We start from the raw sequence: 111,431 nt of genomic DNA on the forward strand, positions 1-111,431 counted from the left end.
CATTATTTTATTTTTAAGACTCATGCTGAGGTGCAAAAAGAAAAAGAAAAAAAAAGAAAAAAAATCTAGTGCTGTGACTCACTGAAAGCATGAAAGAAGAACACAATGACAGCAACTCTTAAATTTCCTTTAATGCTTCATGTTTAATGCTTTTTCAAATGCATTCCTGAAGTTTTAACTGCTGTAGTACATGAACAACAGCGCAGCAGTAGTGTACTGGATGGGGTGGGGGGGAAAGGATGAGAGACTGAGTGTGTCACTCAATTAGCCCCTCCTACAATTTTTGTATAAAGGCTCCCCGTCTGGTGTGTAGGAGCTATTAGCAGAGTGACACAGCTGCCTTACAGAACTAGAAGCAATCTCAAGAAACCTGTGGAGTACTCTTTCCCAGCTGATTCTAGAAGAAGAAGAAAAGCTTTCTCATCCAACTAAAGAACAGAGACTAAGGTATGTGCACTTGTCTTTAAAATAGACATTGCTTAGATTTGTTATGCCACTAGCTGATGGCTTTATCCTTGCTTTTTTGAGGTCAGGGCACAAGTGTAGAGACAAGAACAGGTTATCTGTCTGGTTATATAAGCAGTTCAGCTCTTAATGTGTGCGTCTGTTAAGGAGTTGCCTTTAAGGTGCAAAGCATCCAACAGGGGCAGCATACCATGTGCTGTTTATCATATTATTACACATAATTTTGCTGTTTTGTTCTATTTAATCAGGTGACTGAGTTGAATTACATTTGTTTGTGAACTATTTTTGCCTGCTTAATGGGAGACTGTGTCCTTCACAGTACTGGCCAGGGGCCCAAAGCATGGTTGTAGGTTTACTTAGCCCAGCAAGATCTGACCTTAACTTAACTTTCTAAATAAATGAATGATATGTGCAAATAACTTGGCTTTTGGACTCTTGTGTAAGCAAGCACACTTATTACAGTATGAAGGAGTCTAGCATGGATAGAAGGACAGCAGGAAAATTGTATAGTTAAATATTAATAAAAATGTACGAGTAACTAACTATTGATTTTTTTTTTCCTTCTCCAAACAGGAGCCAAAATGAAATTGATCTTCCAGTCCTTCATCTGCTGCTGTTTGCTGGCAACAGTAGCACACTGTGTGGAACTTGAAGTGAATCCTGAATTGAAAAAGAGGTGAGTTAACTGAGGCATGATTTTCATTTGAACCCGAGTCAGGGTGTGACACTCAGCATTTGAATTATCTACCTTGGACTAATGGCATTTTTTTTCCTTCCTCTTACAGGCTAAGCATATGGCTAGGAAGCAGACTGAGGCGAGATGTTGACACCATATCAGTAGAGAAGAGAGCAGAGGCTGAGCACCTTGTCAGACCAGAAGACATCAGGGATACGTTGTTGCCACATTCCAGGTAAGATCATGCAATTCTGACAGTCTTATTATAAAGTAAATATAAATTCAAGAAATCCAAAGTCAGCTATTAACAGTTCAGGATTGAACAGTATAGACTCATGTCCTCTCCCTTTGTCCTCCAGCACTGACATCCACGTCCGAACCAAGAGGTCTTCAGGCTGTTCCCTGGGTACCTGCACAGTGCACGACCTGGCACATCGTCTGCACCAGATTGGCAAGTTGAGGGTCGGGAATGCACCTCCCCACAAGATTAGCCCACACGGATATGGCCGGAGGCGTCGCTCCCTTCCATCATACAGAGTCTCACTAAGGCTAGAGAAGGGCAGGCTGAGGCCCGTGTGGAGCACGCCTGACTCACAAGTTCACAAGCTTGAGGCCCTCCTCAGACGGACATGAGCACCACTTTGCAACGGGAGTTGGGAACAAAAGCAAAGGAGTAGTGTCCTGTGCGCTCTGTTTTAAAATTCTTGAAGTGCCTCAGACTACGGCCAAGTATGCTCCAGCACATTTGTTCCAGGCTGGAGGACTGAGTCAGTGAATCAGAGCAAAACTGGCTGCAACTGAGTTTGTCCAAAGCCCGAGCCTTGCAATGAGCTCAGCAATGTACAACTTTCAAAGAAAAAAGAAAAACTGCAGCTGCTTATAGACACTGGATGGCACAGCATGGAGCAAACTACAGGTGCTGCTCTCTGCATGGCAGAGGAAAAGGAAGAGTGCTAATACCTGGCAAAGTGGACTCATCCTCTCGATCAAGGGGGAGGACTCTTCTAATATTCTGGGACTTAACACATTTATTCCTCAAGGCCAAGACTTTGATAAGTGCTATCCTTTAAGGATTTGTGCCATTGTGTTCCATGAAACTGTCAGTACTTGTCTGCACTTTTCCATTTGGACTTAAAGTCAAATGAATCATCAGGAAAAGACATCTTCATCACAATGCCAAACACAAAGATAGGCTCCACAGCTCTAAAGCTATCAGTTTATATCAAGTTTTGGACACTGTATAAGGGAAAAATGCCTTAGATTATGTGATATATGTGCCAGTCCTTAATGGACTGAAATATACTTGAAATGTTATTGTTTGTAAAAAAACACAAGTGCAATCTATATTTGTTTTTATTGCAGGTATGTGTATATATGAATTACTTTATTTAAATATTACATAGAAGTTACAGTAAAGTACTTATACAGATAGAGCTATTTTTGTACAGGAAGAAATATATATGGGCATTGTAGCTATTTGTCATTACTCTTGCAAACTGTGGTAATAGGATATCTGTTTTAGAGGTATATTATATATTTGTAAATGTGTTCTATTTTATTTGTGTCGCAGCAATAATGTCATTCAATAAACATTTTGCATACAAAATCTAAACCTTGTTTGGCTCTCCTTTCTTTGTGCTTCTGGCTCGTGTGAATTCAAAGTGGCACTCTATTGTCTGAGGGCACACTGTTACAGCAAAACAAAGAGCACCTGGACTCTGTTAAGTGTTTAAAGGTTCTCATTAGAGCCCCCCTCCCTTCTCTTGCTGCATCCCCCTATTTATGATCCCACTCAAAAAAAGGGCAGACAGGTTGCCAGGCACATTCCTGCTAGGTTCAGCTCACATTTGCTGGCTCTCTCGACACCACAGAGCAGCCCTAAAGCCACTGGAGGAGGCTGAGGCTTTGGCTACATCTGTGTTCAATGGAAGATGTTTGGGACACAAGTCGGCTGATGCGGGGGGTTCCGGTTTAACATTCTTTCCATATCATCACAAAAGCTACTCAAACACAGCACCGATCAAAACGTTCCCGTTTCAGCACAACAAAGACCGAACCCAATTTAAATCATTTAGATCCCATTTTCACCCCTCATAAACCATTTAATATATTCAGAAGTATTCACAACAATGAAATGTGCATTTTTTAACACTCATTTAAATAACAGAGGGAATAAAAAAATGGGTCTTTCATATCAGCTCAAAGATTATTGCTACTCTTTCTTTGTAATTTCAATGATAAGGTTCCTGCTTTTAATTTAGTGGAAATCCATATTACAGCTGTTCAAAGTGCAGGTAGAAACAAAGTGAGGATCACCGCTGTATTATGTGTCCTCTATTGCCATCTAGAGATATTTGATGGCCATAATAATAATAATAATAATGGACTGCATTTATATAGCGCTTTTCTAGGCACCCAAAGCGCTTTACAATTCCACTATTCATTCACTCTCACATTCACACACTGGTGGAGGCAAGCTACAGTTGTAGCCACAGCTGCCCTGGGGCAGACTGACAGAAGCGAGGCTGCCATATCGCGCCATCGGCCCCTCTGGCCAACACCAGTAGGCGGTAGGGTAAAGTCTCTTGCCCAAGGACACAACGACTAGGACAGAGAGAGCAGGGTAATCGAACCGGCAACCTTCCGGTTACAGATGAGCTTCCCAATCCCCTGAGCCACGGTCGCCCCCATAACTGCAATATTATGGCACAATTTAAATTGGTATTATTTATTCACTTAGGTTAGTCAGCTGAATGAAATTATTAATTAACAGTGTTGGGTGAGAACCTTCCTTTTTTATATTATTAGATTACAAATTTAAGTTCTGCCTATCCCGATTGTGAGCATTCACAGTTTTTTTTATATAGCTTTTGTTGTAAAAAGTTTTCATTTGAACGATTTAGATTTGTTTTCTATTTTTGAAGTATAGCCAATTGATACATTTAATAAGTAATATAGAACGGTAACTAAAGACAAAACCTGAACCACAAATTACAGAATAGCAAAAGAGCCACACATAGTGCAATAAAACTGAAGCAAAGCAAATGTGCCATCTAGTGGTAAATCAAATGATGGATTTCTTAAATATTAATTTACTTACACTTTGTCTGGGAATTAAATTCCAAGACAAAAGGAAAAACCTGCAGGAAGTAAAACTGTAAAGTGTTTCTCATCACTGCAAAATCACTCTAAGAATAGAATTCTAACCATGTAACGGTGTCACTCCTTCAGTAAGCCAATCAGCTGGTGACGCCAGAGACGTTTTGTCACTGGCGTCACCAGTCTGACTGTGGCGTGGTGATGGCATCAGCAAACTGATGAGTCTAGATCAGCTGGTAAAAAACCTTACACACATTTCACAGCTTACTGCAGACTAAACTGAGCATTAAACTCAACTGTTGCTATTAAACTCAAAACGCTATCATGAGATTTATTTTAGGTCCTGCTTGTTGTCAGCTAAGATCCACTCACCATTTGAAATTTAATACCAAAATCCAAATGAGTTTCATCTGGAAAATGCAGAAAAGAATTATGGTAACAATGAGATCCACATACTTTCATTGTTTGAGGCACTGCCGAAAGGAGAGGGGACAGGCGAACACTATCTGATAATAATAATGTCAATCAAAATGATACAGGCCCAAGGCTAAGAGCGAGGCCTCTGAAGCTGACTCTAAAAGTACCTTGACAACCTGAGCTGAGAGGATTATCCTCATAATCTCCACTACTATCAGTCTAAATCTGGGACTGGACCCGTTTGTGGTTACACCAGTAAATCTGAGTCCTCTTATGAGGCGATGTGAGGAGTTGTGCAGTATTCACTTACAGCCACTGTCCACTTTATTAAATACACCAATTCAACTGCTTCTTAATGCAAATGTCTAAACAGCCTGTCAAATAGCAGCAACTCAATGCATTTTTGTAGACATGGTCACGAAAACTTGCTGAAGTTCAAACTGAACATCAGAATGAGGAAGAAATGTGATTAAAGTGACTTTAAACCTAACATGATTGTTGGTGATCTTCTGGGATTTTCCCACACAACCATTTACAGAGAACGTTCTGAAAAAGAGAAAATATCCAGTAAGCGACAGTTCTCTGGCTGAAAATACCTTGTTGGTGTCAGAGATGCATGGCGAGACTTTAACCTCCTAGGACCTGGCGTCCACATATGGGGACATCACATTTTGGGTTGTCAGACCACAATACTAAGTTTTGCTCTTTCAAATGGCTTTCAAATGAGCCATATTGCTCAAAGGGGCACAATTGTTGTTTCTCATTTTGATTTTGTACTCAGAAAATATGCTGCGGTGTTCAGACACCAAATAAAGAGTTTTGCACGTGACATTACTCAATTGTGACTTTATAGTGTTCGACAAAACACTATAAAGTCACAATAGCAAAGAGAAATTAAAAATGCATGCCATGAAAGAGTTTGGGTTTTAGGAGGTTAAGGTGATAGAATGGGAGCAATAACTCAAACAACCACTCAATACAAAGAAGGTAAGCAGAAGAGCAGCTCTGAACAGATAACATGTCAAACCTTGGAGCAGACGGGATATAGCAGCAGAAAAGGACACTGTTTGCCATTACTGTCAGGTAAACACAAGAACCTGAGGCCAAAATTCGTACATGATAACAAACAGAAGACTCTTTCTTTGGATGATCTTTGGATGGATGCTATGTAAATTTATTAAGAAAATGAAATTAGTCAATGCACGATTACAGGCTTTAAAAAATACCCCCTTTAGTGAAAACCATTACTTTCTTTGTAGGTCCACGTGTTTATCTAATGCAGTGGTTCTCAACTGTGGTGTAGGTCACACTTTTCATCAGTGATTGGAGAAAAGAGTGAGTTTGGGATTGTAGACACCGTTTTCCTAGCTTCTTGAAGTTAGACATGCTATGAAAAGTTTGAGAACTGCTGATGTGATGTGTGTGCCATGCCACTTCTCAGCAAAATATCCTGCAGTGCAACAAATCAACCACAAGAGGACATATCTGCCTCTAAAAAAGGAGCAAGACATTGGGGGGAAAACCTAACAATTCATATACTGATCTGCTTTGAATGCAATTACTACTAAAATTAACCTGCCTCATAAAGTTGTGGAAGGTCCATTAATGGCAGACTTCAGGATTCGGTTTTAGCTCATATCCTCGCACTAAGATTTGGCCATGAAAGAGTTAAGGATGGAGTGATGTGTGCTGCTGACTGGTGGGTGAGAAATCAAATACTTTCTCAGCAACAAGAGCACAGCATGACTTAGATGTTTCTGAGAGACCTTGAGCACAGTTTCAACACACTTCAGACACAGCAGAGCCTGAAGAGGTGAGTGGACTTATTTGACATACTAGTCTAGTAGCTGAGATGGCCACCATTATAAAGACTGAAAGGCAAAAATCACTTTAATTTTTCTGCTAGGTCTTCACGTTTGTATCCATTTTTCTTCCCGTCATATAGATACAGATTAGTTCTATACAGATTTGTTACACTGTATGCGATCATTTGTCACTCGTAACAAGTTTATGTGTATCCATATCTAAACCACTGATGCATAAAAAGAACACAGACTTACGGGAAAGTCTATCCTTGTGTTATAGAATTGCTGAAAGAAGAGCTGCTTGATATTAGCAGTTGAGTGCTTTGTTTTTTATCTGTACTGTTTTCCAGACCCTGGCCACTAAGAAAGATGAGAAGAGAAGACACACCTCTTTTAAAACAGCACTCAAATCCCGGCTTAGGGAAGAGTGAGTCCTTTTCTTTCCCCCCCACCCCTCGCTCATGTCTATCTCTCTGCAATGTGCTTAATGGCTTTCTCTTGTGTCGTTGACCTCCCTGTCAGATGTGATGTTGACAAAGAACCAATTTGGGGACTCAGCCAGCCACAGCAGTGAGGTGTCTGAGAAACATTTAAAAAAAAGGAACGATAAAGACAGCAGATCATAGCGAGCTGAATCTGAGATAGGTGTGCGAGTGCTCAGTTAATGGCCTCCTGAAACCTCCTAGGGGACTTACACAAGTAGTAGGAGATGATACATGTTTCCACATTACAGTGCTTTTAAATCAGACTCACAAATACAAGGGTGCACAGACCCACATTAGCACAGTCCAGTGCGAGAACCATTACAATACTCTTCACATTAGCGTCTAATAATGCTGTCTGCAGACCAACACCACTCTCGGACATCTGATCCAGTGTTTCCAGACACACGATCTGAAAGGTTCTTATGATCTAGAACAAAATGTTTTCCTGCGCTGAGGAGTCACAGATAGACTGTAAACAGTCGTAATTTAAGCAACAGATTGATCGCAGTGCAGCGGTACAGTGGAAGTTAGCTGCAGGCATATTCATAGTAATTTGCTAAATATCTTAAAATTATGAATACAATTAGTTTTATGAATGTAAAGAAACAAACATCAATCTACTTTAAAAGATAAAACAATGAATCAGTGAAGCCTCCATTAAAAATTTAAATATGCAGTGGTGTAGTATATAATATAGACTCCTAATCATAATATGACTATATTACATGCATATGTATCTGTTGCTTTTTTATTTTAAAAATCCTAGCAAACTGATATGATCATCATCTTTGCTTTGAACTCACAGTTCATACAGGGGATCAGGCTGACTACATAAGCCTCCCATAAGAGAAAATAACCCTGGATCAGGTAACTGCTTTATCAACTGACATCAACACAAATCGAGACAAGGGCACGCTGATGTTAGAATAAATAAATAATAAAGAAAAGACCCATTTAACCTCAAAAATCTTCTCAACAAACGTATCTGTCATTCTGTCACGAGCTGTTCATTTATGGGTTTAATTGACAGAAAAACAAATGAATTGATAGAATATTGATAGTGGTTGTAAATATACAAAGGGTGTACCTCCTACCAGAGTTTATCAACACTAACCCAGAGAAAAAATATAAATATGTAAAAAAAAAAAAAAAAATTATTGGTGCAGACACCACCAAAGATTCTTTATAAAACGCTTTCCACGTGTATGTTCCAAGTAAGTACTCTATCAGTGCAATGAGTGCAAACACAAAGCATCACAGCGTCATCAGAAAATGTTACAGCATCGTGAGCTTTGGAACACACAAAGCCATTTATGTATAAAAAAGAAAAGGCGACACAACACATTGTGTCAAATAAAACTGGGTTGAATTTCATTTGCTGTGGCCTGTTTGATTAAAAGAAATGAAACCACTTTAGTTAAAGAACTGACCTTTAACTAAATTCCAAGCAGACAAATTGTATTAAAAGCAGAACAAACACAAGTAAACAAACAAACAAACAAAAAAACAGTCGCGTACACAGCAGGGCTCTCCAGATCTTTTAGAACAAAATGTGCTATTGTAGATATAAGCAAACTGATACTTAACCAAAAATGGCTCAACCGCTTTACATAACCTTTGAGTTATGATCTTTTCAAATACTTTCATAACATTAGAGGTTAAAGTCACTGGCCTATAAACATTGTCTACCTGAGGACAAGGCTTTTCTGGTGCTCAGAAATTGTGCCACACCTGTTTTCAATTGCTGTTTTTCAATAAACATGTGTGCAACAGCATCAGAATTGTATAATACGAGCATTATTTTAATGTACTGCCAAAAAGATCAGCCTTTCTATTGTTTTAATATCTACTGAGTAGTGACGGAGGATATTGACTTATGAAAATATCAAATATCAGGAGGGGTCCAGTTTTTTCCAGCACATCCATAAGACTGTGAATTAATGACTAAAAAGGACTCTGATGGTTATGCAAGCAGGAGTCTCTTTTCCTCTCGCCATTTCCATGTGTGCACACCGTGTGTTTGTATCAGAGAGCATGTGTTCCCAATGGACAGAAAGCAGAATAGTGAAAAAGAGCAGCAGGCTATGTCTAACTTTGACTGAGACCCTCCCTTTGTTGACGGCCAGTTTTAACACATTCTCAGTACTAGTAGCACTGCCAACATGATGCCACAGGCCACTTTAAATAGAAAGAGACGGTAGACTCCTAAACTGCAGACAGCATCTCTTAAGGTATCACTGAATCTGCGCATACCTTCTTTAGAATCCAACTTGAGATGACAACACGTTCAGATAAGGCTATGAGTGACACTGAAGGTAAGCGCAACAGGTTAAATGGTTGTGAGGTTGCTATGGTGTAGGCTTCTTCTTCTTCTTTATCTTCTTCTGGCTGCTCTGTTTATGGGTCACTACAGTAGATCATCTGTCACACCAACCCTCTGCATGTCCTTCTTCACTACATCCTCAATCTTGTCTCTAACTTTGTCTCCAGACTGCTTGACCTGAGCTGTCCCTCTCACTGAAAAACATCTTACCATCTTAGCATCTTCTAAGTCTTCCACTTCCAGCTTCCACCTGCTGTCCTTTTGTTAATGCCACTGTGTCCAAACCACATCATAGCAGCTCTCACTATCTATAGAAGGCATAGTGTGGTTCTCCAAAACCACACGTGATTTTTTTATTCTCTCCACAGCCGTGATTGCGTGATCATGATTGGATCATACAGCTTTTACCAGAACAGAGTGCTGTAGGCTTCAGCAGCTCCAAATGGGTGTCAGTGTATAGGACCACAGCAGTTTTGAATAAGAAAGTTAACTTAAGGAAATCATAAGAAAGAGAAACAGAAACCTGAAAGGAATCCAAATTGATTAAAATAGCAAGTAAAAGTTAAAAAGGGGAAGAATCCAAAAATCCAGTTGAAAGTGGTTGAAATATTTTTTTTTAAAAATCTCTTGTTAAATAAAAGTAAACAGTTCAAATTTTGTTAAACAATGAGTAGATGTTGGTATTATTACCCAAAGGTTAGGATTAAATGTACTTATTATAATGGATATTTGGCGTGCTGAGTAAACATAATAGCCAAATAGTAAGCAGGCCAGCCTTGTGCTTTAGAACAGGTGGTTCTAAAAATGATTTTCAGGGTTTTGTGCAGGTTAACATGTCCAGGCTTCAGCAGTAGATTTATTTCTGAATGGATGCCCCATTCATCAGTCACCACACTGTAAATATCATTACTACATATTAGACCATTCATTTTGTCTTTATTAAGTACACTTTAGTATAAAAGACTTCTCTTACCGTATTTACTGTTTAAGTTATTTCTGCTATAAATATTCAGTTTTCACTTTGAGAAAAATAAGAAATGGCTGTGAGTCAAAAAAAAAAGAAAAGAAAAGTGATTCTTGACTTATTGACCTATAATCTGTCAAACACATCTCTCGTGAATGATAACAAGTCAGTGAATATAAAGTGAATATAATGTAAGACGCAGAGTTGGTAGAATAAAGCAGAGTTACCAGTATACTTGACTAATTTTCTTTACTTTATATAAAACCCCTTCGTAAATCATGGTGACTAAATTCTATTCATCAACATAAAAAAGTCCATGGGGCAAAACGCATTCAAACATCGCCAGTCATTTTTTGGCAGACATGTTATAATGCAAATGATAGAATTACAGAATTGGCCTGCACGGATGCATTTTTAATCCGTGTTTTTTTTATCTGAAATGACAGCAGCGTCAAACGCGTCAAATGACAAACAGACATGAAAGCAGACTCGGAACAAACATGAAAGACATTCACGCATTTTTGCATCTGAGTGTGTAAATCCAGTGTTGGGAAGGTCACTTTTAAAATGTATTCCACTACAGATTACAGAATACATGCCCCAAAATGTATTTTGTAACATATTCCGTTACTCAATGAGAGTATTCTGAATACTTTGGATTACTTAATATATTATCATGCTTTTTACAACTACATGAATGTACTATTGCTGTGTGATTTATTACTATTACTGAAGGTCCGCGGCTCCTAACTATAGTAAAGGGACCTCTGGCTAATACCTCGGGTTCCGTGTCGGGCTCGTAGCCGAAAAATAGCTTTACTTTGTTGTCTGGGTCAACTTTGCTTGCGAGTGACAGAGAGAGGCGTTGAAAGGCTGCTCCAACGGAACTTATTGTTTCGGAGGAAAACACGAACACACAGTGTACAGTCGAGTCTTAATAGCGTACTTACAACTGGGCTCGTCAGGCACTCTTCTTGGCTGCAGTGGTTATTATTATATTTACATGCTTCCAGCTAACGTAACGGAATATGTTACAAAATACATTTTGGGGCATGTATTCTGTAATCTGTAGTGGAATACATTTTAAAAGTAACCTTCCCAACACTGCTCATATTTTGTATTTTAAATACGTAACGGCGGTACATGTATTCCGTTACTCCCCAACACTGTGTAAATCCCACTGAAGTGAAAGCTACTGAGCCCAAAACAACACAAGAAACAAACAAAAAACTTAAGCAGTGCTGTTAGTAAAATGCGGCTCAACAGATTTAATCTATAGAACACATTTATCCAGTAAATAATCTGTCGCAGATAGAGCATACAGACAGACGATTTTAAACCGAAACTATGGACCAGTCTGTGTGTTCAGCATGAGCTCCCGCGGTGACCTAGAGAGCTCCCTTTACTCCGAGTTTAAGCTCGACTTACCTCGTTAACCCATCGACCTTTCCGGTAAACCCTGGCACAGATTTTCCCCAAAAGCCACCTCGCAGACCCGCCCCCTGTTTTGTCATTCAGGCGGTGCAGATGGCGTGCGTAGGTGAACGGTCAGGTAAGGAGAGTAAGAGTGCAGAATTGGTCAGATTTAATTTGATCTCCTATCAGAATGTAATGTCGTGTAAGGCAATGGACATGCAGATGCTATTAAAAAGGATGTAGGCCAGCTTGAGGCAGGCCTGAGGTCAGGTTTAGGTTGAACTTTGGTGCTAACGTTGTTGTTGGTGTGGTTTGAAGGCAGCATTCATGGCTGTTTCAGCACCTGCTGTCTATAAAAGCATTCATCTTTATGTATATTTTATTTCATGTTCATTTAACTTGATTCATTTTAATATAATTATTACAAAGACTAGTCCATGCCTATGAATCCACTCTGTTCTTTTAGTGGTAGGTCATTCCTCTATTTAACTCTGATATATGGGCGAGGGCAGTTTAGCACACTGTACATTAGGCTGTATTGCAAGCACAGGCCAGGTCCTGCTATAATTTGTGCAAAGTCTGCCAAATAATGCATATACTTAGTCTTGTCTTTAACACTTATGAGTTTTTTGTTTATTCCTTTTTATACACAAATATGTTGCCTTTAGTAGTTTTTGCTTACAGGTAGCCCTGAAAAAACAAATTACTCAGAAATGAGAAATCCCAGTTTAACCCTCACTGCCCTTCATTTTGAAGCACTGAACTACAATTTTTTTTTTTTATGAAACAAAAGCATTGGTTTCATCTAAATTATTTAGGTGTGTGTGGCAAGAGAGGAAGTTTAATGATTCATGAACCCATCAGCCAAGTGGCTTTGAGTCTTTCTTTCCATAGTGTTGTTGTAGTGCCATAAAGACCCACCGTGATGGTGATGCATTCAGGATACTGTGTGTCCTGATTGATGAGCTTCCTGGAAACACCCTGGCAGAACAGAAGCAGTCTCAGATTACAATGTACCACGCAGTCTTTCTCTGTTGTTGTTTCACCACTCCAGTGATAATCAAGACACTGTCCATTAGGTCACGTTTTTGGTTTGATATACTGTAAACAGATTGCGTGTATATACTGTAGTTAAAATAAGGGATTTTTTTTCAGTTCTAGTGTTGATGAGAGCTAAAAGAGAATCACTGCTACTCAAAAGAGGAGACAGTTTTCTTTAACAGAAGACTTGCATTCCTTTCATATCTGGTTAATGTTATTGAACTAACTTAACTAATGGAAGTTATTCAAAATTCTTTCAACATATGTCTGGTGGGGATTTCATGAATATTATGCAGGTCTGTTCATTATTTATATCAAAGTATAGTACACACAATAGTGTAGTTTATTTTTATGTAACTTGTAACTTTACAAGTCTTCAGGTCGACCCACTCTGATTTGCCTAGAGGTGCGTGCATGCATGCGTGTCTGTGCGTGTGTGTGTACTAAAGTCCCATATTTAAAAAAAACAACAACTTCACATTGCAAAAAAATAACTGGTGTTATTTTCTGTAAATAGCTTATGTAAGTTCTTAATATAAACAATTGTATTTCTCAAAAATACAAGACAAAGAGCTCTTTAATTTGAAATTCTTGGTTACAAAAGTGAAGAAAATGTCATTTTCATTCAACTTTGAGAGGAAGTTGTACCGTAAAAAGTCTCAGTACATAATCTAATCTGAATTGAACAAAGTTCACGAGTTTCCAGATGTTATTCTAAATATAACTGAGAAAGTGTTTTTACATATATGCATATTTTTCAATTTGAAGACCCACTTTGTAGGGATATACGTTATCCTGGAGGAGTGTGATAATTCAGCCTAAATTTAAAATATACTAAGAGGCATTAAAAGCACAACAATGCAGCATTTTCATACAACATTTATTCATAAAATAACTTATATTAATTCATAAATAAATACATGCATATCTAGAAAAGTACTTGATGAATGAAGAAGCTATAATTGCACCGCAATCATTATATATGTCCACATTTTAAACCATAATATTTTTAGGCAAATTACAGGTGGTTGAGCAGAAAATGTCGTGAAAATTCGATGATTTAATATTAATGTTACTGCAATTAATAATGATATTAAATAGTACTGCATTACACTGACGGCATTCCTTTATATAAGAAGTGTTTAAAACATCGTGCATGACATCAACTTTAGCTTTTAACATTTTAACAAACACTTCACTCAGAACTCTCTAGGTGGTGATGCTGTGCAATAGTTGGATAATGAAACAGAATAGAATAGAAATATCCTTTATTGTCCCTTATTGGGGAAATTTGGGAGTTCCAGCAGCAAAGTGACAGGCAGATGGATACGCAGCAAAAAATACAGTACAGTTAATACGTTATTAAAAATTTAAAAAAAATATTAAAAACAGAAAAAGGAAAAACTGTGCAAATAAGAGCAGGGATATAAACAACTATAATGTAACTATAATATAAACAACTTATTGCGTTTGTTGGGAGCAGTGATAGTTATAAAGTCTACCAGCTGTGGCGAGGAAGGACCTGCGATAATGAATGCCCTGTCCCCAAACACGTGCATAGGTAGATTTCCCTGTTTACAAAACACCACACAGTAGTCAGAGCAATTAACGTCCTGACAAGTACGGCAGACCTCCTTTGCACTCTACAGTCAGAGACTTCAGACGCCGGACATTTTACTGTGGCTTCTGGTCTCTTGCAGACATGCCTCGTCAATTTCTAAAGGTGAATCTGAGTGAGGTGGAGGAGGAGACGCAGCTGCTTGCAGAGAAAGTATATGCATCGGCATTAAAAGAAGAAGAAACCAAAGATGCCTTGTCGATGTTCACGATGCCTGAGGACTGCCCAATTGGCCTCCAGCAAGCCAAAGACCATGAACTGCTTAAGGAGCTGGCAGAGCAGCAGTCAGAGGAGACTCTTAAGAGGTAAGTCCTGCTTGAACCGCATATCAGTCTGTTCATGCAAGCACAATTATCCTAATATAAAAAACAAAACAAAAATCCCTTTATAAGACGTATATTTTCAGTTTTGCTTATTATTTATGTGGTGTTAAATATACGTGAGCCAAGACTTAAAGTTTTCAGTTTTTTCCTTTTGATTTTTTTTTTCTTTAGTGGTCTTGATTCTGTATGATGTAATATAGTCTCCTTAGGCACACAGCTCTGACTGTGAGCACTGAAGCCACACCCACCTGTTATTTAAATCTTTTGTTTTCAATAAAGTTGCCTTAATTGGAAGGTGGGGGTAAAGGGGGATGAACTAAAACAGATTGTGCACAAATGCAAAGTTCAAACTGTAAATAATGCAAAGCGGCTCTGTGGAGTCTAATGATATAAATGTGAAGTTAAAACTGAGCACAATAGGCCCCTTTAATTGAGTCATCTTACCATGATTTTAGGTAAAGACTCGTTCAATTAAGTGAGCTTTGCACCAAATGCTAATCAAGTTGCTGACTTTTCAGGAGGAACAGCCTGAGGATGATTCGTTCCAAGTCACTTTGCCTACAAGTCCCAGCCAATGCAGACTGGGCACGCCTAGTGACACCATTCATGTCCCCCAGCTCCACCAGCTCATCTGTGCAAGAAAACTGCCCTGATTATCAGAGGGTTACTATTAGTGGAGATTACTGTGCTGGTGTAAGTACTCTCGTTGAAAGTGCCAACTGGTGTAGTTACAAAAATACATACATCCCATATGTAATATTTTGAATTTGAATATTAAATAGTAAAAAAAAAAACAAAAAACTGTCAGACAAATGTGAAACGACAATATTTTCAAATTGAATGTAGCATGATTTAAGTGTACAGTATCAAAAAAATTGAATTATTGGAAGTAGAGACAACTGCATGTCTTCCTGCCACCCTCTGAAGGAATTAATTCAAAATCTTAAAAGTGCAAAACTGTCTACATTTTGAAGTATAAAAGATGAATTTAGATGCCAGTCAAAGCATTGTAGCTTCAAAGTCTAGCAGCCAGTCCCAGCACAGTGTCCCTCCACATGATCCAGTGTAGCCTTCACTATTACCACAAGGTTTGGAATAGACTTGAATTTATGTTTAATGCTCATCCTCCTCTCAGATCACACTGGACGACTATGATCAGGCCGCCAAAAATCTGTTTAAAGCTCTGCTTCTTCGAGAGAAATACTCAAAGCTAGCCTATCACAGATTCTGCAGAACGACGGGCAAGTTCCTACGAAGTGCTCAGAACACGACCTGGAACGAAGAAGATGAGGTCCTTCCAGGTATGATGTACCTGTATGTATAACAACATTTAAAAACATGCTTTGTTCTAATTTATATTAAAGTAATGGAAAAACCTTTGTGACCACCAGACATGTGCCCATGTCCAGAAGCTGGGGAGGATCCCTACTGCATGGACAACATCCCCAAGGATCTAAATTATAAACTGAAGATGAAGGATGGGATAGTTTATGTGTATGATAATGAAGAGGCTTTCAAACAAAACCAGCCTCATGACCTTCCTTACCCAGACTTGGAGACCTTTGCTGTAGAGCTGAGTCATGTGCTTGCCATGACTGCAGATGGACCCACGTAAGTTTCCAAAACAATTATGCAGACATGCTGGTTGAAAAACCGGTTATCATCCATTCTGCACTTTTTAGAGAATGAACTGAGTGTCACTTTTAATTTTCAGGAAAACCTACTGTCATAGGAGACTAAATTTCTTGAGTTCAAAATTCAAACTCCATGAGATGCTCAATGAGATGGCTGAGCTCAAGGAATTAAAACGTGTGCCTCACAGAGATTTCTACAATGTTAGAAAGGTTAGTATTCCATCTCTGGGAAGTGAGGCAACCATTACCTCTGACTGAACTTTAAAATGAGTGTAGATACCAAAGCATGCTCTGCAAACTACCCAGATTAACCTGCACCTGTTTAAAGTGTCCAGCGTTTAATAACACAAAAGCTGTTATCATTTAATTGGTTGGCAAAAAGCACTTTGAAGAACTTCTGAATGTGACAGCAATGTCGTTTGTAGAGGAGGCAGAGCCTGAAGCCTCAGGGGAAGCTTCACCAAATACACTAACTGTGCTCCAGTTATCCCCAGGAAAGTGTATTCCAGGATGCTAGAGGGGAGGATTGTTGAACACTGGATTCAGAAGGAGCAATGCTGACTTTGAAATCAGGGGGATCATGGGAGCTTGACCAGCCAGTCTTTTATGGACTTGGAGAGACTTACCACCGGGTCAATTGGGCATATCTTTAAGGGGAGTGAAGGTATGGTGTTCCAGGGCCATTCAATCCTTGTTTAACCAAAGTAAGAGCTGGTTCTGCATCTTTGGCACAAAGTGAAGCACATTTTCAGTACTGCTGCTCCTTTTGTCACAACAGAGTATCACCTCCACTCTGAGATCCATCTGGAAAGGAAAAGCTAGTTGAGGTGGTTCAGACATCTGTTTTAGTTGCCTCTTGGATTGCTGGGCCTGAATAGCTTCTGAGCATGCCCAACTGGGAGGGGTTAAATGTAGGATATTAGTGCATGCAGACTGAACATACTGTTTCTTTCTTGCAGGTGGACACGCACATTCATGCAGCTGCATGCATGTCTCAGAAACATCTGCTCACCTTCATCCAGAAGACGTATCAGACTGATGCAGAACGTGTAGTTTTAGAAAAGGGTGGACAAAGAATGACACTCAAAGAGGTTTTCCAGCACCTCAGCAAGGACCCCTATGACCTTACTGTGGACTCTCTCGATGTACATGCTGTAAGAAATATTGTCTATTCTTCTGAATTCAAATATTCCATTAACACAATATATTTAAGAATTTCAGATTTTGTCTTTCTGCTGCTTGCATCATTCTGGGATTCTGAATCACACTTTATGATTTATTACATTTACAGGGGAGACAAACCTTCCACCGCTTTGATAAGTTCAATGCGAAGTATAACCCAGTGGGAGCCAGTGAGCTTCGCGAAATCTTCCTGAAAACTGACAATGTTGTTAATGGAGAGTATTTTGCTTGCATCATAAAGGTACTATCATCATGTGTAGCATGTCATCAATTTCAAGACAGAGTGATGCAAAGAAAACTTGATGCACTCTTCCTCTCACCATTTTTTATAGGAAGTGGCCCGTGGCCTGGAGGAGAGCAAGTATCAGCATGTAGAGCCACGCCTGTCCATCTACGGAAGGTCTCCTGACGAGTGGTACAGTCTGTCCAAGTGGTTTATTGACCACAAATTATACTCTCCAAACATGAGGTGGATGATTCAAGTGCCCAGAATATAGTAAGTGCTTCATGCTTAAAATGCAGGCTTTTAATTTAACAGCATTTTGTAAAATCTAAAATATACTTTTACGTTGCAGTGATATTTTCAAGCTAAAGAAGCTGATACCCAATTTTGCCAAGATGCTGGAGAACATATTCCTTCCTTTGTTTGAGGCCACAGTTAATCCACAGAAGCACAAAGAACTTCACATTTTCCTCAAATATGTAAGATTTGTTATACCAAAACAGATCTCAGCAAATATTATGAGGATCAGTTTTGCACAAAAAGATGTACTTCATGTCTTCAAATGATGCATTTACGTGCAGTATAATAATAGTTGTGATATAGCAAACTATACTGTAGTGGTAAGCAGATGCACCCATTAGGGTTAGTCTTTTAGTGTCTTAAACAGAGAAGCAATGAAAATATAATGAAGCATCAATATGAAAACATGTCTTTATAATATAAACTGGATTCATAAAATGTAAAATTGTTCAGAAATACACTGTATGGGCAAAGTGTTCCACTACTTAAGTAGTGTGTTCCACTACTTAATATTGAAATACAGGTGTTTTCAGTCCCATTGCCACAGGTGTATAAGCTCCTGTGGGAGTAACCTGCAGGTGGCCCAGTACATCTGTCCATATATTGCACAATATAAAAATAACTGACTGTTGATTGGTAACGTTTGTGGAAACAAATAACTAATAACCATTTAATATTAATACCTGCCGGGCTTCATTAAAAAATCCCAGCAGAGAATGACTGTTTTTGTGGATGCAGGTGTCTGGCTTTGACAGCGTGGACGATGAGTCCAAACACAGCGATCACATGTTCTCCTTCAGGAGCCCAAAACCAGAACAGTGGACTTCAGTTGAAAATCCTCCATACAGCTACTACATCTTCCACATGTACGCAAACATCATAGTCCTCAACAACCTCAGAAAGTAAGTATCATTCCCCAGGTATGGTGAAGCATCAGAAGCAGGCAGATTGAATTTACTTGATGTCTGCTAAATGGCTGACTCAATATAAGTATATGAAACCCAAGGTAATTCAGAGTTCTGCACAGAAAGAGAGAAAAATGCAAAGACAGTTAAAACATGTCAACTATATGTGTATATCATGATATAAAGCTGTATTACTCTACCCTGTAATGATTAATCTTTAGATGGGGAAACACAGACAAGAAATTAAGGTTAAGATGAAGTTGCAGACATGCTTTAAGCCCCAATTTAAATGTTTTATCTCAGATGTTCAGAAAGGTTGTACCAGCAGTGAAGACCATAAAAAATAAAAGCTGATTCATTTTTTAATATTCTAATTTTGGAAACTCACAGAAGGCATAAGAGGTATCTGCCCTGTCGAATAACTGACAACTCCTTTGTGTGGCAATAAGAATACATCCTTTTTTCTTTCGTAAACACATAGATGAAGGAAGACTTGACATGGATGTAGGACATGTTAGACCCTGACCTAGCAGTGTGTGTCCAGCCCTCAAAAGACACTTTACTCTGTCACTTTGTATAACTGTTAGTGGAAGAGTGACTAATAAATTACAGGAAAGCCAGTTCTGAACTACTTGATGCTTAAAGCTGCTGGGAGAACATATCAATATATAGTTACAGCTGATCGGCACTCAGTGTGATGAAGATGATTAAATCCTGTTATGTGATGACATAGTTGCTTATTATACTCTTTTGCATCCTGTATAGAGAGTGTGGACTAAACACCTTCCAGTTCCGTCCCCACTGTGGAGAAGCTGGATCACTCACTCATCTGGTCTCTGCCTTTCTCACTGCTGACAACATCTCACATGGACTCAACCTGAGGAAGGTACTCACGACTGTCCCGAGTTATAAACCAGTAAACCAGAAAGAAGATTTCACATTTTGAATTTCACAAAGCATTGCTTATGAACTGCAGAATATCCCAAAGGTCACCGCTATAGTACGGACACCAACTCACTCAGCATTGAGATAAAACACACAATGACAGTGTGTACATTTGTGTGTTTTTCCGTCTTTCACATTCACGAGCAGCACCTCTGTCAAACTTCCTACAGAGCCCAGTGCTGCAGTACCTGTACTACCTAGCCCAGGTACCAATTGCAATGTCTCCACTCAGCAACAATGGCCTGTTTCTGGAATACTCCAAAAGCCCGCTGAAAGACTTCCTGCACAAAGGTCTGTGTGTGTCCCTCTCCACAGATGATCCCATGCTGTTCCACTACACCAAGGTAAAAAAAATCTACAGGAAACTGTGTTTTCAAGCCGTCATTCAGTGATTCAAAGTCATTGTTTGCCTAACTAATACAATATTTGTTATTTTGATTCATTTCTGTAGTCTGAATAAAGCTTATCTGCTATTTGTGTATCCTCTGAGGAACCACTGATGGAGGAGTACGCCATAGCAGCTCAGCTGTGGAAGTTCAGCACCTGTGATGTGTGTGAAATAGCCAGGAACAGTGTGCTGCAGAGTGGGTTTTCTCACCAGGTGTGGTCACATCCTTCATTTGAAAAAAGACAACATAAATTCTGTCTTAGCAGGCATTGGTCAACTCACACAAGATCTAATCATCCTTTCTTCCACCTATTGTTGTGATTACTTTTGCAAGGATAAGATGCACTTCCTGGGAGAGAACTATCTGAAAGATGGACCCGAAGGAAACGATATCCGTAAGACCAACGTCGCCCAGGTCCGGATGGCCTACAGACACGAAACACTGTGCAATGAACTCAGCTTCATTGTTGATGCAGTGAAGGCTGAAACTATGAATTCTCACAGCGAGTAAAGAGGACCTCACATTTGACAGAATTGAAGCATGTTGCACTCTAAGATATCTACATTTACCTTTATTTTATTTTTTTTAAAGTGCCTCTGGCTGGCTGTGATGGAATAAAAACTTCAATAAAACTGAAACTAAAAGAGCAATACTTAACTAATTGCAAATTAATAGCAGATGGGTTTCCTAAAATTGCTCAAGTATTCAAAGGCAAAGCTGTGGAAGCCCACAAGATCTCATAGAAACGTTTCACAACCCATATCAGACATTAGAAGAGTTACCAATGAGAGAACAAACATAAACAGTTTGCTTAAAACAAGCTTCAGTGACTTTTAAAAAAGCTTGAGAGATACTGAAGAGTAAAAATTGGAATAATGTGGATTTAAGAAGTGGGTAAACCAGCAGAAAAGCTGTTATTATGAGTTTTTGTTGTGTAGAACACCAAACCCATATGAGTATTTAAAATCATTTTATTACAAACATTGCCCTCCAGTGGCTAAAATGCACCATTTAACAGAATACGAAAAGAAATCATGTTACAGCCATTCTGTCTCTTAATTTAACACAAATCGAGGATCACAAACAATTTCTCATCAGAATAACGTTTATTGTGCGTCGTCACCCACTTCTATCCTCTCATCTTCCTCAGCAGCTTTCTTGGTTTCTGTAGGGGTCTTCACACAGATCCACTCTTCTGTCTGGATGTACTCTTTCTGCTCTTTCACGTCTGACTTCTGAGAGCAATGTCTTCTGTTTTTTATTAACAGATGGACAGGAAAAAGATGTAATAATATGCACCAAGAGAAACTTCATCATTGTGTTTTATGTATTATAAAAAACCCCAACAAAACACTTACAATTTGAGGTATGCCAGGATGATTGTTATAAGCAGAAGAAGCGCACAGGAGCAGAAGATGAGCACAATTTTTCCTAAAATATGAAACATACACACTCTTGATAACGAGGCCTTTACCTGTCTATTAGTCTTGTGCTGTGTTAACTGACTGTGACAGAGTTCAGATTATGAGTCCCATACCTGCAGTAAAGCTTTGTGAGCTGCTGGCAAAGCGGGCTGGTTCTATCTCACTGTCGAGGGTTTCAGGAGTCGAGGAGGAAGATGTGGATGGTGGTGTTGTGGTGTGGTGTGTGTGACCCACGTCATGTGTGCTCTTCAAAGGACTGTCAGTTACTTCATCCATCTGTTGTATCGCTGCATCTGTGCAAAGATTAGACGATTTTCAAACAATTCTGATTATTTGCCTTTTTTTTTTCTTTTTTACTTCCTCCTGTTTGAAATGATGATTATATTTTGGAAAGTGTTAGGAGTATATTGTATGTATTTGAAAAACCTTGGATAAACATGCTCTCCATCCTAGTTATGTGGAATATACTCAAATGCTGCTGAATACAAATTAAAATCCAATGCAAATACCATAAAGCATAAAAGTTTGTGTTAAGCATATTCATTAATACAAATGTATTCTTATTTACATCGACTATACAGCAGACCTGTTTTATTCTTTGAATAACAGAAAGCAGTGAACAGCATGCACAATCACTTCTTAAATATCTTTTGTCTCTTCATGAGTAAAGTGCAGGTGCAAAGTTTCTCACCTGTCTCGTTGAAGCAAAACACATCAAACTTTTGTTTTACGCTGGCTCGCCATGGCACCAAGCCGCTCTTATTCTTGCCACAGCTGGGAATTGGGTGGATGCGGGGAATGACTGCGAAGTGTTCATCGATCCATCCAAACCTGAACAAAATATTACGTTAGGTGCTGTTCGTTATATTACTCAGAGGTGATTTTGTTTCTCACTTTGGTCTCACCTGCATGTTTCTAAACCTCTAGAAAGAGCTTTCTGTACTTGTGCTTTTGAAGCAATGTTCAGTCCAAGGGACCAGCAGAGCCTGCGAGCTTCACTGGCATTGAAAGCATACTCAGGCTGGTTGAGCTCATTTAAAGAGGTGACCAGCATTACTCCTGCAATACTTTGATTGAATCCTGGGAAAACTGGAAAAAGCATATTTATATTTACTATATATGGTAGTACAATAATTTATATATATATATATATATATATATATATATATATATATATATATATATATATATATATATATATATATATTTGTACATATTAGAAAATATGTGGAATGACTTACCTCTGAGGTTACTTATGTCAGTCATTTGAACAGACAAGGCTGAAGTAACGAGCAGCGCTGCTGGGAGGCAAAGCCAGATGATGTTCATGACTGGTCAGAGTAAAGACAGATGAATGCCGGGTATCACTGCTGCTGCAAGGTTTATGTGTCTCTGAGCCAAAAGGCACGGTTAAATAGAGGTGATCATGCTCACTGGGATGTGTGGACTCTGTCACTGCCAGAGAATAACGGAAAAGGAAGAAGGAAGTAGTGCACATGGGTCAGATCAAGAGCCATCCTATGTTCTGGGAGCAGGGCTCAGGAGATGATAAGTAATACATCAAAAACACTAATCTGTAGAAATTCAGTAGAAGGGGAAAAGCAGTGCACACGTGTTCCCATCCAGCATTTTTAATGTGAAATGTTGTTAAACTTCAATAAATAAGTTATGTTTTCAGGTTCAACTGCAACCAGTATTTTTACAGGCACAAATGTTTTTATATAAACACTCACATTTACTTATTACAATTCTCTTTTGAATCGTATTACATCGAAAAAGAAAGTTTAATAAAATAGTTTGCTTACTCTCTTTGCACTGAATAGGATTGCATACAGTTTTGTTGTACTTTTTGTATGATGAAAATAAAGATTCTGTATATAGTGATTCTATATGATTCTGTACAAACAATATATTAAAAGTATAAAGTGAAAGTACAAAAGGTGGGATTTGCAGTAGAGTTGTGAAAGTTTCTGAAAACCATGATGTAATACACTCGAGAAGAGATTCTCTTCTGTCCTGATGATTTCCTCTCTCTGGGAAATTCTCCGCCATGTGTGCGCTTATTATCTTTGGTCTCCTCAGATGAGCCTTTGGCACGCGGCCTCCCATTTCCACAAAAACATTTCTCCGCAAGCCCCGATGGCAGGAAATGACGCAGAGCCTGCTGACGAAGATGCAGCAGGGTTTTTGACAGACGTGAGGTGACAGTGAGGTGACAATCTGGATTAGAGCAAGAATACTCATCGTACATATCACCTCTCTAAGAGTGGGGTTTGCATATCCTTAAAGTCGTTATAGAATTAAACTAAATTAGACTATGAGACTTTCAAATGGGAACACAGTAGAATTTCCCAACAGGTCTTGGTGAAAGAATTTAGACCTTTTTCCAGCAAAAGTATCCTGACGGAGTTACCAGTTAGGACACTATAGCCAGAAGTTGTTTATGTTCACTCAGATAATAGCACATTTCAACTGACAGTGTTTGTTTCATTCTTGTAATTTTTTTTAAGTGTTATTTTTTATGCCAGATAAACAGTCAAGACATAAATTAATTACAGTCCAGCTACTTGCCGCTGCCTCTCGACTCTGCCGGCTCAGTCTGAATTCTTGCTGCACAGACTTGAGAGGGCTATTTTATATATTGTGAATAATAAACTCTTTTTCTCAAAACTCCATATATATGAAGCCCATAAAGGAAGGTGATATTTTTTTTTTAAAATCTTGTATGTGCAAGTAAAATATGTCTTTGCAGTATTTGATGGGATATTTTCGCAGGACTCTGTGTTGCCTGTGTATTCCTGTGCAGCATGGCCTCTGTTTGCACAGTTGCATCTGAACAAAGCATGGTCTAGTTTTGCAGTGTGGATACACACCATCACACCACGCACCTAACACAGACCCCGTAACCATAACTATAGCCCATTAACCTTATCGACAATTACATTCTAACCCCCAACCATAACTCTGACCCTAACTGCCCCCTTTTTAAAAAAAGTTTGTGGACATTGGCAGGTTTTTTTTCTGCATTGCAAAACTATATCATATCGTGTGATTGGTTAATTGCAATGCTGAACCTGGACCAGCATTGATTATGATGATCCAGGAACAACACATTTATGGGGATATCAGATTATTCTGGAACAGAGTGGAGATATTTGGTCTTAATGCACAGCTCCATGTTTAGTGTTTGGTGAAAATCAATTACAGCAGACCTCAGTTCAGACCTCAACTCAATCGAAAAGCTGTGGCGCGACCTTAAAAAATCTGTGCAGGAATAAATGCCACAAAACTCGATGAAATGGATCAACACTGTAAAGAAGACTGGGCCAAAATTCTGACACTTCAAGTTATTGCTGCTAAAGGTGGTTTTACAAGCTACTGAATCATTGGCAGTACTTAGTTTTCATAGCAATGAATATTTGTCGCTACTGAAATGACTAGAGAATATAGTTCAGGCACTTTTTATTTAAAGGAGAGGTGGCAGACCATAAAATGAACAGAGAACAGACAGCACAGGCGGCACACATGTGACAAAGACAGAAAAAGAATCACGAAGTCTAAACAGTGCTTGTATACAAGAAAAAAAATCTCTCAGTGCTCTGAAGTAACAATCAAACATGGCACAAATGAGAACCATGAGCTGAGTATTGCACTTGAAGAATTGCTGTGGAATGTGCTTACATTTGAAACATTTTTTATAGAAAAAACAACAGATAAAAACATTTTTTTAAATATGTATTAAAAGTCTCTCAGGGACTTCATTATCTATCAAACCTGAGAGATTCTATTGTGTAGATAAATATACAATGTTTCTACTGTGGCATTTAATGAAAAAGTGCCATATTCAGCATTCAAAGTACCAGAACCAGAATGTATAATTACAAGATCTAATTTAATTAAATATCTATTTCAGCACACAATATAATTGGTCCCTAAACAGAATCATCTTATCTTTCCATTTCAAGCAAAATTATAACTTATCTCTGCTGACCATGAAGAAGGCCTCACGAGCCATAAAGCCTCCCAAAATGTCTCTGACCCTTGAGTATTGAGGTCATTTGATTCAAGTGTGTCTGATGATATGGTAAACTGGCAGAGACGTGATTTATGAGGTCTCTGTTATTCTGTTTAGCGGGTTCTTTCGTTGCACTCTTACACCCAGTCCAAAGATCTCAATCAGTGTCTCACACAAAGTTCCTCTTCCCTTATGTGTCCTCGTGTCGGTTGTAATAGTCACTGAAGAATGAATAAATACTGAACACCACACACACAGCCACAAACAGCGTCAGAGTGAGCCATAGAAGCCGCCGACTCATGGATACCTTGGGACAGAACTCGCCTACAACAGCCAGGACTTCCTCCATCCTCCTGCAAAGATAATAAGCTCATATAGCAGGTGACAAAATATTGGGCAGGGGAAAGTGCTCATTATGGAGGAACTACAGAAGTTTCTTTAAATTACAGACATCATCTAAACTATAAAAAGACAGGGAAAAAGACATCGTATATATTTGTTGAAATAATGGCTGTGGAGGCTCATTTTACTCTCGCTTTTAATCCCACAAGATTAATTTAGGGATACGCATGTAAAAGTTATATGCAGCTGTGCAACCTTTGCAAACTGTGCAAAGGTCTTGAGCTTTTTCCTGTAATTTTTTAAAGTGGTCTTGAGCAAAAGTTGCCAGACATTGGCTGCTTTTTCACTCATTTTCAGTCCAGTCCTTGTACCTGATTATTTTCTTTCTTTTTCTTGTTTTGACAAATGAATCATTCAAGCATAAAAAAGCCAACACATAACAGGCAAATTAACAAAGACCTGACACAGGACCTGAGTTGATCCATGTACCGTTTATGTTTGCTTTTATGCTCTATTTTCACATATGTTTGCAAATGCTTCCATAAATCACTGCACCTATTTCCCACTTTTATAGCAAAATATGTCACGTTCCCCGGTCTTTGAGTGTTTTGTGCTTGGACTTATTAATCTTTTCTGTTTTTACGTTTTATACTTTCAGCACTTTCTGGGTTGGTTTCCTTATTTTTATGCCTTTTTAGTTTTAGTTTAGTAATCTAGGTTCTGTTCATGGACATTGTTTGTACTCAGTTCATTGTTTCAGTTATCCTGGCCCCTTGTGTTTGCTGCATCTTATTGTTAAGTCTCTGTCTCTATGTTAGGTGTTTTCCTGTTTTATCTTGGTGGTCTTTCATCTCTTGTGCTTTGTGTGTAATTCTACTTCCCTTGTTGCGTTATTTCTAATTAGTTCCAGCTGTATTTCCCAGCTGTTTCCACTTCCCTCATTACTTCTTGTAGTTATTGTCTCCATTTCCTCTTAACTTTCGTTGAGTTGTCCTTAGCAGGTGTCTTACCTAGTGCTGGTCTTTCCCTGTGCTTTCTATTGTTCCCTGAATGTTTGCTTTCCTTGTCTTAATACTCCTGCAGTTTCCTGGAGACTTTTTAAACCTCAGTAGCTCTCAGCATTAAAAGCTCACCTTATATTATTCTGTCTCAGCGTCTTGCATGTGGGTCCGTAATAAAGTCTACCATCCCCACAGCAATTCATGAGAGAAATGAAGTGTGGCTAAAGACTTTTGCAGAGTACTGTAGATATAAACTCACTCTTTGTGATTTTAAAAATGTGTTTGTGGTGTTGTTATAATTTTTTATATGTATTTTTCAATAAAATGTAACATTTTGTGTGTAATAAAGAGATTCATCTTCCATTGATCATGAATTATTGAATTAGCACAAACATATTTCAATCAAACACGGGTATAAAAAGAAGTTGCATTTTTCATAAATACTGCTTGGAGGGTAAAGTGAGGCATTTAATTTTAACCTGTAAACTGGTAATTTGTTGTGCTTATATCAATACTATCACAGATGAGCATAAATACACAATTTATATTTCTTTTTCTAACATGACAGAGTGAGTTTACCTGCTGTTCTTAAGCCTCTCTCCGCTCTCTTCATCCTTATTTTTTGTTTCCAGCAATTTGTCCGCAGCACTTTCGTCTTCACATTTCTCTTCCTGAAGCGCTTTGCCTTGCTTCAGTCCATCTTGGTAGCTGCGTTTGAAATAATCACATTTACAAGTGAAATTGGGACACACAACTGAAATGATTTCTGATAAACAACTGTGTCATCACACTGTCTGCTTATCTACACTAAAAAGCAGAAGAGAGGGCCTCACCCTTTTTGATAGGCCTCCTCTTCGATTTTTGCCTTGATCTCGGCTCGGAGCTCCTCCAGGTTTACTGAAGGCTTGGCTGGCTCATTTTCCTGCTCCGACACACTCTTTCCACTGCATTGTTTCAGATAGGAAAGAACAATTAGCCTTGGACACCGTGACGATCAAGGCAGACGTAACAAAACACTGTTACAGTCAGGTTCCATCACAACACTGCGGGCCGGTCGTATAACAGATGAGACGCAGTGCTGGCCGAGTGGGATGTGCATTCCCGACACCACCATCACAAGAACGATGAGTACAAACGAAAAACTGTGATTGCACCTTGCACATTTGTTATTGCTATTGTCCTTAAAGAACATCTAGCCCAGACACTGAGAGAGCTCTACTCAGGCTGACTTTATAACTACAATATGATTGGAGCCTTGTGCCTGGACTTCGTCAAACTCTTTCATAAATGTTTAGATTACTGGATAGCAAATCCCGTAATAGCATATCCCTCAACTCTAGCTTTTTTTTTTAATGCTTTCAGGTTTATTTTTACCACACTGGAATTGTTTCTGCACTGTAAAAACATCCTGAAGGTCACAAAAACAAGCTGAAGTCCCATCTGAGCGCTTTTGATAAAAATTATTAGAAGTTCAGGGGTGAGAGGACTGAGGAATGACCTTGAAAATTAAGCAGTGGCACGTGACTTACATGCAGCCATGTATGTGTGCGTGCACGTGTAACAATATTAATACAAGAAACATACCATTCTGTTCCTGGTTGTGCAGCCTCTGTGGAGGTGGTGCCTTTCACGTCATTTGCTTCACACTGAGGAGAAAAGTGTTAAAAAAAATCGTAACCCTAATCTAAATCTTAGCAACAAAAGAGTATTTGCTACAATTGGCTTTACTTCTCTGGATGAACATATGCTTTAACATTTCGGGCCTTTATAAACTTTAGGATCTATTTTTGATTTTTCAGTTCCTCTTGGAGAAATACTAATTTCACATTTCAGAAGGTTTTTGGCACAGTTACATAACCCTTGTTTTTGTGCCATGGTCTGTGTACTTTGAAATATTGTACACACTCAACAGATGTGAATTATAGCTTTTCTCAAAAAAAAAATGAAAAATGATAGAGCAATACAACAGTTTTAACCAAGGACAGCAAAACAAATCTGACTAAAACTGTGTTGTGAGGACTGCCTTGAATTTCTTGAGCTGACATTGTTTTTAATGATTGTCCCTCAAGGGGATTCAAGTGTCCAGCCAGGTTCCCTTCACTGTGCCAGAAGAATGTCATGACTTGTTTATGGAATCAAGATTTACTCTCTGAGAACCAGATTTGACTGACTGCTAAGCCAGGACAGATCTAGCCTTTCCTTGAATTTCCCAAAGGAAATGAAGGTTTTTCTAGCTACGTTCACTTCTGGTAAACCCGGAGAACTCATTGATGACATAGATTGAAGTGATGAGTTATTTATAGGCTCAAGCTCTACTTGTTCAGAAACTAATTTTGAATTCGCTATCCCGAGATGCCCAGCGATACCTTGCATAGTGTCCAGCACCCCCTGGGACCTTGTATTGGATAAGCAGAGTACCTGGAGAGAACCCATGCAGGAAGGGAGATGCAAACTCCACTTCGCTCCCAGGGTCCTCTTTTTGATCACTAATCATTGCTTTAATATGAGACAGACAGTCTGATACTTTATGGACTTTATTGTACCAGTTTCCACTCATGTCGATGGTCAAACACCTCGAGTGACCCTGCTAAAGTAAAGTAAACTTCTATAGAAGTAATCTTCTATATGTCAGATATTTGGTGCTAATATTTTTCTTATAAAGATGAACTATTTTAGCAGGAACTCATTCAGAACCTCCACATTTTTATTTCAATGTGCTACTGAGGACCACTCTAAGAATCAAAGAGAAAAACATTTGTTTGTATCAAGCCATCTGTCACATACGACACATAAAAAAAAAGTTTTAAAAAGTACTTTTTCCTTTTAAAAACTGTTTGTGTCTGTAAAAATGGCAGCTATATTTGCAGAAATACTTGAGTGGAAGTATTTTATTTTACAAGAGATGAATATGTTGCCCACCCGCTGAGAAACTTTAACTCAGCAGTTTATCTGTGAGCGTGGGTGTCATTGTACTAAATGCTTAATACATCATTTCCCATCATTTCTCATCAGGACAGGAAGACCTACCAGGACAGGAAGAGCAGCACCAGTTGTGGGTCCTGCGTTGGAGCCTTGGCCAGCTGTGGCCGGGGTCTGACCCGGGATGTTAAGGAGATTAAACTTTGGCACCACCGCTACGCTCACCCTGCGTCGAGGCACCTGATCGGGTGAAAAGAAGACAAAACATGCAGCACTGTGTTTTACAACTACAGAGTCACTATAACTTTTATTTTTTGTAAAGAAAAATGAAACAGAAAAAAACAGTAAAAACGGGGGAGGATGAGACATTTTTAGGTGTGCTCGCAGCATGACAGTATGGTCATGCTTGCCACCCACTTTGGCGGACGGATTTATCTCTGACCCTTTGGACTGGTCAGTGAATAGGAATCATGGTCCCTAGAGGCGGCGATGGGGACATAATTTATAGGGGCGAGGAGGTTAAGACCATTATTCTAGTCTAGTCTCTTTATTTTATTTATTTATTGTTGTTTAGGGTTCAATTTAAGATTCTTCAGATCACTTTTAGAGCTCTTTATGGTCAGATGCCTCCGTATAATAGTGAACTTCTGTATGGAACCATATCTAACTACTAGCTCTCTGAGCTCAGCTGATCCTGTTGGTGATGCTTCAGAAGAAGTTAATGACAAAAGGCAAAAGGTGACTGTGCTTTTGAAGTTGTGGCCCCCAAGTTGTGAAACTCGCTTAAATAGAATTTTGGATCTGTGGACACTGTTGATAACTATCAACCTGTACAGATTTACTTTTATATTTTTTAAACAGCTACTGTCAAAAATAACCATGACAATCAGCCAAGTGGTTGAATCTTTAAATTGCTTGTTTTGTCTGACTGGCAGTTCCACATCCAAAACCTGTGCAATAACGTGAAGCAGAAAAAAAACACAAAAAATTCATTGCTTACCTTTCCAATGGTGAGGGACATTGATCTAGATGGACGTGGAACTCCATCGTCTTTATAAAGAGAGACAAAGAACCAGCATTAATAAAGCACAGTAACCATTTAAATGCTGATGTTTCTCCCAAATCTACCATAAAGCTGCTCAGTAATGCAGCATTAGTACACTCCAGGCGCTGTGGGAATTTCCTAGCGGAATATACGAGTGAAGATGAAGCCAGCAGTGGTGCTGAAAAGGGAACACAAGTGTAATCTTACCTCCAGGGTCTACAGACACTCCGTAACGATTCGAGTTCTGGTTGGCCAGCTTCTTAAACTCCATGAGCTCTGCATGGTCCTTCTCATATGTCCTCTTAAGATTTTCCACATACTGCATCATAACCTCTGTGGCCTTGTTCATACGCTTCTCCTGTTAGACAATAAAACCAGTCTAAGTGGGCTTAAGTTACAGCGTGTGTCAGCACAAAAACAAGAGCTTCCACTAAAAAACTGTACATAGAGAGGAAATCATTCAACGGGTGTCCAAACCAAATACACAATAACCTGTGTATTTATGGATTTGTCCAACATATCTTTGACTTCTCCCATCATCTTGCTGATATTTTAAGTGAAGTTAAATGTTTTTAAAGGTGAATTAATGACACTATAAATAAACTGAAAACACAGATCCTTACTCAGATTATTTATCTGATATTATGGGAAAACACAAACAAGTATTTCTCTAAAAATATCCACACTCATCATGAATGAAAAAGAGGAAGCCTGTAAACCATTCACAGATGCTATGTGAACCTTTCATTTATTTTTCTATTATAATTAGACTGCTATTAATAGATTGGTAGCTGTACACAAAAGCAATGATTCATCTGATTGATTTGGGGTTTTAAATAGCTGAAGACCTTTGCTCTTTTTCTGATGTTTTCCTTGGCTGGCCTGAGGTCAGCCATGACATCAGATAAAAATCCTTCAGCGTAATTTAAAAAACGCTGCCAAACAGGCATTCCTGGAGTACCAGTTGTTTAAACACTAAGCTGTTTCGTGTATTTTCGCAGCATGTTCCACTAAATTGTATAGAATTCTCATTTGTCTGTGTGTAACTGCACCTGGCGAACTGCGCCGACTATCTCTGCTCTGCTGGAGAGCCGTGTGGCAAGCCTGTGCAGCACTGCTACCGTCTCTTTTAGGCGCTGATAGGCTTCGCGCTGCTCCAGGTTCTGCCACATCGGCGCAGTCATCTGCAAGAAACACAACATGTTGTTGCAAATCTCAGGAAGAGAAAGTGTGCGTCCTTTATTGCACCTGAATTAACTCAGGCAAGAAAAATATTTACTGTGGGACACGTCCAGGAAACATTCAATAAATGAATGAGCACTAAAGAGCCAGGGGGAAATCTCCTTTTGTTGTAAGTTATCGTCTATCTTACATCAGCCCCTGCTTTCGAGGACCAACCTTTAGCGCTCCTTTGAAGTCGTCTAATTCTTTTTCCGTGTCCTCCTCAGTCAGGTTCCTCTCCCTCTCTGCCTGCTTGAGTCGTGTCTCCAGAGTGTAGTTGTCATTACGAAATGCCAGTGACAGCTGGACGAATGCATTCTGTAGAAAGAAAGCTAATGCAGTTTAACACTCAGATTAAGAAACATATTAAAATGAAGGTGAGCTGCCAGTGATCGCAACACGTGAACTCAGTGTAAATAGTCATAGACGGGAGTCGGTGCAGTTACTGATGGGTTTAATGTGTGAGAATCAAGCGTCCCTGAGATGAGCATGGGGAACAAACTGTGAGTGTGGCATTCGACCTCTTGATGTTTTGTTATGTTGATCAAAGCTAATCTGCAGAGGTTTTTCCAACATACACGCCTGAGAGGAAATCTATGACCTCTGACTGTCCTGATCCAGACACATCCCAGAGGGAGCAGCGCGAGAGGCTATAGTCCGAGGCTCACAGCGTCACAGATGCCTGGATTTTCTCCACAGGAAATCACACAGAGTCTCTTTGGACTGATCAGGAACAGAAAAACACTTTCCTGTTGACAGAACACCACCGAAGCCAGGCAGGCAACCTCTGACGACCATGTAATTGTTTTTGCATCTCTTGTATAAGTTTACAACTTCCACGAGCAACTTTTACCCAAGAATATCCCTGCAGGGAATTATAAAGTTTTTATGATTCTAATCATCTGCTTTGGGAACACAGCAGGTTATTACAAACACTTGCACATGCACGTGAAAAGGCTGAAACCTGAGTGGAACAATCCATCTGCTTCCAGTGTTTGAACACAAGTCACTGTTCAAAGCAAACACTTTACTGCTGGCAGTCACTTTTATGATTTGCTGTATTCTGACTCATGTGCAGCTAATCACTGTGGATAATTTAAAAGGCGCAAGTCAGAATGTTAAAGCAAATATGTCTTATTTGAAAAGGAACATTTGGAATCTGCTAAAGCTTATGTTTCGTTTTTCTTTTCTTTGTTTAAAGAAGTAAATTACATTTTTAAATTGGTCGAGTCTCCGCTCCCTTCAGGCTTTCAAACGTTACATAAGATAAAGTGTCTTTAGCTTCTATAGAAACATATTTGCTCATTTATTTGTGTAAACTGACTTTGTGCAAAGAAAATATGTGAATGAGCTTCAGAAGTGCTGTTAGGTGGATTTTGTTACCATCATTTAGCTGTTTCCAGTCTTTTACTAAGATTAGTTATCAAACTAACTGCTGTAGCAAAATTATTTCCCAAATTTGCGATAAATATTACTTTATATTACATCATATCGACTGATATTATTAGGTAAAATTAGATTTTCACAGATATATCAGTATGGAAGTATTTATTGTCTATTTTCAGTCAAAGTAATGCTTGGTGTGGCCTGAAATCAATCCCCCCCCCCCCCCTAACTTCAGAAAGTCTTTAATCTTTCGTGGCACAGACTCAACAAATGTGCTGGTCCACATTCCCATGAAAGCACCACACAGTCACTGCAGATTTTTCAGCTGCATATTATGATGTAGATCTCATGTTCAATTTCAGCCCAAAGGTGCTCAGTTTCCTGTTCTTAGCTGATAGGAGCGGCACCCAGTGTGGTATTCTGCTACTGTAGTCCATCTGTTTCAAGGTTTGATGCATTGTGCATTCACAGATATTTGTAATGGGTGTTTTTTTGAGTTACTCTTGCCTTCCTATCAGCCCAAAAGCAGTCTGGCCATTCTCCTCTGACCTCTGATATCAACAAAGCATTTTCACCCAGAGAACTGCCACTCACTGGAAATTTTCTTTGAACAGACGATTGTTTGGAAAAACCCAGCAGATCAGCAGTTTCTGAATTACTCACACCAGCCCATCTGGCACTGACAACCATGTTACATTCAAAGTCACTTAAATCACGTTTCCTCCTCATTCTGATGCAGTTTGAACTTCAGCGAGTCATCTTGATCGTGTGCCTGATCAATGCACTGAGTGCATGATTAGATATTTTCATTAATGAACGTTTGAATTAGGTGTACCTAATGTAGTGTACACATGCATAAACAGAATAAGGGCCAGTGTGTCAGTGTTGCTCCCTTTTAATTTACAGACTAAACCCCATTATCCGTCCTCTTATCTAGTTCTTGGCGAGAATATAAATTCATAAAACAAAACATTTTTCTGCATGTGGTCATTTTTCACTAAAACATCAGGGATCAGGTACCAACCTCAACTTCTTTTTCGCTGAGTGGAGGAGCACTGGAATGAAATCAGAGAATGGAAGCATTACTCATAACAGTGAGATAGATGGTGAGGGTTATAAATTAAATGTTAACTACAGCAGCAGGTTGTTACACACCAGCCAGGCAGACCCCGATGAAGTTTGAGTTTTCTCAGCATCAAATCTGAAATGTTGGGCATGGCGTCGGATCTTTCCTTTGTGTCACTGGTAGGTGTATTCGGTGATGACTGTGGATCTGCAGACACAATGCTACACAAATTAGAGCTCAAAATTATTTCTGGAGAATAATTTAAGTTTAAGGTAATTTGATATTTTTTGTGCAAGCTGACATAAACCAAATGCTGAAATGTAGAGGAAGAGCAGGTAGGAGAGTGTTGTTACTACTACTAGTCTAATATAAATACATCGATCTTTGGGTTGTCAAACCAGTTCTCACCGGAGTAAATTCCAAGCAAAATCTTAGTGATTGGACTTTTTAAAGTCTCAGAACATAAGGATACTTTCTTCTTTTCATCAGGTGCTCTGTGGTGTACAAGCTTTAACAATAATGCCATCTGCTGATAAAAACGAGAACACAAGTTTCCTTTCTGCTACACAACTGTCAGGGGTAATAGAGGTCAAAAAAAGAAAAGAAAAGAAAAAGTCGTCATTTTCTGAAGCGAATCAGATTTCAGGAAGTGCACACCCTCAGTGTCATTGCTCAGTGTGCTTCTGAAAGTACTTTCTGTCTTACACAGGGCAAGAGGGCAAACAAGGAGCGTCACCTTTTTCCTGTTCAGCAGCTTCGCTCAGCTCTGGTAACTTTGATCCCACAATGCTTTGGTTTCGCATTAGCTTGTGCTCCTGTGCACACATACATACACACACACAGACACACACACATAAAACATTAAGGCATTTTTATATAATTGTTACAACATTCTACCAAATGGACAGCTGGCACATAAAAAGAGGAAATGATAACAGTAAGACTTGCTGAATTGGCACTTTACCTCTCTGAGTTTAGACAGCTTCTGTGCACCCACCGGTGGGGTGGGGAAATCCTTGTACCCCGACGTCTTTAAGCCAGCATCCTTGGGCTTGTCTGAGAAACTGTCCTCAGCTGTGGAAGGGAAAACCGGGGCTCCATTTCTAGAGTTAAGGCTGCCTACAGCATCCCAGGAAACAGCTCTCATTAGTGGTGGAAAGGCCCCAATAGTCTTAATCTCTGCTGTACACGGTGCCTGTTGAGTAGAAGGTCTGGGCACAGGCTTGGCGACCCCTGTGGCTGGAGCCTGGTTTGGACTTCGATTTGACTCGTCTGATTTGTTGACAACTGTAGGACTCTTGGGTTCACCGTTCTTCTGAACAGCAAAACGAGGTGTGAGAGTCCCCGAGGACACTTTCCTTTTGTCAGCTAACTTCCAGTCCACCAACAGCTTTCCCTAAAGTTGGCAAGATATGAGAGAAATACTGTATGTACATTTCATCAGGCATTAAAACGGCTGGATAACACTCCAATGCCACAGTTTTTCCAGGAGTGGACGTCCCAGTGCAGAGGTTAGGCCGTGCAACACTCCGAGAACCTAAAGAAAACCTGGAGGCTGTTGGTGCAATCCCTCCGCCTCTTAGTGAATACACATATGGCACAAATGTTAAAATTCTAGCTGACTCCCTTTTTTGGGTTGTTGCATTCAAAGAGATTTTCAAAGACGTGACCTCTGACCGTGACCTTGAGTTCCAAGTTACTTAGAACTCATTACCAAACAAACTTGAAGCAATGTGATGCAGAGCGGGCCAAAATTCCTCCACAACGCTGTGAGAGACTGATAAAGTTGCACAGAATGCAATGATTTCAAGGTATTGCTGCTGGAGGCGGCTCTACAAGCCACTGAATCAGGAATGCATAGAGTCCTGTGAAGTGTTTCTTTTTCACATGACTGCACAGCTGAGGTTGATGCGAAATTCATGTTGGTTTTTGGTTAAAGGTAACAGACAACTTTTAATATGTACCTGAGAATAACATAATAAATCTTGACAAAGGTCACAGGGAGACGTTTTGAATCTTTGAATGATCACAATCGTGTTTTTCCTCCTCACATTTGACATTTGAGTTTTGGTGTGTAAATAAACAAAATGCAGTAAGCCTGTTGATTGTACCTCCTGGTTCTGGCTGGTTGCATCAGGCTGCTCCCTCCCTGGAAACACCTCCTGATACTACAAGAGATAATAACAACTTTCTTGTGTTAAAATTTACTAACCTGATTAAAATTTGCCCAATGCTGATTTTTTTCTTTGTTCTGTTTTTTTTTTCAGAGACAATGTTCCACTTCATATAAAGCAAATTAATTAGAGGAACATTTAAAAAAACCACACACAAAAAGAGCCAAATGTGGCAAACATGTCATACTTCACACCACTGTGGGTGAAAGCTGTTTAACAGTGAGATCAGTTTCTTTACCTGGATCGTCTCCGAGGGTCCTGCTGCTGAAAGAGCAGAAAACAACTTACAAATCATCTTCACCAACTCACGGAGTGAAAAAATGACGCCAAATTAGGAAAAAGGTTAAAAATAAGGAGTGTAGTTTATTGTTAATAAATCCAAAGAACCCAGACATGAGACAGAAAGCACACACCGGTCTGAGGGGCCACAGTAAGTGAGCTGCTTCTCGATGAACACGGTGAGGATGATGGCGTTGGAGTCGGTGAAAGACCTGAGGTAGGGGGTTGTGAAATAAAAATTGAAGCTATAAAAATCTTTAATTTAAATGAAACCAGCTTCACACTCATAAATCTATGTGCAATGTTTTAGTTTCTATGTTTGTGTATGTTTGCGCGTGTGCGCTACCTGTGGGCGAATCAGTGAGGCTGCTGGTGGATCGCCGGCCTCGGCGTGTCAGGAAGCGATCGCTGACCTTCTTGGCCTCTTCAAGCAGCTCCAGGTTCTTCTGTCGATCCTCCTCAGAGAGTTGCATCTCTGGGAGCGGATCTTTCACCAGGTCAATCACATTACCTGTGCTGTCTGAGAAAGACAATATGAAGGACGACACATGTGACACACAAATGCACACAGACCCGTAAAATTTCTGCTTGTTACTGGTACCAAAATATAAGCAGATAATATGCCGTAAAAAAAAAATCACAAAATTAGGCTTCAAAATATATCAGATCAAAAGTGTATGCTCTGTTGTATCAGAGCAGCTGTGTCTCAAGTGTATTTATGTGGGATTCATTGGTCTAAAATCTCAAAGCAAGGAATAATTCACGGATGGATATAAGCCAGTAAATCAGGTGATGAGAGCTCGCCAACTTGGGGATGATTTTATCGTCTCCTCTTCTCGGAAACGGGCAACAAGCTAAACATCAAAAGTAATCAAAGCGCCAAAAGCATTTCAAGCATGTGTGAGTCTCAGGATGCAGATGACCAAACTTAGTCTTAATGTCGTAAAAGTTCTTGTGTATCCACACACAGTGAGAACATTAATTTATCTTTATACATCGCTGGATAGGTCTTTCAACAAAACTGATTGAAATATCTTTTATATAAAAAAGTCACTGTGAGAAGTCGTGATTTGACACAGTGTTAAAAATGTTTACCTAAGAACGGTTTAGTTATGGAAAAACACTTAAAAATAAAGTGGAAAATTTTTATATGGTGCTGCACTAAATCAAATAATAACTATTACATCATAACACCGTAAAAACTACAGTTGTGTGTGTGTGTGTGTGTGTGTGTGTGTGTGTGTGTGTGTGTGTGTGTGTGTGTGTGTGTGTGTGTGTGATTTACCCACCAATTGTGGTGATGGGCACCCCGGGGGAGCTTCTGACCACGCGAGCTCTGGGACTGTGTGGTCTGAGAGAGAAAACTGTGATGATCTGGAAATGCTATCTCTGTTTCAAATTAAAATTGAGAAAGCTACTGCACGATTACCTGGCCTGTTCCAGCGGACGTCCATCATGATGGACAACCTTAGCCTGCTTTGGGTAGACGATGGTGGGCGCAGTCATGACAACAGCTCGACTTTCACCTGGTACTAACTGTGCAACACAACAAAACTTAAGTGTGCATCACTTAATACAGCAGCCAGTTTGTGATATTAGATTAAACACAACCTTAATAAGGAGCAGATCTTTTTAAATTAAGCTTGAACTTACACAATAAAAGGGTTAAAGGTAGATTTTGAACATTAACTTAAACCTCAAACTACATATTCTAAAAAAACCAAAAAAAGAGCCAAATTTCAACAAACCAGTTTAAATCTGGCACTAACAGGAGAATATTGACTTGACCCACTTAAGCACAAAGAGGTCTGTCGCCTCTAGTAGGTTATGATGAACACTATTGTGGAATAGCTTCAAAAGGCTGTTAAAGGTAAGTACGCAAATAAATACAGACTGACATGAAACCCTTATTCTTTGAGAGGTCCTCTTAAAGCTTATCTTTGCAATAGATTCTTGAAAAAGGAGTCTTTCTGCTGCAGACAGGCTGCTGATTCACTGTGGCTCTGTTCCTATAAGGGTGGATACTTTTATAGTGTTGGCTTATGCACTGAAGATTATATTACACAGTTTCATTACTTTCTTCAGAGATTTCTTATCTGGCTTGTGTGTTTATGAGGTAAAGGGCACTGTTCTCTAAGGTTTAGCCTGTTTAACTCTTTATTATCTCTGGGATAATTAATGACTCAAACTCGTAGTCTGCCCCATTAAGATCTGTCCTTAAAGTCTTTGAAAGCATTTCTAATCTTTATATATTTCAAGGGTGAGATCGCTCAAATTGCACACAGATAAAACTTCAGATTATTACCATTACCATCACCACCAGCCTATCACAGGGCTAACACAGAGAGACAGACAACTATTCACACTCACATTCACAGCTATGGCCAGTTTACCTAACCTCACTAACTGCATGTCTTTGAATTTGGGAGGAAGCCGGAGTAGCTAGAGAGAACCCACGCAGACATGGGGAGAACATGCAAACTCCACAGAGAAAGACCCAGGATATTCTTCCTGTCAGCCAACAGTGCTAATCTCTATGCCATAAATACTGAAAAAACTAATAACTCAGACAGATTAATTAAGAACAAAACGTAACCAATCACGGGGATCATGACAGGAAATGCTGCTGATGTCACAGAAAAATGCAGGCTGGTGTAAACTCTGGTGTTTTAAACACAATATCGTTTAAAGTAGCGACGTTTAGCTGGTGGGGGTGGGGTAGGGGAGTCATGTGACATTAAACAGACATTAAACAGATAGAGGATGTGGTCATTGAACGGGAACTCAAACCATGGCTCCAAACCTGAGAGCCCAGTCCAACTCTGGTAAACCTGAATTAACCATGGACTTGTCTCACTGAAGAAGCTCTTAAGCAGGGTTTTTTTTTATTCTGTTGTATTTAGCTTCATAAGTAATTTTAGATATAAAAATGACTGAGGTCTTGATCTATGTGACCTCACAGCGGGCAACAGGCATCTCTGGACAGCTACATTTCCACTATAAGGAAACTACAATCATTTAAGTTGTACAAAATAGTGACATATGCATCTATGCAAGTTTTTACAATACTTTTTTTTAACGATAAGGAGCAAAAGACCTGCATTTATAAACTTTGCCACACATTTTCTTTTAAAAGTTGGTAAATTGCTTTTTCCCATCTAACCAAAGGGCTCAAATTTGTCACAAAGGACATAAAGCAGATATTTTATAGAGCCAAGGTATTTGTCAGATAGTAAAAAAATCCTGCTGTGCAAACGTAAAAGCAGCTTTTACCCTTTTTTAAACACCTCACTTTACCTTGGCTCAGGGAAAGTTATTATGACAACCGAAGTGACTTTCAAAGAATCGTAAAGCATTCATCAGTCACCGGAATGAAATTCATTTCCAAACATTTAGTGGGAAATAACTAAAACATGAGTGCAAAAAAAGGAAAGTATGTACCAAATCAGTTGCCAAAATTTCAGTTTGTTAACTTCTGTCATTCTTTGCGAAGCGGTGCCTTGGTCTGACAACAGCAGGGAACATTTGTGACAGAAGAAGGCTTAGTTAAGGAAAATAACGCTTTGCTCTCACTTGAAAAGGAATGAGTCAGTGACTTCTTCAGTGAAGGAACTTCTTTCTGAGGGAAAACTCAACATTGATAAAAAAATTCCTTTCAGGGCCAAATGAAGTATGAAGTCAGATGTTTTACCTAAAAACAGAATATTAAACAGGGACAGCGGCTGCACTTACTGTGCTGGGAGAGTTCGGGGAACTGTCCATCTCCTCTGGAGAGTCCTCCTCTTCCTCAGGCAGTGTGGGCATGGCCGGGTGCAGAGAAGGGCGAGAGCGGGTGTGCGGGAAAACAAAAGGGGTCTCAGCAGCAGGCGAGGCGTCACCGGACTCCTTGAAGTTACAGTCACTTTGTTCGAGAGGAGATGTCTGCAGCAAGTCTCGCTCTTCTTCCTGGAGCTATAAACACACAGAAAACCAAATACATGCATTTTAAGCATGATTAGAGGCATGCTGAGGAGAGCTCCTTCCGATCAGCAGCAGTTATTAAACTAGTACTTTAGCCACTTTTCAGGAGAATGCTCTTTCTGCCTAACCACAGCTAAAAAAAGGATAAACCAGAACTAAGAAAACCATTGCACTGCACAAACAACTCCCAAAATAGCTCCATTCTGCACATTAGTGAGATTTCCCAGCATACTGTACATATGCATCAGAAATGAAATCACCATGACTCTCATCGGATGTATGGGTTTTAAACTTTCATGTGAGCATGATGATTTCCAGTCACAGCATCAGGAAGCGTCAGAGAATGAAATAACATGAAACATGCCAGGAGTTCATATTGGGAGTTTTAACAGGAGTCGTCTGTAGTGCAACAAGACTTCAAGGAATGCTTCCTTATTCACACAGAGTCACCACAGTGGGTAGCTCTGCATTTTCGATTTGGTAGATTTTTATATCAGATGCTTTTCCTAAAGCAACACCAAAGGCATTCCTGTCTGCTTCCAGGATTGAACAGGAGAGCTTTTGCTTGTTCGGCAAATGCGCAAACCACTACACCATGAAACACTTAAAAAAATGATCTTAATGACACGCTGTTTAAATTCAAAAGAAACAACATGCAGCAGTTAAACGCAGCATCTCTGCTTTACAGCACAAGTGACTGAAATCACAAACAAGCACTGCTCACGAGTGAGCCTGCAATGTTTCATGTGCTTTTCTTCCCACACTGTGACTTTCAGCAGGCGGTTACTGTTTTGACCACAAACAGTGACTGGGATGTTATAAAACGCTGCTACAGTCAGCTTAACTTGCTCTCACAGGCTGAACGAGGCAACGAGCTCCCGAGGGGCAGCGCAAAACAAACAGAAGGACTTGTAGATAAATTATGAAAAAATGATTTAGTGGATGGTGGATGGAAGATTACTGAGAGGAAGAGACTCATGTCTCATTCACATGAAGGCAATCAAAGTCAATTAATTAAAGCTTTCCTGACTAAAATTATACAGTGCTGTGAAAAAGTATTTGCCTTCTTCCTTTTTAAATTTTGCATATTTGTCACATTTACATGTTTCAGATCATCAAAAAAAATTAATATTAGGCTACGTTCACACTGCAGGTGTTAATGCTCAATTCCGATTTTTTGATCAAATCCGATTTTTTTGTCTGCTTGTTCACACTACAAATAAAATGCGACAGCAAACGCGCTCTAGTGTGAACGCTCAAAGCGACCCGCATGCGCAAAAGAAGATGTCACACACAACGCGCTCTGTTTAGACCCAGAGCAAACAATATTGTTTGACTGATGGCCCTTAATATAAAGACTTCGGACTTTACGTTTCCCAATTTTTGCTTTAAGTTATTTTGTTATTTACATAATAATGTATATAACCTAATAATTATCCTTATTGCTGTTTTAGAGGAGCGGTGCTGCAGATTTCTGTCAGAATCTGCAGATTATACAGTACAAATAAAATGTTCACGTTTCTCCAACGTTGTCTTCCCAACAGTTTCACTGACATCTACACTGGATGGCCAGGAAGCGTTCGCGATGTCTTCTCTGGCGCTTCTCCGGCGCCGATAATTGGCGTCTGTCTTGTGTCATTGACGTAAAAGACGGATTTAATGCGATATGACCGTTCACACAGCAGTCGCTTTCTAAAACATCGGATATGTATCGGATTCAGTACCACATACGAAAGTGACCCAGATCGGATTTGAAAATATCGGATTTGTGCCGTTCACACTGTCATACCATGATCGGATATGGGTCGCATAGGGTCAAAAAAATCGGATTTGATGCGCTTTCGCCTGCAGTGTGAACGTAGACAAAAGTCCCATGTTACTTGCAGATGCAATTTTTAAAAAAAGACTAGGCCAAGTTCAGTTTCACTAGTCACACCCAGGCCTAATTACTGCCAGACCAAGAAATCACTTAACAAGAACCTATCTGACAAAGTAAAGTAGGGTAAACGATCTCAAGAAACACCACATTATACCATGATCTAAAAATCAGCTGAGAAACAAAGTCTATCTATTTGAAAAGTATGACAAAGCCATTTTTAAGGCTTTGGGACTCCAGTGAACCACATTGAGAGCTTATTATTCACTTATTCACAAATGGAGAAAACCTGAATAGTCACGAACTCTTCAAGGAGTGGCCGGCCAACCAAAATTACTCCAAGAGCACATTGACAACTCATCCAGAAGGTCACAAAAAATCCAGAAGAACATCTAAAGATCTGCAGGGCTCACTTGCCTCAGTTAAGGTCAGAGTTAATGATTCAACAATAAGAAAGAGACTTGGAAAAAATGGCATCAAAGGAGAAAATCACTGCTGAGCAAAAAGAACAGAAAAGCTCAACTGACATTTGTGAAAAAAATATCTTGATGAATTCTAAGACTTTTGGGAAAATATTCATAGACTGTTGAGACAAAAGTTAAACTTTTTAGTAGTCCACCTCTGGTTTTGGAGTAACCTAGTCACAGTCGAGGCCATTAAGGCTCAAAAACTCTCTGATGCGGCTGAATTAAAACAATTCTACAAAGAAGATTGGGCCAAACCCCCTCCACAGCGATGTAAAAGACTCACTGGCAGCTATTGCAAACACTTGATTGCAATTCTTGCTGCCAAGCTTGGATTTGACTAGGGGCATTTACTTTTTTCACACAGGGCCAGTTAGTTTTGGGTAATATTTTTTCCCCTTATTAAATTAAATCATCATTTAAAAACTGCATTTCATATTCACTCGGATTATCTTTGTCCATCCATCTTTTCTGCTTATTTAGATCAGACAGCTGGAGCCTATCACAGCTGCCACAGGTAGCCAGTCTGGTGCAGGGTCAACACATAGATACAGTCAACCTTTCATATTTACAGTCATCACCAATCAATCTAAGCTCATGCATGTTTTTGGACTATGAGAGAAAGCCAGAGTACCAAGAGAGAACCCAGGCAGCAGACCTAACCATTTCACCACCGTGCCGATATCTTTGTCTAATATTAAAATTTGTTTGATGATCTGAAACATGTGTGACAAATATACAGAGATATAACAACATATGGGCAGCATTAAGAGGAAAAAGCCAACTGCAAACAAACTGAAGCAGGATTTAGTTTTGAGGAGAACGAAAATGAGAAAAATGTCTCAAATTTGCCAATTATATAAAAATCTAAATAATCTTGGCCCCAAGATAAGACCCAAAGAGCAGGGAACGATCAGCTAACATGAATTTAAATGAGTGCAAAGATTAGTGTAATCATCAATGCTGAAGCTGTAAAGGCTGTGTAATCAAAATTTATGATGCGGCTCCTGCAAATGTGTAACATGTAGAATATTTTATTAACCAAAGAGAAGAAAACAAGACTGTGTGATTCTGTATATATCATAGTGGTACATGTGAAAACAATAAAACTATTAATCAATTCTCAATAAATAATTTTTAAAAACCACCATGGATTAATTTTACAGCGTTCAAAGTGCTGTCTTACTGAGTCGAACAAAAATGTAACAAAACCACATTATCACCACATCTGATGTTCACACTGGAAAAATAAAAATTTAATTGTTTCAGGTCTGAGCTGTTTGAGCTGATCTTTACCATGGACACTGCAGCAGTTACCTGGCTCCCTAAGCTACAAGCCAACCTGACTTAATGCGTGCAGCTTGTTTGAACCATTGTTTGAACACACAGCGCTTCCCTTTTCAGTAACAAATTTATGCAAATCACATGTACTGTATTTTTAAACCACTCTGCGGAGGAGCACGGTACACTCATGATCTACACAACTCCTGTGTGTGCTAATGTAACGCACACATTCATTTGATTTCACCAGAAAAAGAGACATTTACATATGTCCAATCAGCACAGATGTGAGCCTTCTTACTGCCTGCTCTTTCAAATCACGTGCAGCAGCTTTGAATAATATGCGCAGGAAAGTGGAAGGTGTGATGAATGAATGGTTATTTCAGAGGTATGGCATGTGGCCGTGTGATGGACGAATCCTCTGAGAATTCAAGGCCAAAATATGCTGAGTGCTGCTCAGTGTCATCACAAAGATGACAAGTTCTTGGGAACATATGGGGACAGAAAGGCTGTGAGTCACTGGGAAGGAAATGGGTTGTTTAACTCCTCCCTGCGAGCAGCAAGGACATTTCCTGAATGCAGGGACACTGTCATATGCGATGGAAGCATTTAAAACAGATGTTTTTATACTTTAAAACGATATTTCACTTTGGCAGAAAAGAGTTAGACAGATACTGGTTCTTTGTTCTTGAGGAGAGCCAGGACGTTTTTATCTCTTTTTTTCTAATTCTCTGATTAACTGTCTTAAGTCTTCAGGTGCTATTTATAAATTTAGAAGAAAAAAACAAGTTTGAGGTCCTTCTGAGTTACTCACAAATGAGCTACTGGTTATTTCTAGCTAACTGCGCTTGAACTTACTGAACTCATGAAACAATTTAATTTTGTGCAAAGATTTTTTATTCAGCCATAACCTGATTTGTTTCTAATTATGGACAGAAATATTTAGACAAAGAATTTGAACAATAAAAGAATCAATGATCATGTTTTTGTTAAGGCTCGCTGTGAGGCAGGCAAAGTAAGATCCAAATGGAAATAAAAATACAAACTAAAGTTGCTCGGGAACAAATAAGACATGGCAAGGAATCTTACTGAGAACACACGAGGGAGAACATGACAAAGAGCAGAAGGAAACTGTGGACATAAATACACACCAGGTAATTAGGGAGCAAGAAAGCTGAGGAAAACAAGACTCAGGTGAACAGAATCCAACTAATGAAACAAGGGGAAGCAAACCTAAACACACCACACAGGGGACAAGGGACTATCAAAATAAAACAGGAAATAGCAAACACTCAGACCAGGAGTACGACATGTGAACTTGAAACAGGAACAGGATATAAACAAACATGGGGACATAACTGACTGGGGAAACAGAAAGGGATTACGAAAGGTGATATAAAATATAAAATATATAAACCCAAAATACAAGATTATCAGAAATACAAAACCAGAAAATTCCAAGCACCCTAGAAACTCAAAACTCCGGGTCCAAGACCCAGGGACCAAGAGAAATTCTAAGAAGAAGCCCAAACAAAGTCAACCTACTCTGCAGGAGGTTAAATGGTGTGGTGTTTCTTCAGCAGACCGTGAGACTGAGATAAATATTGCATAGTAACTGAATCACTCTAATTATTTCCTGCAAAGGGGGGGGGGGGGGGGGGGGGGGGGGGGTCAGAACATACGGGCCTGAGTGGCAATAGTTAAAGACTTCTTTCCTTTACTTGCACAAAGAGAAGTAAAACAAAAGTACTTGTTGATTTGATGAAGAAGCCTCATATTGCAGCGTACTTTAGTGGTCACTTTTTCTGTGGAGGGAGAAATAAGGACCGGCATCCTGCTCCCCTCCTCCTGTTACATAAGCTCATTCCCTCTAGCCAGATTTGTTTAAAATTTGGTTGTGTGAAGCATAGAGCACAGGGCCAACAGAGGAAGTGGTTACCACGCAGTCGCAATCTGAGATAACAAGTCAGAGGAAGTGTAAGAAAGAAAAAATGGATTGATGGCGATACACTCATTTAAATGAGGGAGCAGATTAAATCCACAGGCTTCAGAAAATGCATGGTCCCATATGAAGGAATAGGAAACATGAGACAGAGTTTCATATGCAGACAAAAAACACTTTATGTAAACTCACACCAAAAGTTATCTAGAATATCATTTACCCACAAATATTCATGCACATGTTTGTTAAAGCTGCAGAGACCATAACTAAACTGAAACTGCATGCGTCCACCACTGTGGATAGTCCACTGTGACCTCATAGCTCCTTGCAGCCGATCATCTAAACCTGTCCACAGAGAGCATGCACCTTACCTGAGTCGGGTGCTGTAGTGCTGTAGAGAGAAACACACACACACCGCGGCTGATCTCTCCAAGTCAGACCGACTTCCCACAGTCAAAGAGTCACCCTCAGCCTTTCCTTCAGAAAACTCCTCTACCCTCAGGGCTTCTCCTTCCTTCTCCCGTCCCCTCTGTTCCCTGTCTTTTTTCAGCAGCAGCCTCTCTTTCACTCCTGGGAGCTTTGACCATTTAAGGAGAAGGGCTCTGTGAGCTGCTGTGCAGTGTGTGTCTCTATGTGTGTGTTTGTGTGTGTCAGACCGCTGCTCTCCTGATCATCCCTCAACTTAACTTAAACCTGAAGAAAGATACAAAATGATGTTATTGTTGCTTCAGAGTTTGTGTGTGTAAGTGTGTTATTTTTTCACTTTTTACTTTGTCAGATGTGTAGGACACTTTTTTGCATGTTGTGGTACGTTTGCATGTTTGTGAGAAACTGATGGATCGATTGTGCCTGCCTGAGCTGTGTTTACTCTGCTGGCTAGGAGGAATCCATGCATCGACTTCCAGGCTCTTGAGGTCCATTAATGTTTGGTAAACTGCCCTTCCAAAGCTTCTGTTATTTGTGCTACTTTGTCTTAAAAGTGCTGAAATCATCTTGAGTTTTGATGGGATAAAAATGGAGGACAGCAGTCACATTGTTTGTATGAGTACAGCTGACTTTTACAGCAAATTACAGCATAAAATTTTTATTTAACATGGGCTTAAGTCTTAAGTAATCATGTGTGAAGGAAACTGTTGTTGAAAGGAGGAACTTGTGATAAAAAGTCAGCTGTTTTCCTTATTTGATACGACTATTGCGATGATTATCTTAATGCTATTTTGCCAATAACATTCTGCTGTTTTATTAAGCAGGCAATGATGATGATGGTGATACTAGAGTCTACAAATAAATTAAAATAAATTATCAGATTATTGTTGCAGACAAATTAATTCCTATTTTACTCTTTTAGCAGGTAATTGTTTAGTCCATCTGGGGGCTAAACAATTAACTACTATAAGGGTTGCTCCTGGGGTGGGGGGGAGATTCTGTGTTTCAAAGGGTCACAAAATAACTTGGAGGCAGTTCTGTGGTTATAATTTTATCCGCTCAAACCAACCCTGATCAATTCTGCTGAGTGGTAATTAGTTTTGGCACTTACTAATGCATACGTGTAAGAAGTATAGTCATGTGACTCCATGGAGTCGTATGAAAAAATAAGTACACCCCAGGATTCAGTAGCTTGTAGAAATACCTCTGGCAGCAATGACTTGAAGTGTGTATGACTTTAACAGTGTTTCATATCGTTGGGGAGGAAATATGGCTCACTTATCTTGAAGTGTTGCTTCAGTTCATTGAGGTTTATGAGCATTTTGCATTATGCACAGCTCTGCTGAGACCTTTCATCAGCATTTCCATCAGGTTGCAACCCCTTTTCTTTTTCAGCCACTCTCTTGTAGATTTGCTTCAGGGCTCGGGATCATTGTCTCGTTGCATGACCCAATGATGATGATGTTCTCATTTGTCCAAAGGACATTGTTCCAAAAGCCTTGTGGTTTGTCCAGATGCAACTTTGCAAACCTTAGCCATGCTCTTCTTTTTGGAGTGAAGAGGCTTTCCAAACAACTCACAGTTCTTTCAGTCTATATGTAATTGTACTGACATGAACTTTAACATTTAACGTGCTAACTGAGGCCTGTAGAGTCTGAGAAGTATTGTACTGTCTGACCTTGGGGTGAATTTGCTGGAACCTCCACTCACTGGAAGATTTCAGCATTTTGTTAACACACACCTGAATGCTCCAGACCAGCAAACTGCAAAAGCCTCCAGTTTTCCAGAGACATTCACACATGCTGATGATCAATTAGTCAAGGTCATTTGATTATCAGCACCTGGCTGTGACTTACCTGCTTAAATCCTCTGGAAGCAACACTTAAATTTTTGCAGGTCTGCATAGAGTCCTGTGAAAAATACATTTTTCCAGCAGCTGTATGTGCAGTCTAGTCATTTGGCCCTATTTTAAGATCCCATTTGTATAATTTCCTATCATCTGCCAGAGCTGCCCTACTCATTGCCAAGTGATGAATATTACTCACTTTACTTTATCTGGTTTTAATGTGTTTTTATTTAAAGCTTTTTTTTTTCTTATATACTGGTTGTGCTGTAAACAACCAGTATATAAGAAGTTTATGATACACCACCAAGTTTATAAGACACTATTATATAACTTTAAGTAGATAAGTGTTTACTTTAATAGAAAATAAAGGCAGTCATAATAATATAAAATAACTACACAAGAAAGCATACTTCTTCCGAAACATATTTTACCACAGTATCTTATCAGCTATCGTAAAATAACGATCCTAGCATATGTATCTATTTTTAAATGTTGTATGTTCCTTATCTCCTCCTAGGTCCACTAGACGAGTGGACCAAACTTGATAAATCTTTGCTTAAACACTGCTCTAGGTACTCTGACTGCAAACATCTAGATGGCAGACACAAATATTTTAAAAAATATATATTTGTATGTTTGGTGGTTCAACAGTGAACTAAATGGGATATTAGATTAGATGCACAGTGCATCATAACATGACACTATACCTTTATAGCACAGGGTTTTTCAAGTTCATTAAATGTTTGTGTCTTGCTTCTACATGTTCCATTAGGAGATGAAAGTACGCTGTTACTTATTTTTAGGGCAACTAGAGTTTAGTTAAAGAGTAAAAAAATATTATTATTTCCCTTTTAAAGCAGGGGCTAGAAGTAATATACAATGAAACAATCATATGAAGTGCAAACAGCTTAAAACTGCTACTAAAACATTAGCAGAAATCAAATTTAGTTACTTTTAATCGTGGCCTAAAGTCAAACGAACCAGTCACACTTTATCTTACATTGGCAGCCTAACATATATACACATTTCTCACAAGTCACTTCAAAAACCATAAAAGACATAATAATCACACCTAACCTTCAGTTCTGCCTCTCAAATATAAAATAATAGTGCATTTTACAGTAATGGAACAGAGGGAAAGCTTACTTACCGTGCTGTAGCTGCTTCCTCCTGTGCCACCTGTGAGAACCAGAGCACAGACAGAGAAAACAGATTGATTTGCATTTAACAGGAAAGCATGTGCAATGCAAATGTCAGGGGAGAGTTAAAAAAAGAAAAGACTAAGTGAAACATGCAGAGAGAGAGAGTGAAAGAGACAGAAACAGAAACAGAAAACTAATAGGGAAGAAATAAATTGAGTTTTCTGCTCTGTGAAGCTGCTGCCAGCAGCATGATATTCATCAGGTTGACAGAACTACTGTAACTCCCGTTTCAGGAAGTATGTTCCCCACAAACCACCTCGATAACTAGGGGCAACAATAACCTGGCAACCGTCTTAAGTGCATGAGGTGTTTGAACCGCTGGTTGAAAGCTCTTGTCTGCTGCTTTAGGGGCTCCTGATGCCAAGCAAAGGGTTTAAAATCAGTAACTTTCAGACAGAAGCACCCTCAGAGCTTTAAAGTTTTACTTTAGAGGTAATGAAAGAGCTGCACAAGAACAAGTATTATTCCTGCATAAGAAGACACAAAGGGGGATACAGTACTAGAAACACTCTCAACTGGGTTTATGTTCCAGCTGTTGAATTGTAGCTTATGAAAAAGTGCAAATCAGACTCTGAAACATTCTGCGTAATGCAGTGCAGTCATTCACAGCTAGTATTTACCTTATAAATCCTTTCACAAGTCCATCAGGGAGAAAAAAAAACTTGGACTTTTTTTTTCCTCGCCAGATCAAATTCTTTCTATTAGTGGAAGAAGAGTTCAACCTGCCCACAAATGAATTCCCACTCCAGCTTCCAGCTGTTATTGCCACCTTTCTCTCACTTAAAGATTGCCCTGCGAAAGAGCGCACCGTTTACAGCCACCACATACCACGCAGAGCACAGAGACCCACTGCTTTTCTAAATTATTTACATTCAGGCTTCAGGGGATCTTTAAGCTTTAAGTAACCTGACTGTGCTTTGTTTTAAACAGAGACATATAACTTAAAAGCAGGTTTTCATCCACAGTCTCACACTGGTATGCCTCGTGTTCATTTAGTATCCCAGATCAATGCTTTATTAGCTCTAGGAAGACTGAAAAGTGTATAAAATTGTTTTACAGCCACCATCACAGGCACTGCAGCACTCACAGACATTTAAAACTTGAATATTTATTATGCTTAATCATACTGTTTGCTAGTTTATAATCAGCAGTCATGCTAGCAGCACAGTACTTTGGACATGAATGATAGAGAGTTGCTCAGCAGGTTCACCAATACAGTCCACAATAAAACCCCTAGCTGATGGAGTGCTATGATTATTCCTCAGTAGGATGAATTTCACTGATTTTAGTCATACACACGCAAGTGTATTGTCTAGTTTAACATATGATCTTTAACACAAGATGGTTTTTATACACTGAAATAATTCCTGCATGTTGACTGAAATGAATGTTGACTGAAATGCATGTTGACTGAAATGCATGTTGACTGAAATGAGACGATAAATATGGCATAGCTTTCCACAGACTGTATAAAAAGATCGAAGCAGCTGACTTAAATGGGAAGTTGTTGTGTATAAAGTTGAAACTTGCATTTTTTCTAATGGCTAGTAAGGCTCATTTGGTTGCAAAAGTCTGATCTTACTGAAAATGTAACCATTTTTCACTTGATTTATGACATTAGTAAACACTGATGTTGTGTGAGGGTAACACACCAATAAGCCAATAAAGAAATAAACTGAGCAGAAGCGAGTTCAGCTTATTGGCGCGACCTTCCACCACAGTCCCAGTTTCTCGTGTAAGCTTTGTCCTCCTGCATTTTGTAACTCATTAAAATACATGAGTGAGTGCAGACTGCAGTCCTGTCAGCTTCTCAGTTAGATCTACTTCTCAGTTGTGCAGCATTTGTCTCGCTTAAAACACACTGCAAGAAGCTGAGTGTTCAGTTGTTCTCTTAGCTACGTTTGTGTTAAGTTTTGCTTGTCAAAACTACCATCCATAATCCCTCAGGACAACATTACAGAACAGTTCTAACTAGCAAAAAGGTGTAAAAGGGATTATATAGGTTATATAGAGAAAGAGATTATATGGGATATAGTCTGTAGTTGTATTGACGTTTTATATGTGTGTATGTATGAATGTGGAGAGAAAAGAGACGTCCTCATAGTGACAGTTTACTACTACACACTATTCAAATCAACAGACGTCAAACAGAACTCTGCAGAATAACCTTTATAACCATGTAAGATAAAGTGTTTACTGTTCATTCTGAAGCAGCCTTTGCCTGTGTGGATGCAGCTTCATATGCAAAGCAATATAAACTTTAGATGCAGGAGGGGGGGGATAAAATAAACAATTGCACACTGAGGCAAATACTGTAAGTTCGTTTAACATCGCATGAAAATATAAATCCACCCACTGGTTCACAGGAGTTTCTACAAGCTCCAAACTCCGTATCACTAATAAACAGTTACATGTAAGACTGGCTTGTTTTTGAGAAAGCAGAACGTGGAAATATTTGACCTTTCTTGACAAGATGGGACACAAGTGACCTTTACTTTGGCCAAAGTACCTACTGCAATAATACATGTAGAAAGTTATTAGTGTACACATTAGTGAACAGATGTATGCAACATACAGTGTCCTTTCTGATTTCTTCTTCTTTTTTTGCATATTTCTCACACTTAAATGTTTCAGCTCATCAAACAAATTTTAATATTAGTCAAAGATAACCTAAGATGATGTAAAATGCAGTTGGTAAATTGTGATTTTATTTCATAAGGGAAAAAGCAATCCAAACTTACTCCTAAACCTAATAATTGTATGTACCACTGATAACTGATCGTGAGACATGCTGGGGGTGAATTTTGGCCCACTCTTCTTTGCAGAATAGTTTTAATTCAGCCACATTTGAGGGTTTTTGAGTATGAATTTTTTTTAAGGTCGTGCACAATCATCGCAATCAGATTTAAGTTCAGACTTTGACTAGACGAGACTACTACAAACCCTTTAAGAAATAGACTTACTGGTGTGTTTGGGATCATTGTCCTGCTCTCTGAGCTGATGAATGGAGATTCTCATTCAGGAGTTTCTGGTAGAGAACAGAACTCATCCAGAACTCGTCCAGGTGCTGAAGCAGCAAAGCAGCCCGAGACCATCACACTTGCCTGTTGTTATGATGTAAGCCAGATGTGACGGGACTCATCAGTCCACAGTTTTCACTTTAAAAATTCTCCCATTGATGCCATTTTTGCCCAATCTCTCTCTTTTGCAAGTGAGGACTGCAGTTCTTTAGATGTTTCTCTTGGTTCTTTTGTGACCTCCTGGATGAGTCGTTGATGTGCTCTTGGAGTAATTTTGGTAGGTCAGCCACTTCTGGGAAGGTTCTCCACTGTTCCAGGTTTTCTCTGTTTGTGGATAATGGCTCTCACTGTGATTCAAAGCCTTTGAAATGACTTTATAACCCTTTCCAGACTGATAGATGTCATTGACTTTGTTTCTCAGTTGTTTCTTTAGATCACTGAATGCTGTGTTGCTTTTTGAGATCCTTTAAGCTGCTTTACTTTGGTTTCTATTGTGATTTCTTGATTCAGCAGGTCTGGAAGTAATCAGCCTTTGGTGGGGTTGGTGACATTGAACTCAGATTTCCAAAAAATGCAGTTTATTGCAGTTAATTCATAATTTAAACAGGGGACAGTTAGTTTTTCACACAGGGCGAGATAAGTTTGGATTGCTCCTTTTCCTTTAATAAATGAAAACATCATTTACAAACTGCATTTTGTATTTACTTTGGTTATATTTGTCATATATTATTTTTTGATTATCTGAAACGTTTAAGAGTGACGTTAAGTCTCTAAAAATATGTCTGTAGAAAAAAAGTACTTGAACTTCAGTGTGTTTACATAAAGCATTATTCTATGTCCAGTGCTTTTCCCCATGCCCCATTTTGATAGATATCATACACTCCCACCAGAGCTCTCCGCTTCCCCCTCACTGTACCAGCTGCTGTGTGCACAGTTTATTTCCAGACATCCTCAGGGATTGCCATTATAAAAGGAAGTAGCTTTAATTAATGTGCATCTAACAGAACCACATTAACACAGAAGATGGATCTCTGATATGCATACCATTCATGGACTTCTGTGGAGGCTCACTGACTTCTGGGTTTAATGGAGGTGCAGGAGGAGAACGCTCTGTTCCACACGCTTCCTCGGGTTCAGCCGTTAACCGTGTGGCATCTGCTTCATGATCATTTGGCAAATTTAGATCTGGAGACTTCAGGAAAATACAGACAAAAACAACTGATTGCTACTGTTTCCACTGGATTACAAGTAAAATAGGTGATGGGCTTTAAGGCTGTACACATGAAAAATTTGTGGAACACTGCTAAATCCTGTGAGAATGTTTATGTGATCCTGCTGATTGTGCTACTGCATTACCACAGAAAATGCAAATAAATGAGCATTGCTCTATTTTGGAAGTTGTTTGGAATCACCCGCTTCCAATAAAATTCTACTGACCAATAAAATGTCAATTTTTCCATAGAAATATTACATTAGATTGAAATAAATATTTTATAACATGCTGGTGGGAATTCTTCCACATGGTTTTATTTTATTTAACCCTTTCACGCATAGTGCTCACTACAGTGGACAGCTATTCAGGATGTTTTCTTGTGTTTGTGTCAGTGTTGATGGTATACTTGCACATAAATCACTACATTGGACACTAATGTGTCACTCCATACCCTGCCACCCACTGGTCAGCCAGTGGACTGATTAAGTGAACATGTAAAAAACTCTTTGAAAAGTACATGTTTAAAAAATGAAGTTCAAAAATCTTTTTTTCATGCCTAAAGATGAATAAAAATACTTAAGAAAAAAATCCTGATTGAGGTTGTCATAATTCGTGCATGAAAGGTTTAAATAAAGATACAATTAACCTTGATTTTATGTAAAGCAGAGATGGGTTTCTAACACAGACAAACCTGAGTTGGAGCATTTTCTGTGATCCTGGCCTCCAGCATGTTTAGCTCCTCATCAGTGTTTGCAGCTCTCCCCAGAGCCTCCTCCACCCTGTGAGTGATCCCTTCCATCCTCACTCTCACCTGGCTCACCCTCTGCTCGCTCTTCCTCACCAGCTGGGCAGTCTCCAATGCGTTGTTGACCATCGCCTCCATCCTCCTCAGGGTTGCCAGAAGCCTGTCTGTGGTGTCCTGCTCTGAAGCTGCTCCGTCTGTGATACTAACAGGATCTGTGACCACTGAAGCATCCTTCTGATCTCTCCCCTCTTTCTCCGCAGTTCTGTCTTCTTCTTTTCTCTCTCTATTGCTTCCTTTGTCAGTATGAAGAACTCTATTGGTGTTTTTTTGCTCGGTGTGCTCCTGTGCAGATCTTAGTGATGCTTGCAGGTGGCAGACCTGCTCCCTCATATCAGTGATCGTCTGCTCTGCTTCCCTGAGCTTTGCTTGCATCTCAGAGAGCTCCTGAATTGACTTAATGTCTTTACTTCGGACCTTAGCCCCCTCTACGCTGAGGGCGTTCCACCACTTCGCCACAGCCACCTTCTTGGCCTCCTTGATGGGAATCTGACTTTCCTTTTGTTCCCTATCCCAGGCTCTCTGCTGATCCTCCACCTTCTCCCCTTTATCCTCCCACACATACTTGTACAATTCGAGCTCCTGCAGCCTGAAACCACCACCACAGCTTTATAAACATCACTGTAATGTCTGTAGTTACCAAGGGGTACTAAAAGTGCACTTATCCCTGATACGGTCTTGCACACGGAAGATGGTAACTGGTATGGTTATGTAATGGAGATGCCCATAAATACACTGTAAAAACCAGACACTCTTTTTATTAGCGTAGCTTCTCAGAACAAAGACTAACATCAACCAAAACCAATCTGTTACCATAAGAGGAGAAAGGGAGGTTACAAAAAAATCACATACACATTGAGAAGCTGCTGCTTGATTCTTGCCTGTTGCTGTTGAGGAAAAGGCCTCTCCTGCATTTCCACAGGAGCACAGTCCTGTTTGTGAGAGAAGATGAGTGAGATTTCTTAATATGTACATTACTGCTATAATGAACATCATCCTCACCCTCTCGAGATATTTATTGTGAAGAAGGTGAGCTATTTCTGCACTCGTGATCCTTTGGATGATGCTTTGAATATCATCGCTGTGCATGTGGGATGGGAGACTTATATCATCTAAAGCTCTGTGATGTTCCTGCAAATGAAGGAAGCATGAACTACATGAAATGAGCAGTGCTGTTAAAAGATAATCTGCAGGCAGCAAGCATTACTGACCTGCTGCATATCCTTCATCTCGCTCTGCAGAGAGTGATGGTTTGGAGGCTCACGACTGTAAAGTCCCTGAGGATTGATACACTGTCTTTCATACCTGTCAGAATTCAGCAGAAAAAAAAAATCTCATTCATAAACCATGTGTTTTGTTAAGATAATTTATAAATTATAATGTTTTTGATTCACATTCACAGTGCCTGAAAAAATAAGCCAGTGCATAAGTGCCAAAAACTGCAGTTGCACAAAATGGCCAGTTGAGGATGGCTGCAAAAGGGAATCAGTTTCCATAGACATACGGCTCACATAGAAAGTTGCATGTGCTTAGAGCAAGAGTGTCAAACCTATTTTTCATGGTGAGCCACATGCAGCCCACTTTGGCCCTAAGGGGGCCAAACCATCAAATCTCCCTTTCTGTCAGTGTAAAGAAGTCAAATATTTAACTGTTTCTACATGATAAAGAAAAAACTGCTGTGACAAAGAAAGAAATCCGTCAGCACAACTCTGGACTTTATAAAATTACACAAAAGTTTCTGTAGCTCATTGCCCAGACTGTCCAGTTTCTTTGGTTTTGTTTTGTTATAGAAAGAAATTTCTATAGTAGAAAGTAAAACAAAACAAAACAATGAAACTGTAATTGTTTATTGATTAATTACTTTGTGTAGTATGAATGACCATAAGATAGGTTGTTATCAATAAAGATGTAAAAGTAATAAAAGTAAAGATAAAAGTTCTTAATTTATGCTTGTTCTTGTTTTTGGTGTGCAGCAGATCAAACAAGTTAAGAATTAGAAATGACTTCAATCGCACATTCAGGCCTCTGAGACTCATTGAGACACTCTGAGGCATGGTTTTGTGGTAGCAATTTTTTATTCAGTATTTTCAAAAACCTTATTTTTGTGCAATTACCACTACTAGGGAGAACACACATGAGGTTTAAGGCCCGGACAAGTTAGAAACCTTTTGTCCTCCACGATGGAAAATGGCTGAAAATAAAAACTGGTATCACTTAAGGCCAGTTCCTAATTTTATCAATTCTGCACTTTCCAATATAATTGAAATCCAGTCAGATGCTGCTCATTTTACATTTTCCCTCTTTCGTTTTCGTTCCCTCACTTTTTCCTGACATGCTAGCAGTAAAATGGTGTTGTGCCAAAAAGTGATTTCCGGTATTTGCCAAAAAATGATTGCTGGAATTTAAGCTGTTTTGGCTTGTTGACCTAAAATCTGTCAAAGCTTCTCTTGTGGAGAATATCTAGTAATTTAGAGCCAGAAAGAACATTCCTATCGCGAAGCAGCCGCTGCAATCAGTTTTTGGCAAAGTGACTTTTATATATCCTTTATTTATTGGGGTAAAAAGTGTCGTTGACATTAAAAATGTGTTTTTTCTAAAGAGATCTAACCAAGGGGGCAGCAGAAATTCTAAAAAATAACATCACAGTTTTATAAACTTACTTGAAGTGACGAAAAAGGACAGAACCGATGATTATATGGGTACAATTACATCATAAAGATACTTCCAAAACAAGTAATTTCTTTATTGTATATATAACCTCTTCATAAATCCTGTTCACTACAGTCTATTTACTAATATAAGTAAAGACATTAGATTTAAAAAACAAACAAAAACATAGAAAATCACTTTTTGGAAGACGATCAGTTTTTGGCACACTTCCTGTCATCAGAACGTCTGCCCCCCTTCCTTCTTTCACATAATGGTATGACCCCAGTCTCTTTTTGCATGTGATTGGTCGCATCTTGTGCCCATCAAAATAATTAACTCGGTTAATTCCATTAAGGATTAAAGTTATGCATTATTTATGCTAGCACATCAACTTACTAGTGGGCGAACTGATGTGGGATTTTGTGCCTTTAGGAGCGTTATTAAGGCAATTGTCTGACAAATAAGTTTCATGTGCAGCTAATTTTACTAACAGCCTGTCCAGGAGGTCTGCATTCTCTCCCCAGTTTTGGGGAGTGAAATTCTAGTATTTTTATTTTTACTTTTGCCCAATTAGGAGCTACTTGTGTCTGTGGATGCAGTAACGCCAAAATTGATGGTTCAAAGTGAGAGCTATGCTGGTAGCTACCATAGTGATAACTACCATAGTGATAGCTATGCTGGCTATATCCATCTTTTATTTCCAGACATGGATGTTACTCACGTTAGAGAGTCGAGATTTCTCAGTCTCTGTTGCTCTGATTTTCATCCTCCCTTTTTAAAGCTACAGTGCAAATCATAACACAGTTTGCCACTCAGTTGAATAGCGTAGTATTGTGCTCAACTTGATTCTCCTATAATTCTCAGAATCATAGGAATCTCAAAAGGAGCCTTTTTGAGAAGAAAAAGCAACAGTCAGCACCATGTTACATTTATAAGCAATTAATTAAAAATACCTCAGAAGAACTTGGTTTGAATGTTCGTCTAATCTCATCAGCTCGGATTGCAGACCCTACAACACCGGAATAGAGGAAAATTTTTTTAGTAACATCTGATTAGCATTCAATATGATGTCATGGCATTTAAAGTATCGAATATTCTCCCTTCAACTCTAAGCTCCACGATATCAAACATACCTCTATCATTCTGTGATTCTCCACATGAGCGTTCTTCATCTTTTTCATAAGAATGTCTTTCTAGACAGTTAAAGTTAAAATAAACATTTTAAAATGTGACAATTTCAACTTTCATTGTTAGGAAAAAATTTTACTTACCTTTGATATTTCTCTGTCTCTCAGTGTCAACATAATCAGAGTTTCCTCAAGTCCAGCCTGTGAACATACAAGCTTTTACTAATAACACAAACTCATTACAGTGTAGAAACAATTACACTCATCTCTTCTTACCCTCAATTCAGTGTTGACCTTCCTCAGTTTGTTGAGGCTTTCTTCAGAGCATGTTTTCTCAAAGATGAGTTTTTCATTCTGTGTGGAAATGAAAAATGCTCGTTTAAACATCAGCTTTATTTTTTTATAACGGAACGCACACACATTGGGCATATTTTTAAGATGTACATTACCTTGTCTTCAAGCCTTCGAATATCACTCTGAAGGCATTCAACCTCATTGCTCTGAAGACCAAAAAAAAAAAGACTTAAATGTAAATAGTTGCCATATAAAATAAGCCAAACACAGCAGAGAGTTTCACTGTGGGACTGCTGAGAGTTTGACATACCAGTTTGGAGCAGCTATTCTGGGTCCGACTGGCTTTCTCCCGGGCCTCTTTAAATGCTTGACGTGTCTCCTCCAGTTCTTCTGTCAGAGATCTAACTCTCACTGCTGACCTCTGAGCACTGCATATGACAAACAAACCAAGAAGCAAATTACAAGGTAATTACATGACTGACTACATGAAAAAAGATACTAACAAGAACAAACCAAACAATTAATAAATTGATAAATGTGTGTCTATGAGAAGATTCCTTAAATAAAAGTCTGAAGGGCCTATTTGTGCCATTTGGAGTAAGTAACTGATGTTTATTTTGTTGTTGATGTTTTATAAGAAATGGGCTTGTTATATATGTATGGTGGGTGGAATGATTGTGGAGCATACATTTTTTATGAATTTTAAGAAAAAAGAATTGGGTTTTGGATTTATTTTAATGTTATGTTGAGTTTTCTCTAATCCACACAGGATCAAAAGAATATAAAAAAAACCAAAACACCCAGCACGCCCCTACGGGCGGTTTATCCTTCAAGCTCGGGTCCTCTACCAGAGGCCTGGGAGCTTGAGGGTCCTGCGCAGTATCTTAGCTGTTCCCAGGACTGCGCTCTTCTGGACAGAGATCTCCGATGTTGTTCCCGGGATCTGCTGGAGCCACTCGCCTAGCTTGGGAGTCACCGCACCTAGTGCTCCGATTACCACGGGGACCACCGTTACCTTCACCCTCCACATCCTCTCGAGCTCTTCTCTGAGCCCTTGGTATTTCTCCAGCTTCTCGTGTTCCTTCTTCCTGATATTGCTGTCATTCGGAACCGCTACATCGATCACTACGGCCGTCTTCTCCTGTTTGTCTACCACCACTATGTCCGGTTGGTTAGCCACCACCATTTTGTCCGTCTGTATCTGGAAGTCCCACAGGATCTTAGCTCGGTCATTCTCCATCACCCTTGGGGGCATCTCCCATTTTGACCTCGGGACTTCCAGGTTATACTCGGCACAGATGTTCCTGTACACTATGGTTATGGCGTTCCATGTATGCCTTGCCTGCTAGCATCTTGCACCCTGCTGTTATGTGCTGGATTGTCTCTGGGGCATCTTTACACAGCCTGCACCTGGGGTCTTGCCTGGTGTGATAGACCCCAGCCTCTATGGATCTTGTACTCAGAGCTTGTTCTTGTGCTGCCATGATTAGTGCCTCTGTGCTGTCTTTCAGTCCAGCTTTGTCCAGCCACTGGTGGGATTTCTGGATATCAGCCACCTCCTCTATCTGCCGGTGGTACATACCGTGCAGGGGCCTGTCCTTCCATGATGGTTCCTCGCCTTCCTCCTCTTTCTTGGGTTTCTGCTGCCTGAGGTATTCACTGAGCACGCTGTCAGTTTGGGCCATCTTCGTGATGTATTCGTGGATGTTTCTTGTCTCATCCTGGACTGTGGTGTTGACACTCACCAGTCCCCGGCCTCCTTCCTTCCGCTTAGCGTACAGCCTCAGGGTGCTGGACTTGGGGTGAAACCCTCCATGCATGGTCAGGAGCTTTCTTGTCTTTATGTCAGTGGCTTCTATCTCCTCCTTTGGCCAGCCTATTACCCCAGCAGGGTACCTGATCACGGGCAGGGCGTAGGTGTTGATGGCCCGGATCTTGTTCTTACCATTCAGCTGACTCCTCAGGACTTGCCTGACCCTCTGCAGGTACTTGGTGGTTGCAGCTTTCCTAGCGGCCTCTTCATGGTTCCCATTTGCCTGCGGGATCCCCAGGTACTTGTAACTGTCCTCTATGTCTGCAATGTTGCCTTCTGGTAGTTCAATCTCCTCAGTTCTGACTACCTTCCCTCTCTTTGTTACCATCCGACTACACTTCTCCAGTCCGAACGACATTCCAATGTCATTGCTGTATAGCCTGGTAGTGTGGATCAGTGAATCCACACTACCAGGAGTAAGATGTCTCTTAGGGTCCTGTTGATCTTGTACAATTCTAGGCATTCCAGTATCCAGCTGTGGGGCATTGAGTCATAGGCCTTCTTGTAATCAATCCAGGCAGTGCACAGGTTGGTCAGTCTGGTCTTGCAGTCTCGGCTGACTGTTCTGTCTACCAGTAGCTGGTGTTTTGCGCCTCTGGTATTCTTGCCAATCCCTTTCTGTGCCCCGCTCATGTATTGACCCATGTGCCTGTTCATCTTAGCCGATATGATGCCTGACAGGAGCTTCCATGTAGTACTGAGGCAGGTTATTGGTCGGTAGTTGGATGGGACCGGTCCCTTCTTGGGGTCCTTGGGGATCAGGACCGTCCGACCTTCGGTTAGCCATTCCGGGTGTCTCTCGTTAACTAGCAGCTGGTTCATTTGTGCTGCCAGACGCTCGTGGAGTGCAGTCAGCTTCTTCAGCCAGTAGGCGTGAACCATGTCGGGCCCTGGTGCTGTCCAACTCTTTATACTGGAGACCCTTTCTTGGATGTCTGCCACTGTGATGGTTACTGGACCCTGTTCAGGGAGGTCGCTATGGTCTGCCCTCAGATCCACTAGCCACTGAGCATTGCCGTTATGGGTTGCATCCTTCTCCCATATGCTCTTCCAGTATTGCTCCGTCTCCAGCCTTGGTGGTGCTGTTCTCTTATTGTTCCCTTGCCACTGAGAGTACACCTTTGCTGGTTCTGTGGAGAACAGCTGGTTTATTCTCCTGCCTTCTATCTCTCTGGTGTACCTTCTCAAGCGGCTGGCCAAGGCTGTGAGTCTTTGCTTGGCAGTTTCCAAGGCCTCAGGTATGGACAGCTTGCTGTATTTCTTATGCACCTTCTTTGTCGCGCCTTTCTGCAACTCCGTTAGTTGGCTAACCTCCCTCCGTGCTACTTTGATCTTGCCCTCTAGCCTTCTTCTCCATGGAGGGTACTGCCCCTTGTGGCTGTTCAACTTGTAGCCAAGCATCTCACTGATCACTGGTGCCGTATTGTAGATCAGCTTGTTAGTGTCGGTAATCGTGGTTGTAGGTATCGTCCGTAGTGCTGCATTAACATCATCTAGCAGACCTTCTGAGGGTACTTCACGTAATCTTGGTAACCGGCTACGGGGGATCCAGGTTTCAAGCTTGGCCATGATCCTATCTTTCAGGTCAGTTCCTCTCGCACTCAACGATCCTTCTCCTATCGCACTTGGGGCTATGTACCCAATCTCGGGTGGGGGTGATGATATCTCCCCCCTGACCTGGCGTCCTGACTCCTCCTTGCCGTAGCATTTATGTTGTACCTCGTCAATCCCTAGCTGTGAGAGCAGTCCCTTCTTTCGAATGTTGGAACACTGAGCTACTAGTTGTTTCGCCGTCATTGTGGATGTTGGGTATCGAAGAATCCATAGGTCCCTCATCCTATTCACGTAACCCCTTCCGCCAGGGTTACTTGCGTAGTAGCATTCCAACAACGCCCTGTTTTCATCTCTTGCCCACCGATGCCTTCTTGTTCCAGTAGCCCACTTGTCGTCAGGGTGCCCTGGTTCCTCAACACCTGACGCGGACTTTGTTGATCCGGGCGACGTCCGAGCCAGCATGCCTTCATATTTATCTGTCTCGCTCATGTCTGCGGTAGGCTCGCTTAGCATAGGGGGTCTAGCCTTAGGACCCTTACTGGATACAGACGCCCCAGGCGGAATTGAATTTGCGATCCTGTGCTCCAAAGGCGTGTAGTCTAACCACTACGCTATCCAGCTGCTATATATATATATATGTATATATATATATATATATATATATATATATATATATATATATATATATATATATATATATATATATATATATATATATATATATATATGCAATAGCATATATATATGCTATTGTGTGTGTGTATGGATAATAGCAAACACTGAAATACACTTTTTGCACGCAGCAATGAATTTTGTTCACTCAAATTCAGCTTTTCTTCGCTCAAAATAAATTTCTCCTCAAAATGCAACGCTTGCACCTGCAAACTTTTTTTTTTTTAGGTGCGCTCAGAATAGTGGCACAAAAATAACGCCATAAAAGACTGCCCCACTCCAGTCGAACTCCGTGTAGCTACTTGGCTCGTAGAAGCTACCCGGGTGTTAGCTGGTCTAAAAAGTTCCCTCATCTCTGTGGGTAACACTGGGTGCAGTTGAGCCCGTCCCATCTCGATCAAGTGACGAGGACAACGATGTGACCGTTTCAGGAGATGATAAAATATTTCTTAACACCCCGATAGCTTGCTGAAGAACTCGAGTTTCTTCTCCCCCCTCCATGCTGTCAGACACTTGAAAGTGACCCGCGCGTGCTTCTCAGCCAATCACAGCGGTACAGACACCCAGCCTTCCGTTTCCATTAAACTCCTTCCGTTTCCACTATACTCTTTCATTCACATACATTATTCTCTTGCATACATATATTTTCTTCAGACATGTATGCATTCTCTTCTTACATACATATATTATTTGTGAGATTAAATGCATATTGAATGCATGTAAATGAGAGCAAAATGTAGGAATGCATAAATGAAAATGCATGTATGTTAGAGTGAAAATTTGTAAATATGTACATTAAAATACATGTATAAGAGAGCACAATATTGCAATGTGTGTGTTAAATATGTGTAAACATGAGAATAAAAATATCTAAATATAAAAGTTAAAATAAAACTATGTGAGAGTGAAAATATATGTGTGTGAAAGAAGAATGTATGTGTGTGAGAGTGAAAGAATGAATTTTGGCTTGTACGGCCCCTCATAAAGGTCGGTTAACTTCTCATTAGTGATCACAATTGACTACAACTGGTAGTTTCTCTTTATCAGCATAAAAGGGGTTTGTTTTACAGCACCAGCATGGTGGTGGTAGCGTCATGCTCTGGGGCTGTTTTGCTACCACTGGTACTGGTAGTGGAAAATGGATGAAATGATGAAGAAGGCTGACTACCTATAAATTCTTCAACTTCACCTCAAATCAACAGCTACAAGGTTGAAACTTGGACAGAGTTTGGTGTTCAAACAGGACAGTGATCCCAAACAGACATCAATACTGCTTTTGGAATGGATAAAACATTAAGCTTCTGGTCTTCCCAAAGTGATGACCGTAAACCTATTGAAAATGTATGACTGCACTCCAAAATGGGGCCTCGAAATCAATCATTTTAAATTAACTCCAACAGTTCTGCCAAGAAGAAGTCAAATCTCCATCCAGAATTTTATCAGAAGCTTGTTGACGGTACCAAAAGAGTCTGGCAAGTCATCTTCACTTCATCCCTTTCACCAATTTAAATTAACTCTACCAATTCTGCTAAGAAGCATAGTCAAATATCCTGCCAGAAGCTTGTTGATGCTTACTAAAAGATTCAGTTGAGGTGAAACTTGCTAAGGGATGCTTAAACAAATATTAATGGCGGTGTATGTACATGTATTTAGAGCCTGTATATATTATTTTGCCTCTGTGTGGATTTGAGAAAGTCTAAATGAAGTTCTTGCTTCTTTGGTCATTAAAGATGCATGCTGTACAATCATTCCACCCTGGAAAAAAACAGTACAGAGAAATCACTAAAAGCCCAAAATTAATAACATTTGTGCCCACAATGAGTTCATGTGAGCTTCTAACCATAGCTGTAAACATGGTTTTGTTTACAGCTATGGGTAGAAGTTGTTTAAATAGGCTTTTGAATATGTAGTCACTTCACAAACGTGTGTCTGTTAGGCCTTATTCATATGAATAAGTTCACATAAACTAGTTTCACAATAGTATGATACAAGTTAATCTGAGCAATCTGAACACTGATCATGTTCAGAGTTAAAATATATGTGTTAAAATATACGTGTTGTCCAAACCAGAGTTTACCTACATCAAATATGTGCAGTCTATAATGATTGGTATTGGTATTTCTGCTCATTTTTTAGTCATTAGATGTTTATTACATTGTTACCGATCACAGTTTGTCACTTTAGAAGTGCAAATACATGATATGATATAGTTGAATAATAAAACATGAATAATAAAACAATCTGCTTTTGCTGGAAGTTATTACAGTAGTGTAATCTTACATGCTAGGAATGCAGTTAACTGTGGAAGAAATTAGTTTATTCTTCACCTGACCAGTTTTGCTCGCAGCTCAGTGAGCTCCAGAGTGAGCTGCAGGTTTGTGTCTTCACATTGAGCAACAGTCCTCAGCAGACTACTGTTCTGCTCACTAAGTTTGCAGTTGGCATGCTTCAGTTCAGCCACTGTACATGACAGGTCTTTTCCATCGCTGAAGTCAAAGAAATGGTTACTAATGTGTGAAATCAAACTGATTAGGGAGGCAAACAGAAGCAATGGTTAAACTAGAAAAAGATATCCAACCAGAAACACCGCTGGCCTTCTGATGACGTCTCTTCACTTTGACAAAATGACAAACCCAGCCCTGAAAGGAAATGAGGAGTAATGAATTGTTTCATATTTAATAAACTGAGTCTCAAAACTCCGACTAAAACCTGGAAACATACCATTTGCATTTACAGGCTCTTCAGATGTGTTTGGCCGAGGTACATGGCTGCTGTCCTCATCAGTACTGTAACACAGGAAAACTGAGTGATATCACAGCTGATTAATAAAATATTTAATTGATAGAAAAGTAGGAAAAAAATACATTTAACTGGATATGCCCTGCTGTGTTTGTAAAAAAGATAAAATGTGATGGACATTGTGGTAGACCATCTTCACTTCATCCCTTCATCTTTAAATTCTTCCCCTTGTTTTATATGATTACCTTCAAAAGTAATTATTTAAAGTGGAGCTAACTTTAAAAACAGTCAAAATAAAAATATACTGTTCGGAACTTTAATCTATAGTAACAATATATTTAATTGGATATGAAGCTTTAGATGTAATGCCAAGGTTGCATAACGTCTCTAATAAGATCCCTTGTGTAGAGTTTAAGTCTCACCTGTCCTCGCTGCACTGGGTGATCCACGTCCTCATGGTGGAGTGAAACGTCTCTCTGCTCACATGTGGGTCCTGACAGTCGGGGTCGAGCAGCCGTTGTAGGGCAGCCAGTCTGTCCTGCCCTGGGCTCTGAGCAGTCATGGTGTGCAGATACTCGAAAATGGTAGAGGCTAACACTTCTCCTGAAGGCAAGAGGGGAAAAGGGGGAAATGAAAAAGACGTCACACCACTACTGCACCGTTTTTTTGTCTAAATGAAATTCAGTCCATCTGTGTACCTGATTTGCTGCTATTACACGTATCATACACGATGTCAAGGAGTTCATGTTCAGATAATCCGCTTGTAACTTTGCTGTCCTCAAACACATCGTTCATCCCACAGCCAGATGTCTCCCACACTTTACATGTGTTAGAAAATGTTAGAAAAAGAAATGAATATGCTGTATACTTGTTTGATACTAATACTGGATAAACTGAAACACTCACCATTATTATCGTCAGACATTGTGTTTGTTTCTCCTGAAGCCACAGAGAGCAACTATGCTGGACAGTCATGTCCCTGCATGACCTGAAATTTAAATAAACAAATGCATTTTTAACTTTGTCCATTGTATCTGGAAGCTAAAAGTAACAGAATAATATCATAAAATTGAACATAAATTGGAATTACGTATCATCTTTGATGCAAATTGGAACATAGATGATTTTTAGAAACTAAATCTAGCCAGTCTTCATAAAAAAATGAGTTAAAAAATGTAGGTTTTCAGACAGTACGGTTGTGTTAAAGAACTTTCACATGAACCAAATTTCCACCTCTAAAGATTCCTGCAGGGAAGACAATTCATATGGTTTAGTTAGATTGGAAGACACATATGTTTTTGGTCTTATCTCATATAGCCTTTAAACATTTATTTTTAAACAGAAACAAGTCAGGAAAAAATCTTACTTTTCAGTCCGGAAAGGTTTTCTGCAAAGAAAATTATTCAGGAAGAAGCATCACCTTATTGTTTGTCTTCTACTCTTTAATACTGAAATACTGTGAAGTCTTCAAGGTGCTTCTTTGGTTTTCAGTACTCACATCAAAACCAGCTGACATCCCCTCAGCCTCCCTCCCTCCACACCCTCCTCCCACTGCTTGCCAAAATGCAGCTCTGGAGAGGTTTGTGACAATGATGCACACAGTAAATTTAAATTTAAATTCACACGTTTAACACATCAAATGCACAGTCTCCCCTTTGAATTCAGCAAATGTAGAAAGTAAAATCCCACTACCTTCCAGTGTGAGTGTGTGTGCGGCAGATTATTCCCAATAAAACACTATTGTTTTATTGTATTGTAAGTGATGGCTTTCCCATTGTTAACTAAATTCAGGTGCCCCGTCTTTTTTGTGGCAGTTTCTCTTTGAGTTATAGTAATGACTGTATTTTTTTCTACAGTCATTGAGTCATAGTGTTTATGGTTTCTGCCCGGACATAATTTCAGTTGCGCCATCCGTGTGTTTCGGAAGCATGAAGTAGCTACTAGCAGACAACGGGTGGAAGAAATTGTATTTTTATTTTTACAATTTTTTTTTTTTTAGATAAATCTAGCTTCGGGTCGTTTTGGTTATTCTTTCAAGATGTCTCGAGGCTCTATCGAGATCCCTTTACGGGACACAGATGAGGTAAATCCTTCCGTGAACCTGTTTTCACTAAGAGGATCTAGCTGTGCTGTTAGCCGCTTAAGCTAACTGCGGATAGCCTGAGCTGATGTTGTGTGCCTGCTTACAGAGTGGCATTGTAACGAAAGCCTGGTGTATTTGTTTGCAATCTGGAGTTTAAACATAGTGAAATTTTAATGCTTGTCAGCTATTCAACTCCTTAAATATGCGTTCAGGCGCCTGTGCAAAGCTTACTTATCGCGATGTTTTGTCGTCGCCGCTCTCGGTGATGCAGTAAACATTAAATTCTACTGAGGTGTTTTCTACTTAATTTAAGAGCCCGATAAGCGTTGTGGTATTTCAACACATCACCGAATTTGTGACAGATGTGTTTTAGTTGCAGGCAGTCGGTTGCATTAGTGTTTAGGCTGCGTTAGGAGTGGACAAAATATTAGAAACATATACCAGTAATAGTCCCTTATGAAGACTTTTACATTGAATAAATATTTTTAAAATTGGTGAAACAAGCATTGATCAGTATAACCAACACATTTATTGAACCTTGTAAGCATTTGCAGCAGCAAAGTTTTTCTATTAAACTGTGTAGGTAGGTCGGTCAAGTGAAATCTACCTAACAAACTGACGCTGAAGAATTAAATGCAAAATGTTTGTTTTGTTAAACATATTTTGTTAAAATAGAAAATATGCAAGAGAGAAGATGGAAACCATCAGCTATGTACAAATATAAGTACACACTTAATGTAAAATTAAAATCAAATATTCCAAAGTTAAAGCAACACTATGTACAGTACAGAGTTATAAAGTCTGATGGCCACAGGTTATCAGTCTCTGGGTTCTGTGCATAGAGGATGGCACTGGCCACCACAGACTCATAAAAAATTGGGAGCATCATCCCGTAAGTATTAAAGTTTCTCAGACATTCCTCATTAGACAGTAAAGACAAGTTTGATTCTCCTTGTAGAGGACTTCTGTGTTTTTAATCAGTGTAAACACCGAGGTATTTGTAATCCCCCATCGTCTCCATGCAGACCCCATGGATGGAAATGGGGGTCGCTGGAATTGTTGGCCTATTCATGCCCACAACACGTTTTGCCACATTAAGATGCAGATGATTTTCTTGCAGCACGTAACAAAGTTTCCAGTTTCTAATTCATAACACTCTGAATTGATACATGTGTCAGGATTTACACTACTATTACAATAAAATAATATAATGCACATATAATCTGCATAGATATGTTTTTCCACTGGCAACACCATGCATGCTGAGATACTTACTGTAATAACGTACATACATATTTGTGTTTTCCAGGTCATCGAGCTCGACTTCGACCAACTTCCTGAAGGAGATGAGGTCATCAGTATCTTGAAGCAGGAGCACACGCAGCTGCACATTTGGATTGCTCTGGCGGTGAGTCGATACATCGGCCTTAGACTTTTTGGTTTTTGTTCTGCAAATAATGATTAGGCTCTCTTTTCAGTTTATCCCAAACGTCAATGTGACAGCTCGAAGTATTTTGTTTTCTCAACCCAAAATAGAAAGATGCGACAGAGAAGCAAAATCGCACATTTGAGAACCAGAAAATTTCAATAAGTGACCTTAAAATAAACAGTAAATTTCTTGTCGATCAGGTAGTTGTTAGATTCAGATTAAGTACTGCATTAACTGATGTGTGTCTAAATGTTAATTTGATGAAACGTGTACAAACAATGTGAAATTCCAATCGAGTGTGACAGTTTTCCTTCTATTTCTTCTTAAGTTGGAGTACTACAAACAGGGCAAAACAGAGGACTTTGTAAAGCTTTTAGAGGCAGCACGTATTGATGGAAACCTCGACTACAGAGACCACGAAAAAGATCAGATGACCTGTCTGGACACACTGGCAGCTTACTATGTCCAGCAAGCACGTAAAGAGAAAAACAAAGATGCCAAGAAAGAGCTCATCACACAGGCTACGCTCCTGTATACTATGGCAGACAAGATCATCATGTATGATCAGGTAGGAAAAAAAGTAGCATAGCAGGTGATAAATGAGGTTATGTTTCTTGCATTTCAAGTAAATTGAACATGCTGTTGTCTCAATCAGAACCATTTGTTGGGAAGAGCCTGTTTCTGCCTGCTGGAAGGAGACAAGATGGACCAGGCCGATGCTCAGTTCCACTTTGTCCTCAACCAGTCCACTAATAACATCCCTGCTTTGCTTGGTAACTTGAATATGAAACAGTGTAGGACAGAAATGGACTACACTGATTGACTGAAGTAATAACAATGTTGTTGTTAAACAGGTAAGGCTTGCATCTCCTTCAATAAAAAGGATTACAGAGGAGCACTGGCGTACTACAAAAAGGCTCTGCGTACAAACCCCGGCTGCCCAGGTAAACCAATAACATGTAATGTCTTTAAACACTCCCCGCATGCCTGTATTTCATTTATTATTGTTGTTATCATCATCATCAATATTATGATGAAAATATTATTGTTGCAGCAGCAACAAGAGACAGTATGTTCATGTTTTATGTGGCAAAGATATGTAGGTAATGAGCCACTTCATTGTTAACTTAAACATAAATACAATTTATGAACAGAAGATCCTTGATTTTAAAAACACAGGACCGCAGATAATATATTTGCCCTTCACTCATATTGGTTATAAAATGAATGTTCCCAACTTGTTCTTTGTCTTGTTTTTGTGTAGCTGAGGTGAGGCTGGGGATGGGCCACTGTTTCGTCAAGCTCAACAAACTGGAGAAGGCTCGTTTGGCTTTCGGTCGAGCCCTGGAGCTTAATTCAAAGTGTGTGGGAGCGCTCGTTGGTTTGGCTGTTTTAGAGCTCAACAACAAAGAGGCAGACTCCATCAAGAACGGAGTGCAGCTCCTTTCACGGGCCTACACCATCGACCCCAGCAACCCCATGGTGCTCAACCACCTCGCCAACCACTTCTTCTTCAAAAAGGTAATCACGGCTGTGTTGTTAAAATGCGGTGAAAATATAAGTTCTAGCCTTTCGCTGTTATTAACTGTTCTTCGTGCCTATGTGCTTTCTGTTTCCTCTCAGGACTACAGTAAAGTGCAGCATCTCGCTCTGCACGCTTTCCACAACACCGAAGTTGAGGCCATGCAGGCTGAGAGCTGCTATCAGTTAGCTCGCTCATTTCACGTGCAGGTACGATCCCAACCAGCCGCGTGCAAGCTTGTTATTGTTTACTGAAGTCGCCATTCATATCTGTCCTTTCTTCTTCCACAGGAGGACTACGACCAAGCGTTTCAGTATTATTACCAAGCCACTCAGTTTGCCTCGTCCACCTTTGTGCTGCCGTTCTTCGGCCTGGGGCAGATGTATGTATATCGAAGAGACAAAGAAAATGCAGCGCAGTGCTTTGAAAAGGTTTTAAAGGCTTACCCCAACAACTATGAGACTATGAAAATCCTTGGGTCTCTCTATGCAACGTCTGATGATCAGGAAAAAAGAGACATTGCAAAAGTGTGTATTCTCATGTCACTTATCTCATAGCTTGGAAAATTGTGCCAGACATATTTTGATAAATATGTTTAATGGTTACTGGATATATTCCACTGTTTTTGTTTCATAGGGGCACTTGAAGAAAGTAACAGAGCAGTACCCAGATGATGTGGAGGCGTGGATTGAGCTGGCACAAATTCTGGAGCAGACAGACATCCAAGGAGCGCTGTCTGCTTATGGCACAGCTACGCGCATCCTGCAGGAGAAGGTGCAGGCCGACGTTCCCCCCGAGATTCTCAACAACCTGGGGGCTCTGCACTTCAGACTGGGCAACCTAGGGGAAGCCAAGGTAGCTAATAATATACCATAAATGCAGTTTAACCTGAGAGCTCCTGAACCAAGTATAGCTTCATTTAGTTGGGAATTTATTCAGTTAATATGGAACTGCAGAATATTACTGGATGCCTGTGGTATTTACTGATCATTGAGTGTACATAACTCTGTATAAATAGTAGCGCTAATTCAAGACGGGGTCATGTCTTGTTCCCACCAGAAATATTTCCTAGCTTCTCTGGAGCGAGCCAAAGCCGAAGGGGAGCATGACGAGCATTACTACAATGCCATTTCTGTCACCACCTCCTACAATCTGGCCCGTCTGTACGAGGCTATGTGTGAATTCCACGAAGCCGAGAAACTCTACAAAAACATCCTCAGAGAACATCCCAACTATGTAGATTGTAAGCATGCATAGATAAAACATGAGCCTATAAAAAGAAAAAAAAAAACAAGTTTCCACTCTGTGATTGTTTATTTTGGCCTGCAGGTTATTTGCGTCTTGGAGCGATGGCTCGGGACAAAGGAAACTTCTATGAAGCCTCCGACTGGTTCAAAGAAGCTCTTCAGATTAATCAGGTACAGCTTGGTGTTAAATGTCATCGATAGACAAAGTCTGCTTCAAAAACTCTTCTTTTTTTTTTTTTTCTTTTTCCATTAAGTGATATTTGTTCTGCAGGATCACCCGGATGCCTGGTCCCTGATAGGAAATCTTCACCTGGCCAAACAGGAGTGGGGTCCAGGTCAAAAGAAGTTTGAACGTATTCTCAAGCAGCCGTCCACGCAGAACGACACCTACTCCATGCTGGCTCTGGGTAACGTGTGGTTACAGACGCTGCACCAGCCCACCAGAGACCGTGAAAAGGTACGTGGAAACCTGCTGTCGGGACACCAATTGAATATTTAACTGTGTGAGAGAGCTTAAAGAACTGTTGTAAAAAAGCAGAGCAGTTCACTGAATGCTATTGCTAAATAAACACAGGCAGCTGGTTAGCATAGTTGTCACAAAGTTCAGCTATGTGCAGGCACTTGAGTAAAACATGTGCTCGCTGGTGATAAATGTCTCGGCAGGAAAAGAGACACCAAGATCGAGCCCTGGCAATCTACAAGCAAGTCCTGCGAAATGATGCCAAGAACCTCTATGCGGCCAATGGCATCGGTCAGCCACTCTTCAGTCTCTCTTATCTTTTTCATCTGTTCTGCTGTGTGTATTTTGCATTAAGTATATGCATATATTTTTATGTCTAGGTGCTGTCCTTGCCCACAAGGGCTACTTCAGAGAGGCGCGAGATGTTTTTGCGCAGGTGAGGGAGGCCACAGCCGAAATCAGTGACGTGTGGCTAAATCTGGCTCACATCTACGTGGAGCAGAAGCAGTACATCAGTGCCGTGCAGATGGTAAATGCCTCGCTTGTGTTAAACTGTTACAGTTTTTGTCTTTTCTATGTTATTTTTCTCCTTTACCTTTTCCATTTCAGTTAAGTTTTTTTTCTCTGCCTGACAGTACGAGAACTGCCTGAAGAAGTTTTACAAATATCAGAACACAGAGGTGCTGCTTTACCTCGCACGTGCGCTCTTCAAATGTGGCAAACTGCAAGAGTGCAAACAGATGCTTCTGAAGGTAAAATGAAATCAGAGGCTTATGCTTCATTCTGCAGTGTGGGGGGAAGTGTAACTCTGTCTTTCTGATGTTCCTACATCAAGGCCCGTCACGTGGCACCCAATGACACAGTGCTGATGTTTAATGTGGCCCTGGTGCTTCAGAGACTGGCCACCCTTGTGCTTAAAGATGAGAAGAGCAACTTGAAGGCTGTGCTCAGTGCTGTCAAAGAGCTGGAACTGGCTCACAGGTAATGATTTGATTTATGTTCCCACCTCCCTGTCTCTTCCTCTGGCTGTCCTTTACTAATCCTGCAGTGTCATCTCCCTCACAGGTACTTCAGCTACCTCAGCAAGGCTGGAGACAAGATGAGGTTTGACCTCGCTCTCGCTGCTTCTGAGGCCAGGTCAGTCTGAGTTGTTTCACAGTTCAAAATATTCCTTATTTAGTTTATACTGGTCCTGGGTCAGTGCAGCCTTTTAGTTCATCCACAGATTGTTTTAGCTTCTTTCTGACCTCCAGTCTTCTGATTGGCTGCCCCTCATAAAACAGCAGGTTTGTGGGGTTGTGGTGTGGATCTGGTTCCCACTGACATCATACAGACCCAAGAGTAGAAAGACCAGTTTGAAATGGAGTGTGATAATTTGGCAGTACTTCTGTCAGTCTTTAATTTAATTTAAAGAGCTTTTTTTGGGGTGCTGTGTTTGGTGTCTTTTGTAACCTAATTTGAAATATTGGTGTGTTTTGGGAATGCAGGCAGTGCTCTGACTTGCTGAGTCAAGCTCAGTATCATGTAGCTAGAGCCAGAAAGCAGGACGAGGAGGAGAAGGAGCTTCGAGCCAAACAAGAGCAGGAGAGAGACCTGCTGCGCCAACAGCTGTTAAAGGAACAGGTACCTTTTTTTTTAAGTAATCACCATGATGCGTTTCATTTTGCCCATAATGTCTGACTGTGATTCATTTTTTAAATAAACTAATCAGTCATCTGTTGGGTTGTCTCAATAACTAACTTTCTTTAGGAGGAAAAGAGGAACAGAGAAGTGGAGGAGCAGAAGAAGCTTCTGGAGCAGAGAGCTTTATATGTGGAAAAGACCAAGAACCTTCTGACCTTTGCAGAGGGATCAAAGGAAATGCCCAAAGAAAAGAAGAAGGGCAGCGGTGGTGGAGGAGGACGTGTGAGTGTTAATACTGCTAAACTCAGCAGCGAGCTCTAAACTGCACTTAATGCATTGTGGATAACACTTTTTCTTTTGTTTTTCTCTCCAAGCGTAAGAAAGGAGGCGACATGGACGATTTTGTTAATGACGAGTCTGACGAGGACCTGCCGTTGAAGAAGAAGAAGAAGAGAAAGGCCAGTAGCAGCGAACAGGAGGAGGATGAGAAGGGAGAGAGGAAGAAGAAGAAGAGGAGGTAAGTGTTCTGCAGTGAATGTCAAATGTTGTTTAGTCTGACTGCAGAGCACAACATTTAGATTCTGGGATTCAATTTTGTGTTGCAGACCTGCTAAAGGAGAAGATGACAGCGATGAGGAAGGAACGTCACGATCCAAGAAACAGCGTAAACCCAAAGAAGGACGCAAGAAGATTGAGAAGGTCCACTTTAGTCATTATTTGCTGTTTTTCCTCCGTCTCAATTAGTTTTCAGAATTTACAAAATCAGTTTTCAGCTCCAGTTTCTCTTATAATTGTAATATCTTTCTCATTTCAGCCTCAGCCTGAGCGTCTGCCACCGTCTCTTAAAGGAAAGATCAAATCTAAGGCTATCATCTCGTCTTCTGAGTCCTCCTCAGATGAGGATGGACTGAAAATAGCAGAAGACAGGTAAAAGCTTAATGTGAGATTTTTACAGTATTAAGAAGACTTGAAAACATTAGTTGACACAAAACTCATGGCGCTCTTTCTCCCATCTAGACATCAAAGAGACAGTGGTTCGGGATCTGACGATGAAGTCAGCCACAGGAAGCGCATTGCATCTGACAGCGACTCCGACGGCGGCCGTAACCGTTCCGGTAGTGAGGCAGGCAGCCCTCGGCGCTCCGCCGGCTCTGACGACGATGAATCTGGCAGCGACCGTCCAGTGAAGAAGAGAAGGGTGCAGAGGCAGTCCGACTCTGAACAGTCGGACAATGAGAGCAAGAGGAGTCGGTCGGGATCAGACGACGAATCAAGGGCCGGATCACCCGCCGCGGCATCGGACCGAGGATCTGAAGCGGGATCGGACAACGAGGGCTCCCCACGCCGCTCTGACAATGGCTCCGAGCAGGAGGCCTCCAACAACGAAAATGATGACAGTGATTAACTCTTCACATCACCCAGACTCATGTAACACTGAGAAAACTCTTAAACATCTGCATTTGTGTTTGAAATAAAAGCAGAATTTCTGTCCGTATGATCATTTTTAATTTAGTTTAGAAGAGCATGTGTTTTTGTGCATAGGGTTTTGGCCACGTCTTACTGGGAATTTCTTTTCTCGATGTTTTGTTAAAATTTGCTAAAATGTGTAAAGAAAAAAAAGTGAAATTAAAAAAACCAAAAAAACCTCCTGCTTATTTTGTACAGATGTTTATTTGCCTTTGAAAAGTACCGGTAAGGTGTGCAGGGTCTGTAAACCACAGTGGAGCATTAAAAAAGGTGTCCTATACTCGTGCTCGACAGCAGGGGCATCGTGATGTGATCAAACACCTGCTGAGTTAAATCAGGTCGAAACATCACTGTAATTGTTGACTGCTATGCCTGGTTATGCTGATGTTCAGTAAGACTACTATTCATTCATACTAACAATGGGTTCATACCACATCTTTTCATCTCTATTTCCTGCACAGTCATAATTTGTCATGCAAGTACAGGTATACTTTGTGTTTTACATTTTTGGTAACTATCCAATCAGCCAATCACGTGGCAGGAAGCTCAGTGCATTTAGGCCTGTAGATGTAGTCAAGACAACCCACCGAAGTTCAAATTGAGCATGAAAATGGAGAAAAAAAGTGATTTAAGTGACTTTGAATGTAGCATGGTTGTTGGTGTCAGTATTTCAGAAACTGCCGGGATTTTCTCACTCAACCATCTCGAGGGTTTAAAGAGAATGTCCCCCCCCCCCCAAAAAAAGGACACATGCAATGAGTGATAGTTCTCTGCTTTGTTGATATCTGAGGTCAGGTTGTTTTGAGGCAATAGCAAGGCAGCTGTGATTCAAAGTACCTGTTACAAGCAAAGTAAACATAAAGTCATCACTGAAAACACAACATGTCATGTCTTAATGGCCACAGCAGTACAAGACAACAGTGGATGCCACTCTTGAACAGGAAACTGAGGCTAAAATTCCCACAAGCTCACCAAAATTACACAATAAAAGGTTGGAAAAATATTGCCTGGTGTGATTAGTCTCCACTTCAGCTACATGATGGGGTCAGAATTTGGTGTAAACATAAAAGCATGGATACGTCCTGTCTTGTATCAATGGTTAAGGCTTCTGAGGGTGTGGGATAGTTTCTTGGCACACTTTGGGCCCCTTAGTACCAACTAAACACTGTTTAAACACCACAGCCTGAGTATGGTGGCTGACCATGTCCATTCCTGTAGGACCACATTGTACCCACATACCAATGGCTGCTTCTAGCAGGATAATGTGTCATATCACAAACCTCAAATCATTTTAAGCATGACAATGAATTCACTTTATTCGAACGGCCTCAACAATCACCAGATCTCAGACCAATGGGGCACGTTTGAGATGTGGTAGGAGATTCATATCACATATGCAGCATCTGTGTGATGCTATCATGTCAACATGGATCAGAATCTGAGGAATGTTTTCAGCACCTTGTTCAATCTATGCTATAATTTTAATAAACTGAAGGTGGATGTTTCTAAAACAAGGACACTGCCTCCCACCTACTCCATGATGTGCTGGTCAGTCAAAGGCACACGTTCAGTGAAACAGATTACCCGAATGCACCACTGAATAACACAGGGAACCATTACCTGCTGTGGCTCTCTGCACAATTCCTCCATCTATTAGTACAAGTACACACTGCAGTAGGTGTACACCTTTAATAGTTACACATCCTCTACAGAGAAAACAGCAGCATAAGATGGGCACCTCAATTTCAACTTTATATTACACTACAATAGTGTATCACTTCAGTGTCATAGTTCCATAACTATGTTCTTGTGATCCATGTGCTTTGTGGACTAAACCTGAGAAGTCATAGCTTTTTAGGAGGACATACCATCTTTCAAGTCTTATGACTTTGGGTGGGGGAGGTGGAAAAAAGGACACAGCAGGACAAAGCCATCAACTGTTAAACTTTATTCAAGGTTGATCTGTAGTTGTACATTCGACTTCTAGCACACAATGTTACAACACTCCAGAAGAAGAGTACACAAACAGTACATTCTTGGTAATTTCATGAAGATAAAAAGACCGTTTAAGAACTTGACAAATATGGCAGATGGACAAAATTTCCACAAGTGACAAACAACCGTAGCAAAGGAAACCAAGCTTTGGCTGTCTCAATGTCAAAACCCGAGACATTCAAGTATAGTCCGAGAAACAGAGGTATATCCTTATAAATTAAAAAAAACAAAACAAAAAAGGCCACACAGATTCATTCCTGACAGCACAACTTGTTTCATACATAAAAAAAACCCCCTCTCGATTCATTAAACTACAAAGCGGTAACTGAAATCACACTGTGCAAGTAAAACAGGCCTCACCCAGGTTAAGAAATGGTCGATTTATAAGCACTAGTCCTATTATAATAATGGCAGACAACAACGTCATGATCACGTTTAACAAATCAAGGAAAGTTAAATTTTTACTATTGCAACGACTCATGATGTTTAAGCAAAGTGCATTTAAAAACTGATTAGCAAATGTAGATTAAAAAAGGAGAAAGCCTCTTTGCAATGTGAGCTCCCTCTTTTGTAAACAGTTTTTAAATAATTGCGACAGCACTTGGTGACTCCTACCAGATGTAAAAAGGTGACAAAAATGGGTCAAGTTTTGGGCGCTGGTGCATTTTCCTGCTAAATACTGTCTACTCTTAAACGCAAGTTGATTGAAGTGTATAAAACATCTGCTGTAGGACATCAAAGAGAACAGTATAGAAACTTAGAGCATAAATAAGATTTGTGATGCTGGCAGAACAATCTCATCGTGAAATGAACTGTAACAGTGGTTACAAGAAGAGTGTGAAAGACAGGAGGAAAAAACCAAAACAAAAAAAGATGGATAAATAAGGAGGGAAAAAAAACAAAACAAGTCTGCATCTGATAACACATGGCTTTGGCCTATTCCTCAGTACTCTTCATCCTCCGACTCCTCCTCCTCTGCAGTCTCCAGCCAGGTCAGCCACTGATTCACCTGCACCAGAACAACAATACATCCACTGAAGTGTTTCATTTACAAGTAGGCACAATGGTGTCAATGGAGGCAGTCCACACAAAGACATAATTCAGTGGCTGCACATTACCTGAAATAATGCTTTTCCTTTCCCTGGATACTCTTGGGTGAGATCTTCTTTCCATGAAAGGAAGGCTTCCTCTTCAATTATTTCCATGTCATAAAAGTTCACAAAGTAGCGCAGCAGCATGCCTAATTGGAAAAAAGAAAATAAGTTAGCAACCAGCTTTATTTAAGGTTATGTTTTATTGTAACTGCACATGCGTGCACACCTTTAGGGAACCTCTTGGCATTGCAGTGCACCTGCAGGGCATACAGTGCACTGACTTGCAGCTCAATGTGATCGTGAAGAAACTTTTGCAACACTGGCTTGAAAGAGAGCAGGAGCTGCTTCTCTTCCTCCAGCTGGTCCTTACTGGGCGCTGCATGCTGCTCTTCATCATCGTCAGGGTTGATCTCGTAAGCAATGTACTGCAAGAAACTGGAGGACCAGAAGACCATCAACACACGTTAAAGCACTTGACCGAAAACCACAAAAACCAGTGGCTGATGGCATGTGCTTGCTTCATCAATGCAGACTGAGCCACTATAAATACTGTCCACTGCTGTACCTGGTCATGAGGATGTTGACAAAGCCTCTGTCGGTGTGAAGTTTTGGAGAGATGTTGTCTTTGATCCACTTGTAGATGGACTGTGGAGAAGGATCCACTTTGATCTGCTTCAGCAGCTCCTTCTCCAGCTTCATCAGTGGGAACAAAAAGCTGAGGCCTTTACCCTCCAGAATCTCCAGCATCCGGTCCTTGTTCTGGTCAATTTCTATGGGAGCATAATTATTAGTCAGTAATGGGGAAGAGAAAAACAAAAACAACAAACCCCCCCCACACACACACACCAATTCTTCCTCCTAAAACGAAAAGAAAACCAAATGACACTGGGTTTAAAACCAGTGTGGCAAGTGTGTCCTTTCACCTACCCGGCAGCATCTTCTGCATGTTGACCTTGCTCTGCTGGAACAGGTCAGTCAGCCACTCACGATCTTTCAGTTTCACCAGCTGCTGCAGACAGAGCAGGAAGAGTGGGAAATGTGCGCCATTCTCCAGCTGATGGGCCAAGTCTGCAATGCTGACCAGATCAGCAATGATCGCTCGTGCTGCAAACTGAGCCAGGTACGACTTCACCAGTGGGATTTCTTCCTCAATCTTGGGAAACTGGTCCAGAACACCCAGGAAGGCCTGTTTGAAAATGTGTGGCAGGCACAAGGTTAATATGGTGTATTTGATTACACTGTCAATTAAAAAAAAAAAAAAAAAAAAAACTTTAATGAGACTTGCCTGCAATATGTTGTCACCAGTGACGAGGCCCTCTGTGCAGAGGGTGTGAATCAGAGTGCTTGCATGTTCCTTATCTTCATCTGAACGATCGAGTGAATAGACTATGATCTTGTTCAGCATCTCTGACAAAAAGTGTTTGGGGGCCTTCATCTCTTTCACAGCACTCACTGCATCGTTAACATTTTTGTTGTTTAGGTAGTCTGTGAGTAGTGTCTCCTTTAAAGATGAGGGAGAAAAAAGAAAAAAAGAAAATCAGGCTCTGAAGGCCCCATATATAGCACATTACTTAGGAAGTCCTGGGTAAAGCTTTGTATAAACTTACCGTCATTTTGCACAACTCTTCCTTTGTGGGAGGAGCCTTTTTGTTAGACTTTGCAGGTTTTTCCTGAATTGGAGGAGGATTGGCTTTAAGGCCAAGCTGTGGGGCCACAAAAAGAAAACTTAGCATGCATTTCCTGAAACTGCCCCATCAGCTCTGCTCACATGTTTTAAGTCTATTGTCTGTTACCTGTCCAACTGGAGAAGGCATCATTGTCTGTGGCGGCAGCTTTGGCACTTGGTTTTTATTCATAATGAAGGACTGTGCTGGCCTCAGACTGATCTGGAATGACGGAGTATTAATGCATCAGATTAACCACAATTTATTATCACATAATCCTGTGCAACAATGACACTAACAAACCATCAATTTAAGCAGCTGTACCTCATCTGCATTGACTTTCCCCTTCTTGCTGAACCTTGGAGCCATATCCTTTGACTGCATCTGGACTGAGTGATTCTGTTTATGGTTGAAAACTGGTGAATTTCTCCCCTTTGAAAAGTTTAAAAACAGAATCAGTATCGCAATGACCATCTCAGATTAAAACAAAAAGAGCTGAACTATAATGTACCTGGTTCGGTTTTATGAACGGCTTGCTTTCATTTTCATATGGCTGGTGTGAACCATTGCTGTTTCCACTGTGGCCATTAAAGAGTGGGCTGCTACGGTGACGACCCATGGTTGGAGAGTAGTGGTCCTGAGTTACCCCTGGAGCACTGCCGCGGTGGCGACCCATGGTTGGGGAATAGTGGTCCTGAATTACCCCTGGGCCTGTGCCGATGCCACTTCCTACACAACATAAGACAGAGCCTTTAGAGACTGAAATCTCTGCATGAGTTACACTTCAAAGAAAGCAGCGTGACTCCACATACCAGGCATTTGTCCAAACATGTCGGCCAGCCCACCAAGAGTCTCCCTATCATACTTGATCTTTCCTGGAAGGAAGGAGGAACTGTCCATGAAGAAGTCATTCCTTATTGAATCAGCTGAAGGTGGAATGAAAACGCCCAAATCCTACAAAGCACAGAAGAAGTCAGGATCCAAGGATACACAGATTCTGGGCTACGTTAGTCATCCAGCAAATCAGATCAATCCCTCAGCCTGTGATAAACTGAAAGGATATGGTAAACTAACCTTTACTGCATCCTGACGAACTTGGGTAATAGTCTTTGGTCCATTGTCAACATAAGCTTTCCGAGGCACCCAGTTGTTGTTTCGCAGCTCCACCGTGTTCTGCAGCAGGAAGCGAATCCGTGCAGGCAATTCCTTGCTGTTGGTTAAGGATTGCATGCGAGCAAAGTACTGGTCCATCAAAGACTAAGTGAGAAAAAAAAAAGTTATTGAACAACCAAGGACTTCAAGACAAGACTCCTCTTTTTCAGTTTAATTTCCACACACTCACCTTTGCCTTTTCATGATCAAGTTTAGGACCAACTGTTTTCATTATCTGACAGAGGCATTCCAAATCTTCACCCATATCCTTAAGTGGGACTCTCTTCTTCTTCTCCAACAGCTTAAAGAACAAAATAATTAAACAACTGTTAATTTCTTACACCACAAGAATGAAAACTGGATTTTTGATAAAAACCACCCCATGTACTTGCACTTTATTAGAACTTACTGTTTTAATGCACTTGTGGAGAATAGATTCATGGATGAGGTTGAGTTTGCCCAGTTCACCGATGAATTTGATGTTGCCCAGCATCTTGATCTTTGCAATTGCACGCTGTTCCTCCTCCTCAGAGGTGAGTGGGCTGTCATGTTTGTCGAAGTCTACAGTGGATTGAAGAAGGAGAGAAAAAAAAAAAAGAATTTAAATAACAGCTCTCAAAAAAACAAAACAAAAAAAACCCATGGCCAAATTCCCCATTTTGTAACAGTCCACAGGTACAAATGCAAGTTACTCACGGTCAACATTCCTGGCACGATTCTCAAACTCATCTTGAAGCTTAGAAATCAGAAGCCTTCGGAAGGTCTGCAAGACAGAAGTCGTTCAAAATCCAGACAGAAGATACTCTACAGGAGTACAGGGTACATTTGAATGCTTAAAACTTACACTATTCTGCTTTTGTGTTGCCTGACTTTCTGCTGTTGGGGCTTCAAAGTTTGGTGCATCCTCTGCCAAGCGTAGACATAGTTGAGCGTACAACTGGCTATACTTGGGCTCTTCGAGGGCTTTGTCAACAATCTTGAGAAACACAAAAACGCATTAAGATCCCATTTTAAAATATTCTATGAATAGGAGAACAGCAGTTAGGAGAACACTCACCAACAAGATGATTCCTTTTAAGACAAGTTTTGAATCTACACCCACATTGAGGAGCTCCAGGCATAGTTTGTCAAACTTCTCAGGAGTCAGCTTATTAAGTATGCTGAAGGGGAAAGAAACGTTTGTATTAAACATCTTAAATGATAATACAGCACAAACAGCAGCCTTCAACATCCATATTAAAATGACATTTAAACAATACAAGTTACAGTTTATGTAAAATAAGTACAAATCCGTTTAAAGGGAAACATACCCTCTCACTTTTCTGAAGATTGCATCATTTTGCCCTTTCTCGTTGGAGGAGCTGGCATCTCGTCTAGTGCTTCGAGAAGGTACCCATCTCTGAACGCTAGAACCTGGGGTTTTCCCCAGGAACTCGCTATAATCAACACAGACAGCCAAGGTTATCAGGGAAATGGTCTTGTCTTGCTGATATTTAGCCCGGATTTGGTTACACGGACGACATAGTTAAGAGTCTCACTTTTAGCCAGGAATGACAAATATTGTGCTCCTACTTGAAGTTTGCGTGACTTATTATAGAACAAGTTATGGTACAAGTCGGACCGCTTCAATTCACATGCTGCTGGTTCAGTGTTGCCAGTGTCATAACGTTCACACTGGCAACACTAAACCAACTTGTAAAACTGCTGTGACAGAAGGCTTTGAAATTTCAAGATTAAGACTTTATTTAGATTCTTTAACCTAAACAAAAGGAAGCTACTGTCCTACCAGGGTACTGAGTCATATCCTTACATTTTTAGCCATTTTCTTTTCAGCTTCACTAAACAGACTGCAATTTGTTTCAACATGAATACAGCAGTGAAAGTTACACTCTGTTCAACTGTTTTAGTAACATTAGAGGGAAGCTACTGGAGTTTCTTGTAAACAATGATCTATTTCTACAAGTAGTTTAAACCAGCCTCAACTGGTCTTCTCCCTGCCAGTTCTGCTCCCCATCCCCCACACTCCAGGAGGCAAACAACACACTGAATCAGGTTGGGTTCAACTGAGCCACAGTCACCACCACCAACTACTGCTATGATTGCAGTTACTTAAGCAAGAAACAAACAAATCGTGTTTATTCAGATTGTCTTATCTACAAAAAAAGCAAAAGAAAAGCCCACACATCCAGTTATCTCATATTTTTGACAATTTCACCATGTGATAGTACACGGCTACAAAGTGCAGACAAAAGACTGCAAAGTTCAGCATAGTACCGATAAACCACCGCGGAACAACCATCCCGGAACACCCAATTTTGTAGTTAGATTACAAGGGCTCGATTCTGCCACATATAATACTTACATTTTACTCATGTCGTTACACATGAAAAGACCTAAAGCATGAAGTCTAACCAGACAGTCATACTTTACTCAGGTTTATGCGTTTTTGAAGTTGATCACTAGTAGGTTACAGCAGTTGGCAGTTTGATAATTTGTGTTCTCAGTTCATTTTCACTATCAGTGCGCATTCCAATTAAGCAGTTGTCAACTGTTTGTTTTTTTCTTCCTTTTTTTAAATATTAGTTTCGGGTCACTTTTGAAAAAAGACAATATAAAAATTGGGGAGTATTTGTCAAGGGTAAGATGTCAGACTGATGACTCAACACACGTCCATTTATGAAACTTCAGTTTTGAGTATAACAGGTGAAACACTAATTGTGATTCTTGTAAACATCTGTATGTGGATGATGTGATGACTAATGTGTTACATATATAATAAAGTTTAAAAAAAACAAAACAACAATCACCTGTTGCCGACAGTTTTGGGATAGTGCTGAGGTGCACCCCCACCTCCTCCCCCTACACTGTGATACAAAAAGAGGAAAAATGTTTTTTTAACTTAACATTTTGGGAACTATGTGAGAGGTGCTTGGGTGTAAATGGAGCCAGACATGGTGGAGTAATGTTGAATACCTGAAACGAGAAGGACCTCCTGGTGCGACGACACTCTCCACTTTGGCGGCTTGACAAAGAATATCTGAAAAGAATTGAGTCCTGGGAGTGGGGGGGCAAAGAGCTACCTGGAAGTCAAGACACAGCAGCATATTAGCCAAGACCTAACGTGTGTCAAACACAAGCAAGGCCACAGTAGCACATCTGACTGTTATGAAGACACATTGCAAACACAAGACAATAATACCCAACGTACTCTTTCGCTTTTAGTTTCCGTTTAGTAAGTTTCAGGGAACTTGCGAAGGCACATCAACGCTAACACGTGTCCCCTTACCAGTAATGTGGAAGCAGAGCATGCTAGCGTTGCGTAATTGGAACATTTCCTAGCACAACAAGCTACTGAGAAGTCGACGCCCGGTTTCCCATTATCTATGTTTATTCAAATTACCTTTTGAAACTAGAATATTGCATGGAGATTTATAAATCAGCTAGAATAAACTTAATCCTAATAACAATTGGCACCGTCACAGGAAACGCTGTGTGAAAGTAGGACAAATCTGTCTTTGTGACCCGATTCAATCATTTTAACTCCACCGACAGAGGATAAAAAAATAAATATTTCTCAGTACACGTTTATTTATCCGTTTTCTAGCATTTCCCACGAATGTTTGAGATCCCACCGCTACCAAAAACCCCAGCACGCTGGTAAAAAGTCTTTTGTTCAACCAAAACTCATGTTTAATATGTCAACCAAACTGTCACGAACTTATACATTTTTTAATAATTAGAAAATTCTTCACCGTAGTCAAGATGGAAAATCCTAACAGTGGGATTGATGGGGCCTTTGTTTAGAAACCGGATGTCCACGCACCGACATTTTGGTTTTGTTCTGTAGGCCGCCGGTAAGCTATGAGCTAACAAGCTGTACACAACTCAAAGCCTTCAGTCTGGCCACAAACCCCATACCTCACAACTTATTCGATGCTAACCAGGCGAATCAACGCCAAAGAAGACACATCTAACTTGATATTATGCCGCCGCCCCAAATTCTTATCCACCATCACCAACTAAAGCGAACTTTCTAGTAGACCGGCTAACCTTAGCCAGGCCAAAAAAACCAACCACAAGATCTTACCTTTACAAAAGGAACGTCAGCTTAATTGTTTTCTTGTCAACCAAGGGATAAAAAAAATAAAGTCAAGAAAGAAACGAGAGCTCAAAATTCGTTTTTAACCTATAAGGGTTATGTAACGTCGCCCTCAAGAACACGACGGCTTGGCTCTGTTAGCTACTTGCTACGGCGAAGGAAAGAGCGACGGCTGTATAGGTACGTCATGTGAACGCTGCTATTTGAATGGGATGGCTCTGACGTCATCACCCACGCCCTGCCGACGGTCACATGTTGCGTTTCGCAATTCGGTTTCACCCGCTAGGCAGGTTTGTTTTTCTTTTCAACGTGGGGAGACATACAAGGACAAAATCTGACCACTCTTTAAGAATCACGTCAGGCCACATCACTCACTTTTTCTTGTGTTAGGGACTACTTTCTGTCACAGAGTAGAAAAGCTTCAAACCGAGCACAAGCTAAAAGAATTACGCAAGCGGTCGAACTTTTTGTCTCATTAAGTAATCATCATGAGGTACAGTAAGTAAATAAACCTTTGCTATCAAATACATTTGGCTCTGGTTTATCTGCTAGTTTTTTATTTACATATTATTTCATCTGCCTTTTTCCAATCTTTTCAATCTTCGTTTAAAATTATGAAATAATGTGGTGACATTTCAGACTGTAATAAAATTGAGTTAACTGACCTTAATATGACATTGATTTGTATTTCTATTTTGCCTTTTGATTTTATATTTTAATTCATTCAGTGGTTTAAAGTGGATACAAATATTAATATTATATTATCAAAACTAACCTTTTTTTATATTGTAGTGGTTCATACATTTGACATGTTAGATTTTTCACTTCACTCTTTTGACTGCTTAATTACATATGTTTTCAGTGAACATCTCACATTTTCCAGCCATATTTATAAGATGATGTTTTGCTTGTATCCACTCTATATATTTTTTTGTTATTCTGAATAGGTGGAGATTGGCATGTATAAGGAAAGAGATGTCAATGAAGACTAGATGTATTGTAACTTTACTCATGGAACTACACTAACTCCATTAGTGAAACTTAAATCTAGGGCTCTCCTTTCCAAGCACACAGTCAGCCACAGGGCATTGATTCAGAAGTTGCTGGGTTTTCAGTCTTTTTACTCAAAATGTTGCAGGAAAAAGATTAATTCAATTTTATATATAGCACCAAATCAAAACAAGAGTTGCCTCAAGGGATTTTATATTGTAAGATAAAGACTCAATAATACAGAGAAAACAGAGAAAACCCCAACAATCAGATGACCCCCTATGAGCAAGTGCTTTGGTGACAGTGGGAAGGAAAAACTCCATTTTAACAGCAAGAAACCTCTGGCAGAACCAGGCTCAGGGAGGGGCGGCCATCTGCTGCGACTGGTTGGGGGTGAGGGGAAAAAGACAGAGCAAAGACATTCATTAATGCGTGTTCTGATACTTTCCAATCAGCCATATTGATACCCAAGTGCAACTAGACAGAGATGTTTAAATCTGTTACGATTAAAACATTTATATTTAGTGGTTTGACCCATGCTCCTCGTGGTGTTCTGTTGTGGGATTTCTAACAAGTAATATTTCAACCGTTTGTGACTGCAATAATGTTGTGGTTGACATATTTACTTGGCAAATGAAAGATTACTGGTTCAATTCAAGCCAGAATTCTTGCGTTTGTGTCACAAAGGACATCCAGCCTAAAACTCTGCCAAATCAAACATAACAAAGCTACCTGCTGTGGCTAGAGAGCAGCTGCAAGTAGCCCAATATCTCCACAGGTACTGGATATAAAGTATTTGTATGAAGTTGCCACAGATATGAATAGTTTTGAGAGGATTTCCAGTGAATTCCAGTGATTTTCAGTTTGCTGAGCATGCCAAAGTTAAAACACTCATCAAATGTATCCCTAAAATTTAACGTGGCTATTCTAAAAGAAGAATCATATTGTTTCAGCAGTCACTAGACTTCCCCTGAAGCATACTGGCACAAAATAACATCCTCTTCTCTATCTGGTCATCTCTTCAGAACAGCATTTTTACATACAAACTCTTTTTTTTTCTGGCAGTGTATTAACAAAGATCTCTCACTTTGTCTGCTCAGTATTTCTTGACAACTTTGTTAGCTAATGGATGCGAAGGTCTGGAGTGTGACGTTAATAAGAAGTTATGTGGATTGTGTGTATGATATTGTCTCACTGGCTTAGCTAGATGAGTCACTTCCTCCACGTACCAGTAAATGACTACAGAGCAAGACTGTACAGGTAACGCCTCTTTGTGCTCAGATTAATCTGTGCTTCCCATTGTACACGATAAGGGCAGCTCTAATCTTTCCTGGTATGATGACGGAATCAGTTCTGATAAGAAAAAAAATATAATGAAAAATAAGTGTTTTCCTAGAACTCACAGGTTTTTCCTTTAAGGAGCTTTAATGTAAAGACAGTTTAGATCTATGTTTAACCAGCTGAAAGTGTGAACTAGTGCTTTTTTGCTGACTTGCGATTAGACTTGCACATCCAGCCTGTCAGGAAAATTTTTGAATTGCTATTGTGTTTTTTTAAATACACGTTTGGCTATTGAATTTTAAAAAATGGTCACAGTGAGGAAGAAACCCTGGTGATTAGAGTGCAAAAGGTTTAACGTGTTTATGAGCAGTTTGTGTAATGAGTGATGTTTCCTTTCTTTGACTATTTAAAAACATGAGGAGATACATAGTTTCTCACATTACAAATGGCAAAATAAAAAGTAGGAAATGATAATGTTGAACTATTTCCCGATATAGATGCAGCTGAAAAAAAGTTGATCTTAACATGGGATTATTTAGCAGCCAGTTTGCAAATGGGTTGTTTATTCAACTGTACTGTATGTAAATGTAATCACCGAGTGACATTTAGCAGATCTGTTGTTGCAGGCATTTGTAGTGACACACACTGATTATACCAAATCCCATCGCTTGTGAAGATGTGTGTTTCACCATGTTTATTTTATCATTTGTCATAATAGTCAAGGAAGCTTTAAAATTCTTTCTGTGCCTGTAATCATGTGCTTCTTCACCCCGAGGGGCATCAATCATTCATCAAAAGCAAAATGAAACCAGTTGTCTCACAGTAAACACTCCACTCCAAAGTTAATTAAGCCCAGTGTGCCAATAAAGTGAGAAAAGGCTGGCTTTGCACTCCATATAAAATGGTCCAATTCCAGTCTGAGCTGGCTTGAAGTTAGTTATCACTGCACCAAAAATATGTAGAATACCAACTTTATCGGGCACATTCTTTTATGTTATAAGTATTCAGTATGACTATTCCTAATTAAGAGCGAGAAAATATATAAATAAGTTACTAACAAAAAAACAGACATAAAAGTTGATGAAGCTTATCCCCTACATTTAACCAATTTATAACTATATAGAGGCAGTGTGCATTTCTGAGACTGAGGGGTAATTGCAGGATTACTTATTCCTAAACTGTGTCATGCCTTTAGGATGGCAGGAAACTCACTGTTAACAGAGCCAGTTTTTTCAAATTATAAGGTGAGATATTATTACTTATTATTGAAAATGTTGGTGTTGACAAACAAAAATATAAATTTGAATTACATAGTGGATGGCTCTGCTTTTCTGTTAGGAGAACTCCAGAACAGCTGCTGAGTGGATCATGTAGGGAGATGATATTGCTTATTACTCCAAATTTCAGTAAATATTTTTACTAAATCTAATTTAAAAATAATATTGATAATATATATTATATTTTTAATTTATAATTTAAAATCTAATTTGATCAAATAATTTCAAATTCATATTTTCTTTTTACACATTAATGAAAAAAAAAAATTCAACCTTGAACATCAATCAGCTCCTCTGGAGTGACACCTCACAGTGACTGTACATGCTTCGAAGTTCCTTTGAGTGAAAGCTCTTTTTAACTCGACTGAGCGGCAGTTTTAATTATGGACATGAACAAAAACAGATGTGTCCTCATTGTGTCAATACATCCCAAACTCTGCCCCAAAGTACATTGAACTGACTCATGCTCATAGATCTACTGTCAGGTCAAAAATAACTTGAGCCAGAACAGGAATCTAGTTCTGTGGAAAACTAAGCAGACTCTTGCTGCTTCCATAGGAATCAACGGGGTAAATAGCAGCCGGGTGCTGATAATTAAATAACCTTGATTAACTGATTAGCAAGTGTTACCACCTCTATTAAAGCAGAAGTTTTAGCAGTTTGCTTTTTTAGAGTGTTCAGATGTGTGTTAACACAATACCACTGTCTTCCCAGAAGGGAACATTGCAACAAATTCAGCCCAGGGTCATGGCGCAATGTTCAGAGAAACTGCAGAAAACCCAAGAGCTACATCTCAGAGTCTATTAGAAACTATCATTATCACTATTAGAAAAAGACTGAACAAGAATGGTTTGTTTGTAATGGTTGCCTGGAGAAAGTCTCTGCTCTCTAAACCTGGCAGCACAGCTGAAATTTGCAAAGCTGCATCTAAACAAACTGCAAGACTGCTGGAACAATGTCCTTTGAACAGATGACACCAATGTGAAGACTTTTGATTATAATACAAAAAATGTTCTTTGCTGAAAACCAAACACAACATATCTGCACAAACACGGTGGTGGAGGGGGGATGATTTTGGGTTGTTTTGCAGCCTCTGGACCTAGGCACCTGCCACTTAGTTGACCATGAACTAAAGTAATTAAGTAATTAAATGTGAACAAACTAAAGCTTGGCTGAAACTGGATCATGCAGCAGGACAGTGATCCCAAACACAAGCAAATCTAAAATCTAATGGCTGAAAAAGAGAAGAATCAAAGTGCTGCAATGACCCAGTCAACGTCCGGACCTCACCTCGATTTCAACCCGATTGAAATGCTGTGATGGGATCTTAAGAGGATCTTTAAGGGAAACAAATGCCTGCAAACCTCAGTGAACCGAAGGAATGTGAAGTAGAGTAAGCCAAAATTCCTCTACAATGATGTGAGAGACGGATAAAGATTTACAGAAAATCATTCAAGCTCTTGCTGCTAAAGGTGGTTCTACAACCTGTTGTGCTATTAACATGTTTAGTTATAAAGGACACCCACATTTAGACTTATTCATGTGCATAATATCCAGAAGTCTGCGGATGTGTTTCATAGTTTTTCCTAGCAAGCTGCTGACAGTTAAACGTAACATGACCGAAAACGCCAACATAAAAAAACAACAACAGATGTTAATCTTATTAACATCTGATTTGAATACAGATAGAATACAGTTGAAATATATATATAAGATAAGATAAGATAACCTTTATTAGTCCCACACGTGGGAAATTTGTTTTGTCACAGCAGGAAGTGGACAGTGCAAAAGTTATGAAGCAAAATTAGAATAAAATAAGAACAAATACAGTACACAACTGTACAGAATAGAATAAAATTAAATAAAATACTATATACAGTAGAATAAAATATATGATGTAATCATTTCTGTCTTCATGATTAACATGCTGATTCACATGCTTCTCCTTTCAGTGGAAATGCTCTTTCTCTTTCCTCCTTGTAAAAAGATTTTTGATGTTAGTTTTAATTCAAAATTCACGGTTAAAAGAATAATCCAACACATACAAACGAATGGTTCACTCTAACATGTGCTCCAGTGAGACATTAAACTTCAGTAAAACTATGCAGTTATGAAACTTAACTTTAATCTGAGTCAAACTGTGTCCATCGCTCTCCTTTTAAATCCTGTATGATAACTTTTATCCAGATCTGTCACTCTGAATAAAACAGCAGTTTTGCGCTCAGGAAACAAACAACATTTGCTTATCTTGTGCAGAATATTGTGCCGACATTACGTTATATCGAGAAGCAGCTGCCCATGTTAAACTGTGACTATTGCCAGATAAGATGACATGGCCTGACATCCAACAGCGAATTAAAAGAAATCACTCACATGGTTTATAACGAGAGAAACTGTTTTCATTCAAAGCTCAAACATTATTACAAGAAGGACATTATGAATTTCATTTTAACCATCACAGGGGACTTGAAACCACAGGGAGAGACTTATTAAAGATAATTGAAGCTGTCCCTCAGAAAAACATGCATGACAGTGTGTCTCCATTTTTCCGACCTAAGATGAGAAAATAATTTATGAAGGACTGCAAGATCTGAATATATGACTCATGAAAACTTGCAGGTGATTTACACTTAATGCTCGATACATTATGAAGCCAGTAGATGGCGCAACAGAGGTTTCTAGAAATCTTTCTATTGTTCAAATAGAAAGCGTCAGTTGTGCTCATTGCACTGAGTGCAAACTGACCGACTTAATATTTCTCTTGAGAATTAAAATGGAGTTTATTTTTTTTATAGAAAATTTAAAAAGGTTTATTTATTATTTCTATGATTCAGTTTCAATGCCATAATACTGCAGAATGCAAACAGAGAAATTATTGAAAACCCCCAAATCAAAATCATCTTATGGTACTTGTTGAGGACCTACCTTAGTTTCTAAATCTTTTACTAAATGACTAACAGTAAACGTAAAAGAACATAAAGTCTTACAAACATGCTGATATCGGCCTGTGATGTACCAAACAGCTCAGGTTTTGATCTTAACATCATCATAGCCTGTTGTTTAGGACACGCAGTAGAAGGTTGCTGAAGGTCAAACACCTGAATATGTGTTGTTATATGTTGTTATTCCTCGTGTAGTTTTAATGTAAATGCATGTTCATACTTAGATTCAATGTAATCAGAAATATCCCAAAAAGTTTCCTATAGTAAAGTACTACATACATTTTGAATGAACAAAAACATTATAAATATTTAAGTATTACTCACAGGAACCCTCAGATGAGCAATAATTTGATGCCGAGAAGTCTACTGATGTGGGGCTGCATGCTATGTACTACAAAGATCTGGACCTTAAATGCATGCCACAATCCTTTTTGTCTCCTTGCATTGTCTACTTTTACTGTCACTATTAAACATGATTAACACATAATCTTAAAAAAGATGTCATGTAGCCTATTTCTTTTTGAAGAAAATATATGTTATGATTATTTTAAGCTGGAACTGCAGTAGTTGCAAAGGTTTTAATATTATTTGCAGCAACAGACGAGATATTAGTAGCTAGTAGTGCCATGGAGAACATTTATTAAAATGCATTATATACATTATGATAGGTTTATAATGCTTGGAAATTAACTGAGAGACAGAAAAAATGCACCCCTATATATGCTGACATGTCTGTGAATGTGTCCAGCTGCTTTAAGATGTAAATTTGCATTTATTCACATTTCCTTGCCTTTTATGTTTAACACGTTCTTCCCTCTGAATCTTAGATAAAGTGCACTTTTGGTCATAAGCCATTCCAGGGACACACAAACACTTCAGGAGTGCGAGCTTTATACCTGCAGTGGCAGATGGGTCAACAAGTTTAGAAACCGTCCATTAAGGAATCGAGACAGCAGGGGAAAAAATAATCCTCTTTGGAATGCAAATTAAATTGACTGAAGTCTCAGCATACAGAACATGACTCACATTAGGAACAACCATAGTTTGGCTGAATTATTCATACACACCGACCTTTTAAACCCTGCACCCGTACAGCGGCACATAGGTGGTGTCATAAACTTGTAGCACTTCCCCAGCTTGCGCCGCCGCCTCTTGCTGTTTTGATTTTTCCAGGACTTGTCTCTCTTATATTACGAGAGATTTCCCTTGCGTTCTTATTATCTAAATGTCTCTTTAATTTTACTTGTGGGGTACATGACAGATATGGTGTGTGGCCTGAGATAAAACTGCAGTTGAACATACAGGACTTTAATATTCTGGGCACACACTGCATGAATATGCTGAGGTAGAGCAGTGGTGGCTGTCCTGTGCGCCAAATTGTGTTGGGCTTGAGGGACTGTCTGAGTCATCACTGACAGGCCCTGTCTCTGATTCCAGCTCTGCTTATGTGCAGGCAGGGCTCTACCTGGGGCTCTGAAGGTATTATCAGGAGAAGAATATGTTCCCAAGAGACAAGTTAAAGTGTTTTCTCTGTAATGAGCCAAAAGTGGAGAGGGAAAAAATATTTAATATCTAATTTTTGAGCCGCAAGAGCAGTTTTATATAGTGAAAACATCTATGAGTAGTAGCATGATTGTGGAGGAAGGCATGGTCGCCGGGTTGGTCCTCCAGGGGTCCAAATAGAAACAGGCCTATTTTAGTAGGCTACCAGAGCATTTCTGCTTCAATATTCTTATTACTGAAGGAATTATTTGTCTACTAATTTAGTTTATGTCCAAATAACTGCAAAAGTAATGACATTCACATTAACTGTAGAGTGACCATTTTCTTCAAAGCCACATTTAATTGTTCTGAGACCATGAAGTACTACTACTGTGTGAGATGATTTTTGTTTCATACACTTTGAATTTTTCATGTGCCTGTTTTGATTAATTTTTTGTACGTATTTATGAAAATACACAGAAGAGTCAAAACAAACCAGCATTTCTCCCTGAAGCATGGAGTCTGCTGAACTCGCTGAAATGAAGAACCTCCGTTGGAGGATGTCTTAACCATAAAGGTGACAATTAAAATAAATGAAATGAAATTGAGGTTTATTTATATTCCACCAAATCACAACAACAGTCCCCTCAAGATATATTACAGTGTAAGGTAAATACCCTACAGTATTCTGGAGAAAACCACATCAATCCAACATCGCCCTGTGAGGAAGCACTTTGCGAAAGTGGGAAGGAAAAACTTCCTTTTATCCTTTTAACAGGAAGAAACCTCTGGCAGACATAGGCTAGGGGAGGGGCAGCTATCTGCTCTACATGTTGGGTGGTCTTTTTAATTCTATAGTTTTTAATCCAGTTTCACCCTTCTCTCTTTGTCACAATTTTCGACAGAGCTTTTCCCCATACATCACAAACAGTTCTAAGAAATCCAGAAAAACATAGCCATAGTGTTTTTTTCTTCCCTGCCACTGATCAGCTCCTCATTAGCCTGCGTTCAGCATCTTAGTATTGCCATTGTCTCTATTTTGCCTTGATGAAATGAGCATTTATCTCAAAACACCAGCCTATTATAGAAGTACAGGATCAGAGAAATCAATGTACCCTTGCATTATATTTGTTTTTTTATGCTGTCAGTTTTTGCCTTTTTAAAAAAGAGTTAGTCCCTTCAAGTAAAACAACAGCCTAGTGAAAAGACTCAAATACATAGTTATGTACCAAACCAAAGCGCTCTAATAAGAGGTCCATGGAGACTGTAAGGACCATAGTTCGTCTTTAAGGTGGGCCATGTTACCTTTTAGCATGTCAGTTTAATCTAAACACAGTACTCAATTTAGCCATAATATCACCAAATTGTGGGATCAAAAAAAAAAAAAAAAAAAAAAGGATGTAAATAGATGAATAGATACATGCTTCAGTCATTCCCTCAGGGAAAATTGGGCATCATGTAGCTCATGAAAAAAATTGTTAAAATATCATAAAAACAATGTGACAACTGTAACTATTCTTAAACTGGCGCATTAGGGGCTACAGGAACACGCTGCCTCTTGGATGAATTAAATTTAAAAGTGAAAACATTTTGAAAAATGTGGACACAGTTGTTCGATAAAAAAAAAAGATTAAATTTTCCTGAGATATGGCTAAAAGCCTTTTCTTCTTAACACATGTTGCAGTACTAATTTAGTTGGTCACACCATAAGTATTTCTTATCGCATTATCTTATGTTAACTAGAAAAGTTAACTGAGTTAGTTTATCTAGCTTGATTGAGACAGCCTGCAATTATAACTTACACTGGTTGCCATAAGTCTGGCTGTGTCACGTTACTTTTAAATGGTTGTAACATCAACTACATGTGGAGGCTGTGGCCGTGCAGTGATAATTGAGCTGGCTCAGCATATAAGTGAAGCTATGTGGGCTCCTGTGGTGTAGTGGTATAACACATCTGTCATGTCTGAGATAACAGAAGCACCACAGGGTTTAAATCCAGTGTAGCTTAACAAAGCTCTTTTGCTAAGTGATAGTAGGAGCAGTAAGGGCTGTCGCGGTACATGTGCCACAGACATCCATAGCGGCATCAGTTCAACCATCAGTTCAACTCCAAGCAATAACCCTGTCCACAGCCACAACGTCAGCCAGCACAGCCAGGCAGAGCAGCTGCAGCTGTGTTGGAAAATTTGCCTTTTGAGAGGAGGAATGAGCGGTAAATGTGTAATGTGTCTCATAATGTGTCCTTTCTGTAGGAAGGATGGACTGGATTAACAAAAGAATTGTTTCTATGGATCAGTGACTGAACAAAGTATTGCAAAGGGACACAAAAGTTAATGTAAGGCAACACAAAACAATTTTTGAAAAAAAAAAAAAAAAACATCCTTCAGGGACTTTATATTGAGGGCGGAAACAGAACATGAGTTTTGTTGTGTTAATCTGGGAGGTGATTTTGGCTTTCTAATATGCAGTTTAGAGCAGACAGAAAGGGGAGAGATGAGAAATGATTCCTAGCCAGACTCAATGAGAGTACATACACAGCACATCAAACCCCTTGTCTATCAAATCGCTAACCTCTGATACAGAGAAGCTTCATGCACAGAATAACTAATTCCCCAGATTGTCCGTGTGAGAGAGCTTGCATATATTGAGTAGGATGGATACCAGCTGTCATAAACACACTACCTGTGACCTTGTCTGGACAGTGTCCTTACCCATCAAGCCATCTTGCAGCCAGAAGGTGGCTGGGTACTCATTCCCAAAATAGTATACCTCAGTAATCCAGGTGACAATGCACTATATAAAGAAGTGAGGCATCACTGTGGGACAAGTTGGGCTTAGAAAAATAGAGGAGGTGTTTCTTCTCCAGCGTGAAACCACTCAGTATAATATACTGTCTGCCTTGGGTGAAGCCGTTCTGTAAGGGCAAAGAACTAATGTACTGGGCAGCAGAGAAATGTCTTCCTTCAACAGCCAAACAAGTAATAAAGTCATTTATCAAAATCACAGTGTGGCAGCGAGCACTAAAACTCAATGCCTGAGTCTGAGGCCAAAAAAGGGCGAGCAATAGATGTTTATTAGCTATCAGTGAAAGCTTTCTGCTGCTTTCATTGAGAGGTTCAGGGCATATGGAGACATATGGAGTTCTAGTTAAGAGTCTGCTATATATTTTAGTGACATGACCTGTTTCTCGCAAATTTAATGTAGACTACTATGTTTGAGTTAGTGTGCAGGACAAAATCTCATATAAAGCAAAGCTACTGTTCAGTGTTTTTGAAAAATGTACTTAAGAGACGGCTAACTGTGGCATGCATAGCTTTCCAAATTCATTTTTTTGTGGGAGGGGGGTGGGGGCAGAGAAAGCCATAGAAAGCCAAATTATAGAAGAGCAGCTGTTGTTACTAGCTGGGGAAAATAATATGTCAGGTATTCAGAGCATGAAAAAAGGACATAGTAATAAGGATGAATAGATTTAAAAATACGTGAAGCTATGTCGTGCAGCAAAGGTTACGTACTCTTGAAGAAAAAAAAATTCAGAGTGCTTAATGAAAAGAAAGGGAAAAAAACACAGCCTTGTTAGCAGTGCCATTTTCACACTTGCATCCTTGAACCCCTCCATTGACTCCACTAAATAAATTCATAAACAAAAAACTGAAGGTTTTACTTAGACAGCAAGGAACTGCCCTGAGGGGACTCACGAGTTGAACCTACCCTAACAAGTAAATAAGAACATGAGACTTTTTTTGTACTCTTTGTGATTCAAAATCGCCTTTTTCTGCTCCTCCTGCCTGAAAGAAGACAGCTTTTCTGTTTATCAGCCAAGGTTTTCTCTTTCCCGCTTTGTTTGCAGAGTAGGAAGGCAGTGCACAACAGATGAATGCGTTGCATGTTTTGTCATATAGATATTGATTAGCTGTATTGGCATTTATTTTGCTTTCCTGGGACTAAATATAGAACTGCTAAAAAAGCGCTGAGATATCAGGCAGCTGAGGAGATCAGACCATCCCTCAATCACTTACCTTCTTTTGTTGGATGACCCTTTCATCAAATTGCTGAATATTCATGATCCACATAGTGCATGTTGTGGTTATCAACACTGCTGATTGTGGTTTACTTTTCCTTTTCAGATCACTTATGTTTATGATCTTTTTTTTTCTGAATTAACTCTAAATGACTAGATTATTCCCACTACCCGCCCGCTTTCTTCATGCAGGTTGACATGTATTAGCACTGATAGCTAACTCCCATGTGGAACAGGCTTCAGTTTTGTTCTTGGAGTGCATTACACATGTTGACAGATGTCTTCCCGCATAGAATCAGACAGAGATAGATCTCAGCAGAGTGGAGTGACAGGGTGAGGACTCGGCTGAGCGACTGAGAGACAGGCTGAGGTAACGTGACCAGGCCCGAGATCGTCTGCTCGGCACTCGTGCGGCTGAGCTGTTGCTTGTTTGTCTCTTTATCTCTGTGTCCTGCTACTCAAATCTGCTCTGGGAAATACTAAAGTCTTGTCTGCAGTTTCAGTCTGTCATCAGGGATCACAGGTATTGTACTTTGGCCTAAAATTTACCTGCATCTGCAGTGATTTCTCAGAGCTCATCCGGAGCATATTAACAACACAAAGGGAAATGTTATGTGGGGTACGCGCCACACTATCCGAAAAATACCCAACCTGCCTTACAGCTTCAACAGCTAAAAATCTAATAGTGATGCAATGGTTCTCAGTCTGTTTTATCTACCATAACCCTGCAGCCTGAATCAGAGGAGCTTCAGATTTCTATGAATGGATCAAAAACTGGTAGTTATAAAATTAGTCCCTAAATATAACAATACTAGTACAACACATACAACTCATTCTGTTAAATGTTTCTCTTATAGTTACATTTTCTCTGTTTTTGTTGTTATTCTTCTTATTGAAACAAATGACCTGAAAGTAACTGTTTCTATAGTACGTTTCTGAATCAGATCCTATCGGGCGTATGGAGAAGCTTCATATGTGGAAAAACTTCAACCTAACCACCTGGCAGCTTCTTCTTACACTTCTAAATGCAAAATCAAGGCCAGGTTTGTTATGTTGACTGTTGAATATGATTAATATTAAAAACCGAGGATGAGGGCAACAACTGTGCTGCAGCTTCAGAAGATTATGACCCCTTAGGTACTCTTATTCAGTGTCATGGGAAGGTCCTGAAATATCAGAGTTTTATTATCAACAGGAAGCTCTTTTAAGGTAGACTTGGATATTTAGAGTTTTAACAACTTTCATTACTGGCCAATAATTTCTGTGTCAGCTGTTGTACTTCTAAAAAATCATTTCTTTTAACAGCCACATCACTAAAAATTTTAGATATTTTGCAGGAAAACAAAATAACTCAACTTTCTGTCACATGGTGTTATTGAAATGACGGAAGTAAACTGAATTAAAAGAAAATAGACATGCATAAAACAATAAAAATAATTATACAGAGTATCATGACCATACGAAAAAGTCATACTGTTTGGAAAGAAAAGCATCTGGACTTCTTTAAGTGGCTTGAAGACGTTTCACCTCTCATCCTAGAAGCTTCTTCAGTTCTAGGGTCAAAGAGAGTCCCAGATTTAAGCTCTGTGGGAGTAACCCCCAAAGAGGGACAAAAGGACCCCCTAATGATCCTCTACCTAATCACATGAGCCAAGGTGTGAAAATGGGTGTAGGTCACAATCAGGCAAGGTTTCAGGTGAGCTCATTGTGAAACCTAGCCCCACCCTATCATGTGATTTCCTGAGGTCAGATGGCCCAGGATGTGAGTGGCGTCTGGGAAGGGATCTCAAAACTGGATTATAGATGGCAGACAGTTGGTGTCGTAAACCACCGGCTCTGTTCAAAGATGGTCGCTCACAGTGGACATAGAGGGCTTCTTTTACTCCTCTTTCAAACCATCTGTCCTCTCTGTCCAAAATGTGTTTATTTGCATCCTCAAAAGAGTGACCTTTGTCCTTTATATGCAGATGGACCGCCGAGTCTTGTCCTGTGGAGGTGGCTCTTCTATCTTCTATGTTGTGCCATACGTTTATGATACGTTTTCTACGATGACCTGGATGACTGAGAACCTTCACAGACAAGTCATACTGTTACCTCTGTAAAGCCTGAACCATGAAATAAAAGCCAAAAAGTTTTATATATTTTTGAAGCTGAAACTTAACGTTTTATTGGACCTTCTGACAATTAAAAAAAAAAGAAATTACATTTTCATAAATCAGTTTTAATTTATATCATTTTCACTATATCTAGCACTACGCATTTTTGTGTATTTCACTGCTCAGAGTAGCACTGCATGTGTCTAACAGGTATACACTGATCATGTACAGGTCTCAAAAACCTGAGTATCAAATATGATACACTTGGTATTACAGGGTTAACTTGAAAAAAATACTCAATGCAAAAATAATTAGCATAAAAATGCATTTAGTTTTCTTAATGCCGTTTTTAGAGTCTCATTTACTTGGATAAGCACCAGACTGAAAGTGTTTGGTAGTGTACTGCAGTGGGTTGTTGCTGTATGAGTATATATACTTTAGATTTTTATTTACACCCAATAATCTTTAGCATTACTTCTTGCTGTACTTGAGTCACTGTTAACATTTAGTGGTAACTGGGATGGGCTCCAGCCTTACAGCAGCATGATGACACGTAGTTTAATCATAGTACCTCAGTTCTGGTTCTTACTTAGTTTGTATGTAGTTTGGGGTACTTTTTTACATTGCTTCATGTATTATTATCACTTCCTACCTGAGTTTGTTATTTGTGTTTAGTTCCTTCAGTGTTTCCCCCCCTTTCATTGTCCTGTGGTTAAGCATTTGTTATCAGTATGTCTTCTTGTTAAGTGTGTCTTTTGATTGCATTACCCTTTTGATAACTTCCTGTTTTACTTTGAAGTCTGGTTTTCCTTCATGCATTGTGCCAGTCTTACTTGCCACCTTGTGACTGTCCTGATTGTTTTCACTTGTCTAAACCCTTTCATCCCCCTCCTCTCTCTCATTGGTCTTGTCAGATTGCTTGTCTGCCCTCCCTGCTGAATGTATCTTCCCCACATGTTACCGTCTACATTTTGTTGTGTTTGTGCGAATTTGGTCTGTTTGGCATTTTGGGGCTTTGTTCTTGCCTAAATAAAAGATCAGACTTGTTCAGTGTCGAGTCCTCCTCCACCCACTCCATCTCGTGGCAGACAAACATTTACATCTTCTTTTTTAACAAGCATCTGAAGACACTGCTGCTATTTGATTATTATACATGAGAATGAGAAGATTTTGTTTGATGAAAGAGCTCTGGCAGAATAATAAGTGTTCATGAATCCACAAAGAAAGATGGTGATACATAACATGCAATGGCCTTACAGTGACCTCACAGAGAAAGGAAGATTTTGTGGCCATCAAGCAAACACACCAGTCTCTGCCTTAATCTTGCTTTTGAGTTGAGCTAACACTGTTTGACAGGATGTGAAGTTGTTCCCGGGCTCTGTGTAATGCTATTGGCGTGGTATTGCGCTGACTTGTCATAGCACTAGCAGTCTGATTTCTGTGCCTGTAGACACTGACACAGTGTAGCAGAAAGAAAAAGACTGCTGTCTGTATTATTTTTTGAAGCAAACACTTCTGCTGGTGAGGGGCTGAGGGTGTAAAAGTTACAAAACAGTTGGAAGGAACATTTAGGAATGCAACAGCAAATACTGAGCTATAAAAACTAAATGTTGCACAGTTGTGTGATCAGTACAGACCATTGCTTATGGCACTCGATACATACTCTAAATATTTAAATGCTGTAACCAGAACTCTTTGGGCCTAATGGACCTTCCTGCCTATGCTGAAGAAAAATGGACAAAATGTGCATATAGCTTTCTGACTGCAGTGAATCTCAAATGCCTATTAGGAAAATTTGTACTTTGAGCATTAAAGAAAAAAAAAAAAATCAGCACATCTCACAAAAAGATAAAAATGAAGTCAATCAAACTAACAAGTGTTATCTGGGTAGGTAAAGCCTGATGTAGCTTGTCCCTCTGTGCCAACAGACCTCCTTCTCAGTACACAAGCCATTAAAATACACCACGAAGCCACACTTCTGCACAGGGTGACATGTTCCTTCATTACCATGAATGTCGGCGCTGTAGTTTATTTTGATTCAAACCCACACACGGCGTCTTGCTGCCTGAAAATCTCACCAGCACATAAAATGTATCCCAGAAAATAATCAGCAACATTTTTATTCCCGCTTTGAAATTGCTTGTTAAAAAGTGGACTGCCCAGCTGTTAGTTCCTGTTTGGAAGTTGTTAGCCTCATTTAGAAATAAGACTATATGTGCAAGTCATTTTTAAAGCTTTTGTCTTCCGTATAAGGAAAGGAACTCAGAGACGAGCCAGAAAGTATGGAGAGACTTATGATTTTGGTGCATTTGTAAAATTTCTTGATAGAAAAAATATCATTGTCACACCTATCCTTTGATTAATGCTGTATACAAATCTATACAAAAACCCTATTAGGATAGATTACAATTACAATAAACAGCACAATAAAATGTGCTTTTACTGCTGAGAAACGAAGTTCTTCTTTTAGGAAATTCATATGCATGGTTTTAAAATAGACTCTACACTCGCCCCCCTCTGTTGGTGTTGAAGCTTGTTCATGAGGAGGGGCGTAAATCTACTGGGACATTTTGGCTCATGGATATTCAAACCCTTTTTACAGCATAGGGAAAGTAATGTAACAGAAGCTATGGAATGCAAACATTTTGTTGGAGGTGCAAAGTGTGTGACCAACGCTTCACATTTGGACAGCACACACACACCCACCTCTCCTGGTGAAAATGGTGTGAAGAAATGCCTCCTTTGTTCTTTTTCATTGTCATCCTTGCTTTGCTAAACATAACTGTGAGCCACTCCTGTCGACTTTATTTCTTCTCAGCGCTCTTGTTGCACTGTGAATGTGTTTTTATATAGTGCTGTGATTTTCTGTGAGATTATAGGTTCTTTAAAACACTGAGATGTGCTTCCAGTGAAATTGTTCCGACAAACATTTTGGTCATAAGAATTTTTTTTTTTTTCTACAAAAACTGATGATGTTTTGACATTTTTTTTAAAAGTTGTATTTTTATTTGTTATTTTCATTGAAGTTTAAATAAGTCTTGTCAGTTATGTAATTAATGAGCTTGTCACATGGCTGTTTCATTCTTTTTCATTAGCTTTACAGGACTTTCCACAGGAATTTCCTTGATGTGTAGAGTAGCAATGCAATAAATAAAAAATATTAGGTGTTAAAGTGTTGTCTTCCATTATGTCTTTTTATTTTGCAACAAACTGCCAAGAATAAAGCATGCAGCAACAAAACTACAGTTTGTTGAAACCAAAAGTAAAGAATCCAAATCGTAAATGTGCTCAAGAAGTAAATAAAGTGATGACTTATGCCATCCATCTATCTCTCCTGAACCTTTTACTTGAATTCCATATTTATTACAACCTGGTCCAAACAAAGTCCTAACTACTTGTGTTGGATCCCATTTTGTAATAAATAAAACACCAAATAAACAAAGAGCCAACCAACATAAACACTGCTTTCGCCTCTAAGAAAGCTTTTGAATTTATATGAGTTCAAGATAGATTTTTAGGGTGCATGGTGAGTTGGCAGTTTTTTTTTCCACTAAGGCAATTTTCATTTTACTTCTCCATAATACTAGAATGACGTAAGGTCAAAAACCTCAGTCTCAACACTGGTTCAGCATCACCCACTCATGTGACAAAATGTATTTTGTGTGCTATTAAATTGTATACAGTTAATTAGAAATAAGAATATAAAACAGATGTTTATCTGCAATGAGTGAAGAAAAAATAAAAAGTTATGTTTTTTTCACACACCACAAATATATATAGGTGGCAGTCTTCTCAGAATTGATGTAATCATGAGCATAGAAAGTATCACTAGATTTTTACCCACCATGCAGTACTTTCTGAAAAGTGTCAGATTAGCACTGAGTTTATTTTTCAGTATGACAATAACCTCAGTGCCACTGCAATAAAAGCATACCTGGACAGAAAAACATACAATGGGACATGACTGATCATGGACTGACCTCCCCAGAGCCCAAACTTCAACATTATTGAAGCAGTGTGGGATCAGAGAACTGAAAGCAGACAACATCCAAAGAGGAGCTTTGAATACTACTTTGTTAAGAGATGCTATAGGTCAGGGGTGTCCAACTCCACTCCTCAAGGGCCGGTGTCCTGCAGGTTTTAGATGTGTCCTTGATCCAACACAGCTGATTTAAATAGCTAAATTGCCTCCTCAACATGTCTTGAAGTTCTCCAGAGGCCTGCTAATGAACTAATCATTTGATTCAGTTGTGTTGACCCAGGGTGATATCTAAAACCTGCAGGACACTGGCCCTCAAGGACTGGAGTTGGACACCCCTGCTACAGGTAATCCTTCATTGTTTTGTGAGCTTTAGAAGCATTTTATTATAGTTTTGAGTAGTTAGACATAGCAGTTATGCGCCTCAGTTGCGTATTATATAATGGCCGTTAAGCTAACGGTAAGAACTAAAAATGTGTCTATTGTCATCCATTTTGTAAGGAAACATGTTCAAATACAAATAGTAAGAACTTCATTATTATTTTGGTTTATTAATTAGCTCTTTCTTCCACTGTGTGACATTGAGCTGTACGGAATGTAAAATACTTAATGTTCATCTTTGATTGCATTAAACTACTGCGTGAGAGAAGCAACTGAAAATCACTCTTGTGATTCTTTCCCCCCTGTTTTCAGGTGGTGTAACAGCTGCATGCCATTCTCCCCTGCAAATGCAAATTCTTCATCCTGTCACTCAAAGTGTGACGGTTTCCCTTTGAGTGGCTTCTCATTTGAAGTACATGTACAGGCCTTGGTCTTGACAAGGATTGGGCAGTAAAATCCAAAGCTTTGATTTGTGGCTTAGTTCTTCCTTACTAGCAAGGTCTGAGACCAAAGTGCAGATTGCTCGGGTAGCAAAATTGTTACACCATGGCTGTCAATCCCACAGTTCTTATCATACTCATCTGTGTCACCTTGATGACTCTGCTTGCTCTGTCAAATACTGTACAACCAAAATGAGAAGAGCAGTGCTCAGGTGCAGTGTTGATTGCGCAGAACATTAAAGTGCAGACTTTCTCAGTGGAATCGCTGCAGTAACAAATACTCTGCTTGTTGCCGCAGTACTTTGTCTTTGCATGTGTTTGTGTGTGCCTGTGAGACCTGAATACTTTACATATGCTTATGGGCATTCATGGGTGTTCCCCTTGTGTTTTTTAATTTATTCCATTAGCATTTCAAACAGCTGAAGCATCTAAAAATCTGTCACATCACTTCTTTTGGGGTAACAAGATCAGAGTTGCTAACCCCATGTCTCATGCTGCTCAGGTCATTTGTTTTCATTGAGGATGGCAGAATGAGAAGCATATTAAACAAGGGATTGTTTAAATCTTTGGCACCATTTTAAATGGTCCCAGAGAGTCACCCAATTGTACTTTCTGGGTAATAGTCAACTCACCCATTATTTTTGCACAAAAAAAAAAAAAAGATTTAAAATGAATTTTTCTGAAGTTTGAATTCTGCATTCTTGATTTGTAATGGTATTTTGCCACTTTGCCAAGGCAGTACATCTTCAGCACGGTTCATCTGTCTGCCAGCAAAATTCAAAAAAATTACTAAATTTCATTAAACTGTAGAGAAAACATTGGTTTTCTCCACAATTTAATTTAATTTAAATGAAATTAATTTAAATAAAATAAAATAAAATTTAATCCAGATCCAAAACCTATTAAATAGTTTTGGATCTGGACCACAACTTTATTTATTGGTAAAATGCTGATATATGGCATTGTTCTTTGTGTAGGAAGGTCTCTTGCAATTTATTTCCACACGTGACAAAGTGGTCAAAAGGAGTTACATAAAAATAATAAAATGACAATGCCACCTAGGGGAATTTCACCCCGAGGAAATATAAAGTCGCACAGGTTCAAGGATGCACTTCTGAGGCAGATTGGCTCAAATATGTCTTTATTTGTATTTATAAAAATAAAACAAAGAATAAAGCAATAAAAGCTGACTGTGGCACAGCTTATTCTACAGGGTGGGCCATTTATATGGATACACCGTAATAACATGGGAATGGTTGGTGATATTAAAGTCCTGTTTGTGGCACATTAGTATATGTGAGGGGGCAAACTCCTCAAGATGGGTGGTGACCATGGTGGCCATTTAGAAGTCGGCCATCTTGGATACAACTTGTTTTTTCAATAGGAAGAGGGCCATGTGACACATCAAACTTATTGGTAATGTCACAAGAAAAACAATGGTGTGCTTAGTTTCAACGTAACTTTATTCTTTCATGAGTTATTTACAAGTTTCTCTTTGTTCACAGCCATTGACATGTCGAAGAGGGTTAACACGTGAGGAGCGGATTGAAATTGTGTTGATATCTGGTGAACGCAGTAACCGGGTCATTGCAGCAGATTTCAATGCAAGACACCCTACGAGACCACCCATCTCCCATGCTACAGTTAGCAAACTGCTTGCTAAGTTTCGTGAAACTGGTTCAGTGTTGGATTTGCCAAAATGTGAACGCAAGAAAACTGTCACTAATGAAGAAACATCAGTGGCTGTCCTAGCTTCATTCAGCAAGAGCCCACAGCGTAGCACTCGCTGCATGTCACTGGAGAGTGGCATTAGTCGAACATCCCTTCGGCGGATATTAGCCACTCACAAATGGCACCCTTACAAACTCCAGCTACTGCAGCATCTCAACGAGGATGACCCAGATCGGCGCACAGAATTTGCAGAATGTGCAAAACAAAAATTGGAACAGGACCCTCAGTTCACGCAGAAGATTTTGTTCAGTGATGAGGCAAACTTTTATGTGAATGGTGAAGTTAACAAACAAAACCACTGCTATTGGTCTGACACTAACCCACATTGGATGGATCCCTCCAAGACTGTTGGAACAACATTAGTGATGGTTTGGTGTGGTATATGGGGTACAACGATAGTGGGTCCATTCTTCATCAATGGAAACCTCAAGGCCACTGGATATTTGAAATTGCTACATGATGATGTGTTTTCCTCTTTATGCACTGATGCTGGCACGTTCCCTGAGTTTTTCCAGCAAGATGGTGCACCACCACATTATGGGTGCCAGGTCCAAGCATTCCTAGATGAACAGTTTCCTGGAAAGTGGATTGGTCGTCGTGGGCCAGTTGAATGGCCCCCAAGGTCTCCCGATCTGACCCCCTTAGACTTTTATCTTTGGGGTCATCTGAAGGCAATTGTCTATGGTGTGAAGATACGAGATGTGCAGCACCTGAAACTACGGATACTGGATGCCTGTGCTGGAATTTCTCCTGCGGTGTTGCTATCAGTGTGTGAAGAGTGGGAGAAGACGGTTGCATTGACAATCCAACACAATGGGCAGCACATTGAACACATTTTATGAGTGGTCAGAAACTTGTAAATAACTCATGAAAGAATAAAATTACGTTGAAACCAAGCACACCATTGTTTTTCTTGTGACATTACCAATAAGTTTGATGTGTCACATGGCCCTCTTCCTATTGAAAAAACAAAAGTTGTATCCAAGATGGCCGACTTCTAAATGGCCACCATGGTCACCACCCATCTTGAGGAGTTTGCCCCCTCACATATACTAATGTGCCACAAACAGGACTTTAATATCACCAACCATTCCCATTTTATTACGGTGTATCCATATAAATGGCCCACCCTGTATCACAGTGTCCTGGATTACATAAAACCGTACATTGAACTGAACTTACCATTAGCTGAGGCCCAAAAGAAAACCACACGAAAAATCATGTCTACACCCCAGGTGCTGTACAACAAAGGAAGTGTGGAAATTGACCCACCACCAAAGGTCCCATGGCTACTGGTGGCGTCCTCAGTTCACTGTAATAAAAAACTAAACGACACATTAAAAGTCAAAGAAAAACTCTAAAAGGACACCGAGCACAGAGCTTGCTGCGCACAATCAGGAGACAATATACATTTCAAATTTTAATAAAATAAAGAACCACACACGCACACACACTTGGAACAAAATACAAAACACAGACTGAGCTTGTACCATGCGAGTGAAGCGTGGCCTGTGCTGGTTATCGTTGTTAAAATATTTATTGTGGTCCCTCAAAGAAGAGGAATCCTGTACAGCTCCCCACGAACACTGGAGCAAGCCAGCTGGATAGGTTCAGATATTACAACCAACCAGCACAACGCACAGGCGGAGGATCACTCCGTTTTTGTTAAGCTTGCTGGTTCTAGCCAATAAAGCTGTACTCTGAGTTTACTTTTGTCTGAGTGTTCCTGCATTTTGGGTCTGCTCTCCACCTACCACCCAGTATGCCTTGACAGTATTTTCTGTTACTGCAGCATGCAGATGACTTAAGCCATGAAGTGATTACACAATGGATTGGGAATTCAACTGATTTTCTTGTAACAGTCGATTGTGAACAGTCGATTTCATGTTTAGCAATCAAACTCATTCTGTTGGAGTTGTATTGGTAACTCATTGAAGTGTTATTGGGTATTCATAACCAGCCACTTTGCGCATACAGTGAGTGAAAGCATTGGGTGGACTGAATTAGGCCAAATTAAATCGCGCTATTAGAACTGAGTGGACTCGTATTGATCAGAGACTTAGAACACCAACTAAAAGAAGCTTAGATTAATTTGAAAGGAACTAATATAGGTTAACTGGTAGCTGATACGAATCAGGATTTAAAACCAAACCTAACCTGGGAAGGGAGAGAAACATATTTTTGATTTGTTTTTCTGTTTGTCTTTTTGTTTTATTTAATTCCTTCTGGGATTTGGATCCAACAAGTAAAGGAAAAGGTAGAAGGAAAAATAGGTAAAAAAACAAAAAACAAACCAAACAAAAGAAATAGAGGGGGCAGTCAGGACTGGTTGGGGTTGAGGGTGAAATAGAAAAAGGATGAAGAAGGGAGGGGAGAGGTGTTAGGAGAAAAAGGTAAAGAGGGAGGGGGGGGATTAAGATGGAACAGAGGTGGTGCTTCTTTTTCAGGCACTGTTCCATGAGCACTTTTTTTCTCTAGGATGAGGGTTTTCAACTCATTGATTGTTTCTGTATTTTGAGTCTCAAGTTTCTTGCATCTTTTCTCCATGGCTTCCATTTTTCCTTGTTTTTCTTCAAGCTTTTCTTTTAGTTCTTTAGATGTTGCCTCTTGTATTAGCTTTGCCTTGTGCATTTCTTTATTTCTCTGTTGTGTGTTGTTGTGCATTTCTTCTAACTGCTGACTTCTCCTCTGGATTTCTTGAAGCGTACACTACAGGTCTTCATGTGTTTTCTCTTGTTGTTGCGTTTGCGCCTCCATTAGAGTGTTTTTGGACTTCAAGTTGTTAGAAAGTTCCTCAAGTTGTGTGTTTTTCTCAGCATTTCATTGATCTTACTTTGTGTGACCAAGTGGTTGGCGGGGCTATAAAAAAAGTAATAAAATGACAACGCCACCTAGGGGAATTTCACCCCCAGGAAATAAAATTGTTTGGGAATAAAATGTAATAAAAAAAACCAACAACGTTTGCACAGGTTCAGGGATTCACACTCAGGCCGGCTCAAATATTAACACAATTTTATTTATTAATAGAAAATAAGATAAAAACATCAACAATGACAGAGCACTGAATGTAGTGTCATCTAAAACTGTGTCCCAAATTACAATAAAAACAAAACAGACAACTGGGACTTACCAGCAGCGGTGGACCAAAAAGAAAACCACAAGACATACACATTAAAAGAATAAAACATGGGACACCAAATAACAGGCTCTCTATATAATAAAAAAAAAGAATTAAAAGAAAAACTAAAATCTTTAATAAAACACACCGACACACACACCACAGAGCACAGATTGGAAATACTTGCACTCTGCGAGCCAGCCCACAGCTGGTGCTGGTTACAATTGTCCGTAGCCTCACTCAGTCTCGTGCAGCTCTCCACAAACTGGGAGCAACCAGGGGAGGCAGTACCAGTTTTGTAGCACCAGCCCGATATGCAGCTGAGGATCGCCCTAGCCAGCTGCGGAAGCGAGAGTGCAAACAATAGTCCAGAAGGGGCTTAAAGTGAGACCCAAAGCCCCCAGAGGCGAGGCGAGGCAAAGCAGCAGGAACAAAACTGGACAGCCAACAGAACGGAACACAAGACAAAACATGACAAGACAGCAGCTAGGCAGGCGTCTCGACTCTTCACTTAAAATCAGGCGGTTGGTCACTGAGAGGATGCGGCAGCAATCTAACCCTATAAACAAAAGGGCAAATATAACCTTAATCTCCTTAAATTTACAAATACTAGTAGCTACGTTGGTCGACAGGATGCACATTTGAGGTAGAGGTTTGGTTTAATGATTTGTTTTATATTTGCTGAGAAATAACCCACCTGTTTGAAGATTTTGTTTGTGTGTGATTGTAGACAAGACAGCAGCATCCAGGTTCAGGAGGAAGAGCATCAGGATTTTAGCATTTCGCTACCTGATTTTGGTTGGTCTAGGATTTGGAAGAGGAGCTGCAGCAACTTAGGGACTTGGTGGTACAGTTGAGAGCAGATAATGAGCGGCTGCTCTGGGATGGGAGCGCTGGTCTGAGTTCTGGTGGAGCGGCTTCAACCTCCTCCATACCGGCTGGATGTTTGTCAGGTATGAGTAGTCAGGCCACCGTTTCAGAATGGTTGGTGGTATTGCCTAGGGACCGTAAATGCCCCATATTCAATGGGCTGACTAATGACAGGCATTAATATAGCCGAATGGGTTGAAGAGGTTCAAGCGTGCATGCGTGCCCAGCATCTGTCAGTTGCTGATCAAGCTTTCTTCATTTTTGACCATCTAGAGGGAGAAGCAAGGGAGGAGATTAGGTTTCGTCCTAATTCAGAGCAAGGGGACCCTGCTCGGGTGTTGACAATTTTGAAGGAACTGTATGGTAATGCGCAGTCCTATGTCACCCTGCAGCAGGCCTTTTTCTCACGGAGACAGCGGGAGGGAGAGACGTTGCAGGAGTTTTCACTAGCTTTACTGGCTCTGATGGAGCAAGTTAAACAAAATGCACCTGATGGCATACATAATGCAGAAGTGCTACTCAGGGACCAGTTTGTGGAGCATGTTGTTGATAGTGCTCTCCGTCGGGAGCTTAAACACCGCCACCCTGTTAGAGGTGCGCGGTGAAGCTATCAGGTGGGAACGAGAAGGGTTCTCAGGGGGTGTCCGTGATCGTGGTTATTCCCACCCACCAGCGTATGGCTTTCAGTGTGGGGTGCGTACCAGCTCTAGTTCTGCTCCGGCCGGTGCACCCGGGTCTGAATGGCGTGAGTTGAAGGAGCTCCTCAAGCACCAGCAAGAGCAGTTAGACCGGCTCACGGAGACGGTGGTCTCGTTACAAAACCATCAAAGAGGTTTCCAGCCCTCGCGGGGTAGCCCGGTGATTTGTCGCCACTGTCGGCAGCCAGGGCACTTTGCTAGAGAGTGCACTTTCGCACCGTGTGAGAGTGAGCTCTGATTCAAGCCCTCCTCATGCGGCAGGTGATCCTCACGTCCCTGCTACTCAGTCGGGAAACTAGAGCCCTCTGAGCTGCAGAGCCACAGTTCAGAT

The 111,431-nt window shown here is 39.9% G+C and overlaps 6 protein-coding genes across 10 annotated transcripts; 3 read left to right on the forward strand and 3 right to left on the reverse strand.

Annotated features, from left to right (window-relative positions):
* The first annotated feature begins 337 nt into the window (after positions 1 to 337).
* adma (adrenomedullin a) lies at positions 338 to 2,716 on the forward strand. Its single transcript, XM_063495659.1, has 4 exons — positions 338 to 447; positions 1,039 to 1,141; positions 1,251 to 1,376; positions 1,501 to 2,716. The coding sequence occupies exons 2-4, from the start codon at positions 1,047 to 1,049 to the stop codon at positions 1,772 to 1,774; spliced, it is 495 nt and encodes a 164-aa protein (XP_063351729.1). The 5' UTR covers positions 338 to 447; positions 1,039 to 1,046; the 3' UTR covers positions 1,775 to 2,716.
* A 4,115-nt stretch (positions 2,717 to 6,831) lies between these two features.
* On the forward strand, positions 6,832 to 20,720 carry ampd3a (adenosine monophosphate deaminase 3a). Its single transcript, XM_063469715.1, has 16 exons — positions 6,832 to 6,889; positions 14,392 to 14,614; positions 15,151 to 15,180; positions 15,250 to 15,325; positions 15,768 to 15,933; positions 16,024 to 16,243; positions 16,347 to 16,476; positions 17,226 to 17,420; positions 17,558 to 17,689; positions 17,781 to 17,944; positions 18,024 to 18,150; positions 18,710 to 18,873; positions 19,642 to 19,762; positions 19,992 to 20,165; positions 20,312 to 20,422; positions 20,544 to 20,720. Exons 1-16 carry the CDS (start codon positions 6,832 to 6,834, stop codon positions 20,718 to 20,720), a joined length of 2,268 nt encoding a protein of 755 aa, XP_063325785.1.
* Positions 20,721 to 21,203: 483 nt separating this feature from the next.
* lyve1a (lymphatic vessel endothelial hyaluronic receptor 1a) lies at positions 21,204 to 22,996 on the reverse strand. Its single transcript, XM_063495780.1, has 6 exons — positions 22,876 to 22,996; positions 22,540 to 22,723; positions 22,326 to 22,465; positions 21,748 to 21,927; positions 21,569 to 21,641; positions 21,204 to 21,461 (listed from the first exon to the last, which is right to left on the reverse strand). Exons 1-6 carry the CDS (start codon positions 22,961 to 22,963, stop codon positions 21,317 to 21,319), a joined length of 810 nt encoding a protein of 269 aa, XP_063351850.1. The 5' UTR covers positions 22,964 to 22,996; the 3' UTR covers positions 21,204 to 21,316.
* A 2,083-nt stretch (positions 22,997 to 25,079) lies between these two features.
* mrvi1 (murine retrovirus integration site 1 homolog) lies at positions 25,080 to 50,064 on the reverse strand. 5 transcript variants are annotated; one of them, XM_063496220.1, is made up of 21 exons: positions 50,028 to 50,064; positions 40,815 to 41,033; positions 38,512 to 38,618; positions 38,372 to 38,433; positions 37,429 to 37,602; positions 37,217 to 37,294; positions 37,042 to 37,067; positions 36,741 to 36,797; positions 35,594 to 36,025; positions 35,366 to 35,444; positions 34,719 to 34,836; positions 34,588 to 34,618; positions 32,355 to 32,495; positions 32,009 to 32,140; positions 31,164 to 31,314; positions 30,912 to 30,961; positions 30,020 to 30,151; positions 28,577 to 28,638; positions 27,826 to 27,936; positions 27,572 to 27,700; positions 25,080 to 26,002 (listed from the first exon to the last, which is right to left on the reverse strand). In XM_063496220.1, the coding sequence occupies exons 2-21, from the start codon at positions 40,884 to 40,886 to the stop codon at positions 25,840 to 25,842; spliced, it is 2,307 nt and encodes a 768-aa protein (XP_063352290.1). In that variant the 5' UTR covers positions 40,887 to 41,033; positions 50,028 to 50,064; the 3' UTR covers positions 25,080 to 25,839. The 5 variants fall into 5 exon arrangements, with proteins under 5 accessions (XP_063352290.1, XP_063352052.1, XP_063351974.1 ...); XM_063495982.1 differs by lacking the exon at positions 50,028 to 50,064 and adding an exon at positions 46,977 to 47,087 and having other exon boundaries at positions 37,042 to 37,064; XM_063495904.1 differs by lacking the exon at positions 50,028 to 50,064 and adding an exon at positions 46,977 to 47,087.
* A 17,816-nt stretch (positions 50,065 to 67,880) lies between these two features.
* On the forward strand, positions 67,881 to 76,783 carry ctr9 (CTR9 homolog, Paf1/RNA polymerase II complex component). Its single transcript, XM_063475347.1, has 23 exons — positions 67,881 to 68,045; positions 69,355 to 69,453; positions 69,803 to 70,042; positions 70,130 to 70,247; positions 70,329 to 70,418; positions 70,739 to 70,995; positions 71,098 to 71,205; positions 71,287 to 71,523; positions 71,633 to 71,851; positions 72,056 to 72,239; positions 72,326 to 72,414; positions 72,515 to 72,700; positions 72,907 to 72,994; positions 73,084 to 73,232; positions 73,339 to 73,455; positions 73,539 to 73,684; positions 73,769 to 73,840; positions 74,191 to 74,326; positions 74,453 to 74,608; positions 74,701 to 74,843; positions 74,932 to 75,025; positions 75,141 to 75,253; positions 75,344 to 76,783. The coding sequence occupies exons 1-23, from the start codon at positions 68,001 to 68,003 to the stop codon at positions 75,729 to 75,731; spliced, it is 3,474 nt and encodes a 1,157-aa protein (XP_063331417.1). The 5' UTR covers positions 67,881 to 68,000; the 3' UTR covers positions 75,732 to 76,783.
* A 943-nt stretch (positions 76,784 to 77,726) lies between these two features.
* On the reverse strand, positions 77,727 to 110,465 carry eif4g2a (eukaryotic translation initiation factor 4, gamma 2a). The gene is made up of 22 exons (XM_063469813.1): positions 110,374 to 110,465; positions 109,824 to 109,968; positions 84,672 to 84,778; positions 84,506 to 84,562; positions 83,009 to 83,134; positions 82,756 to 82,858; positions 82,543 to 82,674; positions 82,395 to 82,461; positions 82,108 to 82,259; positions 81,889 to 81,999; positions 81,621 to 81,803; positions 81,359 to 81,500; positions 81,058 to 81,275; positions 80,871 to 80,978; positions 80,676 to 80,768; positions 80,490 to 80,585; positions 80,168 to 80,383; positions 79,810 to 80,068; positions 79,448 to 79,652; positions 79,109 to 79,317; positions 78,907 to 79,028; positions 77,727 to 78,797 (listed from the first exon to the last, which is right to left on the reverse strand). The coding sequence occupies exons 1-22, from the start codon at positions 110,463 to 110,465 to the stop codon at positions 78,732 to 78,734; spliced, it is 3,009 nt and encodes a 1,002-aa protein (XP_063325883.1). The 3' UTR covers positions 77,727 to 78,731.
* Positions 110,466 to 111,431: the final 966 nt, after the last annotated feature.

This window comes from Pelmatolapia mariae, linkage group LG1 (genome assembly GCF_036321145.2).
Source record: "Pelmatolapia mariae isolate MD_Pm_ZW linkage group LG1, Pm_UMD_F_2, whole genome shotgun sequence".
In the NCBI taxonomy this organism is placed as follows: domain Eukaryota; kingdom Metazoa; phylum Chordata; class Actinopteri; order Cichliformes; family Cichlidae; genus Pelmatolapia; species Pelmatolapia mariae.

Coding starts and splice junctions, on each gene's coding strand:
- adma (XM_063495659.1), top strand. CDS start 1,047: ATGAAATTGATCTTCCAGTCCTTCATCTGCTGCTGTTTGCTGGCAACA. Junction 1,142..1,250: donor AATCCTGAATTGAAAAAGAG/GTGAGTTAACTG, acceptor TTCCTCTTACAG/GCTAAGCATATGGCTAGGAA. Junction 1,377..1,500: donor ACGTTGTTGCCACATTCCAG/GTAAGATCATGC, acceptor TTTGTCCTCCAG/CACTGACATCCACGTCCGAA.
- ampd3a (XM_063469715.1), top strand. CDS start 6,832: ATGAGAAGAGAAGACACACCTCTTTTAAAACAGCACTCAAATCCCGGC. Junction 17,945..18,023: donor ATTCAAGTGCCCAGAATATA/GTAAGTGCTTCA, acceptor TTTACGTTGCAG/TGATATTTTCAAGCTAAAGA. Junction 20,166..20,311: donor TGCTGTTCCACTACACCAAG/GTAAAAAAAATC, acceptor GTATCCTCTGAG/GAACCACTGATGGAGGAGTA.
- lyve1a (XM_063495780.1), bottom strand. CDS start 22,963: ATGAACATCATCTGGCTTTGCCTCCCAGCAGCGCTGCTCGTTACTTCA. Junction 22,466..22,539: donor AGAGGTTTAGAAACATGCAG/GTGAGACCAAAG, acceptor TATTTTGTTCAG/GTTTGGATGGATCGATGAAC. Junction 21,462..21,568: donor ATCCTGGCATACCTCAAATT/GTAAGTGTTTTG, acceptor AATAAAAAACAG/AAGACATTGCTCTCAGAAGT.
- mrvi1 (XM_063496220.1), bottom strand. CDS start 40,886: ATGCCCACACTGCCTGAGGAAGAGGAGGACTCTCCAGAGGAGATGGAC. Junction 30,962..31,163: donor AGTGTCTGTAGACCCTGGAG/GTAAGATTACAC, acceptor CTCTTTATAAAG/ACGATGGAGTTCCACGTCCA. Junction 26,003..27,571: donor GAGAGGCTTAAGAACAGCAG/GTAAACTCACTC, acceptor TTATCTTTGCAG/GAGGATGGAGGAAGTCCTGG.
- ctr9 (XM_063475347.1), top strand. CDS start 68,001: ATGTCTCGAGGCTCTATCGAGATCCCTTTACGGGACACAGATGAG. Junction 74,609..74,700: donor GCGGTGGTGGAGGAGGACGT/GTGAGTGTTAAT, acceptor TTTCTCTCCAAG/CGTAAGAAAGGAGGCGACAT. Junction 75,254..75,343: donor CTGAAAATAGCAGAAGACAG/GTAAAAGCTTAA, acceptor TCTCCCATCTAG/ACATCAAAGAGACAGTGGTT.
- eif4g2a (XM_063469813.1), bottom strand. CDS start 110,465: ATGGAGGAGGTTGAAGCCGCTCCACCAGAACTCAGACCAGCGCTCCCA. Junction 109,969..110,373: donor GCTCTCAACTGTACCACCAA/GTCCCTAAGTTG, acceptor TTGGCTGTCCAG/TTTTGTTCCTGCTGCTTTGC. Junction 79,318..79,447: donor GTCAACATCCTCATGACCAG/GTACAGCAGTGG, acceptor CTGGTCCTCCAG/TTTCTTGCAGTACATTGCTT.